Source organism: Anser brachyrhynchus (genome assembly GCF_964034855.1).
Source record: "Anser brachyrhynchus genome assembly, chromosome: 5".
In the NCBI taxonomy this organism is placed as follows: Eukaryota; Metazoa; Chordata; class Aves; order Anseriformes; family Anatidae; genus Anser; species Anser brachyrhynchus.
This window is the reverse complement of record NC_137699.1, coordinates 21,764,945-21,868,033: the sequence shown is the minus strand read 5'-3', so window position 1 is coordinate 21,868,033 and position 103,089 is coordinate 21,764,945. Positions and strand designations below refer to the sequence as shown.

The following is a 103,089-nucleotide window of genomic DNA, read 5'->3' as shown; positions in this document are numbered from 1 at the left end:
CAGTGTGAAAGGGAGGCGGTGTTTATTGTAATAACATTTTAACCTGATGTAAGATCCCCTGATCCGTTACATATTACAACAGATACCAACAAAGGACACCACACTGTATTTTACCTTTGAGAACTAATGGCCTGAAACTGCCGAGGTCTGAATTATTTCAATACTACCACCTAGATGAATAAGGACAATTCATGGAATCGTTGAGAACAAATTGCATCAAACCCATCGCATTTCCTTCTACAATATGGTTATGAGCCTTGTAGACGGGAGAGAAGCAGTTGCTGCTGCTCATCTTAAAGCTTTAAACAAAACTCCTGTGATGCAAGGAACAGAAATGTGGTTTTGGTGAAAGCTGTAGGATAGGTGTATGCTGGTTGGAAGACCAAAACCCTAAGGAGAACAATTAGCAGTGCTTCTGAATTAATATTACTAAGACAAGTAAGTGGTACTGGTCCTGGCTGAACGTCTATTTGTTCTTTTAACTAATGACACAAATGCTTAGCTGGAACATAGTTATTGTATTTGATGATGACGGAAACCATGGAGGGACCAAGATCTTGGCCAGCCACTTTGGAGATGAAGATCGGACTTGGAAAAACTACTGACAAACTGAAGGAACGCCGTTAAGTGTAAAAAGGAAAAACAAATCAAATCCCCCCAAACCCCAACCCCTGCGAGGCGGGCCGCAGCAGCCCGCCGGGGCACCCCGGCTCGGCCCAACCAGGCTGAGGCGATGTTCCCTTCCGTGCCGTTTGTAACCACGGCGGGCTGGCAGCGGGGACCAGCCGGGACCCCCTGAGGGGTCTCCTCCCTTCCCGGGAGGGCCGAGAGGAGGCCTCGGGGGGGAGGCGGCCATGCCGGGCCCTGCCGGCCGCTGGGGGCGGGCCGAGGCGCGGCGCGACGGCGCCATCTCAGCGCGCCCGGCGGGGAGGCGGCAGCAGCCCCATGGCCGCCGCCTGGTGCCGGGTGCTGCGCGCTGCCCGCGTCCCCTGCCGCGGGGCTCGCGCCGCTTCGTCCTCCGGCTCCGCGGTGAGTGAAGCGGGAGCTCCCCGCCCAGCGGCTCAGCTTGGGGAGCGGGCCCGCCCGCCTCCGGGGCTCGGGGCTCGGGGCTGGGGGCGCCCCGCCGCGCTGCCCGGCACGCCGAGGGGAGCGGAGCTGGGTGAGACCCGCCGGGCGCTGCTGCGGAGCCCCGGCCGGCGCAAGCTGGGGGCTGCCGCGGCGTGTGGGGGCTCCCGGAGCGAGGGGGGAATAGGGGGCGGTGCCCCTAAATCGGAGCGCCGGGCAGCACGAGGGGTGGTGCGGAGCCGCCGGCACAGCCCCAGCTGCGGGAAGCGGCGGGTGCTGGCGGGCTCCTGTGCTGCCGGCAGCTCGCCTTCTGCGCTGCCAGCTCCGCTCGCTGTGCCCGCGGCGCTGCCAGGTGAAAGGCCGCTGGGTCCCGGCACGGCGGCTCTCGTTTTCGTGACCCGGTGAGGAAAACGCAGGTGGCCTCTGGCCGCCGGGTGTGCTGCTCCTGGTGGAGTAACAGCTCGTCCAAGCAGGTGTGTGGGGCGCGGTTTTGGCTGCAGGGATACTCAGGGAAAGGCTGATTGCCCTGAGGACCTCGAAAATCAAATAATCTGAAGCTGGTTTTCAAAACCTGAACAGGGTTTTAGTTTAGTTTACTGCAAGCCCTGATTTTTTTTTTTCTTTTTAAGGTTTAAGTTCAATCACATTTAACAGTTTCTAAACAAAATGCCCTCTGGGGTCATTTTTAAATAGGCCAGGAGCTTTCAAGCCAGCCTGGCTGTGAACCAGGCCCCTTTAGGGAGAGTCTGTGCGCAAAAAGTGTTTTTTTGTACCAGTAATGAAATTATCTGGGAGCACAGGTTGGTTCATGCTTGCTAACTTTCTCTGCAAAAACTGCAGGTTTGGTACCACAACTGCAGCACTTCGGTGCATATGTGTGTCCTTGTTTTCTTTTTTATTAGTCCTCAAGCTCCAGGGATGAGGTGCTACAAGACAAACGTGCCCGGATCCTGTCACGAGGGCTGCCAAAACAAAAGCCCATAGAAGGAGTTAAGCAGGTGCTGGTTGTGGCTTCTGGCAAAGGGGGAGTTGGGAAATCAACAGCAGCAGGTAAGGTTTTTCTTCTTTTTGTGCAGTCTGTTGTGTTTTTATTGTTTGGTAATAGATGTATAAATATTTATATGCTAATGTGTTTTTTGAATTGCATTCAGCTGGCAGCAATAAAACCTGACAGATTACAAAGTTTTATTTCAAGACCTCAAAGAAATGTGCTTTGATACTCTCCCTCTTCCCCCCTACCCCCACCTGGTATTATGTAAGTAACATTTAAGCTTTTTGTTGCAAAAAGCATAGTTTGTTTTTCTTTTTTTTCCCAAATTTTTTACTTGTGTGCTGTATAACACTTGGCAAGAAGTATTTGGGCAGTTGTGTAATCTTCTAATTAAGTCCCACTAACAGCCCTCAACCTCTGTGAAGCCTCATTGCAGCCACTGAAAATCCATACGGGTACAGAGGCCTTCAATTTAGGAAGCGTTTGCACCAAGTAGGTGCCAATTGAGCAGGCAGCATTGAAATAACATACTTGTAACAGTGCAGTGCTGTCCTGGGACAGCCTGCTTTTTTGAGATAAGAGTAAGCTGAGGTGGAGGGGGTTACACGCTGGTGTAGTGGTACTGTTCTTCCTTCACTAGCAGGTTAGGTGTATCTGCACAGTGCTCCACTGTGTTGCCATAGACGTTCGGGGATACCAATATGCTAGTATTTAGAAGGTTTCAACATCAGATCACTGTCTAATCTTCTCAACTACATATAAAGACCTTTCATAACGAAAGGTGAAACAGTAGTGATAAACCATGCAAAGTGATAAGAGCCTGTTTTGTCACCTTGAACGCCTGACTTTCCTCATCCGTGCTCTTAGGCTTTGAATTCAAGTTTTTCTAATTGTAGGTTCCTAAGTCATAGAACAAGATGGTACATGGGTTACTAGTACTGTATATACTTGCCTGAAATACAACAAAGATGACACTGAAGGTAAACATAAAAGATCTCTAAAGTTCTATAAACTTGTTTAAAAACAAATTTACTCAGATTGGGAAAGGAGAGTCATCCTTTAGTTGCGTGTTGTCTACTTGCACAGTCTTCTGTTCATCTCCATTTGGTGTGAATAACACACTGATGTAATTTTTAATTTCTCATTTTGTAGTTTGTATTTCAGCCCTGCTTGAATAGGGCTGGCTGGCTAATAAATTCTAGAACGTACAAACACGTTACCCATAGTAAAAGCAACTGTACTTAAGGGAAATAAAAGTATTGAATGCATTTTTTCCTATACATAGGACACACGTATATAATATCCTATACCTAGGATACATGTGTCTGTATGCATATAATGTATACATTCCTGTATGAAGACATTCAAAACAGTTGACGCTTCTGTTACTTAATGATGTAAGGTTGATGGTTATAATTTGTTGGTGGGTAGTTTCAGGTTAATGAAAATACTGAATAGCTATTCGTATATCAACAGATTGACAAACTGAACATAATCTGAACAATACTTTATCCCCCTCACTTCTACAAACAAATGTGCTGATTTAAGTTCCACTAACTGGTTTCTGTATGTAGTTTGTACCTACGTTTATAATCTGTATTTAATTTGTACGTAAGGTACAACACATATTAAGAACCTTTAAAGAGCTGGGAGTTCTTACCCATTTGTTTAAAAATGAAGTAGGATTCAACAGACGTTAAATAAGAGAGCTGAAATGTAAATGATTATTCAAACGTTAGTGTATGGAACAACCTATTGTTAATTAATGCATTTATTTATAGTACTGAGAAGAAAGAGGAATCTAGACTCGTCTGTATTAAAATAAGAAAACGTTTAATGGTTCAGATGAGCAATTGAAGATCAAGTAACATGTATGGAAAAAAGGAATAGAAGCTTGTGGGGAACGCGCTTGGTGACAAGTCCGCTGACACAGTTTGAGAGCAAGAGTTGAAAAAGGAAGGAGGGTGGTAATTAGAGGTGGTATATGCCTCTGAACTCCTAAAGCACCACATAAAGTATCGTCAGTCTTATCTGCATTCCTCTGAAACACTGTCAAGGCTGTTCATGTTCCTTTCCCCCAGTGGGCTTGTATTTCAGTTGTTCCAGATCTCCCTGTCAAGATGAGCGGATGTGTACGAGGGTCAAGTTTGTCAGGGCCATTCTTCAACCGATCATTGTGTTTCTGTTGAGTAATTCTTTTTGCCTGTCACATATAGCTTTTATATTACATTCTTTGTTGCTTCTTGCGCTTTTGAAATGAATGGAGTCTCTGACTAAAAGAATACATTTTTTAATAGGAAAAAGTGTTTTTCAGTCTGTGTTTAGATGCTTTTGGTTGTTTTGGTAATCTTTGTCTAGTAAGAGGTTTTTTGTTTGATTCGTGTCTCTTTCCTCTATTTATACTTCCTGTCAAGTTCCCCTCTTTTACCAGTGTTCTGCTAGATTTCCTCAATCCAGCTGAAGCTTCCAATTTCTTTTTCCTCTTCTTTTCTGCCCCTTCTTTTTGCATTACTCTAAGTTGAGAGCATTGTAGAAAATTCATCTTGGCATGGGAAGAGTTCAAAGTGTGAGCTTGAAAGAATAGAAGCTTCTTATTTACACTGAAACTCGTGTTTTCAACTGTGGAAGGGGGGGGGGAAATAATGGGTGGAATAAATAATAATAAAAATATATGATAAAAAACGTGGAAAATTAATTTTTACAGTTTTTATTTCTTTGAACAGCAGGATTAACAACTACTGATACTTTATTTTGAACTTGGAGACATTTCTAGCAAAGGCTAATGGGATGAGTTTTTTCAATATTGTTCAGGAGAACTGATGAAGCCAACACATGGCTAAATGTGTCCTAGTAATTTCTTTTTTCCTCTTGCATATTTTTATTCTGCAGGCAGGATATACTGTTGTTGAAACTCACCCTTTCAGGGTAGAGGTCAAAATCCCCATCTGTTTATCTGAGCAATGTGGACACAAATCTGGGCTTTCACAAGGGAGTTGATAATATTTGTTCTCTCTTGCAGGACCAACATCATGTTTTCTGGTAGTGGACCTTCGTTACAAGTTAAGATGTTCTGGTGACTAGGGAGACCTAAGTATTTCGAAGTTAACTTTCAGAAAGAGTTAATCTCAGTTATCTGTTATTGATGATGTATCTTAACTGTGCCACAAATGCAGATGCTCTCAGATGGCTCTGTATGTCTGATCTTCAGCCAAGCACTTTTATTGGTGGTATTAGCTCAATATTCAGTGAATTCAACTGTTATTCCTATGGCCAGTTGGGGTTTGGAAGTTAAGAAGTCCAAACTAATAAACCATCCTAGACTTGCACTGACATCAAGAAGGCTAACTCAGAATCTCCTTATGTGTCTTGATACTTGTTGGCTTGTTTAGGATGGGCAGAGACTGTTTGCATTGTGCTATGAAGTTTTGGGGTGGTGGGAGGAAGTACTGGACTTCTTGAATGTATATGCTCTACTGTCTTGCAGTCCTGATTACATTGGGACTTAATTGTGGGGGCCCATGTGAATGTTTAGGGTTGGGTTAGGGTCTTATGCTGCATCTCTAAAACCCTCTTGGAACTGATGGTAATACAAAGACAACCAAATGCAATAATCAGCTGGGATTCAAAAGAGTAGGTTGTGTCCAGCCAGATATCCATCTAATAAACTCAGACTTTCCCACTATATTATTTTCACTGTCTTCCTTCTTTTCCTTTAGTAGTCAAATATCCTTTATTGAAGAAGCGTTGTGGATCATACTTTATTTTTTGCACATGGTAGTTGTATGGGAAGAAGGTAGACATATAAAGCTGTCCTGGTTTTGGCTGAGATAATTTTTTTTCATACTGGCTGGTATGGTGCCGTGTTGTGGATTTAGGAGAAAAATAATTCTGATGACACACGATGGTTTAGTTGTTGCAGAGCAGTGCTCACACACAGCCAAGGACTTGCCAGCTTCTCACCGGTACCGCCCTGCCAGCGCAGAGGCTGGGGGTGCACCAGGAGCCGGGAGGGGACAGAGCCAGCACAGCTGACCCAGGCTGGCCGCAGGGATGTCACATACCTTATGGCCTCGTGATGAGCAATAAAACTGGGGGAGTTGGCTGGGGGGACTGCAGCTTCTTGGGGTCTGGCTAGACATCATTTGGCAGGTGGTGAGCAACTGCACTGTGCATCGCTTCTTTTGCTTATATATTTCTATTATTACTATTATTTATTTTCCCTTCCTATTTTGTCCTATTAAACAGTCTTTATCTCATCCCAGGAGTTTTACCTTTTTCCCCTGTTTCTGTCCCCCATTCCCCTCAGTTTGTGTCTGTGTAGTGCTTAGCTGCCTGCTGGTTAAACAACAACAAAAGCCATAGACATATAAAGACAGAATGTGGAGTAACTTGCTTCTTCCTTTGTGCCTCTTCAAACATGAGTTGCAGTTCAGTTATTTATTTAATCGTTAGTTTGCGTGTTTGTCGTCTTAGCTGTGATTTGTAGATCAGTCTCCAAGTTTCAGAAGATTAATTCTCTCTGCTTGGTTCAGGGGATAGTTAATCAAGCATCTACTTAAATAGCAAACTGAAGAATAAAATCCATATTGCTTTATCAGTTTAGGAGTAAACAGAGCATGTGTGTGCCTTACGGAGAGCTGTATAATCTTCCTTGTTAACCTCCTCACTATTTTTGCCTAAAGGAATTCACCGCTTTCCATACTACATTCTTTAAGCTTGGAATGTCTCGGCAGTTTGTTCTCAGTACCCTCATACTCTTCCAGTAGAAGAGGCTGGCTGCAGCTTATCTTTCTTAAAATGCTCTGTCCTCTGAGATACAGAAACGTGTAAAGAAGGCAAAAAATTTTACCTGAGAGAATTTTTCTTAAACGTGTTACTGTTTGGAGTAGTAATGCATACTATTTGGTTATACTGAAGTTTCTAGGAGATCTTCCAAGGTAGTTGAAGCTGGTGAACCGTTAAAAGGTGCTATTTCTTCCATGTGCTTTCTAGTTACAGGAGTTAAGTATTGATAGAAATGCTTTGAACAGAGCTGTAAACAAGCTGTTGGATTTGTTAATTGCTTCATCCTGTTACTGTTTCTTTAGTTGCTACAGGTGCTTTCAGGGTTGATGAGACTTTATTTTCTGACATACAAATAGAGCAAAAAGCATACATTGCACCTTCTTCGAGAAAATTTCCATGTTAATATATCATGAGAAATTGAAAAAAGGGTATATGAGCATATTTCTGGTCACAGTAGTTTAATAGTTTAGGTCAATGCTTATCTAATCTGTATTTAAAAAAAAAAGTTAACTAGAGACCATGGTGAGGTTAGCTATGGTAGAATCATTTTATTTTTATGGTATTGTGTAGTTTCCAAGAGTCAACAATGATTTTTCGTAATGCTATCCTTTGGCAAAATGCTTAGATTATAATGTAATCTCAGTGTCCTGTAGAGACTTAAGAGTTTGTAGGTTTTTGCAGGTTCGTGTGAGGTTGCTAGCAAGCATGGATTGAAATGTGAGTGTTGCTGCCACTTAAACTAGTAATACTGCAGAGGTGCAAGAAGCTAAAAATCAAGATGATGAATGTGATTATTATTAAGCACATGTGATTTATCTTTGTTTTCTTTTGTTAGTAACCATAACATTCTCAATATTTAGAAAGTAAATTCTCTTGCACTTAATCTTTTTTCTTTTTTTTTTCTTGCAGTAAATATAGCCCTTGCCCTAGCAGCAAATGATTCGGTAGGTGAACATCTAATTATCTGCCTTAATGTTAAACAAATGTGTAAGTCATAAATAAAATGGTTACTGCTGGGGGCAGTCACATACATTAAATCCAAGTATTCATTCTGGCAGTTAATTTCTTTATTTGTTTTTATGGACTTCTGAGTTTATGTAAACTTGTTTATATTGTATCAGCATGATGAACGACTCAGCTCTCATCCTTCTTTGGGTTGGGTTTGGCTGTGCACTTTCCACTGTGTCTCTCTGATTTCAACTGCAATTCTGCAAGGATGCGTAGACGTACTAGAGGGTGTTTGTGCAGGTTGGAGATGCATAATAAATAATTGAATTTTATCACTTCAGAGCACTGACTTGGAAAAAATATGAGTAACTGTTGGGTGGTATCCAAAGCATTATTTGTAGCTGTGCAGATTTACTTTTCCAGGAGAAATTAATGTATAAAAATATATTTCGAGGGCTAAGGGGGGGAAGGAGCTGTATATCTTCCCTGAAGATTGGAAATCCATGTGTTCTGTAACAAAATATCATTGCTCAGTTTGGTATTGCAGAACTCAAAATGTTTATCTTCAGTCTAATTAACAGTGGGACCTATTTAATTTTAAAAAAACAAGGGGTCTTCATTACATTCACCTGGTGCTTCCATTGTGTACATTGCCATATAAGTAAATTTAGAAGCAAGTTTTTTCTTGATTTCCTATGGAAGGGAGTATAAAACAAGTTTAGTACTCATAAAGTGTGAGTCCCCAAATAGCTAGTAAATACAAAATAAAAGTGTAGCCTTTAGAAGAGTATTCCACAAAGGTTTTCAGTGAAGCTTTTAATGTATGATGAAAGTTCAGATTTATTGATAATCTTATGCAAGGGCCAAGGAAGGTAAGTGAGGAAACATCTCATTCAGATGAGGTATTACTATCTAGGAATACATAATAAGCATGGCTTTGGAATCCTGTCACGGTCAACTTTAATAGGGAGTTATTTGGTTGAATTCTCAAATGACACTTGGAAAGTACTTCATAGTTGATGTTGTGTAACATAGAAAACATTTACAAGGTGGTATAAAACAAGGTATTCTCAAGTACTTTGACTTGGTAAATATAGCATCCTTTTCTTCTTGTGTTGTAAAAGATGAGTAAAATAAAACAGGTAGGAGTGAAGTTTGCATGCATTCTGCACGCTTCTTGTAGGAATTCGTAAAAGGTTTTTAAAAAATTTCCATAAAATCAATCATACTTGATAAGAAGTGTTAAAGCTGTTATATGAAATGTGTGCTGTTTGTAATGGCAACTGATCCTGATATTTCACAGTTTTTAATTCTGTGTTTTAAATAGGCTGCTGGAGTAATTTGATTTTGGAGAAAAATCTGTCATCTTGAAAAGCAAAACTGCTTGAATGGTTCCTTCTAATTAACTTCAAAGCATGGCATTTGCTGTAATACTTTTCCAAAATAAATGTGATCCTGCGAGCAGTTCTGTGCTGTGGCATGGTCGCTGAGTAGCTCCATGGAAACCACGTCAACTAATTGCACATAACTGTTGGTACCGGCTAAAATACCTGTAAAGCATGTAAATAAGAGACCATAGCCAAATAATTGAAGAGGTGGTTACTGGAGTTATTTGGCAAATCAGGGACTGAGAAATAATTATAAATGAAATTGAGCCAAGAAAATTAAGTAAATACAAAAAGCACTAGTCACTTCTGATGTTAAGATTGTGTGGTGGTGTGAAATTGGAGGCCAGAGTCTGGTGGATGTTAATCAGTGAAAAGCAGATGAAAGTGCTGTGACTTGCATGAACTGATGGCCACAACCTAACGAGGTGCTGCTCTTCGTTTGTTCTTCATTGATGTAGTTACGAGATGCAAAACATGAAAGTAGGTTGAAGTGAAGAAACTCAATTCTTGTTTGTTTGTTCATGCACGGATATCTTTTTTTTTATATAAAATAATGGCGTACACATGTTTGTGTTCAACCTTTGGGCTTGAATTTGCTGGTGTTTTCATTTGTGTGCTCCCATTGATTTCAATTCAGTAGTTTTGTGAGTTAAACTTGTGAAATGAGTATCTCTGGGACCTTGATCCAGACTGGGATTGTTCATTGCTCTCAGCTGTAGGGATCCCAGCAATGTTCAGTTTTGTTATAGTGAAATAAGTAAGGAGGTTGTTTTCCAGAGTTCACTGGTGCCTCCTGCTGAAGTTTATAGTGAATTTCTTTGACCTCAGATATGCAGCAGTGGCCTCTTCATTTTACTGTTAATAAATAATGATTGTGCATTGCCTTCCTGTGGTTTTCTTTCCCTTTATTACTGTCCTAAGTTCACCTGTTTCTTAGGAGATGGTAATGAGTGTGGTAGTAGATCAGGGCTTCAGCAGCAGCCTCCTGCAACTTCATTACAGTGCTTATGTCTCTTATAAGCAAAATACAGATTTATAGAAACTGATGCTTGAGTGTGATGTATCGTTTAAAGCAAAAAAGAAAGGACTTGAGCAGGAAGGTCACTATGGCAATAAAGGTTTGTGCTTTGATTCCTTCATTAAATAGTCTCTTTCTGTTACAAATTCTATGTTTATAACTAGATTTTAAAAGGAAGTAGTATATTGGACCTAAATGACTTTAAAAATATGTTGTCTTCTGATCTTTCAAGTGTCGTTCTTCTAAGATTATACAGGTCACAGACTACTGAGAACAACTGTTTCTGGGGAGGGAGATCTGTGGAAGATGCTTTCAGAGGAGATTGGATTAGAGTAGATTCTTGCTGCTTTTAGTAACAGCTTTGACACCGTATTGTTGTTTGATAGTGTCATAAGCTGGAAACAGATTAACAATCAAAGCATGAAGGAATTTCTTGTCTTGTTGATGAAAGAAAGCTTCCTTCCATCGTCTCTTGAAAGTCTGCTTTATACAGCCTTAAAAAAAAAAAAGGGAACCACTGTTTCTATAAATAAGTAGCTGATTTTTTTTTAACATGGAAGCTTTTTCAGCCATTACAATGGCAGTCAAAAGTATTAAGGAGTCGACGGAGCCTTGGATGTTGTCATTGGCCCAGTGTTTGTTGGCAGAGCCAGGATTGGAATTCAGGAGTTGGAGTCCTGCATGCTGGTGCTCAGGCTGCTTGGCACATTTTTACCCTTACGGTTTCAGAGTAAATAACTCTGAGACAGGATTTCATTTAGATACCTAGATACCGTGTCCAAGTCAAAGTAGTATGTGTTGGGGATGTTTTTTTTTCCTCTTTGATGCAAGGCCAGGAAGATGAACAGGGCAGCCTCTCATCCCTTTCTGGTTTGTTAGACTTCGGTGCCCTGGGTTACCTGTTGTGGATGGATTGGTTAAGATTTGTGTAAACTCTTGTGCCCGTACCAAGATCTATAAATCGTAGTTTTCTTTTTATGTTAAGAAATAACTTAGGTTTTGCTCTTGTGTCCTATTTTTAATTGCTTGCTTAGTTTGGTGGCAGATTTTTTTCATTCTTTTGATGTACCAGCAGTCATTTGTGATCCCGTAGGAGCACTTGAGAAGAGTTTTCGGGTTTTGTGCCAGGAGAAATCATATTCAGACTAGAATGACTATTTATGAAGGCTGCCTGGCCAGAGACGATTTATTATAGTAGAAACAAGTTGAATTAATAGATGCCAGCAATAATAGGATAGAGATTGCTTGTTTATGAACAGAGTATTTTAGTGAGCAAACACCAGCTGTGCGTGGCTAAGGATGGCACAAATCCAGTTGGGAGGCTGCATGCTTGTGCTGTTACTGCGAGGCAAGCTCCCTTGTCAGATTTCTTCTGACTCTCTTTTTCTTTCCAAGATGATGTATGTTTTTCACTATAGGGGGAAATGATTTTCATGTTGTGAAGGACAGAGCAGCAAGCGGTAAAACCACACGGAACAGATCAGGAGGTAAGCGTAAGCAAATGGCTTCTGCCCGGATCAGTTAGGGCAGGTGATGAGCGGCAAGCATCACTTGTATGCCTCGTAGCCCAGCCCCGGGTTATGGGTTACAGGACAGGGTTAGGACCAAAATGCGGAATGCCCCCAGGCCTCTTCCACATGTGGCCATTAGGCCATTACGTGTGGCCCTGAGGGAGAGGCCTGCGATGGCCCGGGATCCCCCTGGCTGCTGAGCAACATGGTGGGGTGGCAGCGGGAGAGTGGGGCAGGGTGGCGGCCTGGGCCGATGGCAGTGGGGCAAGGGGCTTCAAACTAACGTGTACCTGTGAGGAGGGTCTTTGTGGGAATTGCTACCGGGATAATAAAATGATGTCAAAACATTAATCAAACAACGCACATTGATTTCGAAATGGCTCAAAAGCGGGGAGGGGGAGCAAGTCTAGGATTTAGAGAATAATGGGCTCCATCACTGAATAATTGCAGCTGAAAAGAAAACTTTCGACCTGTTTTGTCTTCCTTCTATGCACCCTTCCTAATTGTTAGGGTTTGATTTCTAGGCATCTTCTAAGGCAGCCTTTGGTGCTTAGTGAATCAGAAGGCTTTAATTGCTACAGATAGGTGTTCAGGCTAATTTCTTAATGCTGAAAAGTGCCGATAAAGGTGGAGATGCCAGTGAGAATTGATTGGGGTTAACTGGTAATGACAGCTCAGCTTCTGGATCAGCTGAGAAAATGTGAGAATAAAACTTGAGAAATCTGACTGTTTTCAAATTAAAAAATGAGTAGAAGTTGTCTTAGACACGCACTTCTTAAAATGTTTCATTTTAATCAAATTACTGTGCTTAATTTGAGGGGCTAAAAAGTCTTTTGAAGTATTACGTAGAGTTAATTACCTTCATCCTGGGCCTTCAGTCACTGGAAGTCTAACAAAGTAGTTGGAGAGGCTGATGTGCGAGGTGGAGTGTGTTTACCATAACCACCTGGCATGCTGTGAGTGCAGTGAGGTACATCGTCAGGGATGTGGTAGTGTTTGGGACACTGATGTGCATTTTTATCCACGATTTTAAAAATGGTGCTTTATGAAGTTTTTTCCCCCCCCAGATCAGATATATGATGTGTAAGGCCAAACAAAATTGAATTACTGGTACCTGATGATTGAGAAATCCAACTAGGAGCTACTGCAAGCTGTTGTAGGAAAAAATGCCAGAGAAGTTCTGTAGCTGACAGGAAGTTAGAAGATCTTCATATGAAGGAAAAAGGGCTTTTAAACCAGCAGAAGAATGGGTATTTAAAGCAAGTTTGCATTTCTGGGACAGATAGTGACAAAATTGTAGTTGGGCTTTATTGGCTTTAATCCAATTTACAGCTAGGCACATAAGTAGTGTTCAGCTGAAAGAGCTGGAGAATTAGGGATTAAAAGATGGCTATTCAATGTGTCAGTATGTCAAATGGTGAATCCAGGGCCTATCCTGGTTTTAAGTTCCCTTTTGTCCTATATGCTGCTGCTTGCAGTTTGGGATTAGCTTTAATTCTATAACCACATTAGAAGGGTAAATTGAGAGTCACTGGTTGAGGATTAGGAACACCAGCTTTAAAAATAGCTGGCACCATCGCTTAGCAAAGCTGGCGTTGTTTGAAATGGGCTGTAGTTGCTGAATGTTGGGACTGCTGCGGGTGCACAGAATCATTCCCACGCAGTACAACGGCAGCTCATTAACCTGTGTCTCCATCCCTTCCAGGCTGAACACCAGGGAGTTCTGGTGGTCTGCAGGGTTTACTTCAAAGTAAAGTATCATCCACTCAAATCCAGTGGGGATGCATGTGCTTTACCAAGTATGGAAAAGAAATCTCAGAACAGATGAGCAAAAGTGAAATGAACGCTGTTTAAGAGTCTCTGGATGTTTAGCAGTAATGTAGGCTATATTGATTAACAGCTATTTATAGCAGATCTTTGCAAGCTGATATTCTTTTTCCCCTTCATTGGCATGAAGTCTTTTATCAGGCTTGTTCCTCAATAAAGCAGTTGGTGACTTTGAAGAAATCAATGCATATCACTAGATTCTCCTCTGAACACAGAATTAGGTGTGGAGGGCTCATCTGTGATGCATGAATGGAACTGGTTGCATTTGGTTAAAAAGATAATCTGTTACTGGAAGATGTAATTGATTTCATAGTTCATATTACCTGAAAGATTCAAAAAACAGACTAAAACCCATACATAAATGAAGAATATGAGAGTAAGCGACTCTTCAGTGTAAGCTAAAATAGTTTATAGGAGGAGGGATACAAAGCGGTTTATCATCAATATGTACCTATATCTATACAAGGACCATGTATAGTAAGTCACCTGCCTACGAGAAGAAACATAACAGCAGTTGAGTAATTTTGTATCTGTGTACAGAAAAGCAAAGGAGGCAAAATTTACTTCTTAAAGACCTTGTGCCATTATACAGAGGGACTATGTTCTAATATGGCCCTCAGCAACTGCTTTTTTTCTGGCCCTAAAGGATTTAACCCAACAACATCCAGAACTTTAAACCAGGTTATTTAGGATACAGTAGTACTGCAAATCTCTATCACTCGCAGTGTCCAAGTGCAAAGGCTAAATTGAATTTTAATTATGTTGGCAGTCTTGCTGGGGACAAGAAGCAAAAGGAAAGGCTCTTTTTAATAAAGGTAAAATATGCCTGTAAATTGTGCGCTGCACATTATGAAGCTGTAAGACTTTAATTTCTCAGTGATATATGCAAGTATATCTTCTTTATCTATTGATGGAGTAGTTAGTTTTCTTATAAATACAGAATCTGTGCCTGATGACTGAAAACCTTGTTTTCATTTCTTAGTGTAGATAAAACAAGTTTCTAAATTAGAACAAAAACTTCAGAAAATTTGAACTGGGGTAAGAAATGCAGTGATTGTATAGATCTTGTGCTGAATATTTGTCAGAAATCTTCAGGGAGGTCCAATTGGGAAAATGAGCTGGGAAGATGTGAAGTAAATATGGTGACATAGTCAGTGATGTAAAAGCAGATGATGAAGTTGAGTTATAGTTCTTTACCATAGTCCTTTACCCTCTTTCTTTTTTTGCTGTCTTGAGCTGACCCATGATCTGATGAGACCTGAAATATTGGTGCCAGCTTTCATGAAAGAACAAATCCTAGCAGTAGTTAGCCTATGCTAGAGATCATTGAACTAGAAAGGGAAAAAACCTTAGAAGTACTGATAACAAGCTGCATGTGAACATCTGTCAGTGTTTAAAAATACTTTTTGCTGAATATAGCAGGAGATTAGTTCTGTGTTTGCATGTGGCAAGAAAATATATATATTTTTTAAATGTTGTGTTCTCACTGGCTGATGTAATATTTGTAAGTATGTTACTCAGTATGAAGAGTTTCTATAATTCTGCATGTGTTAGTTCAGTATATTTTTTTTCTAAGTAGCTTGCCATATGTCAGAGACTTAAAGTGCATGATTAAAACATATGGGAATGGTTACGCTGTCAGTTTTATCTTCAGAGCTTAAACTGTTTTAAGTGTGCAGGTAGGTAACAAAAAATACAGGTCTCTAGGAGGCATTTTCTGAAGTGTGGTAAACTTAAAGATTGAGTCAGCCTTTCTCCACAGCTGGGCAGGTGGGAGGGAATGGGCGGTGGTGAACCGGAGAACAGCAGTTCTCAACTGGTTATGGCTATGCCAGCTGGAGAGAGGGAATGTTATTTGTTAATGGAGCAGGACAGAAATACTTCTATAAGCAGAAAATAGAGCTGTAAGAAGAAAATGGTGAAGATGTACTACCTGCCTCCTTTCCCTGCAGAATGCTTTAAGTCATGCGTTTAGATTTAACTTCAGTCAGCATGAGAAGTAGCTTGTATCGGTAGTTAAACTGACAGTTTCATGTGGTAGCATCCAGCTGTGTACCGAAGTTCCTTGAGGAATTTAAAGCGTTGTGTAAATGCTGAAAGAGATGATCTGGACCTGTCTTAGAAGGTAGATGCCCTAATGCTTTTCCGAGATAATTAAACGTTGAAAATAGGGGTGGTAGTGGTATTCCAGGGATACTTACGTGCTGCAGATGAAGTGATGTTTGAGGGAAACAAAACTCAAAACCTTAGCTTATTAGGCCAGTGCTTTCTTCTAAGAGCTGCTGCTTTTAGATGATGTGAACTTTTTCTTATGTAACATGTGGGATTGCTCAGTGAAGAAAAACCTACCATAGGCTATCTTTAGTGATGATCTGCAAGTGATTTAACAAGAGTTTCTGGAAAACTTTCTTCTGTCAGCCTGTGGAAAGCACCCTGCTTGCAGGAACGCTCATGCCTGCATTAACATGAGCTGTAGAAACTGGAGAATCCGTGAATTCCTCTTCTTTGAAGACGACAGTTTTGTTGAACTATATCCAAGAACAAAAGTAGTGCATCTCGGAGACAGGCGTCTCGCCTGCTTTTGAGGAAGCGTTTAGACTTTTTTTTTTTTGAGAACTGTCAGGTTTGCTTTGTTAGGTTGAAACAAGGTCAGCTTTGTAATTTGGCATAGTAGCTGTATTTGCAAAGTTCTCCTAGGTAATTGAGGGATTTTTTTTTCCAGTGTGCGTATATTTATTTTTAATTTCAGGAAATTTGATACATTAATAGACAGACGTGCTGTCTGTCTTGCAGACTCCCAGGAATAAATAGCTGGTGGTGGTGAAGGTCTGCCTATGCACAGGAGGTCACAAAGTCAATCTAATTAATGTAGTTTTTCCTAAATCTTAATTCCCTTCAGGCTGAAGGCAGAATTGTAGTGCGGAGTAAGGCTGTTGCAGGTAGTCAGTGGGTATTGATGATCCTTGTTAGGGTTGGAGGGGAACCCTCAAAAAGTTGAAGGAAAGAATGTCAGTCAGGTTTAAAACATTATGTAGATTTTTCTGCAAATATTTACTTTAATTTGAGATGTAATTAGGTGGCACAGCCTTTAGATGATGTTTTGATGAGTTCGATTAGCTGCTGACAAAGATAAAGGGACTGAGTCATGAATCTTTCTAATCTTTTAAAATATGCGTTTTGTACAAGAACAAAGAAGCCCTAATATTCTTTTTGATGTCTTTGAAATCTAACCTAAAATGGGTCTTTTCAATCTTTCTAAAATTGCAGCTTTCATACAGTAGGCAAGAGGTAGAATAATTTGTCAAAGTAATTCCTGCACTTTGTTGTAATAGCTTTCACAGAATGTTATAAAGTAAGAAGCATTAAAAATCTAAATGAAATAATCCATTTAATTATGTATGCTTTGCTGTTTAATAAAAAAGTATATTGAATAACTAAACCCGAATTAAATTGTTGTTTTTTTGTGGTGAAATCTTTTTTTTTTTTTTAAAATGCATTATAAATCATATACAGTAAAGTATTTTTTACTTCTCAGCTGTAAAACTGAAGATACATTTGACTTATATTAGGTAAATCTGACACATTAAATTGATCAGCTGTTAAGGGTGTCTTAAGGGTTCACTATCAACTGTTTAAATAAAAGATAAGTAGAAAACACCTGCTAAATCACATTATTTCTTTTGTAGTAAGTAGGGTCAGATTTGCTTCTCAAGTGTCTGCTTGTATGAGATAGTTAATTGAAATTTAGATCTATTTAGTAGTAGGGGCCTGAACTAGTTTTTTAATCCAGGTGTATTGTTGCTTTAAAAAACAACCTGAACAAACTGATGCAGGGGAATATACTTGTTTAGACATCCTCTTCAAGGGTAAGGATGCTGTGGACCTGCATTAAAAGCCTCTTAAAGCTCCTCTTCTTCTAACCACAAGCTTAATAGTTACTACTGAGCCTTTATGTTTCTCTCCGTCTTTCCCATCAAAGTCACGATAACAAAATGGCTTAATGTGATACTGAATTATGAAATCTTTATTCAAAAAATGGAGCACACACTTTGAAACATTAATAGTGAAAGCGTGACTCAGCATTGTTGGAAAAGCTCCCATTGCCTTATTAACCTTTCAAATGAGCCCTTAGACATACTTGCTTGCAATTATGCAAAATGTTGAATACAGTTAACTTTTTATATTTGAGAAGCTTGATGTTCAGTTCTTAAGAGCTTGTTCTTTATTACTTGGTAATTGGTAGCTTGTCTTGCCATCTGTAGGAAATATATTTTAATATTCACCAAATATGTGTACATGTACTTTTTTAAAAAAAACATTGATAAGAATCTTGAAAGTCTAGACTGCATAGCTGAAATAACTTTTATTTGAAGTTTATTGCATAGTGTACCATATGTAGTTAAATAAACCCATATTTTTAGCATTCCTTCGTGTAAATGCATTTGATTCAAGTGTTATACCTGTTTAATTGCCTTCATAGACTTGCATTTTGATATTTTGATACCTGCCAAAGTTTACTATGGCTTCTTAAAGATAAACATATTTTACTGTTTTCACATTCCTTATACAGTCACTAACTGTATTCCAATCTCAATATATATTTGTGAACATTGTTAGTTTTTTTTTTACAATGAATTTTGATACCCTTAAAAACCTTCTATTCCTCTGTAAAGGTACATTAAATAGAGAGAATGTTGCTTATAGCGTTCCTTAATATATGGTCTGTGGTCTTCATGATAAGTCAGAAAATGTGTGCAAGTGAGGATTTGAGAATCTAGATTTTGTGACCTCTGGTAAAACATGTAGAGACGTTATCTTTCATGCATCAATTGCAAATTAGACAGAAAGGAAATGGTGATAACTTATGTCTGAAGTCAAGATCGTGTTTTTATTTCTGTGGGCAGTTTTAAGGTTTTGTTTATAAAGGAAGACAGACATTTTGACAAATACTTTGTCTTTGGGCCTTATACAGACAAAAGAAGTTGGTTTGCTTGATGCAGATATATACGGGCCTTCAATTCCAAAGATGATGAACCTTAAAGGAAACCCAGAATTAACACCAAGTAAGTGTGATTTTTTTTTTCTTGTTGCTTTCTTGTTCAGGAATGAGCATAGATGTGCTTCCTTGGCATGGCACAGAAGGGGTGCAAACAAAAGATGAAAATGTACATTTTTTTTAAATTTTTGTTAGTGAGATTTCTTTCAAATGTATTGTATTTCATTGTATTTGAAATATATTTCAAATGTATTTAGTTTGTACAGATAAGAGCATTCTTGTGATCTTTGTTCATGTTGGTCCACAGGCTTTGAGGTTTTCGTGGATTATTACTGAAAAGACTGGAAAAGGTAACCAGGGAAGAAAGGATGTTGTCAGTAGGTTTAGACTTGCAGGCAGTGGGATTTTGATCCCATTGTAGAACATATTTTGGTTTTGTTTTGTTATGTTGGAACAGTAGGCGGGGGGGGGGGACACTAGGAAACAAGAGAGAGACCATTACAGTAGTTAGTACCGTAATGACTTTTGAAAATGTCATTGAAATGGTTGCCTTTGGTCTCTCTCTGTCCAGTCGAATACTCCGGGCTACTTCATTCTTTTTTTTATCTGAAGTTGTGAGTTTAGAAAAACAGTCATAGTGACTACCAGAAAGTCAAGACAGTAGACAGAATTACTGATTTTCCTTCTGTTGGGAAGGATTCTGGTCTGAGGAAAAGCCAATTCAGGCAGAAGAGTCTAGAGAGAAGTAAGGAAGATGTAAAGTAGAAAGGCTGCATCAAGTCTGTTCACCTTTCAGAAACATAACTTCGACTTTGGCCAAATGGGAGTGGAATTGAAGAACAGCTTTATCCTACTAACCTCTGAGATGATGGGATTTTAGTGCTTTGTTTTGCTCTTCTGAAAAATTCAGATGCAGTAAATTTAAGATTACTGTCTGTCTCCTTATGTTTCTGCCCTTTAGTCTGGTGAAAGAAGTAGTAATGTATTTCTATATACAGATACACTGCAGGTGGACAAGAAGATGTGTGCTTGTACAAGTGACTGTCCATTTGAGTACTTTTAAGTACCTGGCTTACAAATATAGAAATCATTTAGATACTTTCACAGAGGGGAAGAGATTACCTTCAAAAACTAAATCAGAAGCCCAACAAATAGAACCAAGTAAAGGCTAACTCCACTGTGTGATAAATAACTGAACCGTTTCATGTATCATCAGTACAGTTTGACTTCCTAATACAAATTGAAATATTCTTGCATTCTCCTGTAATTCAGGCCCTGCTGAGAGTGTGTCATATAGGCTTTGTTCTCCTGTGAAATACACACACACACACATATATATATATATGTGTTTGCCATGAATTCTGCATTTGAAATGCATTATGCGATATGAGCACAAGGGGCTATGTTGCAATGTCCTCCGTATCTCTTGTTTTCCTTTTTATATGATGTAGATTATATATTAACAGATGTTACTGACTTTTTCCTTTCCAATGATGATCATGTAAAAGGTTGCTTCTCCATCTTTTTTCCTCACTGCTAGAAAATGGTCAGATAGCTTTGAAATTCTTACAAATCTTGCCATGTATTTTTATTAACTCATACTCAATTTAAATCTATATCATGAGCCCCAAATAAAGAGGAAGTTGCCCAGTCTATTTCATGGGGTCATAACATTAAATTTGCTCAGAATGTAAGGACTTAAAGTATATTCATTTAGGTATTAGGACGGATCAATGTTGTGATATATAAACTTTGGTGTCTGCAGATACTTCGAGGATACAGTTGAAAATTAACTGTAAGCTTTTGTCTTGGCATGTTTTGTGGGCTATGAAAAACACAGCATTCAGTGTAACAGAAATTGGAGAATTTCCCTGAATTGAAATTGCTTCTGTTGGCCTGTAAACACATTTTGATTGCAAACATACATTCTTTCTGCTTCTATATGGAATGTACGAGGAAATAATACCAGGATTTACGAACATGCATCATTTTTAAGCGACAGAAAATGGATTAGCGTATTTCAAAAGCGTGACATATAACACAAGTCTACTGAGAAAATGATGTAACAATTCAGTATGAATGGTAAAGGGGTAGAATTTCTATTTCAGGATTTCTGTTTACTTTTCAGTGTAGTTTAACTCTGGAGTTGATGAAGCTGTGGAGTAGCAACGATGACAGTGCTGACATTAAGATGATTTGGTTGTGAAAATAGGATACTGGAAGGCATAGGAAACTTTAATTGTAAACTTCAAGGATTTCTTTATTCTAGTGAGTAGCAATGATAAGATATGCTTGCAAAAAAAGGATCAGTTGTATGGCTGTGTGCACGTACATACTTTTCTATCTATATGTATATATTATATGACTTTTGATGAAATTTGGCTTTATTTTCCAATTTCTTATTAGATAATTATCTTTATTTTCAAGAATAAAACTCTGAACAGTTCTTGTTTTGTAGACTATGAGGGAAAACAGTTCTACGCATTAAAGATTTGTATTAGCAATGTTAACGTTATCAGTAAGTCAATTAAAAACATTTTAGTAGCATGGCAGTCAACAATTGTGTTTAAAGACTCTTTCTGTCCACAACACGAGGTCTGGATGTGAAAATGATGAGTAGCAGTGTTCTTTGTTACTGAATCTCTGCAGTAATTCTAGGAGGTTCTGATCACTCTTGCACTCAGATTTCTATTTATTTTTCCCCTCACATGTAGCAGTCCAAAAGGGATCAGGGATGCTTGTCACCATACAGAATAAATCTGTAGCAATTATTGCATTTGAATAAAGAATATTATAGTCGCATTATAGTTTAAATCTGGAGTTTATCCAAGTTCATCCAGTTCCAACCCCCTGCCATGGGCAGGGACACCACCCCCCAGACCATATTGCTCCAAGCCCCATCCAGCCTGGCCTTGAACACTTCCAGGGATGGGGCATCCGCAGCTTCTTTGGGCAACCTGTTCCAGTGCCTCACCACCCTAAAGAATTTCTTCCTATATATAATCTAAATCTACCGTCTTCTAGTTTAAAGCCATTACCCCTTGTTCTACCATTATACTCCCTAACAAGAAGTCCCTCCCCAGCTTTCCTGCAGGCCCCCTTTAGGCACTGGAAGGCTGCTGTAAAGTCTCCCTGGAGCCTTCTCCAGGCTGAACAACCCCAACTCCCTCTGCCAGTCTTCGCTAGAGAGGTGCTCCAGCCCCTTGATCTTCTTCGTGGCCCTCCTCTGGGTTCATTACAACAGGTCCATGTCCTTGTTATGTGGTGGGTCCCAGAGCTGAACTCAGTACTCCAGGTGGGGCCTCACAAGAGCAGAGGGGGAGAATCCCTTCCCTTACCCTGCTGGCCATGTGTCTTTTGATGCAGCCCAGGATACGGTTGGCTTTCTGGTCTGCAAGCACACGTTGCCAGCTCACGTTGAGCTTCTCATCCAGCAACACGCCCAGGTCCTTCTCCTCAGGGCTGCTCTCAATCCATGCTCTGCTCAGCCTGTACTTGTGCTTGGGATTATCCTGGCCCAGATGCAGGACCATGAACTTGACCTTGTTGAACCTCATGAGGTTCGCACAGGCCCACCTCTCAAGTCTGACCACGTCCCTCTGGACGGCATCCCTTCCCTCCAGCGTGTTGACTGCACTACACATCTTGGTGTCATTGGCAAACTTGCTGAGGGTGCGCTCGATCCCACTGCCCGTGTCACCGACCAAGATGTTAGGAGTGCATTCCAGGAACCTCCTGGCTTGCCTATGCCTTGTTGCACCGTCCCTTCAGTGGATATCGGGGTGGTTGAAGTCCTCCATGAGGAACAGGGCTTGTTAACATGAGGCTCTCCTGTCTGCCTATGGAGGGTCTCATCCACTTGGGCTTCCTGGTCAAGTGTCCTGTAGCAGGCTCCTCCTGTCACGTCCCTGCCCTCTATTTCATCCTGACCCATAAGCTCTCAGTTGGCTCCTCATCCATCCCTAGGCAGAGCTCTGTGTGCTCCAGGTGATCATTGACAGAGAGGGTGATGAATTCAGTTCAAAATGAGTTAGGAGTTCCCAGTGAGGAGAGAGTCTGTATAAATGGAAGGTACTCCATTACCTTAATCTTGCAGACTTGAGTACACTGGAGAAAGTTTGCTAGCACTTAATAGGATATCATTCAAATTACTTTTACTAAATGGTCAGGGAAATCCTGGTTAATAAGGTGATGACTGAATTTAATTAGCCAATGGAGGATTATCTAACTATGGAATAAATACTAACATCAGCTACAATATATACACAGATCAATATTTCTAACACAAGTAATGAGAGCATTACTTCTACTTTTTCCCCAAATAGTGTACTTAAAAGCTGTTTTCTGGCTTAGTGGGCTGAGAAAGTTGTTTTCTTTTTTTACTCTACCATTTAAACTACTTGGCAGAAAGTAAAAGCTTTCATACAGCTGCAAGGATGTTACCCTTTTGCTGGATAAATATAACATTTCTTCACTTAAATGATAATGAAGATTTTGGTGGACTTTTTTATTTATGGCAGTTGAGTGCTCTTTTAATACTTCAAAGCTTGGTTGCCATTCTGTGATGCTTTCAGTGTCCTTTTTATTTCTTAGTTAAGTAGTATATTGAAAAGATCACTAGTAGACATCTGTTTTCAAACTTTGGAATTGAGAAGTAATTCCTGAGAGAATGAAAGTAGTGGGTGTGTCGCAGCCCTACTGAAGCTAATAATATTACAGGAGCTACAGCAATGCAATTACTGATAAAGTTCTAAAATCAGGAACAGATATTCGCATTTTTTTTCCCTGGGATACATTTACGTATCTACTGCTCTTCAGTTTAATAGTAGAATCTCTAACAGAAATTGATGATTTAAAATACGCTCTGTAGATGCTGTTTAAAGATGTCTACATGAAATAGTCTTATCAAGGGATCTGGGGATCCATTTTTGGGTTATTTTTCCTAGGTAGATAATGTTACATTGATAGTGTAGTTGTTCAGGTAACCATGAAGTTTCCCAGTTATATGTGAGAGATTAATTTTAAAGATAGAACTTGTGTTCACCACCACTGGTTGTTTTATGCACTAGTTGTCTTTATGCTTTACCAGTGCAACCTCGTCATGATTAATTCAAATAAAAACTAAATTTGATTGTCTCAAAAAAGGCATTTTGTTATTGCTATTGCCTCTTGATTTGTGAACAAGTTATTTTTAAATAGTACATTGTTTAATGTTTTGCATTATTGATTCTATGTTGAAAGTAGACTGAATTGAAAGCTCGTGTTTTACTTGTGGTGCTGTCTTGCCACGGTTTATGTAGGTGGCTGAAGGAGAGCAGTCACACCTTCAGCTTCGTTGGGCCACGAAGCCATGCAGTTCTGTTTTTGCAGATCTCAAGTCAGGGCCAGACCCTCTTTGGGTTTATCAGGGGACTTTGTTAGAATGGGACTGTTTTTTTTCAAAGTACATTCAACATCCCTATTTTTTTTAATCTTATTTTTCACTTCAGTAGACAAACTACACATCCTCTCTGATTCTTGCACCTGTTTGTTGTCCTTAGGCTGGCAAGCCTAGTCTGCCCTTTTAACTTGCTCTCCTTTAGCTCCCTGAAGCATTTGCTATTTGCACCATCCTTATTCATGATATTTAGTTGAAGACTAAGCAGACATGTCTGGGCTGCAAAAACTGTTTGTGTTGATTTCATTATAGAAGAGGGTCAGCTGCAGTCAGTGGCATTGCTGATTGAAAATCCATGCACTGGTGAGAAGACTGGTTTGAGGTCAATGTCTTTTCTTATTATCCCCAAAAGCCATCTGATATTCTTAGGTAAGCATGTATTGAGAATAGACTGTCTATGTTATGCAAAAATGGTAAAAATGGTTAAAAAAAAAAAAAAAGCATAGTAAAAAATCTCTTTTTGTTTGAGAGCCAAATTCAAGTAGCTGTTACAGTGAAAACAAAAAAGTGAGAAAACATAGCAATGCTGTACAAGTATTGCAGCCTACAATAACTAAAATAATTTTAAATAAAAACAAAAGAAAGATGTGTTCACAGGAAATGGGCTTTCTTAGGATCATCCCAAGCAGTTCTGCAGTGGCTCACTGCCCAAGTACCTGGTTATGTTTTTGGCTTCTAGGACACTTTTTGTTGTTGTTGTTCTTGTTTTCTATTAGGGACTGGTAAGTTCCAAAAACTCCAGCTGAAACCGCTGGCATTATAGGTACACAGACACTTTGAAAATCTGTTTCAAAGAGTCTTGAAGACAAAATAGTAATTCAGAATGTTGTAATTATTGTATTTCTGTTTTGGAGGCTCTTTCATATGTCATGAGGTAGTTGAAAATGAGAAGAATATTTAAGTGTTAAATTATTTATTCTGGATCTTGACTATTGCCCTCAAACCTGTAACAATTAACCTTGAACTTGATTGATTTGGAAATTTTTGATGTCGCTTGTGGAAAACGAAATGGTGACCTTTACTTGGGGGAAAGGAAGTGGATAAGGAGTGTAATGGCAATCTGATCAAGGAGTGAAAAGGAATTAAAAGTATGTTGGGGATGAGTATGGAAAAAGGACTGTTTTAACTACAATGAAGACATCTATTGCTTTTGAATCTCTATTTTTAAATTTTTTTCTTGTATCTTTTAAGTGGTTTATATGTTTGGCAAAAAAACTAGCTTTCTCTTAAAATTCTATCTGGTTTCACTAGGTATTTTGAAATCACATATCTAGATAGTAATCATACCATATTGTGTTAGATTTATAGTCTTGAAAGACTCAAGACTGCCTGTGTAGTTTGAGATGACACCAACCCTGCAAGGGATTGTTTATAAGCACATATTTGTTAGCTGCTGTTTAAAAAACAAGAAAAAACAATTAATGTAGTTAACTTATTAAGATTTTATTTTTCATTGTTGAACAATTTGTACTTAAAATTCCAAAAAAAAGTAAGATGATAAGGTGGGAAACGTAGTACGTAGTAAGTAAAATTTTTACTGAGAGCAGCCCTTTTGGATAAGGGGCAAATCAAATTTTACTAAATGCTATTGCGACAAATTACTGAAACACAACTAGAAGCAAATACATGTCAAGATGTCAGGTACTTGAAAGCAGACTATATTACTCTTCATATTGTAAATCCTGTCATGTGGTAATTATAAATGTTTTGATATGGATTATGACTAGCACAATATTACAAGGTTTACTATTCAAGATGTAAATGGTTCATCAGGTTCAACTTTTATATAAATTGGAACCAAGTTGTAAAATGGTTTTATTGTAGTAAAATGATAAACATGCATTTAATTGTATGTATGTAAACAAAAAAAATTCATTTTCCTTTTTGTACACTGAACACATTTACCTGTTTGCTTATTTCAGAGGAATAAATGTTTCCATCCCTCTTATCTGCTTGAAGTGTAATTAAAGAACTGTAACTAATTCTGAACTTTCTCAGTATTTTCATCTAGCAATTTCACTTTCATGCTTTATCTCTGTGGTATTCTTGCTGTATTTTCCATCTTTCCTCCACCTTCTCCACAGTATAACTGAGTGCTTATTCAGGAGAAAGAATAAAACTGAATACATCAAAAATAGAAAAAATCTATTTTAATCCTTTGCCTATAGTGACAAGAGGCTAAAAGTGACAATAAAAGTTTAAAAGCTAACATCTCTTTCCCTTGCTTTAGTTGATAGTCATAGTCTTGTACAGAATCCTGAGCTTCATTTTACAACTGGTGAAATAGGAATAAAATCACAAAAGGATGTATGGAGGCGATTCATGAGAAACGCAAAGGGGAATATTTAATACACAAAGAACACTTGTTTGTTTGTTTGCCTTAAATGGAGAGTTAACAAGTTTACTGTAGTTTTCATCTGTCATTAGCATCCAGCGGCTTCAACAGTTACTGAAATTATATATAATCATTTGAACAGTTTACTTCTTTTATTTTCATTGACGCTTTCTTTTTTTTGTCTTGATTACAGTATATAACCTAAAAAGGCTGAACAGACTCAGATATATTGAGTTCCATGTTTTTTCTTGGAAAGCAGTGGAAGCCCCTGGTTAACTGCAGGGTTTTTTGGAAGTTAGGTCTTGAACTGAAGGGAGTGCGTGGGGAATGTCTGCCTCGTGGGTTCGTGGTACTCCGTGTTGTGTCTGGAGTTACTATTGTCCTGTGTTACATGACTGACTTGGGCAATCCTCCTCTCACAGGAGCATCCGAAGCAAGGCCGTGCTTCACATAACTTGCCTGATAAACACTTAAAACTAGTCCTGTGCTTTCATTCCAAACCTAACAAGCCAATGATGCTTAAAAATGTAACAAGGATGTGAGTAAATCCCTGTGCTCTTTGCTTTTGCCAGGCGCACTTTTGATGTATAATCTTCCAGCAAGCAATTAGACCTTTTGCTTTTGGGTAGGACTGATGTCACAGCTGCAAACCTGCTTCAGTAATGAAAAGCCTCTCACAGAGCCCTGTTGCCTCTGCAGTCTGCTGGAAGGGAAAAAGTAATGAAAACCTAATGGGATCGGGAGGCTGACTAAATATGAGAAGCAAATCTTTTGGAAAAGCCACGTTTCTTCATGCATTTATTTCTTAAACTTGAATTGTGTTGCCAGTAGTGAATAATGTTCTTTGAGTCTCTGTGGTGGTTTACTTTGGTTTAAGCATTTGTGATGCCTTCATGGCTAGATAACACTGTTAGCACAGGGCGTAATGGGAAATCGCAGCCTTCCTCCTTCGAGCTTAAAATACAAATTGCAGTGCCTTTGAGGCAATCCTTCAAATAAATTTGTAGCAGTGTGAAATCAAACTTGAAGTCTCAATTAGACTGTCACTTGCCATAGAATATTCTGGGCTTTTGGCATAAGCAGCTAAAACGGTGCTTGGGATTTTACAACCTGGGACTCTGACCAACCTTGTGGTGACAGTGGCCCGCCGTTTCTGAGGCGGCCTGGTGGCTGCTCTCTTGTGTGATGCTCGGGCCCGGCTGCAGGCCTCCGCGCTTCTTGCCCCCCCCTCCCCTCTGCCTTTCTTTCCTTTCACATCACCATTCTGTGGGTGGAATTAAGTTGCCTTTGCACAGGAAACTTGCACTGTTTTAAACATGCTGGGATGTCAAGCTACCCCTTCAGAAAGTATGGCTTACCTGTGTCCTCAGTGAAAGCCTCTGCACCCAAGTGAAAGCATCTCAGCTCCCAAAGGCATCTGGAGTGGTGGCGAGACATCTGTATTGACACTAGTGAAGCCCACCATTTTGTTAGTCTGTTTCCTTTCCTGTCCCATGTCTACTTTTTCCACAATTTAAAGATGATAATTTTCTATAAACCTATTAAGATTACCTACTTTTTCTTTTTTTTTTTTGGTTGTTGGAAATCTCTGTTCAACCCTGCGTTGTCTGGAGCCTTCCAGTCCTCGAATGGAACCTGGATCCTCCCATTAGAGGCTGTTGATCTTGAGAGCTGGCTGTCAAACTGGACTGCAAATAACTTCCTTATACTTCTGCATAGCAACAGCCATACAAAAATTACCGTTTGTTCTGATTAACAGAAAGTTCTGTGTAAGTTGGAGCCCTAACTTAGATTGATAGAATATTCCGTAGCCACTGCAGCATGAAATTGTACACAATTGAAAACCAGATGATGCAAAAAGTTGTTGAGATTTTACAAGTGACCATGCTGAAAATCTGTTTCAGCTTGTCTATATGTATGGCACATTAATTGAGTTTGTCTCAGATGATTTTGTTTAATGTACTGGAATCCACAGCGTATTCTGCACTGTCTTATTCATTCTCTGACTAGCGTGGTGGCAAAGTGCTTTGTCGTGCCATACATCTTCTGTGTTTGAGGCAGTGAGACATGGCTGAGATGTGAGGAGGAGTAAAAATGGCAATTTGTCATGAAAATCTCAGCTACTGTTGAGCTGTACAAACAGCAGCAGAACCTTTAGCTTCGGTGTGCACTGTGAAGAAGTACCAGCTTGCTGAAATCGCAATAACAGTATGCCGAGGAGTTGCTGCATAGTTTTTTGTTTTAATAAAATACAATGGAAGATGAAGGAATACTTAAAGTTATGAGCTATTTAGAAATATACTTTTAAATATACTTTTAAAGCTGCTGTTCTAATGCTTAAATGTGTGATGTTAAAATGCCATTCAGAGACTCAGGTATTACAGACAAGATATAGTGTGATTTTTCTTCCTACTTTTTTCTGTTGTATACTGATTATGCCTAGGTTATCTGTTTTTATTTTAATTCTTTCAGTTTCAAGGGAAAATATGTAACTTCAGCAATAAAACTGAATGTTTATCAGTTGTCATTACATACTTTCTAACGTTGGAGATAAGTGGAACCATGGCTCTGTGCAGCCTTTGGGAAGGATATAGTACAGGTCTCCAAATCTGCAGGATTCTTGAATAATCTGTAGCACAGTTTCACAATCTGTGTCTTGATTCTCTCATCTGTAAAATGAGATAATACCTCCCTACATGGATGTTACAGAAATAACATCCATGTAATAAGCTGCCTTTATTTTTCTTAAGCAGTGTGATGCCTCTTAATGAGGCATAGTGTAACATCACAACCTTCTGGAATAATGGTCTTTACTTACCTGATGAGATGAGACTGAAATGAACCTTTTGCTTGCTCTAGTGCTTCAGTCAGCAGACTTGAAACAAAACCAAGAGTTGAAATGTCCCTGCCTATAGGCCTCATAGCTATGTACTTTGTGCTGTGCTAACCTATGGCTACCATCAAACAGCTATGTCAGGCTTTCTAGAGAAAAAGAACTCAGTTTCTTAGGGTGATCTGCATGGCTTGGCATTTGGAAAAAAAAATATTTCACACCCAAAAGCATACCTATTATGAAATGCAGAAGATCCATCCTAATGACTTCAACATCATTCAGCCTCATTCTTCCCCAAGGGAGTAACAACCCAGTCCTCAGACCAGTCCTAGAACACTTTTAATCAGCCATCTGCTAAACTGCTCTAATGAGTTTGCACACGTTTGCCTTTTCCAGTGCTCTGCCAGAAAAGGCATTTTATTGGTAGTTTGTTGGTGCTCTGTTGATCTTATTGATCTGGTTTTGCACATTCACCAAAAACACAGAACCCTTTAATTTAAGGCCATCGAGCTTACTTAGTTTGCAAACAAGGAAACTGATCTCTTAGCATAGATGGCATAGTATGGCTGTGTCTGTTACAATTTTAAGAAATGAGATTTATTGTGTTTTCTCTTGGTTTTCTGAAGCTGTATAGTAGGCATCTCATCTGATAACAGAAGGAAGTGTTAACTGTACTCTGAAAGAAATAGGAAATAGAGATGTTACTGAGAACTCATTTAGTTTAATCTTCTTTACATGTTATGCTTTAGAAAATCTTCATGAGACCCAGGGTGAAGGAGGAAGAATGCCTGTTGCTTTTGATGAGACAAGGGTGATTACGAGAGCCCACTGAAGCCCACTTTAGGTTTCAGATTGTCTTAAGAAGTCTTTTTAGCAGTAGGCAGGCAGTGCGGTGCTTTGCGGTATTTTGTATTACTTTGAGAATATGCAGGATGTTATAGGCAGAATATACAGCAGGTTGGGAATTGTTCTTACGCAATGTGTAAACTTGATTAAGTTTTGCTCCTCTGAGCAGTTTATAGTCCTTGGTGTTAACCAAGGAAATAAGATCCAGTTTGGATAAAAATGAAACTCTGCTGTTGAGAAGTAAACAATGCCTGCGTTTTTAGCAACAGAGATTCCTTTTCTTACTCCGTAGATCAGTGTTTGTGTACCCATAGCAATTCTCCTGTTACCGTCTGAGGAGAAGGAGAGGGATGTTCATGAAGGTGTGTCTGTTGCATGAGACTAGTATGTCGTACCTGGGCTCTGTACAGCAGAAACTGTCTGTGCAGGTAGTGGATCTGAGATTTAGTCTCAGATATTTGACTGACATATTTTAAAGCACCTGGATTGAACTGAGAAGTTGCATGATATTTTGGTGAACTTTCTTATGTTTTCAGATGTTCTGCATCTTTTCCTTTCTTCTTATCCTCCAGTTCCTCATCCTCACATACTGAGCAGTCAAGAATCGGCTTCCCCCCCCTTTTTTTTTGTAATTGTTCCTAATTCATGGTAAAGATGAAGCAGACCTTGATGCTGCAATGATATATGCTGTTGTTGATGCTTTTTTAAACCTTTTTATAGGTAAATATGAAAGCTATCTTTTTTCTCGAGACTGTTAACAGGATTGTAACTTGTGGCAGTATGTATGTTTACAAGGACACCAAGGCAGTGCCTAGAGGGGGCTCTAGGCTCAAGTTCAAATGTCATCAACATCTTCATAGCTAAGCAATCTTGCTGCAGGGGGAAGAAGTAAGCCTGAGTACTAGGAATATGGTTAGACAGTATAATGCCACCAAAACTCAGCCCTGACTGAAAACTGAACAGAACTACACAAGCGTGTTGAGCTAGCTCAGTGAATCGGTCCAAGCCCTCCTCTTCTTGAGTAACAGCGCAGTAGTCATGCAAGTGATTTGTTTAGTTTCTGTTTCTGTCTTTCTAATTTGAAAACCAAAATACTGTGAATACAAAAACCTTATCTAATTTATTTTTTACCATATTTCTGTGGAATTACATGGCTTGAATGCCTGTTTACTTTTCATTGCTTGAAAGCTTTCATTGGTATGTTTTAGCTGTTTAATTTGAGTGCTCCCGGGTGTTACTTTGTCTGAATTTGGAGTTCAGCTTTGAATGCACAACATTTTATTCCCATTGTTTTTATTTTGCTATATATATATTTACTTCAGATGCATCAAAGAATTCTGTCAAAATATGTATTGTAATATATTTTTTATGGCTTACTGTTCTTGCAGTTTTCTGCTAGTTCCTGCCTGTACATGCTCTTAAAATAAACTGGATAGGCTCAAATAACATTCCTTTTGTTCTTCTGTGTGTTTGAGCACGTGTGCCATTTTGAGTTAAGGTGGGAATTGAGATGGCAGATAGTATAAAGAAAGAGGAGGTTTTGGCTTTTGGAGATTTTGCTCTGTATGCACTCATGTTATCTTTTTGTTTACTTTCTGCTGCCTTACCACCTTGCCAGCAGAACAACTGCAATATTTCTCCACTTCTCTTCTCGACATGGGAAAGCATAGGAATATGGAGCATGGCAAGCCTTTGTAATGTCCAAATAAACATATATTGTTCCTACAGAAATGTTTCTAAGCCCTGCAGACTTCCTCTAGGACTTCTTACCTAGAGCTGTTACCAGCATATACCGGTGGCTTTATTTTGTACCTCTCACCTGGGGTTCAAAGCAGACAATACAAAGAGGAATTCCCTGAAACGTGGTGTTTTGAAGGGAACGGTCCTCTGATTTGTAAGATTAATTAGTAGCACAGTTAATAAATAAATAATATCTCAGAGCATTTTAGGACTTTGTTTTTGTTTTGATAAAAATGACTTAGCAGTTAACCAAGTATTGCCAAAGTAGAAGGCTGCCAAATAGGTTATCTATGCCTTGTAGCAGGGGGATTTTGAATAAGCTGATGAAGTCTAGGTTTCTGCAGCACAAAGCGATAATATGGGCAAATGCACTGTTATTCTGGCAAGACCTCAATGGTACCAGTTAAATGTTGCAAACTAAGAAAAAGTGGAGCTAGGGTCTCAGGTAGAATAGACAAAGGCATACACATATGTATACTTAAGGTATGAGAGGGGGGAAATAGACAAATACTGCTGGGAGAGAGGGAAAACTGCTCTTAGAAGGAAACATTTGTCGAAGCTTATTTCTTCTTCAAAAAACAAAACAAATAAAAACACTCTTCCAAAAAAAAACTTGTTTGCTTTTGTTTTAGAAAATCTAATGAGGCCCCTTAAGAACTATGGAATCGCATGGTGAGCATGTTTCAATTCAAATTAAGTTTCTTTACAGATGTACTTGGTATCGTGCTGGAAAGTTAAGCTTGTGCTGTATTGTTTCAGCATGTCCATGGGCTTCTTGATAGATGAGACCGCCCCAGTTGTGTGGAGAGGACTCATGGTCATGTCAGCTGTTGAGAAGTTGTTGAGACAGGTAAGGATTTACATTTAACTGATACGTGAGTATCCATAACATCGTTTCAAATTAGCGGTGAGCGTTTCTGTGTCTTGGTCTTTTATATGGACTTGTATTGCTGTCAGACTTCTGAAACATGTTTTCTGCACTAAGGATTTATTTTCTCAGTGTCAGTAACTTAATAGAAAAGTTTTCACCGGAGAACCAAATGGCACAAATCTTCTTGCGGACACTTGACAAGAGTCATGGACCTAACTGCCATTTGCAGCCTTGCTTACTTAATGAAAATTCCATAGCAGGCAAACTGCAAGCAATATGCATTTGAAACAATAATCCCCCGAGGTTATCTCAAATGAACTAATAAGATTGGTGGTACAGAACTCATGCGGTGTTGTCACTGGTCTTTTGATTTGCAATTTTCTGGCCTTTTGGAACTGGTGTTTGTAAGGAAAATCAGAAAAAATCTTCTGGGGTATTTTTTTTTTAATTGTACTTCCTGTGCATTTCAAGTATTTATTACAACGTATGGTCATGCATGACTTCCACTTATGTTCAGTCACCTTATGACCATTCTGAGAATAAGAGAATTTAATTTTCTCTCTAGGTAAAAGGAAAAGTTGAAATTTACTGTACTTAACGTATTCTCTTCACATAGTCATTGTTCCATGCATTTGATGAGTGGATCACCCCATTTTAATGCATTTTTGTGTATTTTTAAATAATATTTTGCAAATGTCTAACAATTTGAATGTATAGGTTTCTGTGCTTACCTACAGCTGCATTCCCGTATGTGCTTGTTTATTCACCAGCACTAAGAATTCTTGGATGGCATTTGACAGGTACATGAAAATCATTAGATACTATCTCTGTGTAATGCAGATAATTCGTTGGTTAATAAAACCCCTGGCATATGGAAGCAGGGTGGCTTCTTTATTTCTTGACAGATCGTTTTTTCCTTTTTAGTGTGAGTAGATCTGTGAAGTGCTAATGGGACAAACAGCTGAAAAAATGCATTAAGTGCATTAAGGTTCCCTGTTTAAACTTGGAAGTGACCCACATTGTTCATGGCTGACATCTATTCCAGAGATCTGATGTATACAGCTTGGGGATCACTAGGTTTTGTTTTTTAATGTGTTCTGTAAATACTTCCAAACCTTATGCTCCCTTAATGACTGAGAAGGAGGTGTATTTGTTTTTTTGTTTCTTTTTTTTTCCCCCAGCCTGTTCCCAGTTTTACTGAATTCTTCTGTTTCTAACAGACTTCAGAATAGCAGCAAATGCTGCTCTAGTCAGAAAGGACACGTGTGTGCCAAAATTTAAGGGAGAACCTCTTTGTCTAGACTTGACATTTAAAAATAAGAGGTATCCATGCCAATAGCTGTGGAAGGCTGTTCTGCCTTCTTCGTGTGTCTCATTGCGTTGGCCAGGCTGACAAAGACTAGAGCCTAAAACCTCAAAGACAGAGCTGAAGTTAGCACCTGCTGCATTCACATACTCAGCCCTGGGAGACTGGAGCCTTTTGGCAGGCACTGCAGTGCTACTACTTCAGTCGGTGGTATCCCCAGATGGGAAGCGTGTGCCAGCTTCCTCGTGGAGAGTGTTGATGGTGCTGTGTAATGAGCTCACTGCTCCCTAGCAGCCAGTGAAGCAGTTACGTGCTGCCCGACTGCAACGGGAACAAGGCAGAGGCCATTAATGCTCAGGGCATCAGTGATTTCACTGACAATGGAACCTACCTTCTGAAAGAGGAAGGCCTAATAGCTACATTTCTTCTCTCCTGAAGCATTTTTGCCTCTGTTTGATAATCAGGGTTTGCTTAAATCTGCGCTGGAAAGAATCGTTTATGTCTTCTCCCAAGAGGAAAAACTCATAGCCAACAGGAAGAACCAGCGGGTTCTTTCAAATGCACAGGTGGTCTTCAGAAAACGACTGACAAATTATTCAGAGTTACACATGCTGCTTTGGTTTTAAAAATTGTAATATCTCCCTTCTGACACAGCTAACCCATGCTTGAGATTGACTAGTAACTAGTGTTAGAGCCTAGGACAACTGAACGAGAGAGGACTACAGCATGTGATAAATATCATTCTCTTTGTGTTGAAAATGGTTTTGTGATCTCTTGGGTCTTTTGAAGCTGTTTCCTCTTTTCTCTTTATCTGTTCTGGTTGGTTGGCTGTTACCAATTGCTTGCAAGAATAAAATGCTTCTGCTTGTATTTAACTTTCTTAAGCAATGTTCTTAAGAAATAGCTGCTTTACCTCTATAGCTACATGTAAACTATCTAAATTAGCTCCCTAATCTAGATTTATAGTCTATAACTTTGAATGCACAAAAGCTCCTTACATTAGAGAAGCTGATAAAATATTAAGTTCTTAAAATAATTAAGTCACCCAGGTAGAAAACACCTGATGGAACTGATTGTGTCAGAAGTTCCCAGGCTTTCACACGAAAAATACTGGTAGTATTTCATAATGGTGTTTACTGTTAGGTCATGGTGGCTTTTTTGTGTGTGTTGTTTTAAGAGGTTTTGTATTTGCTCTGTAAATAAGTTTTTTTCTTTCCATACAAAAGAACCAGTTTTTCAGAGTTGATCATGCTTCAGATACTCCAGTACAGCACTGGAAGGTCTAGTATCCAAACTTATTAACGGAGACTTGTTGACTCGTTAACTTGTTAACTCTTCATCGGTCTGTGCCTTTAATTAGTATTTAAATGCTTCTTTTACTCTTGCAGTTTATCAAATCTCTGGAATTCTTTGCCTGGAAAATGCATTTTGTTAAATATATACACTCTGTGGTTCCTTGTGCACCTCGTGCAGGTAGGATGTCCGACTTAAGTATTGGAAGAGCTTTGCAAACATCACTTTTTGTAATACAGGTGTAGTTTTCTTCCTCTTATTCTTGGTGGATGAATGGCTTTTCAGTGCTGCACCCCCCCCCCCCCCCCCCCCCCCCAAAAAAAAACAATCCACCAGGTTTGGATCCAAGCTCCCCTTTTGACATGTGTCTACTCAGAAAAACTGTTAGTTCTTGTGAACTGCAAGCAGTAATGGAATATTTGATATTCATAGAACATACAAACATGCTTGTAACTCTTTCAGTTAAACATCTCTAGTTTACATGCCTTGAAATTGTGGCCAGTTGTCATGGGCCATGTGATCTGAGGTCTAGTTGTGGCTGAGAAATTACTTTTGTTAACATAATTAGATGTACCGTAGGCCAGTTTATGTTGCAGGATGATAATTCCTCTTATCCAGACTTTTTAAGTCTACTCATTTCCCAGCAACGCTTGTTTTCATATAAAAACTCATCCACCTTTGTTAACACTTCCTTTGAATTTTGCTAGCCTGTAGGTGAGGTAGAACGGAGTATTTTTTGGTTTACTTGAAATTTTGAAAGGGTAGTTCTGAAATCTTTTCTGTGAAGATAACATTAAAGCCTGTGCAGAGAAGTTTTGATAGTTCTCCATTGTCATGTGTGCCACTGCGCTTTTCCTATTTGCTTTCCACTTAACATACACTTTGGAAGCTGCGTCCTCTTATATATAGTCCCATTCAGTGCTCACTCTTTACTCTGTGTTTCCTGATCTAGTGCTATGGTTCAGATTAAGAGTTCCTCAAAATGCATTGTCTTGGTGTATTTGCTGTGGAAATGAGTCCTGGTTAACTTTAGGCTAAATATAGTAAAGATTCTGATTTTTTTTAATTTTTTTTTTTTTATGAAAGCTACCTAAAATCTGTGCCTGAACAGTGATGTTGCTGAGAAGCTCTGAAGTAAGTGTCAAGTAGACAGCTGAGAGTCTTGGAAGAGCACCGATGAGAAAAAGGGGTGGGAGGGTAGGGGAAGGCAAGCAAAACTTGTAGTCTGGTTTAAACTGCTACTGCAACAAGGATTTTATGTGGTCATTACCACTGTATTAGAGATCCTGTGCTGTAAGTTTTCTAGCACTATTTCCACTTCTGCCTGTTGTGGTTTAATCCAGTAGGCAGCCAAGTACCACACTGTCTCTTGTTCGCTCTCCCCAGGTGAGGTGGAGAGAACTGGAAAGGTAAAGGTGCGAGAACTCACGCGCTGAGATAATGACAGCTCACTAGGTAAGGCAAAAGCCATGCGTGCAAGCAAGGCAAAACAAGGAATGCATTCATTGCCTCCTGTTGGCATGCAGGTGTTCAGCCACTTCCAGGAAAGCAGGGCTCATCACACAACGATTGCTTGGGAAGATTAATGTCATCACTCTGAATGTCCGCCTTTCTTCCTCCTTTCCCCCAGCTGTTATTGCTGATCATGATGCCCCATGGTATGGGACATCCCTTTGGTCGCTCTCGTCAGCTGTCTTGGCTGTGTCCCCTCCGAGCCTCTGGTGTGCCCCCAGCCTCCTTGCTGGCAGGGCAGCACAAGGAGCAGAAAAGTCCTTGGCTTTGTGTAAGCACTGCTCTGCAACAGCTAAAACACTGGTGTGTTATCACCACTATTTTCATCAAAAATTCCAAACCCAGCATCATACAAGTCTCTACAAATACAGTTAACTCTAACCCAACTAAAACCATAACACGGTCTGAGAACATCTTACAGTTCAGCAGCAAAGGAGCAAAGAGAAGAGTGTAGACATGACCCTGTACTAATCTAGGCTCAGCAAGGTTGGTTGCTCTACATCCTAGAATATATTGTGGCAATTGTTTTGCCAAAAGGCTGGCAGAAGGGAAGTGGCATTGCAGTTGACCACCAATTTGTTACTGTAGTCATAGCAGTAATACAAGTGAAGGGGATTTTTTGTTTAGAGTATAAAACTTTTAATGTAGAAGATAGCACATGTTGGTTGCTTACATCTTAACAGATGTGGAATAACAGAGTTCATCAGGTTGAAATACAAGCACAGGGTGGACTACGAGTATAAAGCGCATATTTCAGCGTGTAGTGTTATTCTATATTTATCAATAAAATTGTGTCACTATGAGAAGCAAGCATTGCCTACACAATAGAGATTATAGATGTGAGCAATTCTGTTAAGTGCAACCAGTTCAGTTAGTCCACTTGGAACTAGCCCAGAGAAGCTGCTCTCTTTTCAAAGCAGGGATCTCTGGTTTATTAACATCCTTAACAGGATTTCTTACCCTGACATGACATTTTAACCTATGTTTTTGCAGACTAGCCAGATCTTACCTGGCAAGACTCCTGTATTTCTTCCTTATCCTGCTCCTTTAGAGCAGCAAGAACATCTTGTGCATTGGCAGCCTCCTTGGTATAGTATAGTTAAAAATTAACCCTCAGAACTGCTGAACGTGTTGTGAGCTGTAAAGGTTCCTTAGTTGTACCTGAGAAGGATGAACACATTTTTCCTAGAAAGACAACGAAGTTCTCTGGAGTGGCTCAATTCTACGTTTATCTAATCTCCATTTCTTCCTTGCTCCTTTTAGCAACGGTTTAGTGCCTTTGTTTTATAAAAGGTACATATTGAAAGAAAATTAAATGAACTTTCACTGAAAGGGATATAATTGGAATGGAAAGAATACAGAGAAACTAGCAGAAAGCAAATGATACAAACCTCCGAATGCAGAGCACGTGCACATGAACAAAAGGAAATGGGGTCTTGCACTCTGAAGCATGGACAGACTTTATCCCCTACAAATATGTGTTGAAAGAACATAAATTCAGCAAAGGAAATTACCAAAATGATTTCTTTAACGTAAAGCAGATTAGAGCTGTAGTTTTAAGATTCAGTCTTGTCCTTTAAAAAAAACTTTAACTCAGTTTATGTGGTGGTTATAGTTGTACGTTCTGGCTGGAGGTGGAGGTTTTGTGTGCCACTTTCCTTTTGAAGTTCTTCTCTACTAAGAGCAGAGCTAGTTTGAAATCAGCACTTAACAGAAGTAATGGTGGTAGTATTTTTATAGCATTGCGTGTGTGTGTATATACATTGTGTATCTGGAACTTTTTTTTAGCATAATGTTCTAATGCTTAATGTATTTTGCAGGTATATGCACAATTGCTTAACACCTGATTGTACATGCTACCTTACTTGCATCTTCTGCAAAGAGCCATCAAAGTGGTAAGGGGTCTGAAGCACGTAATAAGAGATACCGTGAACACTGGGTTTACTTGATTTTGAAAAGGTTAATGGGACATCTGAACTGTTGTCTTCAGCTACCTAACGGATACATACAGAGAAGATGGAGGTAGATGCTTCCTGTATGTGCACAGTGAAGTTTTCCCAGAGAGATTACAGATTCTCTCTTTTGGAAGATAATCAGAACTCAGTTGGACGAGGTTCTGAGCAACCTGCTCCCAGTTGGTCCTGCTCTGTGCAGAAGGATGATCCAGAAAACATCTTGAGGTCCATTCCAACCTAAATTGTTCTGTGAATCTGTGATTAATTCTAAAATAGGCATCCTGCTGCTTATATGACTAGCAGTATATATAATTTATTTGCAGCTCAGAGAGAAGAAGGTTATGCCTTTCAAAGAGAAGACTGAATGCTCTAGCCAGTGATCAAAACCTAAAATGAAATGCAGGTGTCTCTCTTGTGTGAGTGTCCTAATCACAAAGCTAGACAGACGTGCTTGCAAGACATCTTGCGTCTTGCTCAAATGAATATATAATTAAGTCTTTCAGTCAAATGAGCAAGTTTCGATATAATGAATGAGAGCATATTTTCCACAGTAGCACTTAAAGCCATTTGGCCACTTGACAGGTGCTACATCAGATCCCCATAGGCAGAGACAAAATATTCCAACCCAAATAATCTTTGTCTTGAATGAGCATTCTAAATATGAACTAGGAAAAAACGTTTCATCACTTATATGGCAAATATCACTGGGGGCTTGCTGTAGGTTGAAATTATTAGTAGCGTGGTGGGGAAAAAATGTCTTTTCGGGATAAAATTAGTGGGAGTGTATGGGTGGATGAGAGGGAACAGTGAGAGGGATTCAGCAGAGAATGACACGTCTTGGGTCAGGAGAAAGGCAACAATAACAAGTTGATGGCTCTGATTTTTTGCAGCTATATTTCAAATGAATTGAAAGGATCCCCAGAATAGTAGTGGTGAGTCAATGATGAAAATTATTCTTATTGTAAATGTAAAGAGCAACTGGAGGGGAAAAAAAAAAGCACTGCAGTAAAGCAAGAAGCAAAAAGATATTTTTGGATTGTGGTTTTTAACACTCTTTGGTTTTGGAAGGGCACTCCATCAAGAGATTTCCCTTGAAGACATTTAACTTGCATTATGGCGGTTGATTGTAGAGACAGGAAAAGGGTGAGGTGCTGCGGTGGGGAATTGTAGCAGAGGTGATCAGGAGGTTGAATAGTGATCAGTATTAATCATATTTTTGCCTTCTAATATACATTTAACAGTCTGTATGCTTGTCTTTATCGACAGAATAGATGTACATGAACTGTGTATGCTAAAGGCAGACAATTAATTTTTTTCTCTGTATTTTGTTTCTGCAACATTTTGCAGTTGAAAATTTTTACTAATTTCAACACTGAATTGTTTTGAAATATTCATTTATCCGGTCTGCAAGTAATTGAGAAACTGAAGCATATAGTCTGTAGCAGGATATTTACAGTTTATGTTTCAGAGAGGTAAACAAAGCTGTGTTTATATTATGAGCTACTAAGATGTGTTTATATTCTGCACTGCATAATTTTCAAATATGGTAGTCTCACCAGGTGTCTCTACATGTAAAAAAAAATAATGTTGCCAGCATTTCAACAATTTTTTAAAAACTGTGTTCTGTTTTTATTTTCTATTTTGAGTTACCTTAGCCTGAGGTGAGCACAGAGATTGTTAGGCCAGGCCAGAGGCTGTTATTTTGTCGTTTTGAGGGGGGGGAAGTTGAGATAGCACTGTTCTTCAGAGCATGAAGAGCAGTTGCATCTTAGGCAGTTGGGATGCTTTTCTGTTTTTGTGATCCAAAGTACAGTAACAAAGAGATGCAGACACTTCATCATTATATAGAGGATCATTGATACAATGTGTTTGTTTTATTTAGAACGGTCAAGATCTGCCATTGAGATACTTTGAAAAAGGGAGCAAAACTCAGTGGTAGTGGTGGCCAAACTTTGCAGTAAGGTCTGCTTCCATACGCTCCTAAGGCTGCACGTAGTTGGCCTGTATCTGCAGCTGGCAGGCAACAGGCAGTAACCGAATGCGTGTGAGATTTTTCCTTAAACCTTTCATGAGCTTTCATTTAAAAGCAGGGAAGGTCAAGAGGTGTGTGCCTTATCACCAAATGTAAGGAACCTCTTTTGAGGGTAGGATAAGATGCCCTCTCATACCTTATAAAGGAGTTTGGGGAGGCAGGGAAGCCTATCCTGATTTTTGTTGCTTTCATTTTGCTGCGACTGAAGGACAAATAACCTAACATTTTCTCATCCAAAGCCCACTGAAACCAGTGGGTTTGAAACTGATTTCTATGAGCTTTAGTTTGTGGCGTTGATGTTTAGAAAAGCCCGTTACAAGTATTCTTTGTGCAGTCATTGCTAATTTGCTAAAATATTAATGGTGGTCTTGAAGGGCCCTGTCTGTTCAGAGAGAACTGCCTAAACCAGTCCCAGTCAATATGTATGTATTGCAAGGGCAGTGGTTATACTTCCTGGAGATGAAAAGCTAAGCACAGATTGAGGGGTGTCCCGCAGTCCAAGCCGTGGAAGACAGCAGAAAGCCTCTCCTGCCACCCCCTGCCCTCCCAGTTCCTCACAGCCGGAGCATTCCTGCTGCCACCCCGTGCCATATCCCTTTGCCTCCAGTGTTCCTGCATGTTTTGGGAAAGGTGTGATTGAAGGAATATAGGCTTGATTCTTTTGTTCCAGCTGAAGCTACAAAACCTGTTTTGTTGCTTTTCTTCCCTTAATGAAGGAAGTAGGATCTATACAGATCCCTGTTGCTTTATTGGCTTGCCTTAGCAGTTGATATGAAAAGGGATTATAGTCTGTGAAAGGAATTGACAATCATAAAAAGAAGTGTTAGAAAAGCCAGAAGAAAACAAAAACATTAGCCAGCAACATAGTGCTGAACTGGAAGCATTTGCAGTAAATGTATTTTAACTGTCTTTGAGGATTAAAAAAAAAAAGCCTAAGAACTGAGTGAGAATGTATTTACAGCAAACATTTCTTGGCCTGGTTCCTCAGCTGTCATGGTTATGACTGTGCAGCTACTGCTGCTGTGGGAACAGGCTGTGAGAGTGTTTTCTTTGCTCTGCTTCCAGTAGTCTCATCTCCAGCACAGATTACACAGGTATGCATGTGTCTGCCCTCCTTTGCATAAAATAAAACAAATGCAAAACGCGCAACTGTGTTTCTGGGTTTGACTAGACAGGAAGAAACGGCAGAGAGCTCATGGTTTTTCAAAATGGCCTCCTTAGGGCTAGAGCTGATGTGTGTGTGTATATATATATATATATATATATATGTAATTCCTTCAGCTTTAAAAGAAACTGTTGTAAGGTTTAAGAGTTGGCATCATCTGTCTGCAGGCAAGTTCAGAACGTTGTGCCTAAAACGGCATCCAGCTTTGTTCTGTGAGGAAAGAGGTGGCGATTTAAGGATGTTCTCAAGTGTTTGCTAAACAGGAGTACTGGTGGTAGAAGAACTGGGAAAAAGAAAAGAAAACAAATAATGCTTTCTCAAAGTTTCCATAGTTAATGTGAGACTTCTCAAAATACTGAGTGTTGTAGGTAGCTATTGCCACTCTGTCACTTTCTTTTCAGTGATAAGGGAGTCTGTTCTTTTTTTCTGGCCGTAGTTCAAATGAAAAGGGGGACATGGGTATTGCTGTGCTGAATGTTGCAGTACCTAAAAGGTACTGCCAGAATGGAGTTGGAAAGTCAAAGCCCAGAAGAAAGCTGGGTCCACTGCATTCCTGGGATTTTGGAAATATATCATTTGTCCCTCCCAGAGTTGCTGAGAGGTTACTTCAGACTTTTTTCCACTGCCTCAGTAAAATAGGTACAGTATCTTTAAAGTGCTGAAGTTTAGAGCTTGATGTAGAGTAAGTGAAATTTAATGGTGCAAGTCAAATTTGTAGGGTCACGGGCTGGAAATGAACAATCCTGAAATTGCCGAGCAGGAATGCTATTAGGAAAAGCCTATGGGATGTGTCTCACTTTGTGTCTCTCCTGGATTTCAGCACGTAATTGTAGCCTGGATTAGACAGCTCTGTCGAGCTGAGATTTAGAGCCAAAACTGAGTATCTTCTGTTAGGTGCCAAGACCTTTCTCTTGGTTTAACTTGACAGGCTTATTCTGTGTTGAGAATAATAGTGTGGGAAGGAAACCATTCAGCCAGGACAAGAGAGCTGTGAGTTCAGTTTCTTTCTCAGTTTTACATTTAAACCTGTATTTCTCATTTCCCAAGAGGGTGCCATGAAACCACATAGAGCAGTCAAAACCTTCTGCTATACCAGTTGCTCTACAAACAGGGATGCACAATTCCTGGGACCAAAACTAGCAGCATGGCCAGTGCTATGCAGGAAATTCAGTTAGTCTGATGTTTCAGCCTTCCAGGTGAATTCTTCAGCTACCAAGTTTATATAGAGGGTTATGTTTGCTTCTGTGACTCCTGCATTCCTTGTATACACTGGCTGAAATGACACCTGCTTGAGAAAATGAAACTCATATCTTCCACTTCATGTATGGGTTCTCTCACGTAGCTGATTACGATATCAAAAGCCACAGTTACAGCAGCAGAACCACAGGCTTCTGGCATGTGTGTTCATTTTAAAATGGCTGTGAGTGCTCAGCTTTATGTTGGATTCAGTGTTATCACTGACAGGTGCATTTTGAGCACGCCTGCTAGATTGGTCCTGTAAGACATGCTTCTCGCTCACAAAGGTATGTATAACTAATGGACCCCAAATGGACTTCTGGTTGACATTTAAAATTGTATAATCATAGAATTATTTAGGTTGGAAAAGACCTCTAAGATCATCTAGTCCAGCCTTTAACCTAGCACTGCCAGGTCCACCATTAAACCATGTTACCAAGCTCTACATCTACATGTTTTTTGAAGACCTCCAGGAGTGGTGACCCAGCTACTTCCCTGGGCAGCCTGGTCCAATACTTCACAACCCTTTTGGTGAAGAAATTTTTCCTAGTATCCAACCAGAATCTTCCCTGGTGCAACTTAAGGCCTTTTCCTCTTGTCTTATCACTCGGTGCACAGCGGGGATTTTGATATTTGCAGCAAAAGAATTTTCACTATCTGTGCATTTTGTGGTAAAAATGTGTAGTTTTGTCTCAAGCATCCAAGTTACTGTGGGTTACAGGTACCTAACTTTCACCTAATTCATAGCTTATGAGTTGCTATGAATCAGATGAGTTGCTTTTGAGGTGGTTTTGGGTGCTGCTGCCTTAATGCTTGGGTCCAATATGTTGTCCTTGCACCACTAAAACTGTGCTGCAAAAGTAAGTTGAAATAATTATGGATGAAGGGCAGACAGTGTTTGTGCCTCAGCTGGCTCTCCTCAATGCTCCTGGCAAATATTAGCTATGATAGCAAAGGTAAAGGAATTCTAAAGTACAGAGACTATTATCATAATTATCAAAAATGACACAATCAAAATTCCACACTCCTTTTACGACCTTTCTTTCCTAGGGCTGCAGTTCAAATTTCAGCTAAAATACTTGGAGGATATTGATATTTTCTACTAGCAAGTGATGCTTTGCCTGAGGACAGCAATAAATTTTTAGTGGTGATTGCCAAATTATATTTTGATTATTAGCAAGCTGCTTTGTCAGTTTGGACTTTGTTGTGCCAAGTCAAGTAAAGAGCCTCCTGACACCTGGCAGTAAATAACACACCACACACATGCACACAAATTGAGGAGATGCATGCGGGTGTAAAAAGAGGAAGGAGTCAGTCTGTCCGCTGCTGTGCTTCCTTCAGCTGGAGCTGCATTCGCTTCTTGAGCAGTCTAAATCTTTAGGAGAGGTTTTAGGGTTGCTTCTGAATGTGTATGTGGAGCTCGCCAAAGCTGCTTCTTAGGCATGTTTTTTTCATTTTTAGGCATTTTTCATGTTTCTGTTCAAAACTAAAGTGGACTGTCCTCCCCAACATGGCAACACTATTACATTGTTCAGCGTTACTCACTCAATTTCACTTAGCAAATGAAATATCAATGTAACTATATACACAGGTCTTAAAAAAAACTATACTGATATCAAATTAATATTTTAAATTACACATTTTTTTAAAAATGAACTGACTTGCATTGTGACCATTGAAAACTGAGAGACTGGTCACTTCACTCACAACATCCTCCCATATCTCTTCTGCTCCCAGAAAATAGCTGTGGATACCCTCAAGAATGGCAGCAGTTTTTGTACTATTTCTAGTACTATTTCTACTATTTGCTGACTATTTCTCACATGCTAAAAGACTGACACAAATATGAAATAATTGTGCTAAAGGCACCAGAGATTAATGCCTTTTTTTTCCTGACCAAAAAACCCCAGTGCTTCTCTGTACTATTTATGAAGCTGCAGTAGATGGTTCTGCTTTTACACTGTTTTAGTCTATCAACAGTGTCTTTTAAAAGAAAAATATGTTGTTATTAGCAGAATGATGCCTTTCATGTACACTTCTTTCACTGTAGTTAGTGGGTGCCCATTTAAACTATGTTTTTTTGCTAGGTATAAACAGTTTTCTTTGTGTATCAATGATGAAGTAAGAGTTGTAGCCAAATGCATAAAGGATAAAAATGAAAATACGAAACCTGTCCTGTTCTTGGCGGTAATCACTGAATGTCCCTAAAATTCATGGTTTCAGCACCTTCAGCAAAGTAGTTTAATTAGCTTTAGAATACAAGTAACACTTTTAATTTATTGTTGCAGATTTAGAACTGAGGGTACTGGTGAATGCAAAAGCTTGGTTCTGCAAGCACAGCAATTATTTTGGCAATCTTTATGCAATGCTTTCATATATTTGTTGTCTAATCCATAGTAAATGCTTTTGCTACTCTAACAGTAAGACATTCAGCACATCTTTAATTGTGGGAATGTTGTGTGTGCAATTGCAAAAGTGTGTAATTCTTAAATTGATTTTTGTTTTTACATCCTGTCTGTATTTTCAGTGCGCTTTCTGTGTTTCGCTGTCTGTAAGAACAATCCATATATAGTTGTTCGTGTTCCTTTGTAGCCAACCTAAAGCCAGTTCTTTTAACAGAAAACTTGTATCAGCTTCAGAGTCTACAGATCAGTCCCTGGTCAAGAGTTCCAGTGAATCAGTGACCTGTTCTGCTTCCTCTTGCATGTGCTCTCACTTGCGCTCTTCTTTCACTCTCTCTCATCCGCTGGAGTCTTGCTGTGGAAGTGAAGGATACTATATATTATGCGGCCTTGTTGTGACATCTTGTTTCTTGTTGGATATATTGACTATAGTGCTCCAGGTAATTCAAGCGGACTCTCCAATGCTGGTTTCATTAGCAAGGGTTGACTATTTTGAATTCAGTGACCGTGGAGGATATGCATCTGAATTTTAAGTACATCAAGTTCAGACAATGGGGTTTTATCAATGTTGGTGGAAAACAGGTTATGGTAAAATACATGTATATAACATTTTATTATTGGAAAATTGTTTCACTTTAAGGCTACTTACTCTGAGATTGAATAACATGTCACCAGACAGGAAAACGAGTCCTGTATTGAGACTTACTGTCTCTGGCCTCAGTTCAGTGGTCTACATCTAATAGATTCTATTCCAGTTTTTATATTGCACTGTTTATGGTAGTATTGGAGGGTTTTCTTCAGCAGCATTTTAAATGATTTGAACAATATTTGTCATGTTATTTTCTTCTGTTATCCTTTTCCTAAAGGTCTTAGGCTTGCCTCTGAAGAAGGCTTCTGTAGTGTTGTGGTTTTAATTAAATTAAATGCATTAATGTACTTAAGAAACAGAATTTTCTGAATTGTTAAATTTAATGTTTAAGTACTAATTTAAAATCAGTGTCTCAATGATGGGCACAAAATGGTGCCTGTATTAGTCTGTTAGTACCCCAGTAAGGAATTTATGAATTTTCTTATTGTACCAGGTTATGAATTGAAGTTTAAGGAAGTTAAATGACTTGTAGAGAGAATTAGGAACATTACTTTCCATTGTACAGCTTAAGCACTTGGCCTTAGACTATACATCAGCTTTTAATATCATAAGAGTAATATTGGCGAGAGTATATATAGAGGATGGGTTTAATAAGTTTCTCCCTTTCGGTAGTTGTTACCAGCGCTAGTAGTATTTCCATCTGTTGTTATTGGAGGGAATATCTGAACCAGACAGCATTATAAATTGTATGAGCTTAACTGGAATCCTGATAACACTGCCTTAAAAATGTTTTGTTGACTTTGGGACTGATAGCTAAATGATGCTGTGTCCCTGTGTACTAGGAAGGAGAGCTCAAAGAGACTTTGTAGCTTAGGTGATAGCCTTAAAGCATTTGCATCAACCTGGTTGTTAATTGAATTAGGTGGCGTGATGCTAGCCCAGTTTATTCTGGTTTGTTTAGGTTTATGTGACTTTATTTTTTTGTTCAACCTCATTGCTAAAAGGCATATGAATTGAAATGTGTCTTGTTCCATGTTTCTTTTCCAGACATTGCTGTTGAGAAGCTGAACTACAGACAATTGTGTGTCATAGAACAGGAAGAAAAGACGGTATATTTCTGAAGAAAATTTTCTGCAAATCATGTAGTACAGACTGTGGGTCAAGGACAGAGAGCAGTAGATGAATTATCAATCTCAAGACTGAGCGCATAATACAGTTTGTTTCTCAAACTGTCTCCTTTTAGGGAACAAGTGTTTCCCTGGGAAATAGGAGTCTCAGCTCACAAAGGCTCTTTCGCAACAATAACTCAAATCTAGTGGGAGGTTTTTTAAGATGTGATAGCGTTGATTCCGTCTCCATTAATCATTCTGGGGATGCATAGAGCCATTCCTTCTCACTTGTCCCCAGTAACATCTCTGTGCCCTCTCTCGTGCCACTGAGGCTGACATGGCACTGGCAGGGTTTCCTGAAGTCGAGGAGGAGCCTGGTGTCAGGTGCCTATCCTCAGTCTCCTGGAGTGCCCTCTGCAGAATAGCTACTTCATACTTGTCTTTTGGGAGTTGCTTAGTTTTGTAGGCTATATAGGACGGAAACTTCAGGCTACTGCATCATATTTTTCATTTGCCTTCAGATTTCTGTATTATTAAAAGCCATTGGGAGGAGGAGGCCAGTTTCTGTTTCAGTGGTTGAATTGAACAGGACTCTGATTTCCTTCCTAGGTACTTAAAGTTACTCTTAGTCTGTATTTGGAAAGAATAGGACAATCTCCTTAACTTTATGGAAATCTTAGGAGTAAACTGTTCAGATGCTTCACCTCAATTTTCCTGTGTACTCTGGCAAAACAGGCTGCTCAGAAGTACCTGAGAGGGTATCTGAACTATTGCAGTGCATCTGGGGTTTGCAGTGCTAGATTGTGAGTCTTCAACATTGGTTAAGCGTCACAGGACAAGTCAAAGGGCAATGTTCTTTGTTCAGAAAGTGTCAAGTTGTATTAAGCACTGGAATATCCTGCTATGGTGTAAGCCGTTATTTCACTGTTGGGGAGAGAGTTTCTGTAGGGGATAAGCGTCTTCTGTTCTATGCCTGGGAAATGTCTCCTTTCTTTAGTTTATCACATATTTTTGAGAGTAAATATTAATTAAAATATCGTAAGTTTCATTATACTATTCCTTAAAAATCTACTTTCTTTTATCATGAAGCCAGTTCTTCTAATTTCCACTGTCTATACATGTTTAATCAGCATCTTCAAGTAAATTTTCAAGGAATTAATTTTTAATGTTTGCTTCATCTTGTGCTAACAGATTTTTATGCATGTGAACAGTTGTATGCGGATGCATACTATGTTTGCAACAAAATATTTTACCTTTATTTTGTTCAGCTGTTTGCCTGTCCTAACTCACATACATACCCAACACAGTAGTTGGGGGGGGTGGGTGTCAGGCAGGAACTTAAGCTGTCTGTGACATAGCTCTTATACTTTTCTGATACTGGTGTTCAGAGCCTGGCTGGCTGCTGCCAAGTCTGCACCTGCAGTGCTGCTTGATTGAAACTCTGCATGTATTCCTCTTAGTGAGAACAAATAAATAATATCTTCTGTTATTTACCAAACACCAGGATTACTTCAGAACCACAAGTAGCAATCCCTCTTCTGTGCTAATGTTCTGTCACTTCTACCTCGTGCACAGAGGATTCTCAGGCTTCATTCCTCAACAGAAATGCCATCTTTTTTTTCCTCCATGCTCTACCTCAGGTTTGATTTGCTATTTGGAGCCCTTACTTAAAATGCATATCTGGTATTTTGATTATGAATTGTCACATAAACAGAATGATTGATTAAAGTAATTTACATAGAAGCATTCATGGTATTTCTGAGCAAGGGAAAATACACAGAAGCACATGGCACTTAATTACATTGCTTAACAATAAATGTCAAGTTAAATCTTTTTAAAAAAAGATGAATGCTATACTTAAGCAAAGTGCAATTATATTTCTATGGTTTGAAATGTTTTACGCACTGTATATATTAGAGAGGCAAAGATATTAACACTTCAGCACATGCAGAGGTGCTGACAGATTACAGATGCTGCGAGGCAGGCTTTTGTAACTGCCGTCAGTTTAGTGCTTGCAAAGGGAACTCCTCTAATGTGCTGTTAATCTGAGCTCATTTACTTGTATGCAGTGGCATTTGCATACAGGCACACTTCTTAGAACTGATTGAGAACATGACGACTAGTGGTCCTGATTTGGTAAATTGTTGCGTATAAACAGGATTTGCATTCAAATGAGTGTTTTATATCACAGCCTGATTATACATCCCATTTTAATAATGTTGAAAGAATGGCAATAGTAGATTTCAGAAAGCTACTTCTCTGATTATATGTTCCAATTTTAAGTTAATTAAAAATGTCTCTTCCCCTTTTTTCCCTCCTCTGCTGATATTTAGTAACACCTGATTTTTTTCCCCTCATTAAATAATGCGTGCAGTTCTATAACAAATAGTTATACCTTCCAAATTGTATTCAATGATGTGTTACATAAAAGCCTGTTGTACTGGTTGTGTACTGCTGTGGGAGGATAATGAAGGAGCAACTGACCTCCACAGTGTTCATCATCCTCTAATTCTGTTCTATTTCACAGCAAGTAGGAGTCTACAGAGTGAAACGTGGTGAGGTGCAGAGCTCTCCAACCTGAGTCTGAGCAGGTCCATGTGGTTACGGGCCACTGTTCGCTCCTGGGCAAAAGCACTGGCTCAGTTCTTTGTAACAGTTATAGCGATGTCCTTGTGGTGCAGCTTTGAGTCTCAGAGGTCTTAGATCCGTTCTTACCCTAGATTAGAAATAGAGAGGAAAAAAAGAATAAAATTATGAGGATTAAAATAATGTTATTTTTAATGAGGAGCAGTTTTCCAATCCAGTTTGCAATCTGACTTCGAACAATTGTGCTGGCACAACTCAGAGGTGTGTGGAAAATAATTCTCAAGTATATTTAACACTTGCACACCTAGATGTCTTGCTTGTCGTGTTTTTGAACCAATGTGAGAAGAGCCTGTCTTTCTGCTACTATGCACGGCAGCAAAACATCCTTTCCACTACTGCTGTGTTGGTGTACCTTCTGTGTTTTACAATGGTACTCTATTTATTTGATGAAGTGTAAGTTTTTCAATCCATGAATTTGAAGAAAATACATAAAATAAGGTGGTTTCAGTGCCATAAGTTATTAAAGTGTTATAATTTAATTGCACTACGTGTTAACAGAGTATTTTTTCTGTTGCCTAGCAATGAGATGTACCATGAGGTTCACCGTGTGCTTAAGATTCCCTGATTAACTTCTGTTTTCAGAGTTTTGTAACTTTAACACAAATCATTACTCATAGGACAATCCGGAATATTCTTGTTTGTTAGGGGGTCACTTACTTAAGGAAGCTTGAGGCAGAAAGCTCTGGTACCTTCAGATTTCTGTAGTCCTTCTTCCATACTTGGTAAATTTTGGAAGTAACTTACCAAGCAGCAGTTGTTTTGTGCATTTTTCTACTTACTGGTAAGCTTTTCATGAAAGTGTTCTTTTACTTGGAAGGCTCCACACGGAGGCATTTTTAACAAGGCAGCATCTCTGCTTAGAAGAGCCGTAACCGCTGTGTGCTGCCCTGCAGCCCTAGGTGCCTTGAACAGGAGTTGACCGCTGACCTTGGAGTTATTCTCCGTGAGCATCTGAGCGGTAGCGGCATGGGCCCGGGTGTTTTGGTTGGGGAGCTGTGATGTGTGCCAGGGAGAAGCTTCTCATGGAACTCGATGAAGGAGGCTAGTGACTGACGAACCTGAAATGTGGAGAAGTGAAAAAGAAATGCCACGGCATGGTCCCAGAAGGATACCTTGTTCTACAAGAAGAGCTAATACATGGTCAGGACCAGCAACTACATATGAAGCTAGAAAGCTGAAACTAGAAAGCTTTTTGCTATGGGAAAAAGAGTATATTTACTCTTGGTTCCAGTCACCCCTAGTAAGAATGGGTTTTGGATTATTTTGCAGTACTCTGTGAGGTGGTGGTGCTGCTTCAAGTTAAGCTCATGCGGTACAGGCCCGGAAACTACTCAGTATCTCAAGTTTTTCAACAACCATAACTGGTTTGTGCAGACTAAGTAGCTGGAAACTCAGTCAGAATGATAGAAGTGGCATACTGCTCATCGATATATTTTAGGATTGCGTCTTGCTTCAAGGCAGAGGGGAAAAAACTATTTGATTCGTAGTTTGTGTAGAAGCATGTAAGGAAGGAGAACGTGGTTACTGGATTTGTAAATTTGGATTTAACAAAAGGTGTCAGGATCATACTTCATAGAGACACAGGGGAAAAGAAATGCATTTTGTTATCCTTTTTATAGCGTAAAATCTGCTGTACCTTAGTGTTCCAAAATGGTTGTGATTATTAGGAAAGATTTGTTGCTGCATATTTAGATTTCCACATATGTATATGTCTTCAGTTACACATCTTTAAGGAATTTGTCTTTACTCCTGTTGTAAACTATTGCTACTTTGTAGCATCTATATCATTTGCCTTTCAATTTGTCACCTTTATAATGGTTAATTTTTAATTAAGGAATTTAATACAGAAATTTAAATTTCACACCTTTAAGTGAGCAGAGTTAATTTTCACTGGAAAAGGAGGCATCTGCAAGCATTGGCACTTATCTTGTTTTGTAATTAGGCAAGATTAGTTATGAAAAATGTAATTTTTTTAAGGATAAACTGGCTTCTCTATTCCATGCTTAAGTTTCAGTATGTACATTTTTGCACATAAGTGAGATTTTCCTCTGGGGTTACATAGTCTCAATATGATTATGAATGCTAATTATTTAAGAAAACTGTTCGGCATATGTTGTTTCATTGACAAAATATTGATATTATAAACTAGAGATTGATAATATAAAAAAGTAAAGTGTAATTTTTGCTGTGGTTAACATAAGTAGCATTTTCTGTTTAGCTAGACTGCCTTCTGTTTACCTTAGACTGCCTTCAGTCCTCCTGCAGCCTTTGTATAGGAAAAGAGGAACGGGAGGTGTGCCTGAGATCAACTCAGAGTCCCTAATTTAGATGTCTTAAGTTAGAATTTGTAAATAACCTTCCCCATCATCTTTTTCCTGTAACCGCTCTGAAATCTTCCTTTTTGATCAGTCTGCCCCGAACCATTGCTTTTCTTCCTGGAGTGCTACATTGGTTAGTGGTCTGGATTTAACATCACTCGTGCTTCCCCAGCACATCGTCATCTGTACAAGGACCGAATGAAAATGAACATTCCCTTGACAAAGTCTAACACTTCAGAACAATAACTGGGGACAAGCGAAAAAGAAGTTGATTGTTTTTGCTGTTCCAGTGACGCTGAGGGAAGGAGTAAGATAAAAGAAGGTGAAATCTCATTCTTGCTTGGCGTTTTCCTTTTGAGAGCAGCTCAGAGAGTACATCTGTAGTCTGAATCAGAAACACAGAATCACATTGTCTGTGTGGAGAGAAATGTGTGGGGAGATATTTTTGCATTGTCATTATTTTTAATGGTTGTGATTTCTAAAGCTCCTGTACTGCAGAGGCAGAAGACCTCATATCATTATTGTTGCCTAGAAAAAGTACACTGGTATACGCCTGCACCATGTCAGAGTTGAATCAAGGGTCTCCCAAAGCTTAGTTAAACCACTGGGAAATGTTTAGGTAAATTATAGCTTGACTGAATGTTACGTGGAGTAGTACTATTTCCCTTCCCTGTGATAGGAAAGCTGTACCACTCAACAGCCTCCAGCAGAGAAGCTCATGGAGAGCCTGTGTTGCAGTACATGGTGCTCCAGGAAGAGTAATTTAGCTCACCTGGAAGTCTGTGCCTGGCCAAGAACAAATAATTACAGAAGTTTCAGATTTGAGCCTAGTATCTTTAATGGTCACTCTCATTTGATGCCTAGCAACTGGTAAACTTGTTTTATTCCATGATGTCTTATGTACACTGTAGGTCTGCATAATTATGCCCAGTGATTTTCGTTTAACAAATCTGTTTTTTCCAACAGCTATTTTTCCTGATAACAAGTCAGTACCAGTAGTTCTCCATGCATGAATAACTTGGCAACAACAAACCAGAAAAGGATGACTAAAGAGATTATATATAGGTTTCAAAGAATTGATAAGTAGCAAGCAAAATTGGTCTAAAATTGATGGAAACAGTTCCGAAGCAGTATTTGTTACACAACAAGCAGCATTTTACTCGAGTTTTGTGTAACACCTGCTTCTAAACTGTGATTAAGCAACTGTGCAGTAAAAGGCTTAAGTTGTTGATAATTTCCTTTTTGGGGGGCAGTGGAGGGGGAGGTGAAGAGTTCTATAAGGATTATGTTCAGAAAGGTATGTGCATAGTTTTGAGTGATCAGGAAAGATTGAATGTTTTCTAAGAAATGTTTTGATCTTTACTGGTAGTCTGGCTAAAAGGGTCTCCGAGTATCATTCTTTCAAGATGTCCTTGGTTTACCTGTTCTACGTACTGTGTTTTTATTTCAGTCCCAGTTTCCTGTAAAGTGCCTTAAGTAAAAACACTTCAGATGTCCAAAATATGCTTTTATTTATTTTTTTTTTATTTTCTTCTAGGTTGACTGGGGTCAGCTGGACTATTTAGTAATAGATATGCCACCTGGGACTGGAGATGTACAGCTGTCAGTCTCACAGAATATTCCAGTTGCAGGTATGTGTATTGTTTGACTGTTTCTGAAATTTGAAGTTAGTTTGGTGGTATTAGAAAAGTCTTTTTTTTAACAATGCTAGTCAAAAATTCTTTCAGTTGTCTTTCTAGTCAATTATTTTCTTTTGTCTACACACTGAGTAACTACTCTGTCAGTAGTGTAGTGGTCAAAAATGCTATCAGTGATTTTTAACGTGTCTGCGTTAAGATTGTGTTGCTTTCGTGTAAGAGAAGTTTCAAAAACATCAAGAAGTCAAGTATATCAGCATGCTGGAAAGAAAGGCAGCTATGCCAAAAACTGTTAAGGCTAACAGTAGACAGTACTTTCTTTGTCTCTACCTACTACATATTAATGCTAATACAATAAAATAAGTGGTCTTCATGGTTGCTTTCTAATTATAAGCTGACAATGCTGTTAATGCACGGCATTTATTCGGTTAAACCATTGCAGTGCCGTACTGCACTAATGCATTCTTTTTTCTCTTGTGTTGTGAATTTGACTTTTTATAGGGGATTTAAACGTTGACAAATGAGTCTTGAGGTATGTAGGTTGCTGTCTAATCCCATTGGCTTAAGCAGGAGTTAAAAATACTGCTTCTGAAAGGATGCTTAGGATCTCGTGAGATCTAATAGATGGTAATGGTTTTACCTGTCTGACATACTTCAATGGAAGCAATTGTCAACAGGCAGTGTAATGAATATTAGGAACTTAGTGGTAAAGAGACAAAGCAATCCTTATGGCTCCAGCACTAACTCAAGAATTGCTGCAGATCTTTATTGGGAGGGTACTGCAGCGCTGGAACTTCTTATCCAAAGAGTCTGTGGGATCTCCATCCTTGGAAAGTCCCTGAATTCCACTAGAGGAAGCCATATCTTGCGCTCTCTAGTGCTGCCAGTAGATGACCTCCAGAGACCTTTTTCAAGCGTATTTATTAAATACTCAATGGGACTGTTTGCTCCACTTCTTTGTGATATCAGATAAATATGTTGAGACAAAAAGAATACCTTCTGTGCACCTTTCACTGCTCTCATTTTTTTCCGGAGTGCAGACTGGCTCACGTGTGCAGGCAGCTCACATGGTGCTCTCTGGTACTCTGTTGTCTGTGCTTTAGTGGTAGTAATGCACTGAAGTTGAGGCACCAAACCTTAAATTTATAGAACTATTTCACTTGAATGTAAAGCTTTTACCAGGCTGCCAAGTAACAGATAAAGGATTGTATATCTCTACAAGTTGGCAGGGTAGGATAAAAAGGGTTAGCTACACACATAAGTAGAAAGATTGGTGGGCGTTGCAGGTGTGCCCATGAGTAAACGCACTAGAGCTAACAGATTTTGGAACATAGGCCCTGGTTTCACAGCAAATCAGTGCTGTTACAGCATAGTGAACAGTACAGGAATGAAGTGAGTCATTTTAAAATCAGGCAGCACCTAGTATCTTTACCTTGTAAGGGGCAATCTTACATGATAAAGACAGTTACCCATATATCTACAAGACAAAATGTCTGAAGAAGTTAAATTTAGGGGTAAAGCTGTGCAGTGGCATCTCATAAACTTCCATGATGTCAAATTTAGAAAAACATAAATCTTCTGACATTTATATAAAGCCCAAATATTAGGGTGCATGTTAATTTATTGGCAATGCTTTTGACTCAGAATTGTTAATAACCACAGAGGGTTCATTCTGCTGTCTGTGATTGTCTGAGTGGTGGAAGGTTTAAAAAAAAAAAAAAGGCAGATTTAATGATTTTTTTCCCATAAGAAGTATGAGTCTTTTAGTGTCTTTGCTTATCTGTAACCTCAAACATATAATAAAAAGAAAACCATGATTCATACCCATTTTCTTAAAGAATCATAGAATATCCCAAATTGTAAGGGACCCACAAGGATCGTAGAGTCCAACTGCTGGCACTGGTATTAAGTGTAGGTAAGCGTATGTGAGTAGCAGAACAGGACGATCTTTTGTTACCAGGTTTCGAAGCAACGAGGTATAGTGTGACTGTGGTATGGAAGTTTTTGGTACAGCAGAATTTCACATTAAACCTTATACATAAAGGTAGAAAAATTATGAAATTCAAGAGGTATGTATTATGGGTTCCTTTAAAGTATGGTAAGTGTTGATAATTGCTGTTCACTACAGTACAGCTAAATTTCAGTTATATATGATTGTCAGAAACATGTGGATTTCACACGTGTTGAATCATATTTTGAGGCAAGTCAAAGTAGACAAGACATTGATTTAAAGGAAAGAAAACCACCAACAATCAATACAGATTCTCTTCATATGCCCTAACGGGATAAATTCCTTTCCCATGTCTCTTTTAACTCTTAAACTCTTGACTATGGCATTTTTTGTATAAACATGGGCTGAAGACAGCGTTTTGAATTGAATTCTGAAATCACTTCATCAGTACTACAGTTGCTCAGTTCAGTTTATTACTTCATCAATCCTAACTTCATAAAATTAGGAATGATACCATCACTTTACATTTGCCTTCCACGTTAGTTGGTGTAGTAGAGCATGTTAGTTAAGGTCAAAACTGACTGTAAAAACAAGTGTTTTGTGTTTTTGAAGACAACGAATGTAACAGACAAGGAGTGATTAAGATTTATAATTCCCTGTGTTCTTTCTGACTCAACAAATTTCAGCAATTTATAGAGAATTTCCTCTGCTGTCTGTTGTACATTGCATTCTTGTTGGAAGGGCTTGTTTTTGTGTATTACAACTTCAACGGTGCTTTCTTCTTTCACTCTTGTTAATTGGTTGCTGTCTATTCAACTGTCCTTAGCCTTATTTAGCGTACCTTTATTTTCTTCAGCCTTGTTGCTTTCAAGGGTACAAAAGCCAGTGTCACAAATATCAGTGATGGTGTCCTTGGAACAGCCTACAGAATTCTCCTGTTTTTTTTTTTTTTAATGGGCTCCATTGTCGTTTGCAATTCACGTTTCTAAGCTGTGTGGTGTCTTTATTTATTTATTACAGAAAGTAGCTGGTGTTCTGCCATTCTGTTTCTGCTCCATTTTTCTTGTTCTTTAGTTTTTCCTTTGAGGATGCGTTGGACGGTCATGGTGTTAGTAGCATAATTTCTTTCTTTCCTCAGAGACAGCATGTATATATCCCAGTTAAGTACATTTGGAAGTGCATTATCTAGTTTGCATGAAAGTTGTACTTTGATTTGCATGCATGCATATGTGAGATATAGTATTTGCATTATGTTTTCATTATTTATCTGTGGCTTCCTAGGGGTAGACAGTGCAGAAAAGTTTTATTTTGTCTCTAAATAAATTTACAGAACCTGCATTCATGTTTTTGCCAATCACCCTACAAATTTTTCTGTGAATCTGAGAAAGAGCACTGGCAAACATATTTTGTTTGGGGAGGGCTGCTCAAATGTGCCATGAAAAACTGTAGCATTGCAACTTCTGACAATGAGAGGGACTGTTAGGATGTGTGAAAGGGTATTAGTTTTTAGAGTAATTTATTCTCCTGCATCACAGCTACCATAATTTCCTTGAGTCATGAAAAGATTAGAGCAACATGCAATGGATAAAAGCAACACAACAAAATCTGTCATTTAATTCTGATCATTAAACAATATCAGCCTCACAACTTGATTGAAGTGGCAGTTTTGTGTATGTACTTTTCATTCTTTAGAAGATGATGACCAAGGTTACTACCGTGACTGGTTTTTTTATTATTCATAGCTACCCTTACTAGGAGATGTCTTATTTAACGTATTATTCATTAATCACCTGTAACTTTTCTCATGTTTGCAGTCATTCTTCAGCAAACTAGCAGATGAGAAATTATATGACAGCTTGGAAACGGGATATATATTTTTCTTCCCCCACTGCTCCTTTCTTTAGATACCAGCCTACTTTGCAAATAAAAATCCTGGGTCAGTCAGGAAAAAAGGCTTTGTTTATGGTCTGTTGCTACTTACTTTTTCTTTAGTTCTACTTTTTTACTTCTATTTTTTCACCTTTTGCATCCAAGATACTCAGAAGCAGGCTTTATCATGTCTTCAGTATGCATGGGAAAGTTTGAAGCTTCCTTACACATTTTTCAGCATTTAAAACGTAGGAGTGTTCAGATGACATTGTGATGTTTGGTATCAAAATGTCTTATATTTTGTGTAAACTAATGATATTACGATGAAAAAGGTCTGTGATTTTTTTGCATTACCTATTTGCTAAATTGAGAAATGTGAAAATGTACATTCTTTTGTTCAGATAAAGGAGCCATAAATCCAGAGAATAAATAATGAATCCAGTGAATAGGAGCTGGAGAATGAGCCTCCCTGGACATTAGGAGAGAGGCTTTTCATTCTCTCATTAGAAAGTTGATTCTGACCCACAGGTCCGAAGGCTGTCTGGATAGCAGAAACTGCATGGGTGGGAGAAAGCGCTTGCCTCTTGGAGAGAGTGTCCTGGCACCCTGTTAGCACAAGCACTTCTTCTTCTTAGAGAAGCTAAATTGTGGAGACTGTTAACTATGTTAGGCTGCCTGTCACCCTTTCTTTATTAACATTAAAGTGAAGTTAGCATTAGTAAAATGCGACAGCTTGACAGCTCTGGAGGCTGACACTCTGTCCCAGTTGACAGAACTGGCTCCAGGTTAATAATGGAATTGTCATTTCATTTTCTAAACTTTGTCATATCACACTCTTCTCTGGACATCAAGATGCCATAATGGTGAAAACCAGTAGAAGTACACACCTGTCCAGTGGGAAGTGGACTGAGACAAATAATTACACATCTTACTGAACAGTCTCTTAATAATTACAGTGATGACATTTGGACTGAACTGCATAAATAGATGTAAATGTAAAAGGTTTTGTTTTATTTCAGTGCACTTAAATTTCCCATCTTTGGGAAGTAACAGTTTTGGTTTTTGCCTTTTTTTCCCCCTATTTCCCCCCACACAAAGCATATTTTTATAATAAGCTTATAATAATAAGCTTTTAAAAGGCTGTTACTGAAAATCAGGAAAGACCATTAGTCAAGGTGAGCAAAGTGAAAACAATATATATGCTATTTTATGTGTTTTGTCAAGTTCCATAAAAGCGGGAGTGTTGTCATTGCTAGCCATACAGGGAATTACTTTCATCACCTTTTAGATTTAAAACCAGCATAGTGTACAGATTCTACCTTCTTTTTGTTGCCTTATTCCGCAAATTAAGTAATTTTTCCTAGTGGCCGTATCTTTCAGCAATATGTGGATCTTAATTATCTCCTGAATGTCTTTTGCAGATAATGGCTGAAATATTTACCAAAGGAGTTTCTGTTACTTCAAATACGTATTTTCAAAGAATTGTAATTAATAATTTTTTTTGACAGCACTCTTTTGATAGATAGGTTTAAATGAAAACAAAAAGCTTATTTCTGTCTTTATGGATTAAGCTTTAAAAGTCATAGCAGTATTTTCTCTATTCAGATGTATAAATTGAGGAGAAAAGAGTAGAAGGATATTGCCAACTTGAAGCAAGTTAGCGTTTTTAAATTCTGAAACATTTTATTGAATGCTACATACCGAACTGGTAAGCCAAACGCTATTTATTCAATTATATGTCAGTGCCACACAGATGAGAGATCTTGGGTTATAGACAACTGTAGGCGATAGCAGTGTGTGTGCCACTGGTAGCTTAACACTGATGGCCAAGTAAACTCCACCACACCACGCTCTTATTCACTCTCAAAGGAAGAGAAAATACGATGAAAAGGGGCTCAAGGGTTGAGATAAGGACAAGGAGATCACTCAGCAGTTGCCATCATGGGCAAAACAGGCTCAGCATAGGGAGATAAATGTAATTTGTTGCCTAACAGTAGTAGGCTAGGGCAGTGAGAAACTAAAAGGAAACTGAAAGCACCCCCACCAACCCTCTTCTATGTCTTCCTTCCAAGTGGTGCCGGGGAAAGGGGAATGGGGGCTGCGGTCAGTCCATGATGCTTCATCTCCACCATTCCTTCACGGTCACTGTCTTCCCATGCTCCAGTGTGGGGTCCCTCCCACGGGATGCCGTCCTTCACGAGCTGTTCCTCTGTGGGCTGCCCACAGGCAGCAGCTCTTCAAGAACTGCTCCCACACGGCTCCGTACCACGGGGTCCATCCCCCAGGAGCAAACTGCTCCAGCACGGGTCCCCCACGGGCGGCAGCTCCCCCCAGACCCCCTGCTCCTGCGTGGGCTCCTCTCCACGGGCTGCAGCTCCGGCCCGGGGCCTGCTCCTGCGGGGGCTCTCCATGGGCCGCAGCCTCCTCCAGGCCACATCCACCTGCTCCACCGGGGGCTCCTCCACGGGCTGCAGCGTGGAGATCTGCTCTGATGTGGAGCTGCTTAGCTGAACTGGATCCTGCTTAACATTTAATAATGTACAAAACCAGCAAGTTCCAGTTAACAAGCAGTGAAAACGAAGAGAAAAAAAAAATCACGTAATTTAAAAAAGAAAACAATTTTTTGTTTTCTTTTTTAAAACTTTTTCATGGTGTTGGTATGGAAAAGGACTGTGGTCTGTGGGATACAGGTGTCTTCTTAAATTAACTGAAATTGCAAAGTGAGTAGGTATGGCAGCCTTCTTTTGTCTTTTCTGAAGAGAAATGATCAAAAAAACCCACAACCCTAACCAATGCAACCATACGAGTTGCATGTAGCACATGCTCTGATTGTAGGTATATCTGTATTCTGTCATTGCTCTTTGTGTAAGTGTCTGTTTGCCCCTGGTTGAATATCTCTTACTTTGATGCAAATCACAGTTGCAAGGCATCTGATCTTTTCTTTTAGTTTAACAATGATTTACGATGTTTTTCTCTGTTTCTGAGCTAGCTTTCTTTTATGGAGGTGGTGCATTGTTAGTATCTACAGTAAATTTTTGAAGATATTTTATGGAAGTCATCTGAGTTTTTTTTTTAAAGGCGAATTTTACTTGATCTATTTTTGAATTGCAAATATTTTTAACATCAGATTTTTATACTTTTTTTCAGATAGCCATGGAGATTTATTCTTTCTTTCATGCTATCTTCTGGTATTTTAAATAACTGCATGAAAGGAAAAGGAAATAGGTTTAGGACAGATTAACAACAACAACAAACCCTTAGTCATAACATTAGGAATTTTTTTAATTGTCAGTTGCATTTGTCCAGCTATAATTTGTATGTTTAAATAGTGTTCTTCCCTTTTTCAGAAAAGCTGTAGTTGACAAATGCAAATCATCATCAGGGTTATCTTAGCTTTGGATGGTCTTAGTTAATTATGAAGTGCCTAACCCAGTAGACTGTACATTTAATTTAGAGACCAAAATGCAGTATGAGTTACGTGTTAATGGCTCAAACTGTTTCAATATTAATTTAAATTTAACTCTTGGCTCATGGGGATTTAACACAGATTTGCTGTCCAAGCTGAAGTGAGAGCGTGTTCAATGCAAGTTCTTTAAACTTTATAGTTTTCTAAAAAAAATAGTTGCTAGGTATTGAGGAAAAAAGCTGTGATGTACACAGGCTTTGAAAACTGAGGTTCTCAGAGGTCTGGCAATAGTGGCTGACTGTATGTTACGCAGCACATTTGCTGCAATTGCTGCCTTTTCTAGACCATTCTGAATAGGAAGAATAAACAAATGTAGAGTTCAGGTGACAATTACAAAGGATAAGGAAAATCCATGCGAATAATGGTACTGCATTCACCCTCACCTCTGGGGAAAAAAGTTAAAAACAAGTTTGTGGACATGATTGAAGTATTTTATGTTGTGTGGTTTTGTTGTTGGTTTTGGTTTTTGGAATAGGAGCACTCTTCCCTAGCTCTTTCGATTGGCACCTCTCAGAAATTGTTAGACTTTAAAAAAAAAAAAAAAAGTATTAATTTCTTAAAAGAGAATATTTGGACATTGCTTTTGTCTAGTATAATGCGCACTGTAATTTGGATGTAATTTGCAAAGGGACTTGAAGGCAGGAGGTGCAGTGGAGTAGAGCAGAAAAATGCTAATTCAGACAGCCAAAGAAAAGTGCAATGTGGCAATGTGTCTGTGACGGAGTAACTTCTTATTTTAGGCATGTACTTTGTAAATAATGCTTGTTCACAGATGCTACTACAAATATTTTCAGTGGTCTAACACTTTACTAAGTAAATGTTATGTATTGAATGACCTGTGTATTGTTTACCACGACCAAAATCAAGCATTTTAACAGTGAGAAGCATGTTCTTTATGGCTTTCTCCATGTGATCTAGCGCAAAATGGATGTTACAATACTTACTGGCCAGTTAGGTGAGGGCAGTTGAACTGCAGGATGACAGCTTAGTCCAGCTACTGATATTCCTTTGCTCAGTTTTCACTAACGAAGTTCCTGTCAATAAGAGCATAGGATTCTCCCTGTGCTTGCTGTAAAACCCATGTCCTCTTTTCGTGTGGGCAGGGTGGTAGTGCCTCAGTCTCTAATTACCGGCTAGTTTGTGGGCGGAAGAGGATGTGTGGCTGTTGGGAACATACACCGTCTGAGCAGCTGTTCAGACTCTTCCAGGAAGGTAAGAAGCAGGCTGGAGGTGGGACACAGCCAGGATCCAGACTTCAGGACAATTCTGAGCTATGCTATCAATCTTAAGGATCCCTTAAAGGAAAGTCAGACTAAGGGTTCTTTCAGGTGACCAGTTGCAATGAAACATCACACACACAAGCTAAAGGAACTTCTTTATGAGGTTCATCCAAGGAGATGGCAAATTTTTAATGTTAATGCAACTTTAAGCATCACTAACTGAAATTCTGTAATTCTAGCAAAGACAAACAATAGCTCATTCTGCATATTCAAGTGGAAACTATCCTGTAATTGCAGGCATGTTTTATCTGTGAAATAACAAGAAATTGCACAGAACCTGAGTGGGTCTCTGAAGATCCATAGTGGAGACGATTCCGGTTCATTAGGCTATTTATAACTTGAAAGTCTTGCCTGGAAGCTTGAAATTGATGCAATGGAAGAGGTAGCAAAAGCTACAAAAAACACAGTGATGTGGTAAGATCAGGCCATCGGCAGCTGCATTGAGGTCTGAATGTGGTTCCCTGCAATTGTTCAATGCCTGTCTATTAGCAGGCGCAATTACTAGAAAAATGCAATATGTTTTTGTGTCTTTTTCCTTCTGAACTCTATTTGTCAGTCTTTCTGGTCTGTTACTTTTCACTCCACAGATTTTTGGGTGGCATTATTTACTAAGTTAGTAAGAATCAGGGTGATAGAATCCAGTCATTCATCTAATATTGGCAGGGGCAGGTTGCATTCTTAGTCATCTGTCTGGATGAGATGCACGTAGCTTAGTTATGAAGTCTGCCTTTGTAGATATCAGAGGGGAAAAAAAGGATTAGGATGAAAAGATTTGCTCTTTAACATAAGGTCGATCTTGTAAACTTAGTTTATCAGCTGTTTTTTAGACTTGCCTGTTTTTCTTCACTGGCTTGAAAGAGAGCCAAAGTGATTTGCTTAGGTACAAATTAATTTTAACTAAGGCTTGGGGAGATTGCACCTTGTGCCTTGTAACCCAAAATGTCTAATGCAGACCGTAGTGATACAGTGAATGCAGGTGATGTTTTCTGTACACAGAAATTGAAGGCTTTTGCAGTATTTCTCATTTCCTAAGCACCAGTCCACCAGTAGGGTGAGTAACAATGCACCATATGCACACACCTCTCTTTTATTGGGGATTAAGCACTTGGGGTTTTAAGAAGAAGGGCAAACATCAGGCCTCTGTTAGTTCTGTCTCTATTTTGTATGCTAAGTATTAAAAATATAGTTAGCATAGTTTCTGTTAATGCAAAGTGCCTCAGCTCTTTGACTGAAATACAGTGAAGTTACAAAAATAAATGAAATGCATGAATAAGAAGATATGCCAGTTAAACCTAAATGTGCTTGTTAGATGCGTATGTTCAAGGCGTAGAAATTATTCTTCTGCCCACAACTGAGAAGACAGAATTTGTACTATATTTTAATGTGCGATGTGATAACATTATAGTTTCTGCAACTTCTTCTCTGTTCAATTTGTCAGCCTTAGTTTGCTTCATTTAGACAGGCTTGTGTAAACATTGCACGTATTGCTTCAAGAGGCATGCTGCATGCATGAATTCAGTCGTGTTTCATTACTTTATTGATCAAAATAACTCTTTACTGTTTGATATTCCTATTAACCATGTAGAGCCAAAACAGCAAAGAAGATGTGTGCTGTGTTCTTTCTTGCTCATCATTTGAATTGCTTTCTGAATTAAGTATGCAAACTTATTCAGCGAAGGGGAACACCGAGGCAAGTCTCATCTGCCATATTCTGTTGCTAGTGGAGGAAATAATGCTGCTAATAATTTGAATTCTTGAACTTCAGGTTGGGTTTGCTGGGCTAGCAGTTGTACCAAAGAGACAGAAAATGCACTTAATTTAAAGGATGTTGTTATAAGTCAGTACAAGCTGACTGAATAAATTTAGCCTGGAAATCAAAAATAGGTTTCTGACCGTAAAGATTCTGGATCTTCTCCATAATAAACTTTGCAATCTGCAATTACTCTTCATAAGTTTTGGACAGGTTTCCTATGGAAGGTAGATACCGGCATTAGGAGTGGACTGGAGCCAATGATCTTTGAAGTCCCTTCCAGTCCTGTGGTTTTGTGCCTGAGTTTCAGTTTGTTTGCAAGGAAATAATCACTCACCAAACAGGTATTTCATAAATAGGTCAAAAGGCTCATCAGATTCTGCAAGTCAGTAAATCCCTGGTAGCCGTTTGTAATATTTATTTTTTGAACTTATTTTCATGTTTCTAGCTTATTTTAAGGATTTAATTTTCACTGAACTATGTATGAATGGAATTTAAGGTAGGAGCTGCTGAAGAACTGAAGCGTACTGCTTTTCTTTTCCAAATTGGCATGTTCAGAATTGAATCAGATTTACTTCTAATTAAAAAGTAAATTAAATCAATAATTGAATATGAAACTTAGCTTTTCATTTTGATGAAAGGTGGTGGGTAGTACTTCCTTGAGACCACCCTTAATTTACATTTTACTTCAAGAAATGTAAATGAGATGTCCTGTATCTTCTATGTTGATGTGAAGTAAATCACTTAGTGAAGATATCGTTAAGCAGTTTGGGCCTCAGGGAAGTGCTTTAGAACCAGAAGACAAATCCTAATGAAATTACAGTAATTTTAAATAGCCTTCTTTAAACTGCTTATGAAAGTGTCAGACGCTTAACTAACACGACTAGTCTGATTAGTGCATACTGTGCTCTGCTTTCTTAAGCCACTGTGCATACAGCCAAAGTGAAGTTTTTTTTATCGCTGCTGTTACAGTTACCTCTGTGGTTATCAGAGGCAGCACGTGTGAGCTCGCTTCTTTTTCAAAGAAGCACTGTCCTCAGTGTCAGTAGAAGGGTATGATACCAAATTTCACTATTCTCACAAACAGGAGCAACAAAAGTAATTTAAAAAAAATTAACCAGAGGGAAATAATGTGGTGTTTTTGTTGTTCTGTAATCCAGTTCAGAGCAAAAATTAAAATAGGAGAGAGACCTATTACACCCTCCGCACCAGCTTCTTGGTTACGTTGCCTTTCATTCTGTGGAAGAAGCCATCCAAGTTATCCACAAGCTTAGTTTTAACTCACCTATGACAGAAGTTGGAATTTTTTTACAGGGAGTTTGTGTTCAAGGCAGCCTAAACTCTGCAAAATACCATTGAATCTTTTCATCTTTTGAGATTTTCTCTTTGGGTAAGGTCCTCTAGCAACAGGTTATTAGTGTAAAACAAACAAACCTTTCCCAAATAAGCTGTTTGTGGTTATATTGGATGTTTTCATTGTGCCTAGTTTGATTCGTTTAAAAAAATTTATGTTGGACCAGAAAATGGTCAGTTAAGTTTTGCTGACTGCATGTTAACTTCTCCATGAAGATCTACAGAATGCTAACTGAGCCAGTATCTTTTTTTTTTAAAAAAGCATAAACAAAAACCTGCCATGTGAAGCAACTACTTTACACATAAGACACAAATTCTAGTTTTCTAGTTTTGTTTGAAGAGACAGCTAAAATAAGCACTTTGTCTAAGTATTGAAAGATGTTTATTGAGTCTAAATTTGTAGACTGCTGTTAGGGTAGGGTGCATGCATTTTGTGGAATTAGCCCAATATTTCAGCGTTGTCTGTGAAGTGTAACCCCACACTTCGTTGAAATGACTGGTTAAGGTGTTGTGGATGTAACTGAAAGGGTTCCATGTTATTCTTTGCTGTGTCATTGGAAGCAGGTCGACTCGGGAAAACCAGCAAATTATTTGGATGCCAGAGTTTTAGAGAACAATAGGGAAATTGCATTTGCTTAGTACATTACATATGCTGTTCAGTTTTTGGACTTGTGTCTAATATTATGTAAGGCAGAGATTGGCAGCTTTTCAGGAGTGAGGTGCCAGATTGTATTTTTCTTTTGCAAATTAGAGGTTAAGCACACTGGTGGAAAACATTCACATGTGCTGTCGGGCAATGTTTGGAAACGGCTGACTGTCACGCAGCTGAGATGCCACCATGCAGCACATGGCTTGCACGGGGCTGTGGCGAGGGGCAGGGCTGCCTGTCCCACTGCTCTGAACTGGGAGGCCTCTTAGGGACTCCAAGGCTCCCAGTATGCAATCCCAGGTGGTGACTAGGAAAATCGACACGTCTTCCTTTGACAGGTACACCAAAGGCTGGCAACTGCAGGCCCGTGCATCTGAAATCATATGTCGTAATTGCTTTCAGTGTGAAGGTGGGCACAAATTTCTCCTGTGAGGTTAGCGTGATACGACTTCGCAGAGATATTTTTGTAACATACTTAGGAGACTGGCTGATCGCTGTAAAACCAGAACTAATCAATTGCTCACTAATGTGATGCTTTATATCCCGTTTTTTAAAAATAGGGATGGGTATGAGTAGATTCTTGATGCAACTGTTAAGAAAACAGCATTTGAAGCCCTTGAGCATATGCAAAAAGATGCAGACACAGCTCTTTGTGAAGTGATAGGGAATATTTTAATGGCTATATTGGTTTTGCAGGTTGTGTTACTCATGAAATGATGTAACATAGTAATGTGTAGACTTCCTTAGGTTCTTACCTCTAACAAAGAGCTATAGCTGTTCTGAGTGTTTAATAACTCTTAGGAGTGCTGATTAGCAGGGAACTTGAGGTCATGCCTGACTGGTGAGCAATAGGGCGCTATTTTTCCCCAAACATAGCGCAGGTGTGTATAGGTTGGTCTATTGTAGAATCATTCATACAGCCACGGTCCTGTTAGACTCACTGGTGCCGTGCCTAGTATAACAGGTTTCAAGTTTGTGCCTGCCAGTCGTGGTATCCAAAAGCCTAGCAGGCTCAGAAAGAAACAATCTGATGGCAGATAGCTGCCTCTTGCTTTTAGTGCAAGGCTCAAGGTTAAATCAAAAGCTTTCAGATGGCATGGAACAGTTACTGTGTACATATTTCCAGAATATCACCATTGCGAACTGTGAGCATGTGGCCATGTTATTGTCTGTTTGTGGTCATATCACAGCTAGAGCCATTTTTCCATTTAGAAAATATGTTTTCTACGTAGATATTTTCATCTTATATTTTACTAAGTTATTTTTTATCACTCTGCATTATATTGCAGTTGTTTTTGTCACTTTATTGCCTAATAAAGAAACAGTGTAATTTTCTTTCTTAAAAAGTATTAGCCAAAATATTTAGTGGTTATGAATCATAATATAAGCTTTAATGATATTTCATGTTTTCTTTTCCCAGGAGCTGTGATCATCTCCACTCCACAAGATGTGGCTTTATTGGATGCACGCAAGGGAGCTGAAATGTTTAGAAAAGTCCACGTACCTGTAAGCATCTACATTAAAAATACCTATAGATTTTTTTCAAAAACGTGGAAAGTTTCCATACACAGTAATAGGTGAACAATCTATTCACGAATCATTTGAATCCCATAAATTCTTGTTTGGGGAAAAAAATAAATTAGAATCTGCCTTATATCTGTATCAGAAGCTTGCTTTAACATAAGGGAAAGAAGAACTTTCTCAGAATTAGGTGGTAATATTATTTAATTACTTTTAAAACAGTTTTTTTTAGTCACCTGGAATAGATCAGACAGCTAACCAGATAAAGAGATGATTTATAGAGCAATCTGTGTTTTCCAAATATATTGTCTTACTATATCTTCAATATATTTTCTCTTCGGCTCTGTTAGAGCTCAAATTCGAAATTTCATGAGATGTGGAAAAAAAACCATTCATTTTAAGAAGGAAATTTAAGATTTTGGGGAGATACGTGCATACCTGATTGTCACTTTGCCTTTTGAAAGGCTCTGTGACTGTTACACCAGCAAGTCCATCTTTGTTGCTTTGTTTCTCATTAGGCTTAGAGTTAATATGGTAGCTTGCTTGTTTGGGAAATGAAATGTGTAAAAATATCCCCAATATTCATGTGGATTGAAATGGAGGGAAAATGAGGAAATATTAAAAAGGTAATAAATTTGACTTCATTTTTTGTTGTTTTAATATTCTGGAAGTTTTTATTGACAGTTGTGTTCTTTCACTGAACTGTTTAGAATTAATAGTTTAGATTTAAATTGAAGAATTACATAAAATGATTTGAAATAATGTAAGAAGCATATATTTTGTTTATTATTATTATATTAATTTTAAAAAATAGGCTACTAAGTAAATGGATTTTTTAGGTAAAAATTTGATTAAATTGCTGTAAGGTCTTGACAGTGTTACAAGTTGCTAAGTAACTGAATGTTATACTCTAGAGTATGTTCACGAAGAGACTCATTTTTCATTTGAAATGTGCATTTGATGAGAAAATACAAACTGAAATGCTTCCTTATTTTAAATAGCAAAAAAGCCATTTACTGTACTTAATTAAAAAAAATGTATATTTTATGGCTTATCTGTGTGAAGGTCACTTTTACTCTCTATTAAGAAAGGGAAATTTCTTGAGTGGCTAGCACATTTTTATTTTTTTAAAAAGGCAACGCAAATCCTGATGAGACTGCTTTCTCTTTTTTTTGTGTTAATATACAGGATAGATTATCAAGAGAAATAAATTGATAAATTCCTTATTATTAACTATTCATTAAGTATCTTTGCACCAAAATGAAAGCAGCATTTATTGTTTGCTACTAAAAGAAATACACACATATATATATATATATGACAGGAGAAAAGCATATGGAGAATGCTTTGTTTTGATTTTGTTTGGATTTGCTAAAATCATGCAAAATGACTTCCTTCATATAAAATCATATTCAATTTAGTACTTCACTGAATTTTCCTTTTCATAAGAAATTATCCAGATTTCTTTCTAAGTCAGTTTTCTTCAGCGCTTTTTGAAGAGAATGCCTTCCACAAAGTCATGCGTTCTATGACCGATTTGGCTGCTGTTTATTTGACTGATGGTAGACAAGATTTTAAGTATCTGTTTAGATTCAGTGGAGTTCTCAGATCTGTCTTACTCAAATAATAAGCCCCAGCAAAGCGGTTGTGCCAGATGCTGAATTTGAATGCTCTGGAGCCAGTCATCTGTTGTTATGTGGTGCTTCACTTTTTTTCTCACCTTGTATGTGCATCAGTGTAGATATCTCATCTACTTCGGTATTAAAGCAAATCCTGCTGATGTATTACATTTAGTTTTAAGTTTGGAATAATAATTTCAAACCTGGGGTTTACATCAAAGAGGTGAAATATGTGGGACCAGATTAAAATTGTGTATCCTAATTATGTAATTGACTAATTAAAAAAAAAATCTGATCTTTAAAATCTTTTTTTTAAAAAAAAGCAATTGCAGAGAGTCTACTTTCCAAAGAAGCTGAGAGTCTATAGGCTGCTAAGCTCTGAGTCATTGAGTGTGCTTGCTTATATTCCATAAACTGGAGTCTCCCTTGTGCACATAGGCATCTATACACCACCTTCCCATCACTGCTGCAGTCATTAGTTACCAGAGCCTCACATTACATCCATACAGTATTACCACAATAAAGTCACAATTGTTAGTGTTGTTTGTCCCTTACTGAATTAAAATTAAATGACAGAAGGATTTAATTAAAATCTGTCGTTGAGAGTCAGCGTGGGAGCCAGGATTACTATGCAGGTGTTACTTTAAGTCTGAGGACGTAGTCATTAGAAGAAGAGTCCCATCTCTTGCATGGTGCAGTGCACCAGGTGAGGCAGGACGTGGCAAAGTGGTACTGGCTTCTGTCGCTATGAACTCACAAGACTCTGTCCCATTATGTGAGTTTGGCTGTCATTTTCATGGATCCTAGAGGCTTTCTCTGGGCTGTTGACAGAAGAAAAAAAAAATGTTAATAACTCGGAGTATTTAGGAAAAAATTGACTGTTTTCACATACTGAAATTGAGTTCAGTTGGATAGGGTTTATGATAAAAGCATATCCCTGAAAGAAAATGAGAGGTTTTTAATTAAATCTGCAACTTTCCTGGTAGCTTCCTTGAGTTGGAAGGATATGTTGTGGATTTCCCAGGTTTCAAACAAACTGCGTAAACACAGCTATGTATTTCCTTCTAAGATGTATTAAAATTGTTTAATTAGATATGTACTTGTTGGTATTTTTTGTAGCTTACAGTACCTAGCCAAGATTATGGCTTTATATAGGAAGCTGCAGTTAGAACCAAAAATTGCTTGTCAGAAGAGAAAAACTAGGAAGACAGAAAAATCCATGTGCACATTTACCTGAAGCATTAAAATATCAAGTGACATAGTTACATAGGAAGTCTATGGCAAACTGGAATTTGTAACCCTCACCACTTCAGTTCAAGTCAGACTGGAGTCAGACCTCACCACCAGCCATCCTTAAAGTACAGGGTATGGCTTAGGTGGGTTTCTCAGGAATTCTTTCCTTGTGTAGAGAGGGCACTATACGTGGATTTGGGCACGATTTGTTGTGTAACCAAAAGGTTAGTTGAACATAAGGAATACGTAAGCATTCAGAAACAGTGTGTGTGCAGGTAATTGATAATGAAAAGTAAGTTGCCTCTTATTTCTTGGTGTATGTCTTTTCACCATTCAAAAAACCAATTTGACCAAATGAAGTTCAGCTCAGTGTATTGTAACTGTCTTGTACTCTGGCACCATAGGCTAGCTCCTGTACTGTGGAGCATCTAGTCATAGTTTTCATGTTGTTACTGAGCCAAGTTTGCAGGGAAATGTTCAGGAAGAGGAGCTCTCTGCGGAGTAGAATCAGACTCGTACGTACCTATGGGATAGTTTGTGCAAACAGTCAGAGCTGCTTTGAAGCTTTTCCAGATCTACTATTTGAGCAGGGAAATGAGTTATTACTCACTTTATTAGCAAGACCAATTACTTTGTCTGTAGATTTAAAAGCTCTGAAAACAATAGTGAAATATCTTCTTTCTCTAAACGTCTGCGGAAATATGCCTGTTAAAAATAGACTTCAGCACTAAAGGTGTGTGTGTTAGGACAGATTGTATATCAAATTGGGTATTTATAATTGGCAACTAATATTCCAAAAATTCTTCCTATGCCAGAAGAACAATTTATATATCAGTAATCACTGTACATGCACTGGTCACTGGTTGGATGACAGATAGGAATAAAGCTGAGAAAGTAAAAGTGACTGTGTAATGCTGAAATGTCATTTGCTTTTAGAGAGATTTGTTGAAATGGAAACAAAAAAGGACATTGAATAAGACCTTTAAAACTGATTTAGCATTGGGGATACGGCTGTATCTCAGTATTTGCAGTAACTGTGGCAGAAGGACTTCTTTAGTTATTAGGTTATCTCAAAGAACTAACAAAACAGCTGTAATATTTCTAAGCTATTTGCAAAACAATAGTAGACTACATAACTTTGATTATGAATTCGCTGTATCATAAATGTTGTACAACTTCATTGAGGAGAACAAAATGTTCAAAACCCAAGACATCTGGATGTGGATGAATTCATTTAGAGTATAAATGTTAAGATCTTTTTTTTCCTTTGTTCTGCAGATAATTGCTTCCCTGTATCGTAGTTAAAATACTGTTTCATCAAATAATGTTCCCTCCAGTGTTCTCCAGTTTATCAACACAGTGAAAATTCCATGACCTTAATTTAAGGAGAGCAGGATGAATGCTTGCTCAGAGGTCTTCAGTAAGAAGACTGTGGCTGTGCACTCTTGTTATACCTCTGCACCATGTAGTCACACTTAGTGCCATAAGTCTATTAGTTTAAGAACTGGATGAAAAAAAAATCATTATGTGGTGATGTACCAGCAAATAGAAATTTGTTCCTCTTGCTTCCCTAGCAGTCCCTGGGAGACAGTGGGAAATGAGGAAACTGTATTGTTAAATTAAAAGTAGGTAATCTCTCCTTTTTTTAAGTGTATATGTATTTTTATTTTTTTTACTGTTCCTTAAAATGTTTCTTGCTTTAAACCCTTTGAAAGCTTTACATAAGTACAGGAAGACATACGAAGTGGTATGAAACATGTAACAATGGTGTAGCAAAAAAAAAAAAAAACAAAGCTATTGCCTTTTGATCAGTTTTAACTTTGATATATGGAAACTTTTACGGTATTGTAAATAACATGCCTTTACTTGCAGTGCTACCTCCATATTCTTTTAGTTAAGTGTTTATTTTCACTTCTGGTGCTAAAAGTTGTATGGTCACTGTTAATAATTGATTAACTTAAGACTTGTTGCTTACATTGAACCAACATCCTTTTAGATATGTTTCATTACCATAGAGGATACATTACTATCCTAATAACTTTGCCAGTTTCTTCAAGCACAGACCTAGAATGCTCTGGGAAATTTAAGAAAGCACAGAATACCACAAGGTATATAGCAGCTTCTCTGTACTTTAAAATATATAGTCATATTTTTACAACTCAGCTATAATGTATGTGACATACTTAAGTAGCATAATGGTTGTGAGATGAAATTGTGTAACATGGAACCTCTTAAAGCAAATCTTCTGTTGATCAGCAAAGAAGTAGAAATTTTCAAGTGTTTTTGTGCTGTTGTCATCACTTTTGAGAAATTCTGCTCTGCCTCAGTGAACAGTCTTGTTTACTGGGTGAATAAAGAAAGATCAATTTTATCATTAGCATTATTGTACATTGTGAAAGAAGATATTTTTGTGCCTGATTTGGCAAATTTTCAGGACATATTTTGCAAGGGTACTGTTGAACATCTGGCACCAGCAGAAAGGTATCTAATACGTGTGTATTAGATTTTTATGCTGTAGTTTCGCAACTTTCTTTCACATAATTATTTCTGTTGTTTGACCTTTAAAATGTTTCCTCCTCTACAGTAGAATAGCAAATCTGGTTCTTTTTGTAAACATTTCCCTAAAGGATAATTTACAAAAAAATCTTAAAAGCATGTCCGATTGTCATTTCTTGTAATGGTATGTTTTTATTTTGCTTCTTGAAATTGCAAATTACAAAGCTATAAAACAGTACATGAAAACTCTTCCAGTATTCAGAGTTCAGGAAATATAATACATCTCCTCGTCTGGGAGGGGGATCTGTTAGATCTGTTCAAGAGGTACCTCTTGTGATAAAGAAGCTAGTTAAGATATGAGAGGTATAATTACAGAAAATTTTAAATAATGTACAAATGATAGCGAAACTGAGACAGTAAGAGCTGATAATGATTTGTTGATTCTGTGTTCGTCATCTCTTCTTTGTTGTCAGTGATGAGTAACGACTGATGCTTGAATCCCAGGTTTCAACATTACTTCTTTTTAATTCAACAGGTTTTAGGACTAGTACAAAATATGAGTGTTTTCCAATGTCCCAAATGTAAACATGAGACACATATTTTTGGAGCTGATGGTGTAAGAGATCTAGCAAAAACCCTTGGATTGGATGTTCTAGGTAAGGATGGAGAAATAGCTTTTTAATGGCGTGAACTGAAATACAGAACAGCACAATTGTAAATTACTGTATATTTGGATGGTGTTCAAATGGAATAGAATGAAAAGTTTAAGTAGATGAGTGTCCCTGTTGTTTCATGCTCTAGTTCTTATCAGGATCATTTTTGTTAATGGGATGTGGACTGGATATGCAAATTCTTGAATTGCATCTTAAATCTTGTTTGAATTACAAACAATACAGAACATGGATTATTTTGGTAATCATGTGCTATATTACCTGAAATTCATTATGTTATGATATACTATGTCATCCTGTAAAATTTAGACCTTAGAACTCTGTCCGATAATGCTAATAGAAGTTTCCTTATTTATTTAATTTAAATGAATTGTATGTGTGAAATAAATACGTTAATTGAAATGCAGTCCATTGGAACAGTTGTTTCTACGCTCATATGAAGATACCTTTACTCTAGCATGGAAGCAAACAGACTGATGATTAAGTGTTGAGATTAAAAGAATGTGCTGAGTTGCAAAATGCTGTTTCAAAAGAAAATGTATCTTTAAAACAGAAATTGTCCATGATTAAATTATCTGGCATGCATATAAGCTAAAATATACATCGATCAAAATGTACGTTGCTGCTTTAAAAAGGCATATTTCAACCTGTGCTTTCAGTAAAAAAAAAGAATATAACACAGCGTAATTAAGTTGGTAAATGGGATAATTGCATGTGTTAATGATGTGTTTCCATGTATTACTATAATTATCTCAATGATTTTCCATAGCTAATTCATTAAAAGAACCAGGAAGCTCACTTAGATCAACACAAAAACATCAAGGTGTGACACAAACTTAAGATAACAAGGCAACACATAATTAAAAGGCATGCTTTTGGGCTATCTTTTAGTCTTATGAATATATAATAAGTTGCGATCAGAGCCCAAGGGGACTTCTACAGCCTTGGGTTATGTGGATGGATGCAAATGTTCTGCAAGAAGTTGAGTCAAACATGCATTTAGATACACAGGCACAGATGATGTGCTGTGTTGTTGGTCTCGTAAACATTTTTCTTTTATTCCCTAACAGAGCAGAACCTATTGTAATAGTGTTTAATAAGGAGAGGTGTGAGAGATTTGCAGGTTTATCAGGGGATGGACAATACATATGAACAAAAATAGAGTGAAAATTACCTTAGTCTAGCCTTTCAGTGACAGTTTGAAGATTAAGAAAAATGCCCCAAGGGTTAAATTTAGAATCACAGTACTTGATCTGATTAGTATGCTCATACTTCCAAGGGTGACCATTGCACAGCAATACCATATGGTATTATGAAAATTTCTGTTTACAGATTATACGTTAATCTATCCCAAATGGTAATTTTATCCTACCGCTATTGAATTGCACCCAAAAGCTTTGAGAGATTTTATCTATCTATCTATCTATAAATTTATTTTGCTTATGTTTTGCTATTCTCTTTGTTCAGTTCAGGACCTAGTCATCTTAGAACATCTAAGTTCTTAGTTTCATTAATACCCAACAAAGTCTGTAAGCTAACAGTGTGCAGGATAGGAAAGTATTTTCCTATTTGCTCAGGCTCTGCTGCCTTTGATTGAAAACTTCTTTTATTTTTGTTTATGACAGAAGACAATTTGGAGTCACCAGTTACTTTCTGAGTGTAGTTCAATATTTCAAGTATTTTAATTGCCTTTTCTTTTTTATTCTTCCCTATAGGAAAGAGTGAGTCTTTGAGAAAGACTTTGCATTGCTAATTTCTCTCCCTGTCTCTGAAAATCCCATTTTCTTCTTTTTTTTTTTTTTTTTTAAATTGAGCTACCAGAACTATGACCAGAAAGTTAAGCAAATTTACATACTGCTAAGATACTGACTACTATACACACCGTAGAATCACAGAATGGTTTAGATTAGAAGGGACCTTAAAGACCATCCAGTTCCAAGCCCCCTGCCATGGGCAGGGACACCTCCCACCAGACCATGTTGCTCAAAGCCCCATCCAGCCTGGCCTTGAACACCTCCAGGGATGGGGCATCCACAGCTTCTCTGGGCAGCCTGTGCCAGTGTCTCACCACCCTCTGAGTAAAGAATTTCTTTCTTGTATCTGATCTAAATCTACTCTCTTTTAGTTTAAAGCCAATCCCCCTTGTCCTATCGCTACACCCCTTGACAAAGAGTCCCTCCCCAGCTTTCCTGTAGGCCCCCTTTAGCGGCCTTCTAGTGCCTATAAGGTTTCCCTGGAGCCTTCTCTTCTCCAGGCTGAACGGCCCCATCTACCTCAGCCTGTCTTCATAGGAGATGTGCCTCAGCCTTTTGATCATCTCCTCCGGACTCATTCCAATACATCCATGTCCTTCTTGTGCTGCAGGTCTCAGGGCTGAACGGGGTACTCCAGGTGGGCTCTCGCGAGAGCAGAGCAGAGGGGGAGGATCACCTCCCTCACCCTGCTGGCCATGCTTCTTTTGATGCGGCCCAGGGTACGGTTGGCTTTCTGGTCTGCATGTGCACATTGCCAGCTCATGTTGAGCTCATCCAGCAACACGCCCAGGTCCTTCTCCTCAGGGCAGCTCTCAATCCATTCTCTGCTCAGCCTGTACTTGTGCTTGGGATTAGATTATCCTGGCCCAGATGCAGGACCGTGAACTTGGCCTTGTCAAACCTCATGAGGTTCGCACAGGCCCACCTCTTAAGCCTGTCCATGTCCCTCTGGACGGCATCCCTTCCCTCCAGCGTGTTGACCGCTCTACACATCTTGGTGTCATTGGCAAACTTGCTGAGGGTGCACTCGATCCCGCTGTCCGTGTCACCAGCAAAGATGTTAAACTGCGCCAGTCCCAATGCTGACCCCTGAGAAACACAGCTCGTTTGTGTCCAGTGCTTCGACATTGAGCTTTTGACTGCAAGTCTTTGATTCAGCTCTCAGTTCCTTACCCACTGAGTGGTCCAGCAATCAAATCCATGTCTCTCTGATTTAGAGACAAGGATATTGTGTGGGACAGTGTCAAATGCTTTGCACGAGCCCAGGTAGATGATGTCAGTTGCTCTTCCCCTATTCACCAATGCTGTAACCCTGTCGTAGAAGGCCACCAGATTTGTCAGACACGATCTTCCATGGTGTACTTCCAAACTTTTTCAACGTTTTCCTAATGGAAGCAGCAATGGCTCTCTTTTTTTTTTTCCTGAGCACTTACACTTTCTTTGCAGTCTAAAGTAAGCATCATCAGAAAAAATTATTACGTTGATAACTTCCCATCATGTTCTATAGTGAAGAATACTACAAAACCTTCATCTTCCTCAAATCCTTATCAGCCAAACAGAGGCACAGATTTTTTCTTTTTGCTTCTGCATCATGTATAACGTTTCGATTTTTTTTTTTAATTGGGTTTGCCTTTTGCTTTGTCTTCTGAATTGCACTTTTACCCATACAAGTCCTATTATGCTCATGTTGTCCAAACACGTCTTTGCAAGCATTGGGAAGATAAGTTGCTGTTTTGTAATAGGATAAGTTTTTTTGTAATTGTCTGAGATCGTTATTAAACTGACAAGGAAGAAGTACTTTTTCCACTAATAAAACATTCTTGGGGAAAAAAGTGAAGGTTAGTCCCCACACAAAATAATGATAAGACCTGAGTTCTGGGAGATTTACAAAGTTACTCTTATTCTGTTAACAAAAACATTTAGTGTTAAAGGAAACTTTAAAGGACTCCCTATTTTTTGTTTTGTTTTATTTTATTTTTTTATTTTAATGAGTGAACAGACTTTATGCCTAAAGAAATTCATTCAGGACTGGGGAAAAAAAAGGCAACAATTAAATTTGAAGGAAATGGACAATAATAATCATAACAAACTGAATTCCTTCAAGCATTCAGCTCAGTAATCATGGAGCGATGGTTTTTGTCTGCTGTTTATTTGGTTTTCATGTATTTTCATGCTTGCTTTCAATTTTTTTTCCTTAACTAGCTTTGTTACTTCTAAGTTGTGAGTTTTTATACAATTTTTCTGACTATCTTGTTTCTTCTTTTGACTATATTGAACTTCAGTAATCAATACTGGCTTCGTGTAGGTTAAATAAATTTTGCTAAATGTATGAATTAAATTGATGCATCTTCTGAGACCACTCAAGATTGAACTAAGCATAGGCTGTTCTGTCTACATCCATCTGTGATGTAAAATACAGCTGCATCTTCCTTTTAAAAGAAAGCTGGTCTTCAATTCACCTCATAATTATCTATTATGATAATGAACTAAACATGGGAACTTCATGTTTTCTTTAGTGCTAAAGAACTGTATTTCAGAAAGTGTGTTCCAGAACGGACCAGGGTTACTAACTGATTCTCCTTTAGAACATTCCTTTCCCCTCTGACAGCTCCTTGCTCGTTAGAAAGAATATAAAGATGATTCCTGTTGGAAAGAAAAAGGAACTGAATAGCTGGCTACCTTTTAATTGGATCCAGGGCCTAATAAGGGCAATAACAAATGTTGTTATTTGGAAATTAAGTATTCAAATAAGTTTTTGAACAGTGTTTGGAATCTTTAAAATGCGTTGAAAAGAATATACAGTAAGGAGATAAGCTAAACAGTAAGTTGCATGAGTATTTGCCTAGACACAAGCAAACTTTTGTATGTACTCAAAATAGTTGGTGTGTCTCTGTTTGTCTTTTTCTGTGTATTCAGGAAGCCAAGAAAACAAACTGCCTTTCATCATTTATTGCAAAGCCTAGTCCTTCCTATTTGGAGAATGAAAAATCCAAAATAGGTTTGGTCTTAATCATGGATATATAGAAACATCTTTGAAGCCAATTTTCATTTTAAATGCTAATTTCTTGGTATTAAGTAATTCAAAGAATATCCTGAATTGGAATTTTATTTCAAGTCACTTTAGGGCTATTTTAATGAAACGTTTAAGATGTATTAGGTCTTCACATACATGTATCTTGGTGTCTTTAATACAGGAGACATTCCACTGCATGTTAATATACGGGAGACTTGTGATTCAGGACAGCCTGTTGTGATCTCACAACCTCAGAGTGATGCCGTAAGTTTGGTGCACTGCACTTAAAATAAGAAAAGCAACCCCCTTCCCACCCTCCACGTTCCTTTCCCCCCTGCACCTCCCCCCCACTCCCCCCCCTCCAAAATAAAAAAGTGAATGGGGAACACTTCTCATTATTGCTATTTGAAAACAAATGTGTCTGAATGTAACAGAAGAATGAAATTCTGTAAGAGATTTTTGTCACTAAGCAACTTTGGCCCTTTGTTTTGGAATGCTGGTCATGGGTTCTGCTTGTGTGCATGTGTTTTTGCTTAATTAGTCCAAATCATTCAATATAGCGAAGATTTGATCCAGATTCTGGCATACTAAGAGGAGGAAGGTCAGTGTCAAGCCACATGAGACCTTGCAGCTAATGTAGGTCCTCAGAAACTGTCAGTTGAGCCTTTGGTAGTGGAGCCTGGAAACTGTCAAAGGATCCTATCAAAAGATGTTTGGAACAAAACCTGTGTGTTGTCAGTACCTGGATTGTTTTCAGCTGAAAGTGAGGGAATTTGCACACAAGATGAAATGGATTTTTCTGTGCATTTACTGTAACATTTTATTGCCAAAGGAAAATGTGGGTTGTTGAGGTGGTGGGAGTCAAATACACAAGTCTCTGAGGAAAAGCAGTTGCATGTATGAAATTTCATTAACGCTTACACAGTAAGATTTTTCTGGTTAGTATTTTTTCTTGCCTCTGCTCGATTTTGTCCACCTTGCTCTGTAGGGTAGGCTGTTGTCTCCTACATTATGTTGGCACAGTACATAGCGTGATGCAGCATCACTATTGACTGCTGCTTAGATGTTACCAATAAAAAAAAAAGATTAATAATGATAATAGGTAGTAGAATCTGTTAGAGATAAGCTAAAAAGTACATATAACCTTTCTAATACCATGATTGCTAGATACATGCTGAAATAACTTCTCCTTACTAAAAAAAAAAAATTGGGGTTTGCCAGGGGCATATAATCCAGTATCGTTAACATACTAATCAGGATTCTAGAGAAATAGTGACTTACATTGTAGCACCTTATTTTTTTTTTATTTTCTTTGTTAGAGGAGCAGCAGCTGTTCGTTTCTAATTGATATTTTTGTAGTCTTCAACAGGACCTGTGCTGATCCTCTGTGGAATAACGTAGTGATCTTGAGTCTAGATCCTTGTGAAAGGAATCATTACAATCAATACTGTAGTTTCTATCTGGGAATTTTGATTGAAACTGCTAAGGTTTGAATAGATGTATAGCTTAGGTCAAAGTTGAAGCAAAACAGCTGAGCAAACCAAGATGGAAGGCTCACAGCTCACAGTATCTGAAATCTGTATTAACCAAAAGTGTGTAGCCTGCAGGAGTCTGAGCCTACATACGCTCAAACGTGTAGGACAGCGTTCTGAAAATTAAGAAAGACAAGAGAGTCTGTAGGGTTGCCATCTGTTCCTTCTTGGACTATGTTCTTGGTAATGAAAGGAGGGGTTATAAGCACCATTTGTGGCAATTAAGTTAAATATGAAGAGGAATAAAGATTGACAAATATGTGTGACTCTGGGGAAAACTTTTAATATTCTTCTCTGCCATTGTGTCTGTGAGATAATCATTCTCCTCAGAGAATGAGGGGTTTTTTTAGACTTTACTAATCTCTACAGAATGAAAAAGAATTTCCCTTTATTCCTGGTTTGCTTCTCATTATACAGACAGAAAGTGATTGTTGTCCTCTTATATTTTAAAAGAAAAATGAAATTCTTAGCACATAACTGGTGGTGGGAGAGGTCATGTAAGGTCAGATTCTAATCTTTAATACATGACACCCATCATCATGTTTCTCAAATAAAATAAAATTGTGCCTATTCACACATGAACAATCATAGTTTTTCAGATAGAGAACAATGTGCACTGAGCTGCTGAAATTATCTCTGCTCTTGTCCCTTAAATTTACAGATTTTTGTATACAAAATTCTGTGCTGTCTTTGTTAGAACTCACTTAAAAATGAAATGCAGTATCACAGAACTGAAATAATACCTGGCTGATTCAGAGAGCGGGAAATAAGGATGATGATTGACTTCTCAGAAACCCAGCATGCAGTCACACCTTCTAAGCTTTATCAAGATTGGAATGAAGGGTTTTTCTAAAATGTTATCTAATACTACTTTTTGCTTACGTGCATACCACAGGGTTCACCTTCTTTTGCTGATATGTAAAAGCATAGCTGTCACTCTACACTAGGATTTTAAAATGTATAAGCAAATTTGTTTAGATACTTTACTTTAAAGCCTAGTTTGCTTAGATGCAGCTGGTAGAAAAGGGAAACTAGCAGGAAAATTGCTAAAAGCCGAAATAAACCTTCCATAAAAAATAAAATCGTGTGTAGAAATGTGGGTGTATGCACTTCTAAAGTTCTCCATCAAAAGGCACAGAATACCTGAGATTCATCTTCTTGTGGAAGGGGTTGCCTGTATAGCTAAAGGCTGTCAGGGTTTAATGGCCGAAGTTCTATTTCGGTAAAGCTTGAGTCTCCAAGGGATAACGTCCCCAAGGAGAAATAAACAATGCTGGTAAAATGATTTTTTTCTTTGTATAACATTGTCTATGTTAGTGTTTCTGTCAGCTTAGTTGTTTAAATTATAGCTTTTTTTAACAGTCTTCATTGATAAAACTTTTTTTTATCTGCTGCAGAAGTGTGCTGTGAAAATTGAATATCGCTGTACTCACATATTAGCCTAAATAACAGGGACTAGTCCAACAGAAAGATAGCAGGCAGACAGCAGCAATTGGTAGTGATCTAAGATCCTCTACAAGAAGCTAATCATTTCTTAGTTTAATCAACAGCAAGGACTTGCCAGGCCCTTCTGGAGATAATTGAGAGTCTTGGGAGCATTTCCCTCCTCCTTCAAGCTGTGGAGGTGGGTTGGCTGGCTTTGTTGTTTGCTCACCCAAACATATGTGAGAGTCTCTAGGCAGCAGAGGCTAGCAAAAGAAAATGATGAACACTGCTAAAATGGAAAGGTAGAATAAGGAATACAAAAGAGGAATCACTGAAACCAGGTGAGAATTGTTAGTGCTCAGATGTAGGGGAACCTCCAAGCACCAAAAGAAATCAGCAGCAAAAGAGGGGTTTGAAAGAGGCATTCTGAAACTTGCAGGCAAGAGGGCAGAAGCACAGCGAGAGATGCAGAACATGATTAATTCCCATGGAGTTATTTGTCCACTACATTAATTGCTAAAATGCCCAGCAAACTCTCCGTCAGTACTGAGGAAAACGTAAGTAGGGGTTTAAGAGCTCTTCCACCTATGAACACAACTCAGAGAGGTGTGGGGACAGTTGGTTGTTGTCTTACGAGCTCTTCCTGGTTGAAACTCTTGCGTATATCCCAGCCTTGATGGCCCAGTGGTTTGCTACTAGTACCTTGCTAGAAGAGACAGGTTAACTGTGGAGAACACCACTGAACATGAAAATCCCGTCTATCCCAAGGTCAAATAAACAACTCAAGCAAATTCAAAGTATATTTGCTGTACCAGTGTAACCATTCACCTTCTAAAAGCTAGGGAGTCTTGCTGGAATAGGCATTTCAGGGAGGAGACCTGTTGGAGGCTGAGACAAGTAGGAGACACATTTCTCATCTTGGCTTGGGAATGAGGTGATTTAAAAAAAAAAAAAAAAGTGGAGAGAGGATACACCTCTAAGATTCAGGAGGATAATATATTCAAGACAGCAGAGAAGTAATGACAGAATGAAGTTTAGATTTCACCTTCTTCCTTATTCCGTTATTAAAGAAATGGTGAGCCTTCATACCAGAAATATAGGGAGGATAACTGCTTTTGAAAAAAAGAAATAAAATCAGGAAACATGTAATGGTCAGCCAGGTCCTTTGTGTTTTCTTGCCACAAGCAGGGCAAACTTTGAGTTCAAGCTCTTGTTCTGTAAAAATAAAGTAAAGTATATTGGAAAAGTATGGGAAGATGAAAGGGAACAACCGGAGAGAATCAGTAATAGCTTAGGGTGTCAGAACCCCAAATTGCACAGCCATTTGTAGATACGCACGAATTTATGTTCAGCTTGAGGAATTTGACTTGGGCAGGAGAAAAATCAGACTTGCCCTGGAGCAAGGAAACCCGGACTTGTTGCAGGAAATCATGCTTAATGTCATCCTCTCCAGCTTGTCTTGGAGACCAGCGTATGGTACAAAAACCGCACACAGTGGGGGATGTTCTGTTATTGTCTAGTTCACATTTAACTACATGAAATGTGTCCAGTGCTCTTGAAAATTTCACTCATTGTGACTATTTAAAGGTTGGACTGGATGATCATCTTAGAGGTCTTTTCCAACCTAAAGGGTTCTGCAATTCTGTGATATCTTGGTGAAGGAACGTGCTGTCTGTAAAATGCACAGAGCTCTGTAAGGGGAGACAGAAAGCGCAGTCAGGTGGAAAGAAGGAGCACTAGGCATAAGCAGTCAGACAGAGGAAAGTAAGTCTGGTTAAAAATCCCTTTTCAATTAAATTAGAAATGTTACAGGCCTTGGTGTGGTCCGAAGGGACAGATGAAATTCATATTCAGAAACACTTTTTTGTAGAATTCTTTGTAAGGGTGAAGCGTGAGTAGGGTAAAAATGTACAAGCTTTAAAGCTTTGCAAGAAATAGTTGGAAAAAAATTGAAATAGTGGTAGGGAATAATGTTTGCTGTTGTTTAGCTGTCATCAGTAATTCCATTTAAAAAGTGGTCTCTCCAGGGTGTGGTATCTTTTGAAAGAAAAGCAAACCCTGAAGAAGACTGCATGATATGATTTATAACATGCCTTACCGTCAAGGCTTTCTCTGAATGATCACAGTAACACTTGGTATGTGTAGGTCTGAATCCTTCGTTCAGGCTGTAGATAGCACAATGCATCATCAGACCCTCATTTACACTTCATTCTGCTGCAGAAAATGCTGAGTGTTAGGATAGTTTGCTTGAAGGATGCTACTGTGTTGCATTTGAATTGCACTATTCTACTTAACCATGTTTTCTGGGCAGGATGTCTTTTTAGATATACATAAAAGCACCTGAGTGATGTACGCATACAATGGCATCTTGAGGCTAGCAGTGTTTCCTGGCTGAGGCTCTATCAGAGGAAGGCTTGGCTTTTGCAACTACTTATATATAGGATTACAGGAAATTTCCATGTCCCGTGAGTACTAAGGCTTTTTTTAGGTACTATCAGGAAGCATCCACTTTACTTAACCATCTCCTGCATTGTAATTATTGTAATTTATGGATCAACTTTTATCATTTCATTAAGTTTCCTTTCGGGGCTGAGGCTTCCCTGCAGCGTGGCAGAATGTGCCAATTCATGCCAAGAAGAATTACAGAACCACCCAGAGGAAGGCAGAGTAGGAAAGATTCTGTGCTTCTTGCAGCAATCAAGAATTTCTCTGGGTGACATAACGTTATCTGGAGTTGGAAGCTCATTTAAAGCTGTGTTTATCATCATAGCTCAGAAGGCACTAAAAGCATACCATGGTGAAATACAGACATCAGTGGGCAGCTCCAGACATGCACTGAAGATTGGAGTTGTGTCAAAGTCACAAGCAACTTCCATGAAAACTAAAGCTAAAAATCTGATCGAATAGAGAGTTTTGTGTCTTTTTTTTTTAAGCTATCACCTAATATTGCTTTCATGTGGGTGGTAGCCAAGTCTAGTGTTTGTCCTTATGATGGCCACTATCTGACTGGTTGCTTGTTGCCCATGGTTGCTAGTTTTCTTTAGTAATGAATAAAGTACAAGTCCCTAAGACTTCAGTTGTGCAGATTTAAATACTATATCCTTCTTTATAGGTTCAGTAGCATTCAATATTCTAGACAGTCAGGACTTGCATAAAATATCCCTTCCAAGTCGGGATATTGTAAGATTCTATATTTTTTGGGTAGTCCTTTGGGAACCCAGGAGTTGGATCCTTGTGGGTCCCTTCCAACTTGGGATGTTCCGTGATTTTCCTTTGGATTGCTAAGACAGATTAATAGCCATTTTAATAGTGTTGGAGTTCTTTAACAGACGTTAGAAAGCATGTCACTAAGTGCATTTATGCTCTTTGGTGTCCTTGGCCCACAAGCAAGTGATGGGATCAGTATGCTTTTTCTGAGTTGTTGGTATGCGGTGGTTTGGGGGAAGGCAAATGTGATACCAGCTCTTATCTGTTTTGGTTTTCCTGATGGGTAAATGGTATTCTGTAGTTGTGTGTCCTTCTTATTAGACATTGGCAGCCTCTGCAGCGAGCTGTTTGCGACCTGAGATCTGTACTTCAGTGAAAATGAACCGCAAGGCAAATTAACAGGTCAAGCCGAGCCAATCCACGGGAACAGGGCAGAGTCAGCTATAAGCTGTAAGCTCATTTTGCAGTTGTCTTAGGAGTGATGCACGCATACCTCATGGGTAAGAGTTTGAAGGAGAATTAAATGCTGTAACTGAAAGGCTCACATTTTTCTAAGATTACTGTAGGGCTTAATTAGATGGGGTAATAAAAAGATCACTTGCAGTTTAAAGCCAGTTCATGTCTATTATTCCATACCAGAGCAGTGAATCAAGATGTTCTGATTTATGTCAGCTAAGTAGGACTTATTGGTCCTTTTCTTGACAAAGTTTATTACAAGTTCTCCAATTCCTACCTCAAGATCTGTGCTTCATCAGTGGTGCCCTCTCGGTCCTAAGAAGATTTGTCATTTAAGGAACGCTGCAGTCTTTTCTGACAGTGTTTGTACTAGTTTTTTGAGAGGTGAAAAGTCTCTCATGTGGCCATTATCTAGCTCTGCTGACTCTGAACATCACCTTCCATCTGTCTGCCCTCACCGCTGTTGCGCTCAGACCCCACCTGGGCAGCACTTGTAACAAAAAATGTGGTTTGTTTTTAGAGCATTCTGTCTCTCTGTGCACTTCTTCATCCTCTCAAAACAGGGAGAATGTTTGGCTTGCAGCTAACTGATATGTTACTAGTAAATATAAGCTGTCTATCAAAAAAAAAAAGCTTTCAGAAAGAGCCTTGTAAACCAATTCTTGAGAGCTTCCAAATCATGAAGGGAAAAACTGATCTGTAAAGCTCACTTTTATTTTATAAAAATGAAAATGATTTTCAGTCATGAGTAAGAATTCATCCTTTACGTTCTCTTCTGTCTTTCCAACCAAAAAGGAATGAAAATCATTCTCCATTTTCAGTTGCAATCCCTCTTCTTTTCTTAGTAATGACGGAGTAAATAACTGAACTGAAGGGGCTCTAGTACCTGTGAACAGATGCCACATTAAATAGATCGAGAGTAGGAGAAAAAGCTCAATACATATAGAGTTGTGTTTATTTAATGAAAGGCGTATTGAGTTACTGAGATTCCCTCTAGACCTTTCGTGTCTGCTGATGTTATGTTGCTGCTGAGAGACTGGTCCTCACTCAGTCGAATGACTTGTTGAAAGGCTTGAAACAGTTGATTTTCTCAAAGACTGGTTACTGGTGGAGACTTTGGAAGGAAACGAGAGACTGCTCTGTTCAACATACAAAGTAGTTATCTAGGGAAAAAATAAAAAAAAAAAAAAAAGCTGCTTAGGGTGGATAGCAGGTTAAGAGACTGCTGGTAATACTAGGACTAGGTAACACTAGCATGCTGGCTGCAAAGAGTTGAAACCAGCCTCCTGTTACTACATGACAGATCAGATACATGGCAAATGGAAGTTAGTGTACATAAATGGGAAATCAATGCCCAGACACTCGTGAACATAGTTGGGGCGGGAGGCACATGGAAATGTCATTTATTGAGATCTTGACAGTTAGGGAACACTTAGGGAATCAAATCTCCCAAGCGGCATATCTGGTTGCTGTCTGGATGGTTACGGAAGTTTCCCTTACGAGGACTCTCGTCAGTCAGTAGTGTCTTAGCTGCCTCAAGTGAGACTCCCAGAACCCCTGTTTAGCTCAATTTTAACGGTGGAGCTAGTCCATGATCCTACATGAGTACTCCAGCATATGCATGGTCCATAGCTGTTGATTATCTGTGCACAAAACATCTCCCATTTTAACTATGTACAAAACCGCTGTCCCTGCAGCTGCAGGAACAATATCTGCTGTGTATTTACAATTATCTATGTGCCATTTGGTCAATTCTGGACAGAAACTGCCTGGGTAGTCTCTGAAAGGGGCCGGGTTTTCCATTCAGGTTGTTAATTGACTCATTAAAACTTATGAATTGATCTGTGCAAAGGGGGAGCTGCCTGCAGGACTCTTCAATATAGTCCAAAATTCCCACCTGGAGAACTCCTGCACTAATTAGTGTAAGTGCAGGCAGTTTGATTTCAGTCAGTCACTTTTTTTGAAGTTGATCTGTTGTCCCAGATCGATCCATTATCTCATCTATGCAGATGGCTAGCTGGGGACTTGGTAGACTCCCCAGGGGATTAATAACTAAGTGTACTGGGTGTTGCACGTGGGCACAACTGTGCTACCCAACTGCACTGCAGTTATACCTATAGGACTAGTTTGGATTTTCCTGTACTGTGGAATGAAATCTTTTTGTTCTGTTCTTCATAAAATAAAACCCAGGGTTTACTCTCATTTCTCACTTAATTTTTTTTCAGCTATGTGTTATTGTGATCATTGGTCCCTGGGCATTTGGCCCATCATAATGTAGTCCAGAATAAAAATATTGTAAGATTTTAGATGCAGTCCTTTTAAAGCTAACGTCATTATTTTTTTAAATTTTTATATGAGTGACTGAGATTTTCTATTATGTGTCTTTTGGTGAGTGAGCCTGCAGTGCCACAGCTGTTATTTTGTAAGTGGCCTGGTGGAACAGAATGACTTAAATAAGAAATTGAAGGAAAGATAAGTGTAGAGAATGTGGCAGAATTAAACAGCAAGGGATATTACAATGAGCAAATATTTACAGCCCACCTTACTTGTAGCTGCGGTGTTCTCTTTGTAGTGCAGTGTCTATTCCTTGCTTCTCGGGTCATCTATTCTATTACATGCACAATCTTTATGAGGTCTCGCAGATTATAACAGCACACATCTCTTGGGAATAATTATGCTTCCTTTTATTCTCTGGAATGAATTACTGTGATCTAAATAGCCATGAGGGGGTATAGGTTGTAGGTTTTTAAGCATATGTGATGTTCACAAAGTAAATGAAGAAATAGTGGTATCTAATTTTTTTAATTGGTGCTATTTAACAATGAATAAAGGACTAACTAGGACAGAATAGTTCCCTTGTAGATATTTTGTCAACTTATGTACTAAGAAATGTAAAAGCTACTCTGGAACAAGAGCCATCTTATCTGTGGTACAAAAGGCTGAGCAGAATTCAGTTCCTCAGAATCCCTTATAAAGAATCTCCAGTTATAGATGTGCTGCCTGGATTTAGCACTGCCTTACAAGCGTGCAAGCTGACACGCGGCTTAATGGTTTTAAAGAAGCCTCTTACATGTAGTTTGTGAGAGTCCTAAATAGAGCATTATGGACTAAGCCCATGGAGGAAATACACATGAATGGTACTAGTCTTCTGTAGTTTTCTGAGTACGTTCTAACCACAATCATCATACTATCAGAACTGCATTTTTAATCTCTTTAACGATAAGTATCAAGGGAGGTTACAAGAGAATAAAACTGTCTAAAACACGCTGAACTTTAGAGTGGGAAATACTGCTTTTTGGCCATATGTCAGAATGCATTATAATTCTTGTTTAAAGTAAGTCTTAGCTTTGTCATGGTACAGCCAGAGGATACAACACTGATCACAGCTTAAATCTTATGAGTAAGATATGGATTACACACTTGAGCATTTCAGGATTAAGGCCTTCACTTAGTCTGCTGTGCGTTTCACCTGTTATCTGCATGTAGATGGTGTCTGCGTTCCTTACAATCTCAGAAAATTACTTGATTTAGTCTTAGGAGTATCTGAGCACTGAGGCTGGGAGTGCCAGAAAAGAAAACTGTCAGGCGAGGAGCAAAGCTTAGAAGAGAGGAGGCGTGCTGGGGTGCCTGCAAAAGGCTCCTGCCAGCATGCTCAAGACAGCTGGTGCTGGTGGCCTGAGCAGGACACAGACTTTCTCGTCCGGCCCCTCAAGCTCTGCCCTCATATATTTGTCAGCTTATTTGCTGTATTAAAAGCTCACGAGGACTGTAAGGTCTAACTTGAGGTTAGAGTCATCTACGAGTTCTGCAAGAGGGAGGCAGGGGAGAGCAGTGCAGTAGGGAGTATTCTGGTGATTCCTTCTAGTTATTTAAGAAGGAAGAACTTACTTCCCCATTTGGGGAAGGCTGTCAAAATGGGCTCCAAATGCAGGCTTATTTGAGAAGGTGAAGTGGTGCCTTGGTTACACTGTAACGGAGCAGAAGCAGGCTGAACAGTAGAAGAATCTTCTGTTTTACTCTACAACCACAAAACGTGATGCCCCAGCTGGAAATAAATTGAGGCACGACAAGTTCAAATTACAGATAAGGTATGAATTTGTAACAATGGAAGCAATCTCTGAACAGTGTAGATGATATACATATACATACACATTTAACACAAAATAATGTTTTACTTGAAAATCTTTATATTCAAAGACCTTTCTAAAACTTACGTTCTGTTTTGTCTGTGAGTTATTGAGCTTGATAAAGAAATTACTGGCTTTTCATTTTGTAGTTTGTACTATGTTAAAGGCAGTCATTTTATATATCTTTTGACGTTGCATTTATGAATATTCAATGTTAGCCCAATCACGGTCCCAGCCGCATCATTTTTCAAAGATGATAGAAGTAAGCTTGAATTGTGTCATTCCTGATAGTCTTATGGTTTTGTCTTCTGCCCTCCAACTTAGAGCATCATACCACACGCCACAGGTTGGTGTGAGAGTGAGCTTTTGTAGTGATTCTAGTATTGCAGAATTAGTTCTTTCCAGTGCCCACTTTAGCCTCTTGGAATGATGTCTTTTTTTTTTTTTAATCCTTAATGACTTAATTCTCTTAATTTTTTTATTGGATTTTTTTTCCTGATTCTCTGTCTCAATCCTGTGTACAATTCATCTCAGTCTTTGAGGTGAGGGGAGTTTATAACTAAGGGGACCTGTGGGACTGGAGTTTCCTCCCATCTCAGCACCTCTCCTCTGGAAGAATATTGATTGTTTACCATTTAAGACAGATTGTTCAGTCAAGCTCTAAGAATAATACTAGAGTGTTGTACCCCCAGTATTTTAAATAATGCTTGTACTTATTTTATGTATTAGAGTATAACTTTCCTGAACACAAAACTAGCTGAATAGAACACGTTTATTATAACATTTTTCTTTTTCTTTGAATGTGTGTGAAAAAAATATACTTAATAAGATGTATTGCTTCGTATAGAAAATGAAAGGTTCTAAATATGTGTTTCTGTTTTTACAGGCTAAAGCATATCTAAAGATAGCTATGGAAATAGTAAGACGACTGCCAGTACCTCCAGCTTGAAGTGTTTATCACAAACTAACCAGCAAAGCGATCTTTTGGTGTGACTAACACCAGAGTCCTGCTACTTAATTCTGTGGACACCAGTCTTTATGAAAGAGCTTTTCTGGGAATTAATTTATCAGAGTTTAAATTATGATTGTGATATTTACTGGTTTCCAAATCATTATTTGGCCATGTCCAAATGGATTCAAGTATGCAGAAGATGATAGACGATACGTAACTGCTGGATTGTAACGTCATCGAGCAAGAAGGGACAAAGTACATCTTTCTGATGTGCCCTGTTTTAAGGTCAGGAATGAAAAACAGCCTCTCCAGCCAAGCAGAATGAGGAGAAGGATGTCAAGATATAAGACCTACTTAAAAAGTGACATTTGCAATGCTATAATTTCTGTAAATTTTCGTTGAGCTTTTTTCTTGCTTAACCACCAAGCTGACCTTAACCTGTGCAAAATTTTAAGTAGAAAATTCAGTTATGTAATTGCAGTACATGTTTGCATTCATCTTTAAATAAATAAAAGATAGATCTGCATATACTCTGAAGAATTCTTATGATGGATCATGAAAAAATTCATTCGTTATTGGATAATGTTCGATCATGAAGTAATTCAGTTTACTGGGTAATGGATGACACGACCCTTAGGCTTATTTCTTGACTGCTTTGCATTATAATGGACCCAGACAGAAGACAAGGTAACTGAGGTCTTTGCTGAAAATGCCACAGCTCAGTTTGCCAGGGGATGCGAACATTCAAGATACATTAAATTCATGATTGCATATTCCTCTTACAATGCAGCAACTTGGAATTTAAGTGTAAAGATACAGTTCTGAAGCAAAGAAAACTTTGGTCATCAAACTGCACAGCCTTCTGGTTTTCTTTTTTTACTGCCTTATATTCTGTGATCTTTATTTTTGTGTTGGTGTGTTGAAGTAAAAGAATATGCCTTCAGGGAATGAGTTCCCATTCACAGTCAGATGTTTGAGCTGACATTTAGGCTTTTTCATCTACACAGTAAAGTATACGCATCCTAAACATACATCTTAACCATACAGGGAGCTTAACCATACTAAGGAGTTCTGCTATTGATCTCTGTGGGACCAAGATTTTTCCCTGTAGTCCAAATAATTATTCATACATTTTGAATTAGTTGTTTTTCCTTACTGAAGCGATACAAGATAAAAAGTTGGTATCCATTTACATTAGGAACATTAAAATTGTATTACCCAGAATTTAGATGGGAAAGGTAGGCCTAAATTATGGGTTGAATTTCAAGCTTAGTTGATTTTGCAAATACGTAAGTTATGTACTCCTAAGCCTTATCGTATCTTATTTTTTCTTCAAGTCTGTTTCTATACATGTACATGAGCCTTCCCTTCTGTGCACTGTCCCGTGGGATCACATATTGGTGTTTTGTTTTTTCAGTAGCATGTTAGCCCAGGCCTGTAGAGTTGACACAAATACTCAGATCCTTTCAGTTGTTGAATAGATTTTACAAAAATTAAAGGTGGCTCAATGATCTGGTTTTTATTTTATTGATAACATTGTTTTTTTTACTGAGTTTTCCTGTACATATTTTTTTCTGCTTTAGCTATTGTAATAGTTGATATTTATGTCTACAATTAATCCTGTGGTGGCTTCGGAATAGTAGAATCAAAATTTTCAGTGGGAAGAATGGGAAAAAGATCATCTTCTGAACCTCACTAAAAAAGTTTGTGAGTGTCTCTGACACCTAATTCATGTTGAGCGTGGGTGAACAATGAGCATACAGATACAAGGTTGGTTGTTTTTCCTTTATCTCATTATTTCTTGGGTAGTTGATGGTTGAAATTTGCTTTAAATGTCCTTTTTTAACTCATTTTTACTTTTTTTCCTCCTGTAATGAAGCATTTGCTGTGTTGAATCTTTCACCTGTAGAATTATTTTACTGCATTTTTATCAGTGAAAGAGGTTGTGATTAAATATGATCATAATTCGCTTCTAGCCCAATCTGAAAATTCATATTTAACATTTTTGTGGAAGGATTGCACAATATAACAGGTGAAAGGTGATTTATTGATTAAAAATTGTTGGTCACTTAAAATATACTTAATTGTACAAAGGATCATCAGACTTAATAGGACGTTTTTGCATTTAAGGGTAACAATGTTCAAACCAAATTTAAAACAAGAATGTATTTGCTTTACTTTCCCCATTCTCGTGGGTGAAAAAGCATGTTTTCCAGTCCTGCTCCTGCAAAGGAATTGAAGGCCACTGACAGGATGTTATTGCTACCTAATGTTACAGAAACACATATTTTGTAAGTATGGAGTGCACTGTTGAATATTAATGACTTCTCATTTTATACTAGATCATAAAATCTCTGATACTCGTTACTGGATGGGAGGGTGCCTCAGTCAGAGGCTGAGCAGGAGACACTGGCATTTAACCACACGTTAATAAATACAGGTCGTAGCCTTGACACACAGTGGTGTTTGCTCTTTTCGGCTCCAATATTTTACTTTCATCTCTGTGATATTTCCTAGTGTACTGCTACGTTTTTTTTGGTGAAAGTGCTAATCCTGGCAATAGGACCCATCTTTCCTAAACTGCATGGTTAGGTGCTCTTTGCTCAGGAGCAGCGGAGACTGTTTTGCAATATTACTGTGATCATGAGTTACCAGCACGGAATTACCCAAGTCTGCAGTGCCGTAAATTGCAACTACACACTGCAGACCTCCTGGAGAGGTATGGGGACGGAGGGGACCGTCTGTCCCTGCCGCCTCCTCTATGTGCAAGGTTCCCCAGGCCGCCTTGCAGCACTGCCCTAGCTGCGTGAGGGGGCTGCAGTTGGTTCTTTGCTGTTCAATGCACAGCTCTTTGGGTAGCGAACACGGTTGTTTGCAGATAATTCCTGTTGTTTCTTGGGTGGGGAGTCTATAGGTTGTCTCTTAATAGAGTGCATTTCCTGGCTTTCAGAAATTACACTTTTGCTGAAGTTGAAGCTCAAAGCAGAGATAAAACTGTTCGGCAAAGTGTTTTGCTATGAAATTTCCACTGCTACGTTCAGATCGCTGTCAGCTGTTTAGCCACGAAGCCCATGGTTTGTGCATTCCTTCAACTGGTAAATTTCTCCTCACAATAGCAACAACACTTTTCAATTGTTCTTTGAAGTTATGAGAGGAAGGTAGTTTACAAATCAATTTTTTCTCATCCAATTTGAGTTTGAACTACAATGCATTTTAGTTGCTGTGATTGATAATTATGGGGACGAAATTAGGAAGAGAAGCAGCTATCTTCAGTGTAGTAACAAAACAAAAAGTAATTCTGAACTGGCTTCAAATTAGACTCACTTGGATCCAGTACGGCAGGTGATTTCCCCCATAATATCCTTCCCTGAGTGAGTATGGTTCCCATCTGAACCCACTCCAGCTCCCTGTTGGGTTTTCCTGCTGGTGCTGCTATTGGCGCTGGTTAGAGCAGGCTTTGGTCTGATGGCCAGCATCGTTCTGGTTGTTGCTGGGCCCCGTACTGTACACCGCAGGCTGCAACAAAGGGGAGATAAAAGGGAAGGAAGAAGGTTGTTGTGCCAGTGGGAATATCTCCAGGTTCCCAGAAGACCCTTCCTTACTAACACCGGGCTTGCCAAGGGGGAGAATACGTGTGGGAGAGAAGCGGCAGGAGAACAACACCAAAGGAGAAGCCTCTGTTGCTTAGGTGAAAGATTAGAAAGCAGAATTGATTTGCAAAGGCACCTATGGTGCTGTGCAATGAGATAAAGGGGATTTAGGTGCTCCAGCTGTGTGGAGCTTCTGTAATAGCAACCGCGGCCCTAGGACTGGCATGTGAGCTCCTGACTTGGTGGCTTGGGTACTCCTTTAACAAAGGGAGCCAGGCACTGCTCCCATCTCTCCAGATATCCTTGGTGTAGGTGGGATCTCCATGCTTACATGTCCACAGGGATTGCACTGAGGGCACAAAAACGTGTCTCGTGCCTGGCTTTGGCTGAGCTCCTAAACTTAGGAGAGCTCCTCAGGCATCTGGCTTAGTCTTCCCTAAGGACAAGCAAGGAGCATGCATCACTTCCGATAAAACAGTACTGCTTGTAGAAGAAATAAGGAACCGAGTCCTAATCACAGCTGACACTTTTATCTTAATGACTTGGGCTGGACTCTGATCCTTGCTTGCAGCATTGCTGATGAATTTTACTGAATGAGTCTGTGAACAACACGCCCAGCCCGTCCTTAGGGTGACTTCTGGCACTGCAGCTGCTCACAGGCTGGAGGAAAGGTGGCGACGTTCTGCTTTTGGTTTTGGTACCTGTGCATCAGCTGAGCTTCTCACAGCCGCGTCTGGGCCTGTGTTGTTGCCATTACTCGTATCTAGCAGGAGTGCTTCCTGCTGGAGATGGGTAGGCAGAGCGGCTCCTGCCTGAGGACACGTGACAATAAGATGAATCTGAATTGCTGATTTAATTTCAGAACTGGCTTATAACGAGAAGACTTATTCCTTATAATGGGGATTATTTTTTATTTTGGTAGCATATCAGCGAGGGCACCAGCATGTCAGACACATATCAGGGAAACAAAGCAAAAGAAAAAAAATGATTCAAAAAGTAACTTTCAGCCTAAGTTTAAGAACTATCTTTTTTTGTGGGTTCTGTTTTACATTATAAATATATTAAGTCTGAAAGAAAGTGTATACAAAGGTCTGTATTTTTCCATTATCTTTGCATATGCAGTGAGGCTTTCTCTTCAGTGTGAAGAGGACAGGCACGGCTTGTCATTCCTCATGCACCTATGGCTCTGTTTCTCTGTTTATATGAGTCTGGATCTGAATACCCACTTTAATCAATGCAAATAAATGACTTCTCCTAGGGACTACGTGAGCCTTCAAACAAGCTAATGGGGAGAACATCTGTTGTCCTTTAATATTGTTTGGAGGACTCACAGATTTATTTGAAGTGCTTTCACTCGTACCACTGGGATTTTCTAAAACTTGTGTTATTTCCTGTGGTCCAGGGGTTGCTTCGTCTTTTCCAAGAGACAGACAGAAGACTTCTCACACTTGCCTACCCCACGTACGCTTTCTGCTACTAAGTAAAGGTCTATTTTAAGAATACAACCTTCTGATTATTTTTGATAGTGTTAGTTTATTAATAATAACCTTTTTTATGGCATTAGACTACTTTCCCCTTTTTCCTTTAAAGGATTTCCTTTTCAAATTAACATTGAAGAAATACTATAACATAATTTTAAGGCCCCAGTTGTCTGCTATTTGGTTGAAATAAAGCATGAAAAACTTATTAAGCCAAGCCTACACACTGCAGATATGGAGTGTTCCTCAAGCATGTGAATGTTACAAACATTTTTACATTAAGTGAAACTGTTAAAATGAACCAAAGTTGAAGAGCCTGAACACTTTCTTGCTCCGCAGTGAGCATTTTGACGGGGGTGTGAGACCTGTTTTGTAGGGTGTTCAGACAGGCCGGGCCGAGCTGTGTTGTTTTATCTGCTGGATCAGGAAGTGTCTGCGTGCCTCCTTCTCGAGGAGGGATTTCCATACAAACAGCCTTTGTCTCTGCTTCCTTGAGGCCTCTAATTAATTTCGTTCTAGATTGGGCCAGAGAGGATTTGGGTTCACACTCACCACTTCCTCTTGCCAGATAATGGGACCCAATGGCTATTTTGGAGAGTTACTTTTTAAAACGAGCCTTAAAAGACTGGGAAAATGTGCCTTGTAAGCATCTAGGCTTTGAAAACTCAGTCTAATAAAACCGCGTTTATTTGTGAGTGTCAGCACTGCTGCCATCTCTTTTGTAAAGCCTTGCTATCCTAAGCTTTTAGAAAACCTGTGAATTTGTGGCTTGTTTGCGCTTTTTTTATCAATGCATGTTTTACAGACGCATTCCTTATTTAACGTAGATACTGCTGCTTCGCTTCTGGCTTAATTTCTCTACGATGTAAATAAAACTTTTTCTGAAGCAGATTTCCTTGACTGTAGGTAACACATCGAGACGGCTCTTACTCTACAGAAAGAAGTGATGGCACCGAATGCGGAAGATGCTGAATGCCATCTGCCCTCTTGGGTTGATATAGGAAATTGTAATCACTGTCTGTGTATGCTGTTGGTTTTGTTACCCCGATGGGAAATACAGTCTCACTAATAGAGAATGAAACTGCTGATGAAGTGCCTTTTAATTATTAAGAAGTGGTAGTTCATGAATGTTGAAGACAATACACATCAGAGGTCTTTAAATGAAGTATTCCTATTTTACACTTTTTAAAGTTCAGCTTTTAAGGCAGACAAGTGTAGTAGTGAAGACGTTTGGACAAACTCTGCTGATGCCGTGGATTGCTTTCCAGTCCTGAGCAGTTCTGCCATGTTCACAAAGAACGACTCACACAGCGTCAGTGTCTGTGTACAAGATGCTGTACATGAGTTTGCAATAGCGGATGGTAAGGGGGAAAAGTGATGAAGTGGCAGTGTTCGCCTGGAATGACCTCGTGCCAGGAAGCAATAGGAGTTGGTTTGGCACAGCAAAAATACGCGCAGAATTAGGTTTTTAGTGAAGGCAGATGGGTCAGGGCAAAGCAGGGGATGCCTTATTAGCTTGTAAGTGTGACTGGCGTATGAAAGGAAATGTTTATACTGTCAGGAAAAAAAAAAAAAAGAGAAAGTAACTGTTCTACTTCTGACAGAAATGTACAGATAGGGAATATGTGACCTGGAATGCCCGGCACCCCAGGGACCTATTGATCCTGGTGCTTCGGAAATGTGGCGGGACAGAATAATCGGATCACTGCAGGTCATGGGGAATCCTGATCTGTGGCACTACTTTTTCATGGTAATGAAGCTACAGAAATGTGTATTTATTACAAGGCAACAGTTAAAATAACATTTACCATAAAATGTCACTTGAGAAATTAGACCAAAATAAATTAACCTGAAATTTCCTCTATTCCAACCCATTTTTTGTCAGCGCTATACAAAGTGTTTCTTGTTTCCTTTTTCAGCAGTTTACTGCTGTTGGTTGGTAAGATAAAAATAATTATGTACAGGGGCTCCTAGAGAGGATTGCATGCTTTGAGTTGACATTGTATAATTTTCTTCCAAATAGAACGATGAACAGTAGGGCTGTTCCCTATTCTCTGTTTTGTGTTGGGGACCTGCGATAAGAAAAGATCCCCGCTGACTGTCATTTTGGGTAGTTGGGTGGAACTCCTGTAACCAGTCATATCTTGACAGTACAAACACACAACCCTTACAAAGCTTTTTTTTTTTTTTTTCCTTCATGAATGTCTTCATTAACCTTATCTTCCTTGGCATGGGAACAATATCAAACTGGCAGATAAAATGCCAAGGGCACGTGAGAGGCACAAGTTAATTGTCACAGCCAAGGACAGAAAACCTATCTGCTGAGCCCAGCTGCTAGTGCAGCGTGTGCGGGCACCGGTACTGCGGCAGCCAGCAGCGCTAAAGTGGTGCCACCGAGGTTTCACCTCCTTAGGTGGCTCCCGGGCTAGTTCTGTGATTTCATCTGGAGAAAGTTACACCCTGCAGCGGCAGCATTAAACCTTTAGACTTTATGGTCCTGTTTCCCTCACACAGGAAATGACTCACTCAAGTATTTATTCTTCGTGTTGTGATCGATTCTTCCCCGAAAAGTAGGAATCTATTTGCTTTCTGATGTATCAGTGCTTCTTATCAGACTGTGCCATATCCGTGTGCCAGGGTTGGCGCTGGTCACTATTTTATTAGTAGTTTGCGGGTGTTGTGTCTGTGGGAGCCCAGGTGCTGTGTAACGCTCAGGAGCCCTGCTCTCCCCTTGCACCTGACAGGTGTCACGGCCTGCGATCGCTGCTTTGATTTGCTTCCCTTAGAAGTAGTGCTGTGGTATTTGTAGTCAGCATTTTGTGGGGCCCTGCGTGGCGGAAGCGTTACCACCGCTCACAAGAAGTGCAGGTCAAAGGCCGCACCAAGAACGGCCCCTCGGCGCTGGCCCCTCAGCGCGGACATCTGTGCCTCGTAATGGCGGCTCCCTGGGAAGAGCCTGCTGGGAGACGGGTGGAAATGGCGGCACTGTCTGCCCGGTGTGGTCTCGAAGGGCTCCTTAGGGCCCTGGGCACCCAGATAAGTGAGGGCCGATAACAGGGTATGAGGAAGTAGACTTCCATATTGTGTTCAAACGTGAAATGGGGAAGGAGGACCTGGAACCTCTGTGCTGTCTCCTGGCCTTTTCACAAGGAAGAGCCCTCCTTTGAAGGGGTGTAAACTATGGGTTTTAAGTCGCATGGTTTTGGTTTTGGTAAACTGTGTCTTTATAAAAAGATAAATGGGGTTTCTGTGCACGTTTCATCCATACCTATGGCTACGTGTTATTTTTCAATTAGGTTGAATATGCACTGATATTCTTGTGTTCTCATACCCTGGTTGCCTGCTAATGCACTGACCACTGATAATTTTAGTGCTACTGCTTACCGCACCGTTTTGTAAAGTAGGTAATTATTCTGCAGTACCTCTTCTGCTTTTCACTGGGGCTCTACTACAAGTTAAAAATAAAAGTAAATGTGATTTGTTTATTAGCTAATTTTATATTTTCAGAAAACCCTTTTCTTAATTCTAACGTCTATTAATCAAGCAATACTTATGAGAAACGTCTTCCCATTTTGCTCTATTGTCCACATTCTTTTGAAAGAGTGTGTTATCCATAATCTCTAAAAAGAACTTTTCTTTTAAGGAAGTGATAGTGTTAACATGTTCAGCTGAAAACCAAGACTCAGAACTGCTGGCAGTACAGTTTTATAGTTTCTGATGGGGCACATGAAATGCATATTTTCTGTAACCTGTGCTCTCCAGCTGAGTACCACTGAAATACAAAATAATTGAGTCTGGCATTCACGGAGGCGAGGAAGTTGTCAACGTAAATGCAAAGAGGGTAATTTGTTGTTTGCATTGTAGCAGAGAGATGGTAAGAAGTTGCCTGCATTTCAAAGCCAAGTGATAAGAGTGGTGATCTCACTGCAAACTAGAAATTTTATGACTTCTAATCTCTGATTCTAAATAATAAGAATTCATTTCACTCCTGTGATGTGTTGTGGGGAACCAGATCATGGTCTCTGTAGGTGGCCAGTTACTGCTTGACAAGTCATGCGGCGGTGAGTTTCCTAGCAATTAATGTCTTCCTCTTTGAGAGGATTATTGCAATTTAAGATCTATTGATTGGCATTGCTGTATACAAACAATTTTATTCAACTGCTGAAATTGCTTTAAAACCCATTCCTGAATGTTGACCTGCAGCAATTTTGTCCCAAAAGACATCTATCTAAGACTCTAATTTGACGGGTGGTCCAAAATAATTGACTGACCTCCAATTTGAGGGGCACACTTTTGCTTATGCATGGGGAGGCATAGATTATAAGGTTGCATTGATTCACCACCCTGTGTAGGAGACCTCGTCCGGGCTCGCTTCAAGCTCGGCTTCTCGTAAGGGAGTTTTGAGCACTGGCACTCTTTTAACAAGCTACAGTGGAAGATATTCTTGTGCAGTAGGGACTCTGCTAGAGCAGAAATACTGTCAAGGCTAATTCATCCTGGAGCGTGTATTAACTGCTCATTACCAGTGTTTGTCATTATGTTTTTTCAGCTGTTGTTTTGATGTAAGCACAGTCAAGTGATCTGACAGCAGTAAATCACACTGCTTTTAGAGGGCTAGGTGCAGTTAAGTGTATTCCCGGCTATTAGGAGTCATCTGCAGCCTAGCATCTCTGGGGCTCAGCGATGGGCTGAGCAAGGGGAACCCCATCTCCTGGAGCCTGCAGGGAGGGCACAGCCCATCCCTGCTGCTTCGCAACTGGAGTCCGCCTGTAACTCCCTCTAGATTCAAATCAAGGTCAGGCTTTGCAGATCGCTTTTAGATTGTGGCCAGCACTGCCTGCCTGTTCCTTGGGACGGGTTAGAAATGTGTGCGTCAGATGTGTAAGATATGGAGGAGGAAGATGGTGACAGTTCTCAAGTATTATTTTTTTTTTCTGACAGTTCAGCATCCGAGCAAAGTCACGGCTCTAAACCTTTCAGCAGCTCTGCGCAAACATTTTTGTGGCATTATGACTACCGTTTCCCAGTCCCTGTGCTCCATCAACAAAGTTGTTTGTTTCTTTAAGTGGCTGTACAAGAATGAACACATAGCTGTTTGTCTCATGATTATCTAATTATCTTTGATACAAATTAAGAGGATTAAAAATTCAGATTATATTTGTCAGAAATTTGCTGAACTGTTTCTTTGCAATTTATCACAAATGTAAACTGCATCTGTAGAGAGGCAGATATGAGAAAAATAAGCACTTATCTCCCTTACTTTCATAAAAATTTTCCCCGCCATAAGTCAGTGATTTTCTTTTCCTTGACTTTTATTTTGTCTTTCATCATTTAGAAAGTAGAACTTCCCTGCTTCTTACCATTTTCTGCTTTCTTTAGACAACCCGATTATTCAACAGGGAACATTGAGCCAGGTCTTACAAGCTCTAAATAGGAAGAGGCTTTGGAGCCAGCAGCAACGTTTTGGGGAAGACTTCAGAATGTGCTAACCCCAGCAGTACGTTCATTTGAGGTAGATGCAGTTATTTCTCTCTTTACCAGAAAATGCCCTTTTTTCCTTGGCTATCTCTTCATGAAAATACCAAGAAACTTAAATTCCTTATTTGTTGCACATTCAGTGCTGCTCCATGCAATATTTTAAAAGAAGCTTTTTTTTCAAGACGTTAACTTATTGTTCTAAAATATGCATACATTTTTCTTTACCTTATCAAAATAGAATTGGTAACATTTAGGCTTCAATTTTCAAAACTGAATGAATTGCAGCTATTTATTTCATAAGGATTGTTATTCCCAATTTTTGTATGTTGTCATTGGTCACTGTTAAAGTTATTTCTTTGCTTCCTATTATGTGCATGAATTTGAAATGCTATGACAAAAATAAGTAGGTGTGCAATTGATTTAGATCTCTTGCTAAATATTTAATGATAGGATATATGCCAGATATAATTGTTTCTAAATTAAACTGTAATTGATTGTGACTGCTTTTGTAATGTTCTCTTCTAAAAGCGCACTATTTATATTTCAGGATATGCTGTAATTTACATTTATAACAATGTTATTTTGATCTAGTTTATGCTAATACTGAGTATTAAAAAAAAGGCAGGGGGGTGAGGGGTGGGTGGAGAAATCCTCCTCTCCCTTTTTAAAGCACAATGGGGTGGCTAGGTAAAGTAACACATGGGTAAGAAATCAGCCTTGCAACCTCTGCTCTTTGTGTCTTGTTTGAGATGGCTTGATCTGATACCTCTGGAGTCTTCCCCTGAAATCTACAAACCAGATAGATTTGTCACAACTGTTATCAGTAGTGGCAAAGAAAATTCTCACTATGTCTTGGTAGATGTCATCTGAAAAATCCACTTTATGTTATATTGCTAAAATAACATACAAGGAGATGGCATAGATCACAGCTTGGATTAGGTCGCTGTCGCCAGGGGGAGGAAACTTGGACTTTAGCCCAATTTTGTAATGTTACAAAAACATACAGGAGGAGTGGAATGACTTCAGTCTCTAACACAACTACCTTAAACTGCACTTAGTACAAAGATATCATTTTCATTTGCATCTAAAACACTTGATGCCTGCATACCTGGAAGGTATAATATTTCTGCAGAAAATACCCACGTACTCCAATTTGGCGTACAAAAGAATGCCTGCTCCAGGGAACAAACAGGTCTGAACTAACTGAATGCCTACGAAGAGATGTAAACCGTACTATCAAAATTATTCAGAAGCTTTTACACTTCAGATTCCTCTGTGTCTATAATTTCAGCATACATTCACCAATAAGGCAATTGTGTAGCTACTTTTATATAAGGACACAACACCTGGTGTGTTTGTGTATGTATTGTGCCTAATAATGCTCCCCCTAAAACCTGTATGCTTTCACAGTTGCTTTACGTCTTCACCTGGCTGTAAAGACCCAAGGTAACTGGCAGTAACGAAGCATTGCTGCTGGCACTGCCTGCACCCGTGTGCAGTGGAAGTTGCTGCTGCGCCTCCCTTTTAGTAACCCTGAGTTTGTTCTGTGGAACAAAATGTACTTCCTAAAGAGCTGTAAGATAAGCGATATCTTCTTCAGCTGTTGTGCTAAAATAACCAAACGAAGGCCCTACCTCAACACTTCTGAAGAATTTGATTTTTCCTGTTCCTTTAGTTCGGAGCACTATTCTTTTCTCCTCATCACCATCCTGATGGTATCTTCCTGAGTGATTGCTCAGTTACTTTTTCTGCTCTACAAGAGATAATACAAGAAGGAAAAAGTTTGTGATTTATTATTGCTTTTACAGAACAATTAAAATACTTTTCCTATTAAAATAGTATTATTTATATTGGATTAAGCTGGCTAGATATGACTCATGTAAGAATGGAAATGCTTTTTTTATGGAAGCTCACAATCATTTGATTTGGAAAATAGTGAGTGGAAATCACTTCTAAAGAGGAAAGGTCCTCTTCAGCATGTAAAAACAAATACTGCCTGCTATTCTTTAAGAACAATAGTTAACTATCCATCACATGTATTTCCAAGTCACTTGGCACAGGCTATTTTCCCCATGCAAACAAACATCTAAAAATGCTTCTGCTTCTGCTCATTAGCATAAACATCTTCAACAACACATTGAAAGTGACTTCTACATCTGGTTGCCTTGTAATTTATTAATAAGCACATGCTGTTTAATAAATTATCTTTTTTTTTTTTTTTTTTTGTAAAAAGCATTGAGAGTTTATGTTTGGGAAATAGTTGTTTTTATTTTTTTTCTTTTTAGACAAGTAGTTGGGTGTTAGTAGTTGGGTGGGGTTTTTTTGTTCTCTTTGTATCTGCTGTAGATATCTATATTTTCTGTCAGTATACCAGGTACTGCACAAAAAAGGAAGCTTTGCAAAGGTCAAGGAGAACACCTTTCACGAC

General features: G+C 38.9%; 1 protein-coding gene across 8 annotated transcripts; it reads left to right on the top strand.

Annotated features, from left to right (window-relative positions):
- Positions 1-320: 320 nt before the first annotated feature.
- On the top strand, positions 321-92,570 carry NUBPL (NUBP iron-sulfur cluster assembly factor, mitochondrial). Of its 8 annotated transcripts, XM_080592765.1 has the most exons (11): positions 871-1,029; positions 1,968-2,115; positions 7,751-7,785; positions 18,506-18,596; positions 32,353-32,392; positions 32,480-32,570; positions 53,692-53,785; positions 67,530-67,615; positions 73,514-73,634; positions 78,598-78,680; positions 90,050-90,641. In XM_080592765.1, exons 1-11 carry the CDS (start codon positions 946-948, stop codon positions 90,110-90,112), a joined length of 936 nt encoding a protein of 311 aa, XP_080448891.1. In that variant the 5' UTR covers positions 871-945; the 3' UTR covers positions 90,113-90,641. The 8 variants fall into 8 exon arrangements, with proteins under 8 accessions (XP_080448892.1, XP_080448893.1, XP_080448896.1 ...); XM_080592770.1 differs by lacking the exon at positions 32,353-32,392 and having other exon boundaries at positions 734-1,029; positions 32,419-32,570; XM_080592768.1 differs by lacking the exons at positions 871-1,029; positions 7,751-7,785 and adding an exon at positions 1,101-1,538.
- Positions 92,571-103,089: the final 10,519 nt, after the last annotated feature.

Bases quoted from the DNA above. Each gene is read 5' to 3' on its own strand.
- NUBPL (XM_080592770.1), top strand. From the start codon at position 946: ATGGCCGCCGCCTGGTGCCGGGTGCTGCGCGCTGCCCGCGTCCCCTGC. The intron at 2,116-7,750 runs GTAAGGTTTTTC...TTTTTCTTGCAG, and splicing joins TGGGAAATCAACAGCAGCAG to TAAATATAGCCCTTGCCCTA. The intron at 53,786-67,529 runs GTATGTGTATTG...TTCTTTTCCCAG, and splicing joins ACAGAATATTCCAGTTGCAG to GAGCTGTGATCATCTCCACT.